The sequence below is a fragment of the Micromys minutus genome (assembly GCF_963924665.1).
Source record: "Micromys minutus genome assembly, chromosome: 6".
Classification (NCBI taxonomy): Eukaryota; Metazoa; Chordata; class Mammalia; order Rodentia; family Muridae; genus Micromys; species Micromys minutus.
This window is the reverse complement of record NC_137975.1, coordinates 48,852,684-48,996,862: the sequence shown is the minus strand read 5'-3', so window position 1 is coordinate 48,996,862 and position 144,179 is coordinate 48,852,684. Positions and strand designations below refer to the sequence as shown.

Here is a 144,179-nt window from a genome sequence, read left to right as displayed (position 1 = left end):
CCTCTTCGTAGGCTGCTGCTGCCGATTAGGCGGTTCCCACACACACTGTAGGGCCCGTGCCAAAGTGTGGAGAGAGACATATGGTTGGAAACTGAGCGGAGAAAGCATGCCAACTTCTGAGGCTGCCCAGCTGCCTCTGCTGCGGTGGTCTGGGTCAGCACTGAGCAGGATGCATGCTGCCTCAGGAAAGGCTCCTGATGAATATTACCAGAAATACAACTCGATAGCAATCAGTCAGCAACTCCACTGACAATATAGTAGGAAAGTCCAGGCAAGCAGATCTAAAACAACAACAATTTAAAAAAAAAAAAAAAAAAGGCAACAAGAATCCAAATCTCAACCTCTCATGATGATGTTACATTTTGAGATACCTTTGTGGAACTCTTAACTACTAAAGAGCAAACCATATTAACTTAAGTGTTTTTCTGCTATACGGACCCCCAAATAGATTGCTGGAGCATCCCTGTGAAGAAAAAACAAACAAACCACTAACTAAGGAATATAAACAAACAGAAGAAATGTATAAGAAAACATGTTTCTGTTTTTTAATCACTACAATGAAACCCACATTGGTGCCACGTAGGACCAAGCATCTTTTTCGCTACTATGCTGTGAGGTCTAAGGGTTCACAATGAATAATGCTGGACCAGACACCATGAGTGTGTGCATTCTCATTATTACCGTAGGCGGTAAAACACACTTCCTCTCATGACTCTGTATGTAATAAGGCCTTCGGGGCAGACTCACAGATTTCTTTTCTTTGTCACTGAAAGTAATCTAGGAACATTTTTCTATAGGTCATCCAGGGAGCGAAATATTTTCTAATTCCTCAATTGAAACTTCTTACTCTTGTAGGGTCAGAGGTTGACATACAGCACCATAAGGCAGGAGAGATATAGGCTAACAGTCAAAACACTTCTCAGGGGGCCTCCACGCAATCAGCTCCGGGTGGAAGGATAGTCACTTGCAGGACTTTAATGAGCTTGCTAGAAACTCCTGCACTGAACCTAAACACAGAATGACTCCACAATTAGAGGCTGCAATTGTCTGTTCTCTTACTGTTCTGTCACTTTTTTTGTATTGGATGATAATAGGTCCTTCCAACTCTTTCTAATGAACACCTTAAATAGGCTGCAATTAAATAATTCAGTGATGCGATGCTGTGTGGGATACATCATACTTTATATTTTCAAAACTAAAACCCACCCGTTTTCCTTTCTGTTACGTTGGGTTCACTTGTACTCAGTTACGGGTAGAATTGGAAGGATGTTTTACATAATTGTGCTATGCTTAAAACTGACGCTATCTGAAATCTTTAATGGGAGAGTTGAACAAATTTAATCTACACACTTGACCTGTGAACCTCAGCTTCTTCGTTGCTAGAGGAAATTGAGATGTGTATGTTTATTTCAAAGGTTTCTGATAGGAATTATATGTTTGCTCCATAATACTCTCTCAAAATAAAGCCAATGGCATTTTTACCTCTCTTCCCTTTTGTCAAATCTTTGCATTAAATATACTTAAATCACAGAGTTCTGTTTGCTAGGCTGTTTTTTAAGTGTTGAAGAAGTAATTTTAGACCTTTGGGCTTGTGTTTTATTGAGTCCTAGAGAAACTGAGGAAGAATGCAACCACTACATATCTCCGCACAGATATACATGTCTTCCACATCAACCAAAAGCATCTTGGAGCAAAACACTTTTGAAGAAACTCATTAAGTTCTTTTAAGGAAACTCATTAAGTATGCTGTGTTCTTAGTTCTTGCATATTCACCGTGTGGTCCCTGGCAAATATTGGAACTTATGGGAGTCCCTTCCTCTTGGACATGTCACAGATAAACCACAGCTGTCTTGTAGAATTTTCAGAGACCTGGTTGGTCTTGCCAAAATAAGGAAGCTTAAGCCTTTGAATGGCTCACTTCCATGAATCTCTTCCAAGGCCCTATACCTAATACCTCTTTGTACTTTTTATTAAATAAATCTCATTTTTGTGTACAAAGTTTAATTCAGTTAAATACTATACATTCCTTTGTTTGGTGATTAAGAAGAAGAGTAATTCTTCTATAAGTAGTAGTATTGCCAAGAAACTAAGCTAATAGATAATATGTTTGAATCTGCTCTAACTAAAAAAAAAAAAAAAAAAAAAAAAAAAAAACAAAAAAAAAAAAAACAAAAAAAGGTTACTGTATAACATTGCTTACAGTTTGCTTAATGTGTAAACTATCCTAAAATGTGCCATACCTGCAGAAACACGGGTATCAGCCTCAGGAAATGTGTGCATTTAAATTTTAGTCTTACATCTGGGACCATATTTAGGCATATTGCAGGTTGGGATTTGGTGAGTTAGGTCACAGGATAAGTTAACAGTGGGTTCTCAAGGTAGAGGGGAAATCCCAGGACAGTTAAGAAGCATGTCACTGTAATAAACATTTTACTGTAATAAACAATGTGACACCATGAATTTAATATTTATTTTTTTCTTACTTATACATTTCCCTTGGTTTTTCAAATAAGAAAATCCTACCATATTCATTTTTTATGTTTTTTAACAAATTCATTTCTGAGCACAACGTTTTAACATATTGCCAAATTACCAATGGTACAAAGTATATTTATAAGGAAAGAATCTTGAGGCTACCTCACTTAGTTTGGAGGGAAAGAGTTTGTCTTCCTTCAATAATAGATCATCTACGGGCTCTCTCTGGGTTGCTTGGTAAGACAACTGACCTATGAAGTGTTTATGGTGTACTGAGTTACATATGAGGATAGATGGTTGATGAATACTTAAGTCACCCCAGAGATACAACTGAGAATCCTGCATGTAAACACATTCCTGAGGAGGGGGAGCTGGTCACCAAGCAGGAATTAAATGGTGATGGACCAATCCTGCTACTAGATGAAATCTTTCTTCTGAGAATAAAGGGTAGAATTCGATAGATCCGATATGCTTTCAGCACCGTAGAAACTCCTTCATCTTTTTTTAATCTAGCCAACTCAGGATTCAGGAAGTAAATTGAAGCCAGAGAATAGACAGAAAGCAACTAGGAATGGAAAGAAAACTTAAGACAGTAATGTAGACGCACCACAGATATGTGTGAGGGCAAACAGACAGATTCTGTTATAGCCATTGGAGATACAGGGGATGGGGAACTCTACTTCACCAAAATCTTCAGTTTATGTCCTAGAGGAGAGCCATTATGAGAGGTTCTAATCTCCTGCTGTAAGAACAGAACATAAAGGGGAAAAGTGAAGAGTTAAAAAAATAAAGCATAATTGTGTCAAGAACTTCATAGAATGAATGTAATTCAGTCTAAATATATCCCAAGACTGCTTCTCAGTGAAATTTATTCCACATTAAGATTTCACTGGCTTTCTCCAAATCTCTTCAGTCTATTCATTCAGAGGGCAGCACCTTTCTGCCCCATCCCCCTCTTTAAGTGCCCCCAAATGACCATCTAACTCCATCAATATTGATTGCTTACCAGGGTCACCACTAACCAGATGTTACATCCATCAAGGCAAACAAGTACCCCTTGACATATTGATTATTTCATCTTTCTTGTCTTTTGGCCAGAACCTCCCTTCTAATTAATGGATTGCTCATTCTATCGGTGTAGACAGGAGACCATACTGTCCGTCCAATTACAAATCCAGTGGCCTGACTCTTGCAGCTGCTCTTTCTAGTATCTGCTTCAATGGTCTTGCTCTGTTTCCGATGGTCTGTTTTAGAAGTGTGAATCCTTTGTGGGGTCCCAGTTGCAGTGTCTTCAGCTTGTATTTATAATTTCAAAGCCATCCCCGGAGACATTGCACATAAACATCTTTGACAGTGAGCAGCTCTTCCTCCAAAGGCTTTCGGTTATCAGACCACTCCTCACTTTCTCTGGGCCTTTATGCTTATTTTATTTAGCTCTGCTCACCTCCAAGAAAATAGTTGCTCAGCTCCAGAGATGGACCATATGTTTGTGTTGATAACCTCAGCAAGTCACCACACATTGGTCGCTGGCTCCCTAGAGCACTCATATATTTCTCTCTCGGATTAGATCCTCCTTTCAGGGGACCTCTTCCTAGATTCTAGATCTTGCTCTTACAGAAGACTAAAGCCTTGATAGTTCATAGTGCTTCTGTGTTGGTAAAGGTGGCTGCAATCTTGCCATCTAGTCAAACCAGTCCCTCAGCTATAGATTAATACCACCTTGCATACATTCCTGAAGAGAAAAATGCTGCTGTAATTCTCTCCTTCATAACAGCTTCAATTCAGTAAGTGGTTGGAATCAAATTATGCAATCACTTCATCTATCTGTTTGAAAGCCTGTCATTCCTGTGCTGAATTTGCCAATTTGTCCCAATTGAGGGTCTCAGTACTGGGAGATGTAGAGAAGGGAGCAAGATGATGCCGGGTAATATAATTCAAAATACCACCAAGCCCATAAAAAGGGAAGTCAGTGATAAATTATTTATATTTATAAGAATGACTGAATCCTATTACAAGTTCTGCAATATGATGGCCTCTTTCTAAGCAGGTTTGGGTGGGCAAAGAAATAAGAATGTCAATACGTCACCAGAGCCGTGTTGAATTCCTATTGAAAGACCTCCCAACTCACTATGAACCGATGGGGCTTTTACTTCAGCAATCCTTAGGGGGAAAAGGGGGGTACTTTTCTTACAAAATAGGGGTTGACAAAGAGACAAAAGAAATCTAATGCAATTTGGAAACAATGTAAAGCACAGCAGTAAGAAACATTAAAATAGCATTGTTAAAATAAGTTAAAAACAGCATTGATGTTTCTATTCCTGCCTCTATTCCAACTCTCCCTATATAAAGCAGGCAATCCATTGTCCTTTGTTCTTAATCTATTTCTTTATTATTCACCATCTTGTCATCCCAGACTATGTACTGAGCAAAGAATTGTGGGAAAGACAACAATGAAGACTAGGTGTGATCTCTACCTTGAGATAACTTCTGCTCAGCTCTAGCAAAGATTCTGGACTAATCCTTGGAAAACTGTAGTACAATTTTACAAAGAAAAAGTGATTCTAACACCAGGCAAAACACTGATTGATATATTATCTGTGTTTGTATCCTTCCATTTTTTTGATCTGTCTGCCTAAATCAGACCTGATCCCAGTGGAGAGTCTTTTGATGCAACCAGGTCCCTGATTTGAACATTTTAGAAACAATGCAGCCAGAGTGAAGTCTTTTTTTTCTTCTCTCAAATAAAACTTATACTTTACTTTTAATCTAGTTTTTTCAAAAGAAATGACCAATGACCAGTTTCATAACTGTGTGAACGCGAATCTCTACATATGCCCCCCCCCCAAAAAAAAAATCCAGAATCCCTTTCTTGGGTGGGATGTACTTAGCTTAAGACAGGAAATGGTACTTTAAGAAATAGTTGAAGAAGGAAGAAGCTCTGACTGGTAGTTCATTCAAGAGCCTGAGAGATGATTACAATGAACTTTAAGTTGGTGGCTGCAGAGAAAAACCCTGTCTCAACAAGTGGGTTTGGGCTGGCAAGATGACTCAGTCTTAAGGTGCTTCTTGCACCTTATGATCTGAGGGCTTTTGTTCCGTGGCCCAGCACCCACAAGGAAGCCAAGCGCAGCAGCTCGTGCCTGCCTTTCCAGTGTGTGGCTTGCTAACACAGGAGGAACACTGAACCTCCCTGGTCAGTTGACCTAGCTGATATGGCGAGCTGAAAATCCAAAGACCTGGCCTCAAAACACAAGGTGGCAAGCATCGCAGAAAGACACTGATGTCAACCACAAGTGATGCATGTGTTCAATTGAAAGTAACCTCCATTTTTGTCTCTTCTGTATAAAAGGCATGTAATCCACTCTGGAAGCACTGTCTAGGTGTGTGACAGTCTTCCCACTTTGGGTGAGTGTCCCAGTGCTTGGTCCAAAAAAGCTTATTAAATCAGTTATCCTCCAGACCATGACTGCACATCATGTGTGACATTTCTCTCCACTCCTGTTACAAGTTCCTCTAAAGAGATGGCCAAAGTGGAAGATTGGGACACATATTCTCTCATGTTCGAGCCACTCCCAGTGAGGGAGCAGAGGTACTGTGCTGGCCCCTGTGATACTGGAGCACTTGGAAGGCATGTCACATTGTCACCATGAAAAGTATTGATCAACCACCACAATGACTTACAAGGTAATCCCTTCTCCTTTGGTCAATCTTGTCAGATTTTCTCAGCTTAGCCCAGATTAATAAAAGCCATAAAATAATAAATTTCTCTAACTTTCCCCCCAAATCCCCAACTTTGTGTCCCTAGCAAGACATAAAAAGAGTAAGGGAAAAAATGTGTGTTTATATATGTGACAAATAAAAGTCTGTATCTACATTTATAATTAAACAAATTATTTGAAAATGCAATTTAATTGGTATTTCTGGGATAATGGCTCAAGCATCATCACAAAACAGTGAAAGCTAACCCATCTAGATGAGAAGTCAGTTCTTACCTTCTTGTTTTGGGAGAGGTAAACATTTATGGAGAATAGCTGTCTTCATTCAGCCATTAAGTTATATAATAGAAGAGTTGAATCGCTGCAACAGTGACAAATATATATATATTTGACAAAGCCCGGTCAAGTTGTCAATCTGTCCCTTTATTAAAATGACCCTCTTATCTTTGGTCTAGATACTCAAAACAAGTCTCTTGTTGAAGGCGGTGGGGGCATCTGTTCTGAAAGCTGGACGTGGCGCTGGCTGTCACAGTAGTTCAGAATGTCCAGGTGGCTCCCTTTCACATACCTTTTCAGTCAATGGGCTGATTGATGTTTTAATTGTGAAACTATATTGCAATCATATAAGTCATGAAATTATATTGCTGTTCATTTGTTTTCTTTTAATATCCTCATAGCTCAGAAAGCACAATGGTACGTAAATTTCTTAAGCTATGATCAAGCTTCCTGTCCCCCAACTCTTTCACTACAAAGATGGGCCAACTTGTCCTGTCAGGAGAGAGGCAACACCATTAGAAAATTATTTAAGCACTCATGGTGTGTCACAGCTGCTTCCTACTTGCCTTGTCTGGAGTATTTATAGGTATTAGAGAGAAAATAGTCACTTGGTTCTCCCTGATAGACATTAATAATTTGTAAGAGGAAATAAAATGAAGAGAAAAAGAGTTCACAAAGCAGACTTTGCTGATAAAAATTGCACTTTGAAAAGCATGACTGTGTCATGTGGGAGTCTTTTATTGGTTAGTTGATTATTTTAGTTTCCTGTGATGATTCAAGCCTGGAGTGGAACTTGGCCCTTTCCTGCCTCAGTTCCCCAGGAAGTTCAATTATATGCATGCACTTCCATGTCAGGTTTGAGTGTTTTTACTATGTTCTTTATTTTAGTTTCCTGTGATGATTCAAGCCTGGAGTGGAACTTGGACCTTACCTGCCTCAGTTCCCCAGGAAGTTCAATTATAGGCATGCACTTCCATGTCAGGTTTGAGTGTTTTTACTATGTTCCTTTGGTTTACTTGTCTAGGTGGGGTTGGGGTAGATGGTTTTCTGCTACTTTTTTTTTTTTTTTAATTGTCTAACAATTCCACTTTTGGCAAGGGACAGGATCTCAATGTGCAATTCTGTCTAACCTAAGACTCAGTGTGGAGAGCAGGTTAATCTTGAACTCACAGAGATCCGTCTACCTCTGCCTCTGAGAGCTAGAACCGAATGTGAATGCCATCAAGCCCAGCTGTTTAAATATATTTAGGAAGTGAGTTTTAGTCATCTTTACTCTATTCCCTTTCCTTATCCCCTGCCCCACCGCCCTCCTCACCAAGTCCTCCTCCTCCTTCCACAGGTTTTGCTGTGGGCAGCCCACCCTGTATGTTTGATTAGTTACTTGCCAGAGCAAAGGGAGAAAGTAATTTGGCAAAGGACATGTATACATGCCTGAAAGAACTGATGTTCGTCCGCAGTCAGTGCTGGGAGGACCTGTGAGCCTCCCTATCTCAGGAGGACATTGAGCTTGTGCATTCTGGCCATGTTCCATCTCTGTTCCCCTCACTTCTGCCCCCACACAGTAATTTTACCTCCTACTTTGTCTTTTGCAAAATCTTTTACTTAGGAGCCCTTTCACATTAAAAGATGGATTATTGAACTTAGTATTCTAACCCTGGCAACATTGAACATGGCTTCTGATTCCCAGGAACTGGAATGAGTATACTGTGTCCTAACCCAGTTTTACTCACTAACTTGCTGTATAAACCCAAGTAGTGTTTTTCCACGATTCAGTGTCTTCTTCATTCAGCTTATAGTGTGAGGCCATGGTGAGATGAGGTAAGGCCATGGTGAGATGAGGTAAGGCCATGGTGAGATGAGGTAAGGCTATGGTGAGATGAGGTAAGGCCATGGTGAGGTGAGGTAAGGCTATGGTGAGGTGAGGTAAGGCCATGGTGAGGTGAGGTAAGGCTATGGTGAGGTGAGGTAAGGCTATGGTGAGGTGAGGTAAGGCTATGGTGAGGTGAGGTAAGGCCATGGTGAGGTGAGGTAAGGCCATGGTGAGGTGAGGTAAGGCTATGGTGAGGTGAGGTAAGGCTATTGTGAGATGAGGTAAGGCTATGGTGAGATGAGGTAAGGCTATGGTGAGATGAGGTAAGGCCATGGTGAGATGAGGTAAGGCCATGGTGAGATGAGGTAAGGCCATGGTGAGATGAGGTAAAGCCATGGTGAGATGAGGTAAGGCCATGGTGAGATGAGGTAAGGCTATGGTGAGATGAGGTAAGGCTATGGTGAGGTGAGGTAAGGCCATGGTGAGATGAGGTAAGGCCATGGTGAAATGAGGTAAGGCCATGGTGAAATAAGGTAAGGCCATGGTGAGATGAGGTAAGGCCATGGTGAGATGAGGTAAGGCTATGGTGAGGTGAGGTAAGGCTATGGTGAGGTGAGGTAAGGCTATGGTGAGGTGAGGTAAGGCTATGGTGATGTGAGGTAAGGCTATAGTGAGGTGAGGTAAGGCTATGGTGAGGTGAGGTAAAGTCATGGTGAGATGAGGTAAGGCTATGGTGAGATGAGGTAAGGCTATGGTGAGATGAGGTAAGGCCATGGTGAGATGAGGTAAGGCTATGGTGAGATGAGGTAAGGCCATGGTGAGATGAGGTAAGGCCATGGTGAGATGAGGTAAGGCTATGGTGAGGTGAGATAAGGCTATGGTGATGTGAGGTAAGGCTATAGTGAGGTGAGGTAAGGCTATGGTGAGGTGAGGTAAAGTCATGGTGAGATGAGGTAAGGCTATGGTGAGATGAGGTAAGGCCATGGTGAGATGAGGTAAGGCTATGGTGAGATGAGGTAAGGCCATGGTGAGATGAGGTAAGGCTATGGTGAGATGAGGTAAGGCCATGGTGAGTTGAGGTAAGGCCATGGTGAGATGAGGTAAGGCTATGGTGAGGTGAGGTAAGGCTATGGTGAGGTGAGGTAAGGCTATGGTGAGGTGAGGTAAGGCTATGGTGAGGTGAGGTAAGGCTATGGTGAGATGAGGTAAGGCTATGGTGAGATGAGGTAAGGCCATGGTGAGATGAGGTAAGGCCATGGTGAGATGAGGTAAGGCTATGGTGAGGTGAGGTAAGGCCATGGTGAGGTGAGGTAAGGCCATGGTGAGATGAGGTAAGGCTATGGTGAGGTGAGGTAAAGCCATGGTGAGATGAGGTAAGGCTATGGTGATGTGAGGTAAGGCTATGGTGATGTGAGGTAAGGCTATATTGAGGTGAGGTAAGGCCATGGTGAGGTGAGGTAAGGCCATGGTGAGATGAGGTAAGGCCATGATGAAGTGAGGTAAGGCCATGGTGAGATGAGGTAAGGCTATGGTGAGGTGAGGTAAGGCTATGGTGAGATGAGGTAAGGCTATGGTGAGGAGAGGTAAGGCTTTGATGGTTGGGAATCTGATCCAGTGAAAGCTAATGTTATTTTATGATTTTGATCTTGACATCTTTCCTAATTGTGGATGACTTTAAAAATGTGACAGTTATGACTATCTACAGTCACGCTCCACATTTGATTATGAGAGTATCCTTGCACATCTCAGAGTTCAGATTTTATTTTGTGGTAATAAACGAGTACAATTAACCTTTATTGTGTGCATTATTTGTGAAAATGTTTTACTACCTTAAGTACGACCATATTTCTCTATGGTACACAAGGATTATCTAGCCAAGAAGAGCTGTCTTAAAAAAAAAAAAAAAAAAAAAAAAAAAAAAAAAAAAAACCAACAACAAGAAGATTTCATTTGGAGGTTCGAGTTTGCTTTTATTGCTGAGATTAATAAAATGTTGCAATTCAAGATGAAATTGTTTTCTTTCCAGTACTCTGTATTTTTGCCTGGTTAAAGAAACAGCAATAACATGATTAGATGTCAGTAATTAAATATCTCTGCAGAACGGTTTCTTAATAGCATATATTTAGAACACAGCCATACCCCAAACATTCAATTACATGGATACAGCTTTAATATTTAACAGCTTGCTTCTTAACTACCAGCCTTCTGGTGAGCCGATGTTGACTGTGGGTGAAGGAAAGCAAGCAGTTTAGTGTCAAATTAAGGGAAGTAGAATATATTATGATGGTACTTTTTATGCTTTGCTTTTCTCATATTCAGCTTAGCATAATGTTTTTATTTAATATATCTAACTATCAATTTATCTTTCTTGTTTGTAGTAATAGAAGCCTTCAATTTTCTCTAAACAAAAGAGAGGTCTACCCAAGGACCGAGACATAAATAAAATAAAATGTAAGCTATTCCATAGAATCAACATGAAAAACAAACAAATGTCAAAAAGCAATAGGTATCAAGCAGGAGAAGTGAGTCCAGTGAGCCATGTTATTAATTCAAAGGTGGAGATGGAAGACTCAGAAAGCAAACCCCTTCCTACATGCAGTGAATGAACTGAGGACCATGGAGAGCTAAGCGTGGCCTGTATTATTGTAATGATGTCCTAAGAATCCCTCCCGGGTCACGGACATCTCCACATTTTGAAAAACTCAGAAGCAAATAGTGTGAAACTTGCTGAATGTGAATGAGTGTGTGAGTGAGTGAGTTTTGGCAATATGCCAACAACAGTAGCACTGCCAGTGAGCTAAGTAAGCACCGACTATAAAAAAATCCTGATGTCAGCCATCTTGGAAAATACAAAGAGTGGATTTACTTGTCTATTTTTTAAAAAATCTGTCTTTTCCTTGACAAGTATCATTTCTGTCTTGGCCCATCCCGAATGGGATGTCTAGTTTGGGAATGGAGAACCTGAATGCAGCTACTGGGCAGTATTGTCAAAGAGAGTCTGGTCTTTGCTACCAAGGAGAAAGATGGATATCCAGGGTCTTCCCTCCCACCCCGTACTCCTTGGGTCTGTATATGTGCAAAGAAGGCACATGGAGATTTCACAGTCAGAGAATGAGTGTGTGAGCAAAGTAGTACTCACCTTCTCAGCTCCATGCCATTGCAGTTTCTGTTTTCCAGGAAACAAAGGGGTTTGATGTTGCACTTCTTAAACCAACTGAAGTTCCAGATACTGATGCAAGACATGTTTTTAATAATAACAACAACAACAACAACTATAACTAATAATGGATGAGCACTCTATGTTTGGGTTGGTTTCCCTTTTTACTATTCTAGGGAAAACACTGATAAATGCTTGGGCTTCCTGCCCTAATTTTTTTCATCAAGGTACCTTTCTGATAAAATGGTTCATGTATGAGTGGAACTGTGGGGGAGAAGAGAAGACAAAGACTGCAGAGTTAGGGGATCTAGAGAGATGACCCTATGGTTGCTACAAATCCAGAATAAGCCGTAACCCAAGCTAAAATTTAAATGAGTGAGAACTGGCATCATAGGAAAAACGGTCTGAGTTGTGTTGCCACAGGCTGAGTGCCCCCCCAAATACTCTATCAAAGAGCTTAGATGACAAATGTGCAGTAAAAGCACATACATTCCTAGAACTCTGAACTTCGGGTAACTACTTTAAATTACAAATGATGAAAATGTACTGTTTGGATGATCTGGTAAGGTAGCCATTTAAACATGCGAACAAAGAGAATGTACGTGTCATGAAAAACCAACAAACATTTTAAAATCTATAGGCATTAACTGGAAGCCCAGTGGTCATCTCTGTAAATCAAATGTTTGGGTCATTTGCAAGGACATATGTTATCTTAGAAAGAGCACACACACACACACACACACACACACACACACACACACACACACAAACCACCCCATGCTTCTCTTAGTAATTGAAGGATTAAAGAATCCAGAATCAGTTTAGGGTTCCACGTCCCAATTATATAAAGGTAAGTATGAATGAATAAATAAATGTGTTCAACCATAATTTCTACATATCTGCTTTTAAAAAAAGATTTGCACTTTCCCAGTTTTTTTAAAGTTTGGATTCTGATTTTCATGACTGCTTTTGTATTCTTTAGTCCCTGCCTATGAAATTCAATACTTAGTTCTTTTTGCTAGCAAATCAAAGAGGCAGAATGAGGACTTTCAAATATCCATGAAGGCAGAGACTATTTCTGGATCCCCATGGTAATCATGATGGAGACTGTACAAAGAGCAAGATGCTCACCAGATCCTGATTCATTGCTGTGGTGGAGAGCAATACGTCAGTCTGTCAGATACATCACATAACACTGAGCCCCAAATCAAATCATCAGCCTGAGAAAGGCACTGGCCATTTGTTTCCTGGGTGACTCTGGGTGGCAGGGCATGTGGTAACTGTCCAAGTTTTAGCCTGTTAGCCATGAGATGAGAACTAATCACAGTTTCCTCTTCCCCAAAATGACTCAGTATTTAAGCCTAGAGGACATTTGGCATTCAATCAATATCAGAGCAAAGTTGAAACATTGCTGAAGAAGAATCAAGCGAGACCCAAGTAATGGCTGTCGTTTACGTGCTTGCCTTGCAAGCACAAGGACCTGAGTTCATGCTACAAGCCCACATTTTAAAAGCCAGGCATAATGCTGGGGAAGTGGAGACAGCCAGATCCCTGGGGTTCACTGGTTCACTCTCTATTTGGAGAGTTCTGGGTCAAGGACAGCCCCTAGTCCGAAGGGAAAAGTAAAAGCTGTACAATCTCAGAGCAATGACTCTCAAAGTTGTTCTCTTACACCCATTGTCTTAGTTAGGATTTTACTGCTGTGAACAGACACCATGACCAAGACAACTCTTATGAGGACAACATTTAATTGAGGCTGGCTTACCAGTTCAGAGGTTCAGTCTATTATCATCAAAGCAGGAGCATGGCAGCATCCAGGCAGGTATAGTTGGGAGTTCAACATCTTCATCTGAAGGCTGGTAGTGGAAGACTGGTTCCAGGCAGCTAGGAGTAGGGTCTTAAAGCCCATGCCTACAGTGGCACACCTATTCCAACAATGCTACACCTCCAAATAGTGCCACTTCCTGGGCTAAACATATATAAACCATCACATTCCACTTCCTGGCCCCCATAGATTTGTTCAAATGCATTAGTCTATGGGGACCATATCTAGCCATGGCATAATTTTAAAACATACATTTAGTCCAAATTCCAAGATCCCCATGGCCAATAGCAATACTAACAATGATGAAAGTCTAAAGTTCAAAGTCTCTTCTGAGAACCATACAATCACTTAACTATAATCTCTGAATTATGATAGGAAACCAGCTTGGCAAATTCCAAACTCTACATCTCCATGACTGATGACAAAGCACTTTTCAGATCTCCAACTCCTTTTTCATCTGTGTTGACTGCAAGAAAGTTCTTTGTCCTGGGATGTTTCCACTCCCTGTGAACAGCATTCCTCAGCAGATAGCCATGGCTCTGGTATCTTGAAAATTTCAGGGTCTCCAAGGAAGCTTCAATGTTACAGCTTCTTGCTTAAATGTCTGGGATCCACTCATGATCTCTTGGGCTCCTCCAAGGGCTGGTGTCACTTCTCCAACTCTGTCCTCTGTAGCATTCTAAGCTCAGGTTGATCTATTCCACTGTCGCTGCTGTTCTTGGTGATCGTTTTATGGTTCTGGCATCTTCAGTATTCTGGGATCTTAAGCTGCAACTAGACTTCACTAATAGCCTCTCATAGGCTGTCTTCAACGTGCCAAGACCAAACTCCTTTGCATGAACCCCTCAGTCCTTAGCCATGAACTGCAACTGAGGCTACACCTTTACCAATGGCCTTCCATGGGCTCTCACAGTGCTAAGTCTCAGCTACTTTTCATGATCCCTTCATGCCTTCAAAACCAATACTACCTGGGTGACTCTTACACATTACCAAATACAGCTGTAGCTATGTCTGCAACACAGTTTCTTTGTGCTCTCAGAAAACACTTCCCAGAAGATTTTACCTCAGTGATGCCAGTTTCTTCTTAATCGCTGCTAATTTCTTAGATCCAGCTGACCAACATCAACTGTCAGTAGTCCCTTCTATTTTTCACTCTAAAGCCAGAGCCATATGGCCAAAGCTGCCCAGCTCTTCAGCTTTCTGGGGCAGGAACTAGTTTTTCTGTTTTCTAACTCTTTCACTGCCGAAGCTTGGCTGTCCTGGAACTTGCTCCATAGACTGACTTTGAGCTCAGAGATCTGCATGCTGGCCTCCTAAGAACTGGGATTAAAAGTATGGTCCACCTAGCCTGGATTTAAATTTTTCTCCACCTAGAACTTGCTCTGTTCTAGGATGGCCTTGAACTCAGAGATCTGCTTGTATTTGCCTCCTGTGATTAAAGGTTTGCACTACCATGCCCGAACCTAAAATTAGCTGGGTGGGATCCTGCCCCAAGGTCACTTCTCCCTTAATTCAATTTAATATTCTTGAACACATGGTTCAGCTCCATTTCACTACCTAGTGTCCCTTTAATACTCAAACCGTATATTTTGCATTTTTGCTTTTCTCAACTTGTTCATTTTCATTAAAATGCCTTTCATAAGAGTGAACTTTAGTAACCACACAACAGAATTTATAACAGGCTGTTTTGAGACTTTCTTTTTCAAAGTAATTAATACAAATCTCTTCACCTTAGCCTCAGGCAGACTCTTTAGACAGTGGCAAAAAGCAGCCATATTTTCCCCAAAAAATACCACATAAACAGTCTCTAGGCTACATACTGAAATTCTTTTCCACTGAACTATCTTTAGCCAGCTCCAAAGAGGTCAAATCAAGTCATTTATGTTCCTACTAGAATAGCCCATTAGGCCCCATTTAAAGCATTACACTGCTTTCCAAATCTAAAGTCCCAAAATCCACATTCTTCCAAACAAATGCATGGTCAAACCTATCAAATCAATACCCCACTTCTTGTACCAACTTCTGTCTTAGTTAGGGTTTTACTGCTGTGAATAGTCACCATGACCAAGACAACTCTTATAAAGACAACATTGAATTGGAGCTGATTTACAGGTTCAGAGGTTCTGTCAATTATTATCACACTGGAAATTTGGTAGCATCCAGGCAGGCATCATGTAGGAGGAGCTGAAAGTTCTACTTTTTCATCTGAGGATGGCTAGCACAATACTGACTACCAGGCAGCTAGGACAAGGGGTATTAAATTTCACAAAGCAACACTTACTCCAACACGGCCACACCTCCTAACAGTGCCACTCCCTGGACAAAGCATATACAAACCATCACACCCATACTTGCATACTTCACCTGAAAACATGCTTCTGCACATATGCATATATGCATACACATATGAAAGAAAGTCAAACAAAGAAGAGGCTGCTTATGTAGAGAGAGGGAGAGCATGCCTTGTTTAGACTGCTCCAGATATCATGAGGAGTTGAGGAAGGAGAACTGTAGGATGGAAGGTTTTATCGAGATTTAGTGACTGAGCCAAATCAGCTACCACGTGTCTGACAGATTCGGGCTCTTCATATCCATTACAATAGTAGGGTTAGCCCAGAAATGAGAGGTACAGCCTAATTCCATTTGACCTTTAATCTTTCAATTATCATTCATGGCATCTGGTTTGAAATTTAATCATGGTGTTGATGACAGCAATAGATGGTCAGCAGCAGCAGTCAGGATACAGTAAATGAGAAATGTTGTATTTAGACTCAATGCACTGAATATTATCTGGTGCTTGCTAACCATTTGTCAAAGTTGGTATTCTGATGATCCTGTAGCTTCTCCACCATTCTCCACAGAGCATTCGGTTCCTTGAATGTAGGTAAGAGAGGCCAAAAGGGAAATGCTTAATCTTTCCAGCATGTGAGGACTCTGAGGCCCTAGTGAGGTGCTGTTGAATGACTCTGCTTTGTGCAAACTTCAGTTCATTTGTGTTAAAATGAGCAATGTAGCAGAGGACTGGCTGCTTCCTTCTTCTCAGTAGCATTCTCTAACCAAGATCACAATCAATAGTCCTTATCGCTGAATGGCCTATCAATAGCTGAAATGAAAAAAAAATAGTTTATTTCTGACTTGTCTTTCAAGCAACCATCTCAGAACAGGGGATCATGATAAAGAAGAGGAATAAACATTCTTGCTGTGGTTTGGCTGCAAGAACACAACCACTTCCCTTTTCCAGTCTGTTAGGAGGGAAAACAAAAGCCTTTTGCAAAAGCAATATTTCTGTACAATCCTTTCTGATCATTTCCACCAGGGTCTGCTCAGCTTAAAAGGAATGCCACTTAGAAAGGAAGAAGTGGGGGCAGAGAGCAGTCCTGCGGATAATACGAACATGCAAAGGGAAGGACGCAGGAGAATAAGTCAGAGAGATAGTGTTAAAGCCCCCTTTCACACACAACACAGAAGAACTCTTATCTTCCAACGCAGAAAAAGATGCCTGATGAATATATGAGCTGCTAATGCTGCACCAGAGCTGAGATTCCATCTTAGAGGCAAAAGGAATGATCTCATTGCGATGTTTTGAAAAGCATCCTCCAGAGAGTAGAGAGCAACTATCCTCACTCGAAGATGAGCCAGAGTGATACCTCACTCTGAGCTGTCTCTGTTAGCAGCTCTCATAGCATCCTAGATGTTTATGGGGTCTGACAGAAACAGTGGCTTCTAGAGATTGCAAGGTGCTTGTTCTTTTCATAAGCCCCGTGTTTGAATTTTTAAAAATGTGTTGCCTCTTTTGGAGAGTGGTTAGCTATTTTAAGTGAGTAGTTACAGCCAATTCATAACGATCAGGAAAGAAGGAAGGAAGATAGTGAGATGTCTGGGTCTATTGTTTAATTCACTGTCGTTGATTCACCATAGATGATTAAGCTGGAGACTGTTTCATTTGCATCAAAGTAACCTAAATGCAACTCTTTAACTATAGTTTGTATGGTCCTGGGTGAAGGCTTAATGAAGTATTTGCTGCTCAAGCCTATGTTAAGATGGAAAGAGAGAACTGATTCTACAGAATTGTCCTGTGAACTCCACACACTCAGTGGGGCACTCTAGCATATTACAGCCTCTTCTCTCTCCCCCTCCCTCCCTCCCTCCCCCTTCTCTGACACAGGTTAAGTATCTATATGAAATAAAGATCCTTGATACCACAAAGAAGTGTCAATGCAGTGAACTTGTCAAACCATCTCTCACTTAGGTGCCTTAATGTTTTCCTTGCCAGGTTTCTGAACCACATACTGTTGATTTTCTGGATTTGGCATTTGCTGATCTCTTATTGTTGAGAAGAGGGGCTTTCTTGCCTATAATAGAGTGTTCATAGCCATTTCCAAAGTCTTAACCACTGCAATGTCACTATCCACATATCTTAAGATAAAGATGTCATAAAGATGTCTCTAGAATTGTCAATGGTTTTCAGAGACAAGAGTATGAAAAATTAAGTCCAGTTTAGAAGCAACTTTCTACTGAACAGCAAACTTCTCTCTACACTGCTGACAACACCATCATTTTTCTAGTATCTCAGGACTTACTTCCAGTGGGCCGACTCACCTTTTTCCTAGCTAGTGACCCTTGTCCTTGTGCCCCCTGAGATGATTCTCATAAAACCACTTGTTTTCTTAAGCATATGGCTGACAACTCTAATATCATCCTCTGAGCTTTGGTGTCTCTCCCAGAATTCACACGCTGAAGCCTAACTCAACAGTGTAAGTGTGTGGGCCAGGATATGGTAAATGGTGTGTGCACATGTTTGTAGGAGGACAGAAGAAAAGGTTAGAACCCTGAAACTGTAGGTAACAGTGGTTTTATACTCTCAGACATGGGTTCTAGGTATCAAATTCAGGTCTTCTAGGAGTGGCAAGCGCTATTACCTACTGATCCATCCAGTCTCACCCTCTCAAGTTTTCTAAGTTTGAAAAATGTTTTAGATGGGATAATCAACATACCCTATGACAATATTGCTGATTAATTGAAGTCAAGAGATGCTAATCTCATAAGAAATTGAAGCACGTTGCTTACAATTTAAGGTTTGAATGCAGGTCCATTTTGAGAGCATTTGTTGAACTAGGATGAGGATCAAAATCATCACTACTGAGAAATGAAGAATGTGGTCAGGAAAAGTAAACAGACTCGGACTACCTGGGCACCTATCTGTAGGCAGCGTAGTGATTACACTGAGGGCTGGAGATGCGGTGCGTGGATTAAGAGAATATATTGCTCTTACAAAGGACCTGAGTTTGGATCCCAGAACCCAAGTTAGATGGTTCACAACAGTTCATAACTCCAGGTCCTAGAGATGTGCTACCTTCTTCTGGTCTCCATATATACATACATTCACAGAAACGTGTGTGTGTGTGTGTGTGTGTGTGTGTGTGTGTGTTTGTGTGTGTGTGTGTGTATACATACACATATGTGTATACATGAACAAACACATACATGTACATGTGAACATATACATAAGTACTAATACATATGCATAAAATAATTCAAAAATTAATTTAAAGATTTCAAGGGTCTGGCCCAGAAAATAAAAAATTAGCACTGTGCAAGGATAAAAATCTAAGTGACTACATGGAAGGTGAATGGTCATGAGCCCCAAATAAATGCAAATTAATCATGTAGTAGATTGGTGATTGACCCTTTTCTGTTTCATTGTGTTTCCCTGGCAAGTAATTTTCCTCTCATCAATTTTCTTGTAATTTTTAATTGTTTAAGCATTTGTAAAAGAATTCTCCATTTCCAGTAAACTCTACCTGTTTGTCGGCTCACCATCTCGGTTTCAAAGCACACTGTCGATGAAATGTCACCTTTCCACTGCATCTGTCATTGTAACACATGAAAAAGGGAAGATGTTTAGAGACATCTCTTCACTGCATAAAAAGCCTGTATCATCAAAGGAGAATAAACATTAAAATCCAGTTTAAATAATTAAATTACCCAAAATATGCATCTTGCGTTGTTAATCTCATTTACAAAGTACAATTCTTTATGTCCACAATAGCAAACACCTGAAGTTAGAAGGTAAAATCTGATAAGCACCCTAGCCAGTGTGCCCCTTTAAGACAGCATAAGTATAACATCTTTTGTTTAACTGGGTTTGAGGTAGTAGGCCAACATACGCTTTTACCATAACAATAGTCATGAAAAATATTATTGTATAGCATTGGAATTATAAAGAATTCACTGACAAGTGAATTTCTATGTCTCATGCATTCTTAATAGCCCCAAACAAGCACCATTAGACCAGGCTTCCATGAGGAGTGTTGGGAAAATTAAAGGGGACAGGCATCTCTTTAAAGCACTTGGTACAATTTTGTTTGACTTAATAGGATCCTTCTCTGGGAGTCTGCATGGCCACAGACACAGTTTCACCGAGCTTCAGGATGGGTTAGTGTGAGAAATGTTGGCTGTTCTGGACCATGCTGGCTGCTGGCCTGCTTCATTTGCCTTGGCATGAGGCTGCACTCTTACCTGGCTGTGTTTCATTTCTCTATTCAGAAGGGCTTCCTCCCTCTTGTCCCGGTTTCAACAAATTGGTATCTGGCAGTGACTTCCTCTGTCACTGCGTCTCTGCTCAGCTGTCTTCTGCGGCTTCTTCTGTGCATCTCTGTATGTGCATGACCCTCTGTCTTAGTCAGGGTTTCTATTCCTGCACAAAATGTCATGACCTAGAAGCAAGCTGGGGAGGAAAGAGTTTATTCAGCTTACACTTCCATATCACTGTTCATCACCAAAGAAAGTCAGAACTGGAACTCAAGCAGGTCAGGAAGCAGGAGCTGATGCAGAGGCCATGGAGGGATGTTGCTTACTGGCTTGCTCCCCCTGGCTTGCTCAGCCTGCTTTCTTATAGATCCCAGGTCTACCAGCCCAAGGATGGCACCACCCACAATGGGCTGGGCCCTTCCCTCTTGATCACTAGTTTAGAACACACCTTACAGCTGGATCTCATGGAGGCATTTCCTCAACTGAGGCTTTTTTCTCTGGGATTAACTCTAGCCTGTGTCATGTTGACACAAAACCAGCCAGTACAACATGTTACACAGGTGCTCTGTCTGCCACTGAGCTACACCTCAGTCTTTGGACTTTTGAAAGAAAGTCACATGATGAAACTCAAAGTAGCTGGCCTGGAACTTGCTACCTAGCCTACACTGACCTCAGATTCGCATCTTTTTGTGTCATTCCTCTTGAGTGCTTTGATGTAGGCATGCAACACTATGCCCCACCCCAGAAAATATTGTTAAATGAACAGTTGCATTCATGATCTGGGAAAGGAGAACAAATAAGCCCTTGTTTCTAATATTATAAAGAAAAAGAATTTGTGTCGTTTGAATATAAAAAGTAATGCTAGCTCTTGGACATCGTGCTGTGGAAATCGGACATTAACACTCACTATCTGCATAAATGCATACCTTCCAAAACCGTTGTTTATGCAGTTCTGGTTTGCTTTAGGAAAGGTGCCCATTACGTACTTGATGATATTCTCTTACCTTGTGCTATTTGGGTTATTTTGTTTTATAAGAGAAGAACCAGTAAGGTAGGATGTTCTTTTTGTGTTTCCTGTGAAGCATCTATTACAGACTGACTCAGGCTCTTGAGAGATGGCCGGCTTAGTAAGGTGCTTGTTATGCAAGCATAAAGAACTGAGCTTGGAGCTCCAGAAATTTTGTAAAAATCCGGGCATGGCTGCATGTGCCTGCAATAGTAGTGTTAGGGACGGAGGCACAAATGGATGCCTTAACCTGATTGGCCAGGCAGCCTAGCTGAACCAATCAGCTTCAGATTCAGCGAGATGCCCTGCCTCAAAACTAAAGGTTCTAAGGACCAAGCCTTTAACACCGACATTTGGAAGACTGAGCAGGAGGAACTGGATTTCAAGATGAACTTCAGCTACATAAGGAGCTTGAGACCAGCCTGGGCTACGTAGAATACAAAGATAAGCATCAAAGCAGCACAGATTAGGAGTGTAATTTCTCAAGGAAGGAATACTTCGATAGATCCAGAAGTCAGTCCTGTCTTTTACTTATCTAGTTGTTGCTGAACTTCTTCCTATCACTAGAAGCCCTGTCCATCTCCTGGGTTGGAGATGATGTTTCCCATAGATATTCACAGCATTACCTCTTTTCTTTCTTTCTTTCTTTCTTTCTTTCTTTCTTTCTTTCTTTCTTTCTTTCTTTCTTTCTTCCAAAGAAACATAGCAAGAGAGATGGAGAGGTGTTTCCTGGAGATTGGATGTGTTTGTCCCTGAAAGAGATGCTTTGGATTGTATCGCTATGCCAGCACTAGATGCCAGATCCTAAATATCAAACATGGCCCAGTGTGTATGTATGTGGGTCCTTTTAAAGAGCAGGACTCAGGGAGCCTGGCCTAGATTTAAGGGTATCAGAGATAGGCAGGCAACTTGTCTCAGAAGCATCCATAGCAACGGTGCCAGCTCCAAACTACTGATGATATCCAGCTACTCTGTGGTTTTCCTTCCATTTCTCTATCTTCCTCCTCCTGTTCTCCTGACTACTGGATCTTTATCCATGCTAATGGATGCTCTGCTGCTTAGATTCATTACAGCTTTTCACAGACAAGTCTCTTAGGAATCCTTGCACAACAAGTTTCTACAGACAGTCTGCTAAATTGTGAAGCCTAAATGACAGAACTATTAGGTTAAAGCTTAGATTATCTACAAAGCTTCTCTTTCTTTCTCTTGAATAGTTGTAGAATGGAATTTTCCATATTTCTGTACAAACCCTTCATCCATGCCTCTTTCTGTCCACTTTGCAGTCCATCAAAAACCCACTTCTAGATGGCCGAGAATAAGACAGATAGTTACAGGGTCCTGTGTGCTTTGCATTCTAGAAGCAAAGGTTTGGAAACTTGGCACCTTCTCCTTAAAGGACATTATTCCCCTGGATAATCTCCACCAGCAGGTACAAAGTTCTTTTGGACATCCTTGTTAATTTGTTAACATTCAACTTTCAGTTAGGGAGAAAGCCTAGTTTTTATTTCAATTATTATTGATGACTTTTTTTTTTTTTTTTTTTTTGCTTGTTGGGATTTTTTGTGGGGTCTTTTTTTGTAGTTTTCATATAAAATGCCCCTTAAGGATTCATATGTTTGGTCCCCAGCTGTTGGGATGCTTGTGGATGGCATTGATTGTGTCTTCACACAATGGAAAGGCTGGGCTAGCATCCTGTAGCTTCTTTTATAAAAGCACTACATCTCCTTAAAAGTGTTCCTTATGACCTATTCACATCCAAAGTTCCCCACCACTGTCACATTGTGAAGAAATGTTCAGTGCTTAAAATTTTGTGGGACACAAATATTCACAGCATAAAAATTCGCCTCTTGTCCTTCCCCATCCTCATGTTGATGTTGCAGGCACACACAGCCAGGCTCGGTTTTCAAGTGTCTGCTTGGGGACCAGAACTCATGTGTGTAGAGCATGCTCTCTACTGCACTGAGCTACTTCCTCAGCTCCCAACCCTAACTTTCCCCTTCTCACCAGAAAACAGATTACATTTTGTGGTTTTCAAAACCACTGCTTAAATGCACACAAGCTTAATGCTTTTACTCTTATAATGAGTGTTTGAAGATTTTTTTTTCTTTTTGAGTAGCTTCTGAAGCAGCCCCAACCACTGAGTTTTAATTTGCTCTGTTAAGTAGAGCTCCAGTCAAGGCTGAATATATATGCACAAATAACCACTGTGATTTTAAAATTAAATGTGTTGGTTTTAAGCATTTTGGGGTTCACTTGATGCTAAGAACACTTTCAGCATCTGCTCTTACTATAATGGGAGCAGTGATGGGTTTGCTTGGGTGGGCACTGCATCAAGTCAGCCCTGTGATCCAACAAAGCCTCCTCAAGTAGCTGTGCTTTTAAATCACATTTCTGTCTGACTGAAGGGCCAATAGGTTCTGCTTTAATCAGATTTTTTTTTTTTTTGCTTAGTTTTTTTTTTTTTTCTTTCCACCTTCAGTCATGTTTTCCACTCCATTCAGCGAAATGTTTCACAAGAAGTTTCTACTACCTGTCAGAAGGTGCCATCTGCCCCTTAGATGCTGTGTTAAAATATTTGTGCCTTATGAAGTGCTAATTAACACAACAGCTCGATACTTCTTTCTTAAATTTACTGAAGCTGCTGGTTTCTGGGCTTGGGTTAAAAGCACGGGCTGACATGGCCGTTAATCTTTTACACTTATTCCATGTTTTCTGGACGCTGACAGACATCTTATTTATGCTGATAAGTCAGGCTGTCCTGTTATTTGAAAGAGGAAAGAAAGAAGGCAAGTAAAATGTTAGGGAAATGAACGTTTCCAGGAGTCTACCCTTGCTGAAAGAAATTTAAAACCCTATTACAGAGGGGTCTTTGTGAAATCTTACTATTGTGAAATACTGAACTTTGTCACAGTGTTCTGAAAGAGGTGTCTTAATTACTCTAATTAATGGCATGCATGGAATGCATGGAAGAAGCTTGTCTTTTCTAATAAGCCTTGGTTCATCTCAAACTGCATCTTTTCAATCTTCGCCTTGCCCCTCCCCCTCTGCCTTCCCCCCCCCCCCCCCCCACACACACACACTGGTGAAGAAGGAATATTTAAATAATGGCTTCTGAGGAACCTAAATCTGAACAAGAATCTCTTGGTTCCTGTGTGACCACAGGTTAGGCACGGACAATAAACAGACATGCAAGTTCTCCATGAAGCACTGAGCCTATGCTTAAGCAAGTCAAAAGACTTCCATCCATCCTGCCAGTCAGGTAGAAGAATGTGGCCTTTACTCTTTGACTGGCACGTGGCTGTTTCCAAGCACAGTGCACCCTAGTGGGGCAGAGATAGAGCAGCCACCAGGATCTTTATTCTGAGAACTCTGACAGGGTTCCTGGGACCCTGAATCTAGAACACATGCCCGGAGGCAGAAAATGATGTGTCAAACTCAGCTGCAAAATCAGAGTCCACGTTACTTTCAGACCCTGGGTGTTAAAACCCTGGTTCATTCAAAATAGTAAACAGGCTATTTAACCTTGGTGTCTGTGTTGAGTTAATTAGGGGAGAGATAGGCAAAGGCAGAATCTCTTTACACCATCCCATTACTAACTTCCTTCCATTTCATTGTCTGACAACATCACACACCTCTTATGAAATGATGATGGCTCTGTCAGGTCTCTAGGGCCCATGACTGAGGTCAATACATTTCCATGGGAGAACTCAAGTCCTGTGCAGATTGAGGACCTGATATCCACAGGCTTCCTTGAATTCAGCAGGATGAACAGAGGTCATAACGGCCGTGTGATAATGTCATCTCTGTCAGATTTTTTCACGTGGATGAAAAATGCTATTAGCTGATGTGTATGTCCTTGTATGTATGTGTTGGGGGTGTGTAAGCCCGAGTGTGTGGGTGACACACCACTGTACTTAGAAGACTAGAAAAGGGTGACAGTTGTCCTGCCTGGTGACTCTCTTACTTGTTTAGTGGCCATACCTGAGAATTTCAACTGAGGTCCCTATGCTGACAAACCAAGTGCTTTCACCCACCCAGTCCTTTCCCATCAACTGATTTTAAAGAGAAGTTACATATGAGCAAGTTGATGTTAAAGAATATACATTTGCTTTTTTTTTTTGCTTTGCTTTGTATTGGCAGCACTTTTCTCCTCCCTGGGACCATACATGCACAAGGTGAGGGTAGTGGAGGTACCTGAAGGACAGAGATGTCTCCAGGCATTATAAATGAACAATTGGCACGGAGCTCAGAAGGTGGGGGAGGGGGGAATGAGAGCACCATGAGGCAGCCCACAGACATCAACGGTATTAGTGAGATTGGCAGGAACTTCACTTCACTCCTGGACTTTGTAACACATTTCCTAGGCATTTGATATATTCTTCTGTATCAAACACAGGATTGTCAGATATTTAGAAATGATTGGCTATCAAAGCATTCATATTCTTATATGTCTTATTTAAAAAAAAAAAACAGTACGTTATGAAAATTTCCAAACCATTCTCACATTAAATGATATCTAAATATCACAATAGCAAAAAAAAAAGAAAGAAAAAAGAAAGAAAGAAAGGAAGGAAGGAAGGAAGGAAGGAAGGAAGAAAGAAAGAAAGAAAGAAAGAAAGAAAGAAAACACAAAACACCACACACATCTGTTTAAAGGTGGCTTAAGGAATCTGAAGAAAATGACATTAAATCTGACAGTTTTCCTAGCACTCTGGTTACTATTGACAAGCATGCTACGTTCACTCTTGATTCCAAAGTCCCTTCTGCCTCATCCTGCTTCTCTAAGATCAAAATGTTTTGCCAAGACTCAAGGCTCCTTGAGCTAAAAGCCTGTAGGGTCTGCTTTAGTTGTTTTTCATTTGTTTGTTTGTTTTGTTTTTTGTTTTGTTTTAAATCTCAAAGATGTCTTTGCCTACTGCCATGAGGAGAGAACCAGATACTAGGATTTTGTTTGGTTTGGTTTGGTTTTAGTTTTGGCTTTTAATCTTCTGGCTCTAAAAGTGACCGATTCTGAAACAGTCAAGGAAAGTGTTCACTTGGATTTCCAACAGCCTTGTTATTAAAGCCTCCAGATTCTGACTTACAGTATTGAAGAGGAAGAAAAGTAGTTTTGATGCTAAAATTGCTGGACTACTTGACTCTTCACTTCTTTAACATAGTCAGCCTTTCTTACTGATGGGCCTCTCCCACCTCCTACCCCTCCTCTTTCTGCTTCCTCTTCACACCCCGTGCCTCACATGCTGTGTATCAGAAGCCTGACTTCACTGTGCCTCCATGTTAACTCTTACCTTGCTTCTGGCCTTCTCTATCAGATATTCAAAGCCTTCCCTAAATAATAACATACTTTTATTGAACCCTCTGATGCACACTGTGCTGAACACATTACTAGAATTGCTGACCAGCTCTTGAGGTTTCAACTGTAGCTTCAGCAAATCCTACATTAAAACCTCAAGTTAATTATGAAAATTTTAAACAAAGAAAATTGGCATCTCTGAGTGTAGGAAGCTGCCAGCGGGAAGTGGGGCGCGCGACATCTGAGAATCTGTAAAAGAGAAGTCGGAAGAGTATTTGTAAGACACCCTTAAAGGCTATAGTTTTTAGAATAGGGAGTGGTGCAGAGACAGCCAAAAAATGATATTTTTGTTACTATTAATTGTCATTATACAAATGCCACTGCACTGGAAACATGCTGGGCATTATTTCCAACCCTTTCTCCTTTATTCTTGGTCCAGAATCTGTAATTTCTCTGTGCCTGGTCTAGGTGTGGACCCCTTCTCATGGTCCTTGGACCCTGGACTTCTGCCTGGTGCTTCTTACATGATGTTTTCTTGGAATGTCAAGTCTCAAGGATGGCCTACTTGTTCCTCTCAAACTGCATTGCTTATGCAACTCTTGATCTTTTCTATTTCTCCAAATTCAAACTGTAACTGCCCCACCTATCCACCAGACCTCAGATCATAGCACTGAAGATTTCAGACAAGTTTATCCTTAATGCATGCACCAATCTCTGATGGTGTAAGTTCTTGTACAGCTTCAACATGTAAAGTTTCTCTGTTGCTCCAGGGCAGTTTCTTAGATTCTCATCACCCCCTGTGGAGCACATTTTAAATTTCTCATTGTATGGCATGCCTGGGCCCAACAGAACAAAGGCTGAGAAATAGAATCTTTAATGGAGTGACCATGAACTCCACTATATTACCATTATGATAAAAAGGAAGAATGAATCTTAAAGGCAACCAGAAATTGTCCCCAATGACTTAATAGTACTTTCATTTTATAATGTTATCAGGAATTCCGAGGAGTCCAGGAGTGTTAAAGAACATTATCAAGGAAATTGGAGGTTCCTTCATTGGGTTCTTAATCTCATTAATAAAGGAATTTAAGAAAAGATTCAATAAAAAGTTTTAAGACAATTTTATTAGAGTTTAAAAGGAAAACCCCATGTCAGACAAGTAAAACAATCTCTGCAGCTGTCTAGAGAAGGAATATGGAGAAGAGAAGGAGAAAAGGTCTCATTGTTTGAGTTAAGCCAGCATGGAGTTTATCCACATGGCAGACAAGCAGCTGAAATATGGAAGGAAAGCATAAGCCAAAAGATGAAAAAGTTCATATGTGGAGGCTCTGGCCAGCACATAAGAGACAAAAGACAGAAGAGAAGAAGGAAAAGCTACTCCTTTCTGTGTCGGGATTCAGGAAGGAAGCAACTTCATTGAGGGTGCAGATTTGCTGATACACATATTAAGAAATAGTTATTCCTCCCGTCTCGTTTTCACATTTTAAGGTAAACCTGATTTCCCGAGGAGAGGTCCTTTTGTCAGGTGACTGACTGGTCCAGACCCAAATCTATTAACTTTAAGGAGAAAAACAATAAAATGTCTTCTCCCAGAGGTGGATTCTATTCTTAACTGTAACATATGATGGCCATATAGTGAGGAAAAAGTAAGGTCTTCCAGCAAACAAATAGAGAAGCCAGGCATTGAAGCCAGGTTCAGCCAGGTGTGGCACCATCTGTAAAAGTGCCACATAGTACTGTATAGGCTCCTGTGTTCACCAAGAATGTAGCTGCCTCCAGCACAACCTTCCAAATGAAAGGTTATGACTTTCCCCTTTTTGTTTTCCTGTAAATCAAAACAAAATCTCTAGTTATTTTTAGCAAGAAATTATTTTTCTGTACCCTGTAGAAGAATTTTAATCCAGCAGTAAGGCTACTCTGGGAAGGAATTACACCTATAGACCCAATAGGTTTGTGTGATTGGGCTGAAATGACACACACTTTAATCCCTTTCGCCAAAATCCACACATGTCCTTAGTACACACCTTTAATCCCATACTATGAACATTAAATTAGTTAGTCAAAGGAAGCAAATCCATGTTTGAAATTGAAGTCTAATTGAGGGGCAGCCAAAGTGACAAAGCAGAGAAAGACTTGACAGAGTGAGTCAGAGGTAGGACACCCCCAGCTCTCCTGAGATAGACAGGAAGAAGAGGCTACTTAAGAGCAGCACGGAATGAATCAGGGAAGATGGGCAGTAGAGATGAATTCAGGCAATGTAGTGATGTTCAACTGAACTCAATTGCTTTAGACTTCACTTTCAAACATGACTCTGCTTCCTAACCAACTTAACCTTCATAGTTTGGGATGAAAGGTGTGTACTAAGGGCATTTCTGTATTTCATCCAGAGGGATTAAAGAAAGTTTTTCTTAGCAGAGCAATTTAGTGAGAAGCTGAAAGAAACCCATTTGAATCAGTCAGCTTGGAGAGGGGTTTTGAGCCAGAACAGGTGAATTGAAGCAGCCACCCAGAGTTCAGAAAGTACTAGAAAGGGTGAGCTTATTCAGCAGTAATAATTATTACAGTTACATCTGGTGAATAAAAGTTACTTTGACAATGCTCTACAATTACTCTCAATATTAACAAACTAACCAAACACAGACTTAACTGCAATGGAAGGTAGAGAATGTAACACCGCAATGTATGGAAAAGATGGAGAAATGAGTAGTGATCAAGTAATCACCTAATAAAACTGTATAATGCCTACAAACTCCAAATCCATTAATCTAATTTAAATACATTTTAAACAATGAGACATGATTTAAATTATAGTTTTTAAAATACATACTTTAAAATTTTATGTATATCACTGTTTGCCTGTCAGTATGTGTGTATACTAAAATCATGTATTGCCTTCAGACACCAGAAAAGAGCATCAGATCACTTGGAACTAGAGTTGTAAACTTCCATGTGCATGCTAGGCATAGAACACAGGTCTTCTATATGAACAGCGCACGCTCAACTACTGAACTATCTCTCTACCCCAAAAGAAGACCTTTCATTTAACACCAGATGAAAGAGACAAGTGAGCGGAGGTGCTCTAATTCATGGGTTATCTACAAACAACTGTTTAAGGTCAAATATGTTTGCTGAAACAAAATAGTATTTCATTACTTCAGCTTTTTAAAGTGCAGTTCAGCGACATGGAGAATAGTTGTGCTGCTCTGAGCATCTATCCCATCATCCAAAGTGAAACTGTATATCCAATAAGTAATTTCTCCTCTCCCATTCCTTTTCTCCTATTACCTGGTACCATTCTACCTCCTGTTCCTATGAATTTAAGTATTCCAAGCAAATCATGTATGTAACATGATATAGCACTATGTGAACAGGCCAGTTTCCTCAGCACTGTGTGCATAGACCAGTGTGCGTATCTGTCTACCTGTCAGTAGACAGTCCACGTGCTTCCTTACCTTTAGAGATTGTGAACAATGATGCCATGGACACAAATGTTTGAATACAGGCCTCATTTCATCCCTTGGATATTGCCTTGTTAGGTTTTCTATTGCTTCAAAACACCATGACATGAAAACAAGTTGGGGGAAAGGATTTATTTGGCCGAGACTTCCACATTGCTGTTCATCACTGGAGGAAGTCAGGAAGGAGCTCAAATGGGACAGAATCTTGGAGGCAGGAGCTGATGCAGAGGCCATGAAGGGGTGCTGCTTACTGGCTTGCTTCCCATGGGTTGCTCAGCCTGCTTTTTTATAGAACTTAGGATCATCAGCCCAGGAATAGATCCACCCACCATGATCTGGGTCTTCCCCTATTGGTCACCAATAGATAAAATGCATCATACCTGGATTTCTTGGAGGCGATTTCTCAACTGTGATTTGTTCCTCTCTGATGACTCTAGCTTGTATCAACTTGACACAAAACCACCCAGTACAAGATAAATACCAAGAAGAGAAATCCCTGGATTGTGTGGTAATTTTGATTCTTTTCTTTCTTTTATGAGGAACTTTTTCACAGTAGGGTGTGGTTTGGTTTTTCAAGGAAGTCCTGGCTTACTGCAAAATCACTTGCAATCCCCTCTGCCTTGGCCTCTTAAGAGCTGGGATTATAGACATGATTGACAGGCCTCACTGTGCCAAAATATCTTTTGAATACAAAGTGGCTACTGATCCCTAAGAAAGCTAGTCTAATCACCTATAGACATTCTTCTCAGTAAAAGTTTCACTCAACTGGAAGATTGTGTGTTCTCAATTTAATTTTTCATAGCCAAAGTGATTTTAATTTATTTTCCCATTATCTCATTATTATGATTATTATTTTTTGAAGTGCTGGTGATTGAATTCAGGATCCTGCACAGACAAGCCTTACTTCATTATTAAATAGATAAAGTACGTTGAATACTGACTTTGGGGGAGATTATATAATGAATAGGAATTGAACATAAAAATGACATGCTGAGAGATTGGTCTGGTCTTTTTATGCATTGGTCTCTAGAACATTTCCTAGAGAGGACAGGAATGGCTCACATGCCTCCCCACACTCTGATCAAAACCAAAACTCAAGCCCCATAGACTCGACTGCCTAATTAACAATTAAACTCTGCGGTAACAGCATTTACACCAGACATGCTTCACCCTGGCTGTGCTCTGCATCCTCATCTTCCTGATGCTTTTCTGGATTACTCCAGGTTTTGTCGTCTAGAGTGTTTCTAGAAACTGTTTGTGTACGTAATTAAAACAACTCCCTGGGATTGTGAAAATTCTGGTTATTTCTTGCATGTTAACCCAAATGGCAAGGGGCTGTGAAGGTCTGGATTTGATCTTATCCTCTTTCTGGCATAGAAACAGTCCAGTTAGAGTTGAAACTCAAAGACCTGGTGAGAACGGAAAGCAAACGCCGTGGAAATGAGTATGTGTTTGAACTAAATCCTTAACTGGGAGGCTGACTTAGAAACCTTTGGTTCCTTAATAATGTGAGTTTTTTAAGCCTCAGTATTTCATCATGGACATTGTTACCCCAGGACTCAAACCCATCTCCAAAGTGAGTTTCCTCAGAACAAAGATCTAAATACTAAGAGGAACACAAGCTGATGTGTGGTCACCACTGAGTGTTAATCAGCACACCACTTCCCTGGCTGCCATTCCTCTTTCAGTATACAAAACTAATAGATTCAGAGGTCAGAAAAAAAGGTTGGTTTTTTTTTTTTAATTTTTACATTTTTAAACAGATTCAGGATATCTTCTGTGACATAACATCTTCTACATGTGATGGGAAAGTTGCAGCCACCCATAAAATGTTAACAACATGGCTGCCAAAATAAGACCTGAGAATGACAATCCCATGTGACACGCCCACAGGGGTGCAAGAAATCTCACATGGGCCTACTCACAGATGAAGCATTGAAACGAATAGCTGTTAAGGAGGAAGAACTGGTCTTTTCCAAGAAATAGCTCCCAGACAATAGATCCACCCCCAAGTGGTCACGCCTACATACATATAACATAGGAGTGAAACTAAGTGAATTCAGCAGGTTTTATTTGTAATGTATGCGTATGTATGACAATAATCATTAAAGATTCAGAAGCCATGGATTTGAAAAGGAAAAAGGAGTATATGGGAGAAATTGAGCGGGGGGGAGGGGGGGAGAAAGGGAAAATAATGTAAATACAATAGTTTCTATATGAAATCATAATAAGTAGATATCTTATTACTTACATTTATGTATCTGTTACAGACCTGCACATGTCAGGACAGGTGCCTAAGGAAGCCAGAGAATGCTGTTGAAGCCTCCGGAACTGGAGTTCCATGAAGTTGTGAACTGCTCAGCCTGGGTGCTGGAAGCTGAACTGGGGTCTTCTGCAAGGGCAATAGAAGAGCCACCTCTCCAGCCACTACTGTTTTTTAAACTTTAACAGTATTTGCTATTTAACTAGCAGCAGCATACAAAGGACATGCAATACACATCAAGACAACAACATACAACCGCATACAACATGCTAGAGTGCTTCGCAGTTATCTTCGGGCTCACTTTGCTGGGGGGAAAGAGTGTTTAAATATAAATAAACAGCTTACAAATTAATTTGCAATCTCATGGTAGCTGTTTCTCTCAACGATAAAGAAAGCCTATGGTCCTTTTCCTTCAACAGGACCTTTTTAAGGTGCAAAAGCCCAGAAGTAAGAGCCTGCATGTGAAATCCAAATGCTGCTCAATGGATTTCCTGTGGGCGTGGAGAACTTCATGATTTCCATAAAGGAAAACCTGAAGTCAGTTTTTAACATGAACCTTGTGCATAATTCCGTCCCTGGCATCGTGGACTGCTGAAATACCGAACATTATAAATAATGGACTCTTAGGCCTCTCTTTAGCATCCATTGTCAGGTACACATTTATACGGCTTCATGGTTGCCGTGCGAGCAATGAACAGTGGTAGCCTGCACTGAAATCACTCCCGAAGCCTTCCTCTACCCATCTATTCACTATACAATCTCAGTGTGAGCCCTACTCATAGGAGCAATTCTGTACTTCCTAGCTTCGACATTTATTCTTGTCACTCTTAGTTTCAGACCCTAGTTTATTCTAGGATTAGCCTAGCTACATTTTTCTCAGTATCCGCCCCTTACTCACCCCTTTCTCAAGGGCTTCTCATACTGAAGAATAGCTTAAAAAGAAAAGTAACTGAGGACAGAAGGAACAAGAAACTGTGTAACTTTTCTCTTTCTTTGCCTTCTGACTTGAATAAAAGTTTCCTTTCTGCCCTCCAATCAGAGCTCCCTAAGAAGGTATGCTATCACGGTTAATGTAAACTGGATTTTAGTCCTGACCTGGAACTTGAAGAGCATTCTCTAAGTCTGTTTCCTTGTCTATAACCAGAGAAAAAGGTCATATATAGGTTGTTCAAAAGTGTCATATGACGCAGGTGAGGGTGACCTGAATTCCATCCCAGGACTCATGTAGTGAGAGGAAAGCCGAGGAAACCTGTTCTCACCTAGACACACACACACACACACACACACACACACACACACACGTACATAGATAACATGTAATAGCTTTTAAAGACATAAAAACCTACTTTTAAAGTTAAGCAGAAAGCACACTGATGTCAAAGTGTGACAGAACTACCTTCAGCAGGTGTCAGTTCTCAGCACTCAACCCGTCTATCTTAGAAATGACTGCTCTTCCTTCTGCCTCTTTCCCTCCGATTTCAGATCAAAACGAACTGGGAGCTCCGTGCAGAAAGGTATCACTTTGTATTGTGACAGCAGCTCCTGGGACCATGATCTGCAGGCTAGTGCGTATTTACTAAGCTTGGTTCAATGACACCAAGTACTAAGGTGTCACCAAGATAAAACAGAAGGCAAGACTTAAACAACAACAGCAAAAATCAACAAGAAAGAGAAAACCAGAACTCTGTGTGTTAATCATTGGGATCCTAAACGTGGCATAAAGTCAACTTGGCAAAACTTGTCTTGGAGGACACAGAAAAAGTTACTCAAGGAGTCCTTATTTCCAGGCTGGTTTATAAAGAATTGAGACCTGGGGGAAATCCATACCTTCCTTTCCCCTTGGGGATGGAGAAATAGGATAATTAGGGTGTAGATTGGGTGGGCTCCTAACCCAGCCTCCAGGAGCAGTTTAGCTACAAACTTCAGGGCCTCCAGCTCAGCCTAGACCTAAAAGACTGCTTGAGAGAGCAGAAACCTACTGGGCGTGGTCTCAGAGCTGACGTGACCTCGCTGGGCGTGGCTTTGAGCCTGACTGGGGCGTGACTTGGGGGGTCAGTGGGGGTGGAAAAAGCTAGTGGAATAGGCAAAATGGGAGGGACAAGGACGGCTGCAGGGGGAGGAGGCTTTGAGGGTGGGAGGAGAAGAGGGACAACCTAAAGGGAGGGGGGAGCGGACCTAGCTCAAGTTCCCTGGGGAGAAGGCGGTGCACTACGCGGGAGGAAGGAAACCCCGGAGCTGGTTAAGTAGCTGTGGACCCGGTAGGAAAGGTGGGGACCTAGGCTTGAAACTCAGGGCTTGCCACCCAAGCAGCCACGTGGAGCCCCACCCTGGCAAAGGGAAAGCTGCACGGTGGCTCTGCCACCTTGCTCCAAAGATCTTTGATTTGCAAAGACTATGGGGCCTGGCTTCAGGAGCTCGAGCCTTGGGGAACTTGGCCTGGGCTCAGCGGGCACTGATCTCCCCAATTTAGGGTCTCCCAAGGTCTAACTTGAAAGCTCAGGGCCATGAGAGGGTCCCCTTGCTTTCTTGCTCTGTTCTGCTTGACTGCTGAGCTCTAGGGACCTGTTGGAGCAGCTGTGTTCTCCCTGCATGGGAGGAAATGGAAAGAGGGGGCGTCTGTTCCCTGCTCGGGTTTCTTTAACAAACGTTAACACCAGAATCCTCCTTCTGGAGCGTTTCAGACTCCAAAGATATCTGAGCAAAGTTTGTACAGCTCTGACACCGAGAGGTGGCTGTAAAAAGGCCTTAGATATAGTGATACCTGCCCGGGCGGACATCTTCAGATGTCCTCCGAAGTGATAAGTGTTTACCTTTAGACAAGCGACTGAGAAGTGTTTACTTTGTATCCTCAAGGATCCTGCTTTCATTGCCACTGAGAAGGAATAAGAGTGGTCCCGGGACTATACACCCACTTGGGCCATTTCATTTTAGTTTACAGAGACAGAAGGGATGTCCAACAGTATCCTTGAGGCCTGGTGTCATTCTATAAATAACCAATTTTCTTCAACAAAAAAAAAAAGAAAAAGGGTAGGGATGAAGGGAAGAAGAGAAGAGAGGGGAGAGGAGAGAGAGGGGAAAGGGGGGGAGCAGTGCACACCTGAAAAGAAAAAGATCAGACTATTTCTGATTGTCAATCGGTCAGATAACAATTTTGAAAAAGCTAATTTGAACACCAGATTCAGCAAGTGCATCTTTATGAAATTATGTTTTTGTTTGTTTATTTTTTGTTTTTGTGGAGGCTGGATGTTATTTTAGAGTTATCAAAGTAACTAAAACATATTATAGGTAGTTATGGAATAAAAGGGAAGACAGATTTTATTTGTTTCTGGTTTCTGACTCTTGGGGATGTCCAAGTACTTATCTTTCAAAATTTAGTTTAAGTTAGCTGCCCGGGGTGGTACCTAACTCTACACTCTAATTCATTACACAGCCTTGCCCGATAGCTCCATGGTATGGATGAGCAAGATCAGGCACGGTGTTGAAGCCATACTGCTGGAAGGTGTTAGGAGCAGGGGTTTGTTTGATTGTTTGTTCTCTGATTCCTAAGCCTGACCTCCCAGCTCTTAGACTGTCTCCACCTTGAACATTATAGGCCTGTCCTACCTCCTACGTATACCTCATGAACTGGGATACAGCATAAGAACCATTTCTAGCTTGGTACACCTATACAGACTACACCTATACAAGCTACTCAGGAGGCTAGGAGCAAGTCCGAAGCCAGCTTGGGCTACAGAATAAGACCCTGTGTCAAAGCAAAAACATTGAAAAAGAGATTTGGGTGCAATACCTGCCTAGCATGCACAAAGCCCAGTGTCCAACCCCCAACAATTAAAAAAAAATAACCTTATTTAAAGAGAAAGGATGGCTGCAGGTTTACAGAACTCAGACCTGTCTGATCTGTAGTCACAGAGCTCTGAACAAGTTGCTTGTCTTTCCTAGGCACATAGGCGCCCTTGATCCTCAAGTCTTCACTCAATGTAATACCCTATGGATCTATGAAAATGAGATACTGCTTTTAGTTAATGGTATTTCGGTCACATCTGCTGGTGAAATTACAAGGTGTCCAGGAAGGGTTACTTTATTCAATCAATAAATATGTACTCCGTGCCTGAATAAAGGCGGCAGAGTCTTGTGTTTATATTCTGTTTAGGAATGAAGGAGCCACCAAACAAATATACATAATAACATCTGATTTAACTAATGTTCAGATACAGCCTGTACGTAGGGGGCTGGGAGGGGTAACAGCAGATGGTGTGTGCTTTGGATTTTGTGATGGGCTCTTCTCAACAATGTGGATTCTTATGTAGGAAGAGAAGAAGAACTTAGAGACACTCCTTTTACTGGGACCTACGAGGGCAAAAGAGGTGTGAAAAAACTTGATGAATTCTAGGAACTTCTGGAAGGTTTCAGTGTCTGGCTCAAGAGGAAGTTGGAGATCCAGGTGGAAGCAGGTTCAGTAGGGATTTGTGCCATTTGGAAAGGACCCTGGCGTTCAGTGTTCGTCATGACACGGGGGAGTGATATGAAGGTGGGTATGGTGAAGACCAAACACAGTCTGAGGGTGGAGGAGGCAGAGGGAGTGTCAGATGATCACCCTGTGTGCCCTCATTCGACTTAGTACTGTGTTCATGCTCCCACTTTTCCCCATATTGCTAACTCCCACATAGCACACTATACTTATAACCTTGTTGTTTATTTCCTCTAATAAGAACGGCTTGTTTTAAGGACTGAGGTGAGAGAGACGGGATCTCTCTGTGTAGCCCCTGCTGTTTGGTACTGTACTATGTAGCCCAGGCTGCCCTCCAGCTTGAGTCTCCTTGTGTTTTCTGTGAGCTGGGATTTCAGGCATGTGTCACCACAGCTAGCTAAGGGACCATGTCTTTTATTTATGTACTCATTTCTTTATTTGCTGGTTGCCTTTACTGCTGTTTCCTCCTGGCTGGATGTTGTACCATATGTAAATTAGGCTCTTAAGGATTTACTGAATGAGTGCATTTGTTGAGTACTTTAGACCTTGATTCCATTGAACTTGCTATTGAGTGTGGTTGTGAAAGAAGGGGGGGAGATTGAAGATTAGTCTCAGTTTGCTACCTTGAAGACCGAGACGATGTTCAGGCTAATAATGACTAAAAAGCTGGACCAATAGGGGAAAAGATAGTAGAGATGTGGTGCATTATAAGCCCATCGATTCCCTTTTTTTCCCTGTCTCTATGCCCAAATACCTGAGAAGAAGCAATTAAAAGGAGGAGGTTTTTCTTTTTTTCTTTCTGGCCCATAGTTTGAGGGTGCAGTCATCACAGAGGAGGCAGGGCAATAGAAACATGTGGTAACTGGTTATGTTGTAGACCCAGTCAGGAAGTAGAGAGATGAATGCTGTTGCTCAGCTGGCTTTCCCCTTTCTTCCTTGAATTCAGTCTATGACCCTAGCCCATGAAATTCTGTTTGCCTGCACTTAGGGCAGGCTTGCTCATCACTGTTTCTTCTCCAGAAACACTGCCACAGAGCAAGAGTAAGATGAAAGAGATCCTTTAAGCCCCATGTTACTCTCTGAAAAATCACTTCATTTTATTGTTGGGGCATCCTGGACAAAGCAACTGAAGGAAAGGAAGCTTCTTTTGGCTCAGAGTTTGGGATACTTACTGTCACAGTGGGGAAGTCATGGAAGAAGGATCCCAGGTCACATGCAAAACCTCGTGAATTCTGGTGTTCAGTCAGCATCTCAGCCAAAGAGTTGATAAAACCTCTAGGGAGGGTCATCAAAATAATCCCACACAGGCATGCACAACAACAATCTAACCAAGATAATTCCTCACCCATGTGCCCAGAGCCTTGTCTTCTAAGCAGTTCTAGATCCTTGTCAAGTTGGCACAAGTACTGTCAGATATCATTAGATATACGAAGTGGCTTATGAATACACTTTTGTCATCTTGAGTCTCCGAGATTGGAGAATGTATTGCTGTACCCTCATCTAGATAGTGGTGCCTTTCAGACACAGGAGGTCTGGGCCCTGTACATCCAGGAAATTTCTGTATCCAATTCACCAGATACCCAGAGAGCCTCACAGGAGGCGCTGTACAAAGCTTTTCTTATGACAGATGTTCATTCAGTGTTGGGAGAATGATGGGTGCACTGGATCCCACAGTGCCCTAGTCACCTTTGTGGTTGTAAAAGGTGGAAAGAACAGCATTTAGATGCTTAATTATATTCTGCAAGCACAGCCAGGGTTGAAGTAAAAATTCATACAGACTCAACATCCAAAAAGGGTGGAAATCAAGGCTCCCATTTTTATTTGGAAACAGACACACACACACACACAGAGACTCACACACATACCACATACACACACACACACATACACCGCACACACACACACACACACACACAGGTGGGGGTTGGGGGAGGGAATGTTTAGCATGCTGCCAAGTTTTCCAATTTGGAGGAATGACCATGGATGCATTGGAAGAAAAAGTTCTTCCCAAATTTAGTTATTAGTGAATGCATTTCCAAAACTGATTCATCACCAAAGGACATTTGAAATGAATCATGTGTGCTTACCATTGACTAATATTATTTTTCCCGTGCAGTTTAAACGACATTTAAAAGATGATTTCCTGACTCTCTTTACTTGGATGTGAGAGCATCAGATCTGGGCTTTGCTCCCTGAATCCTGTAGGCATTGTGTTCTCCTTGACTGGGACTTACACAAAAGTGAAGCCAAACAGTTTGCTTTGGGCAGAGTCTGGCTGCATTCTGAGGGGCACCAGCTATAAATCCAGCCTCCCTAGAGGTCAAAAATCAACACTCCCCCTCCCTGTACTCAAACGAGTGATATGACAGTGATAAATGGCTTGGATGTGAGCGCCCTGAGCATTAGTGTGATGAATTATGTTGTCTGGGGCATGACCAAAGATTCTCTATTGTCAGCCTGTGATATCCAGTATTGACAATATTCATAAATAGCCTTCTGCCAATTTTGATTTCTGCTTTGCATATTAAATTTTCTGCCTGTAGGCCATGGCTCTTGGTTCTTAGGCAACTCTGTTTATTTTCTTTTTTTAAAACTGAGTTCATATAGATAATCAGCCTTTTGTTTCTTCTGATCCCTCCTCATTAAGATGGTGTGAGGTGTGCTTAGTTAGACAGAGTAAACACTGTCTTACTTCACAGAAACTGTTGAAATAATAATTATTAGTCTTTTTCACTAAATCTGCAGTAGTAACAGCTTATTCTACAGTGGCTTAATTGGGTAATTATTTGGTGTTTGAAAAGCATTTTGAACAGAATATCGGTAAATATTGTTGTTAATTTAATGCTCGTTTTCGTAATTAAAAAGCCATGCCTCCACAAAATCTTCAGTATTCTTGAGAATCAGCTAAGATTTCTATCCTGATGTTGCTTATTCTTAACTCTGTATACAAGCTACGTATACACTGATCTCTCAAACATTCTAAGTATTTTCCTGAACTCTCAAATCTATCTCTCGCTCACTCCATCCCACTGCGAGCACACGTCCTTTTCATTGCATAGCTCACACATCTGGAAAGCTAAATGCTGTCAGCCTTGTCTCTCTCCAGTTCTGGCCAGTTCCCATCATACCACTGATTCTTACACTGTGATAGCAGTATGACTTGGGAATTAGCTTCCGGGTCTATTTGTTTAAGGCCATGCCTTCAGCTCCTACCTGATGGTGTCAAAATGTGTCACATTGTGTTACGTTGACTAACACAGTCTGCTCTGCCTTTCCAACAGCATCATCACTCCATTTATAGAACCCTGGACTTCCACGAGTAGCTAAAGGGCTTTTCTGTAGTTCAGATTAGATGCCCCACTACTATTGTTTATTCATTCTACCATAACAAAATACCACAAACTGGGTGGCTTAAAAGACAGAAATGGATTTTTTCACAGTCAAGAAATCAGAAGTTCAAGATCCAAGTGTCAGCTGGGTTGTCTTTTCCTGGGGGAGCCAGGCTCTCTGGCTGCCAGAGAGCCACCTTCTTACTGTTTCTGTACATTTTCCCACCCCACCCCAAGCACGTCTGTGTTCTGATATCTCCTTATGAAAACACCCAGTCCTGTTGGGTTGGTGCTACCTTGGCAATCTCATGTAGCAAAATTCCTCTGTTAAGATCCATTCAACAGGAAATCTTGTTCTGAGGCACTGCAGGTCAGAAATTCAAATGTGTGGATACTGGGGGACAGAATAATTCCAGTGCACTGTGGTGATGGTTTCATGAAATGACCACTTTTAGAGTAATTTTCTTTATCAAATGTGAGCTGTTCAGTGATGAATGCAAGTCCCCAGAGCGTACTTTATTCAAGAACTTCTCTTGAATGTTATTTGAAAAGAAACTTCATGCCTGTGATTTAACATTGAAATAATTAGAAAAATGAAGCAACGTCATTCGGTGAGCTAGGCAGAATTTATTAGACAGTCAAAATATATCTAGTCAACTTTATACCTTAGGAACCATTCAAATATTTCCTTAGTAATTTGAAAGCATTTTTTTAATCCAAGAATTTTCTCTAAATCAAATGTGCTAGCGAGAGCATAGTAAATTCTAGGCCAGGTTGAGCCTAAATAATAAATAGGAAACAAAAGTATAGAAAAGGAAAAGGATGCTATGTGTATCCCTCAGTGATACCAGATGTGATGCTTAAGAGCTTGCATGAGATGAAGTTTACATACATGTGTTAGATAATTCAAATGTAAGAGCGATGGCTTTAGTTCTGCGATTGTCAGTTTTCATTTTCAACTTGATTGAATCTGGGATCACCTAGTAGGCACACATGCATGATTTTCTCTGAGAGGATTTCTGAAGAGTTTTAAGTGGGGAAGACTCACCCTGAATGCTGTCTCCTGGGCTGGGATCCTAGGCTGAATAAAAAGAGGCAGAGAAAGCGAGCTATACACCAGCATTGATCTCTCTGTGTTTCCTGATTGTGACTTGATGGGACCAGCTGTCCCATGCTTCTCCTGGTGTGCCTTTTCCTCTGTGATGGGCTGCGCCCTCAAACCATGAGCCAAAATAGTTTCTTCCTCTTTTTCATTGTGGTCAGGCCACAGCAATAAAGAATGTAACAAGTACAAACTTTCAGCTGTCCCACCTACAAAGCACCTCTGGAACCCTCATATAGGGAGGCTCTGAGAATGCCTTTCCAAGCTAAGTGTATTGGCTTATTTCCTAGCATATTCTGTCTACGACTTCCACAAGTCAGTATTCTGCTAGCTTTCTAGAGTCTTGGAATGTGGTTTCTTGAATTCAGACTTTGACTTAGCAGCCCATTCATTCACCACCATCCCAACCACTGAGCTTTCTTCCCAGGACTATGTCTCTTGCTTTGGCAAGAGCAGTCTTAGAGACTGACATTAGGCAAGAGTGCGTTCTTCAGAGGTGTGATTTTCGGAAGCCCAGTCCCCCTCTACCATTTGTAGTGTGTTGAAAGTCCTCTCACATGTAGGACTAGAAACTCCCCCGGAAACTCACTAGTCTCCCGTTCCTCATGCCCGATGTGGGTTCCATTGATTTCTGTGCTTCTTTCAATGTGACTTATTACCACTCAGTCAAGCCTGTTTTCAAGAGTGGTCCTCTTTCTCCTCTCTACTAAATATCCTGTATGAGTCAGTTCCTCAGTAGTGTAGGATCTTCTGCTTCAACAACTGACATTACTGAGACTTCGCTGTACTGTTGACGAGGCAGCAGGGGAAGAGTCTTGTGCTCAGAGTTGCAATGCCACTCGGCTTAGTCACGTGAATTTCTCCTCAGCGGGATCTTTCCACTCTTTGGTTATAAGTCTATTATAAGGGAGACAGAGGAAAATAGTTCAGAGTAGCAGTTCCAGGTGTAAACTGCTTTTCTCAGAGAGTCTGTAGATTTCTCTTGCTCTATTTCATTTCTTCTAACTGGTAGACTTGTGCCATATGTTAGAATATTATCAATTTTGTTACAGTGGGGGTCTCCATGAGTCTATGCTTCTACATGTCTTTTCTATAGTATGCTTAATGAATACATGGAATTTTGCAATATGTCATTGAAATTGAAAGTAGAGTACAATATAATGATATTGTAGGGTGTGTGTGTGTGTGTGTGTGTGTGTGTGTGTGTGTGTGTGTGTGTGTGTAAGAATTTTCCGTTTTATTACATTTTTGTAGCACTCTTTGCAAAATAAGCTTATATCATTTATTACTTTCAACACAATAGTTTCACAGCATTTTTATATCTTGTTTGATTTTTTTTCTCTTTGATTTTGTTTTTTGTGCTGGGGATCAAGCCCAGGACTATGGCCGCCGCCGTGCTCTGTTCCCACCCGCAGGCACTATGGAGAATTCTTATATGTAGTTTCTGCACAGAGAATGATAAACAAAACTTTGGAGTTTTAGTCTATAAATATTACAAAGCTTAATAAGTAACTCTGTTGTGTCTGACAATAATGCCTTAATCCATATTCGTTAAACCATATATCATATTTATGTCTTTAAACAAACATCATTTAAAATAATGTCCGCAATTATAGGATCAATAAACAGGTCTGAGAGTTGAAATTGGATAATAGCTTGCTCTGCCTAGATAGAAGTCAAGATTATATTTCTGATGGGTTTGGGGCAAGGTTGGTAGTTACTTCTGTAACGGGCTTGAAAATGAACCTTATAAGATATAGACATGTTGGCAATCTAAATTTTTACAAAAAAGAAAGAAAGTTTTATTCACTCTAATGAAATTGGGTTCATTGCCTTGTCATCTTCAAGAGAATTTACTATTCCGATATGTTGTCAGCCAGTCCACTATTTAACTATACCTTTACCTTAATATATATGAAATTGCAACACAATTGTATTTATATATTTTTCATGGAATAGAATGAAATAAATACATGATTAAAGCACTTTAAAATGCCCATCTATCACCTAATGTCAATTCAAACCTGCAAGGAGAAATATATCATTCTTTTTCAAACATTCATAAAACATTAACATTTTTGGTTATTTGATTAACAACAAACCTTCAAATAGTTTCTTTGTTTCTACTATGATGATTAGAAATTGTTGTTAAACTATATGTACGTACACATATGCATAGGTAGTACATAGATCAATTTAACAGTTACTTAGGAAACAATACCATTGACTTACTTCCCTGGAATGTCTTATTTGAGGCCATTGTATGTACTGTATCTGTTTTATTCTTATGAGCAGTATCAAGGGTAGCAGATACTTAACAGTCTGGAACGTCTGGGTCATGAAGCCATTTGATTTCATTCATTCAACCAGTAATGGTAGTTTATAGTAACTCAAAACTACCTACTGGAAAAGAAAAATTTCAGGGAAAGGCATCAGTAGGCTTCATATTTCTTGTAGAGAAGATTGACAATTGCCTACTACATATATATCTATTCTCTGTTTCTCTATCTGTCTCTGTCTCTGTCTCCCTGCCCCCCCCCCTTTCTCACTATATAGCCCTGGCTGACCTGGAACTCTATATGAATCAGGCTGATACCCCAATCTCCCTTCTCTTAACATTCAGATGTTGAACTTGCAGAAAGGAAGCCACACATTTAGCATCTCTCCAGATGCCGCCCTAGAACCTGGATCTAGCAGGCACTATGGATCACCTTGCTCAACTATTTTTTTATTTTGTTCTAGAGAGCTGTGGTCCATAAACTGGTTTGCCCAAAGGCAAGGTGTTTTTATAGTAATGTCCTTTATGGTATCGGTGAAGCTCTAGCTTTGATTCCTCTTGGAAAAATTGGATGTATTAAGAAAACCATCCTTTCCCCAATCTGTGTCCAGTTTCGAATATTGATTGGTTGTGCTGGCTAGTTTGATTTCAACCTGACACAAGCTAGAGACACTGGAGAGGAGGTAGCCTCAATTGAAATAAAAATGTTTCCATAAGATAGAGCTATAGACAGGCCTGTAAGTTATTTTCTTAATTACTAATCAATAGAAAAGGGTCCAACCCATTGCCAGTGATGCCATCCTTGGGCTGGTGATCCTGGGTTCTATAAGAAAGCAGGTTGAGCAAGTGATGAGGAGCAAGCCAATAAGCAGCACCCCTCCATAGCCTCTGCATCAGCTCTTGCCTCCAGGTTCCCTGTTTGAGTTCCTCTCCTGACTTCCTTTGATAATGAACAGCAATGTGGAAGTGTAAACTAAATAAACTCTTTCCTCCCCAAGTTGCTTTGGTCATGGTGGTCATCTCAGGGATTGAATCCATAAGTAAGTTGAATGAAGCTTTTGGTAGCATGCAATATATTTTATAATCACTTAATGTGTGTTATATACTATAACCTATTAGATGGGAGAATTCACTTAATAAATCCAGAATTATTCCCGATGCTTTCTAGATTCTTAAATGAGAGGACAAAACATATTTTTTCTAAATGCATACATTGTACATAATAAATGTGGTTTTTGTTCTTACCACAAATATATCAAATATACACGGTTTTAAACATCCTAAACTTTTGATTTGAAAAATGACACTTATTTATGTTTTGTGTGTGTGCATCTGTGTGTGTGTATCTGTGTGTGAGAGAGCATGGTAAGGCTTGCAATGCACATCAGAGAACTGCTCCAGCAGTCAGTTGTGCCCTACCAAGCAGATCCTGGGAGTTGAATTCATGTCCTTAGGCTTGGCCGCAAGGACCTTGACCCACTGAGCAATCTCACTCATCTCCAAAATTATTGATTTCTTTTTAAACCTGTGGTCACATCTAGTAGTACAGCAATTGATAAAAACTAATAACCGTGTGTAATAAAAACACATTTTATACCAGTTGATCATGGAAAATGCATGAGATAAATTTACTGGAAAGAATGAGGCAGGAAGTGAAATTTAATTTCATAGGAAGCCTAAACAAGAACCCAAAGCAGACTAGAGTGGTGAGGGCTAAAAAGGCTTTACCTATGAAGTTAAAAATAACTTCAGAGGAAGGGCAGCTAATTCTGTTTATGTAATCGGTTTATATTGCTCCACAGCTTGTTGGTAAAAGTAGCTTTGAGTACTTAGAGAATATATCTTTATCCCTTCTGTGTTCCAATTAAAAAGAAAAGTGTTATTCCTTCTTTTCGGAAACTAGAGCCTCAGAGTCATTCTGAGACCTTCCGGGCATCCACAGTCGCAGAAAGAGCAGATTGGCCCCCACTGTCCATCAGAAGGCTTCACTGCCCCATGACCAAGAAGACAAGCAATAATCGGGGGGGGGGGGGACTGACAGTTGGTAACTCCTCTCCTGTTAATGTCAGCAGAGAATACATGTCTCAAATCTGTTCCCTGTGTTTTCAGACCCACAGAGGCTTGAAACCCTGCACATCCTCTCCAGTCAAGTTAATTTATGCATCCATCCATAAACATTTATAGAATGCCTGCTTTGGGCCAGGCAGGGTGCTAATGCTGCTATGACGTTCTTCTCACTTCAACATTGAGCAGGGAAGATTCTTCATGAGTTATGAGAATCTGTTGGCAATTCTCTTGTGGGATCCCCAGAGAATACTAGGAGATTAGAGGGCCCTCCAATGAACACAATATCCTGCCAGTCCCTGCCATGTGTGCCATTTGTCATTGATACAATGACAGTCATTTTACACTGTGGTTTCAGCTATGGAAACCAAGGAGACTATTGGGGGGATGGGCAGCATTTTTCTCCAGAACACTTTATTTTTCCTGGTGCTTAATCTGAAGCTCCATGAAGAAAGCTGTTTTTTCTTCACCTAGCAATCCAGAACAATGCCATTTCTTTTCCCTGAAAAAAAAAAAAAAAAAAAAAAAAACACTAGAGGAAGAAAAGATTAAAAAGTTCATTTGACCTGACACTGGTCACTAGGAAACCTAAATAGCATGGTTACACCATCTGAAGAGGGTGGGCATCCTGGCTGGGTAGCTGGGTAGCCGTGTGTGTGTATGTGTGTGTGTGTGTGTGTGTGTGTGTGTGTGTGTGTGTGTGTCTGTCTGTCTGTCTGTCTGTCTGTCTGTCTGTCTGTCTGTCTCTGTATGTATGTGTAAAATAAAAGGGAAGAATGAGGGAGAGACTAGCTTACTCTATTTGTCTGTTTGTTTAATGGTTGTGTGTAGCTGTCTTTGGCTACTTTGTGCATTCATCTTTCTTCTACCTCCTCCACCCCTTTTCTTCTACCCTTTCAATTACCTAACACGAGATAGGAGAGAAAACAGGATAAAGGGAAAAGGGGGTGATGTTATAGTTAGAATACTTCTTGCTGAGTATGAGCATCAAGTTCCTTGGGCTAAGTTTGAACTCTGAAGTCAGAATATCTGATTTCTTTTTTTCACCTTTGTGACTATTTAGCAAACTGCTATTAACAGTAACCAACCAACAACCCACACTACCTCTGGGGCCATAGCATTGATATACTTTCTGAAAGGGCAAACATTACAGAAACTATCTACAGGTGACAGAACTGTGCCTCTGCTGGAGCACGAGGCAAATCTTAGTCAGGTGCTGCAGACAGTCTGAAGCAGCCTCATATCCCCGTACATGGAATTAAACTGAAAATATGTTTTATAACTCTAATGTAATAATATATAATATAAATAGAAAACATATTATTCTGTGTTTTTTAAAGAAACCAAAATTCTCACTACATGTGTGTGTGGCCCTGAGTGTTTGAATACTCACCATGTGTGTTTAGAAGCCTGTGGAGATCAGTAGTGGAAAATAGGAGTTGCTGTCAGTTATGAGCTTATTGTAGATGCTGAGAACCAAACCTGTGCCCTCAGTAAGATTAGTACATCTTTTTCAACACTGAGCCGTCTCTCCAGCCCTAGCTTCCCTCTTTTAAACAACCTATTCTATCAGAAACTCACCTACCCCTGGGACATGCAATTCATCCCCTCAGCTCAGCTGTCATTAGTTCCCTCATAGGGTTGTCCTCCTCCAGTCACTCAAACAAGGATCCTACTCTTCAAGTCTTAACCTCTCTTTCATACTGTTAAATCTGGGGATATGCCTCGGTATGAGTCTTCAGCCTCCAACACCGCGTAGGTGCCCTGGGGTATGTTTCTGCTAGAGTTCTTTTTTCTTCCTAGAATTAGTAAATTCAGAGACCAACTAGACTCACAACATGCCCTCCATGTCCTGTCTTCATGGTTGTGCTTACTACACTTCACTCTTTTTCTAGTTATTGGCTGTTTCTTCTAGCTGGGGATGTACCTTTGTGATGGAGCTGTTGACTAGCATGTTAAAGGCCTCGGGTTCCATCAGCACTGCAAACAACAGTAATGAATTCTTCAGTGAATCTCAGCCAGTTACTTCAGAGTACATCATTTGTCATGAAAGAATCCATTGCAAACTTGATTAAATTGCAAACTCCTTGTAGACAGGAACCATGTTTACCTTTACTGTGTCTGCAAGAAGGTACTGATCCAGATTATTACCCTTGTTTGAGTCCTGACAAAACAAACCCAAACCTTCATGTCTTAGTAATGACAAATAGTGAAGGGTTGTCTGGTGGCCTTATTCTGGAAGGCACCATCCTTTGGAAAAGACGGACACCATGATGCTGAGTGACACTCTTCCCTTTCAAGCGCTTATGTCACAACGACTTGGCTCGGTTGCAATTAATCTTGTGTGGCAGTGCGGTGACGATGAGATGATTTCTCTGGAGAATCTATGGTAATACTATTAAAATGCTCTTACAATGTCAGAATGATTGCCGTGGAGTATGCGGGGACTGTGCTTATGTGATTATGATATTATAGTGATGGGCGATTACCATAGGAAACTACTAATTCAACCCTGCAGGGACTTGCATTATGAAGCCATTATAACATGAGATTATAATGACACAATAACTTGGATGCACATTCGTGATGTGAAAACTAAAAGCTAATTGGAATGCAAGAACTATTTCCATTAAATTGTAATTAAACACCGAAAGCAATGCTTGTTTAAATTCGAGATGGAGGCACGCAATTCAAAAAGGAAAACTGTGGGGTTTGAAAAAAAAGAGGCATGTTGAGCAGAAGCTTAAAAAATGTTTAGGAGCGTTTTCAACTGTACCTCTTAGCACTAACGGCACGGGCTGGCTTTTCTCAGAAAGCATCGTCGAGAACTGGGACCAAGCATCCAATCCAAGTTACTGGCTCCAGTTGCCATGGCGTCACAACCAGCAACTCAGCTCCCCAATGCCCTTGTTTTTTTTCTCCTGTGGACATCATATTTTATTTTGCCAAGTAGAAAAGAGTGAAGCAATCTATTTTTTCCCACAAAAAATTACCTATGTGCATATGTACATGTGTATAGGAATGCAAAAGTAACCCATATTTGTTTGTTTATTTATACTTATTATTTTGTGATCCCGAGGGTTGAACCCAAGATCTCAGACATGCTAGGCAAGTGATCTCTAGTCCCAAAGTAATCCATGCTTAAACGAGGTAAGAACAAAGGAGAAAAGGAGTTGTTTTATTTTTTAATTGCTTTAAAAAAAAAAACCCATCCTGAGACTGGACAGATGGCTCAGTGGTTAAAAGTGGTTAAGAATACTGACCGCACTTCCGAAAGAACCAGGTTCAATTCCCAGCACCACAGAGCAGCTCACAACTGTTTGTAACTCAAAGACCTGACATCCTCACACAGATGAACATAGAGGAAAAACACCCATGCACATAAAATAAACAATAATAATTATTTTTAAAATAAATGAGGCCTCAGATTGTAGCTCAGTAATACAGTGTGAGCTGAGCCTGGAAATTTGTCTCCTGCGTTTCCAGAGCTGAGGACTGAACCCAAGACCTGCACTTCCTAGGCAATTGCTCTCCCACTGAGATAAATCCATAACCTCTAAATAATAATTAAAAAAAAAAAAACTCCACTCCCAAGGACGACTCCCACCCATCCTGCTGCTGGGATGGAACCCAGGAACTTTGGCATGCCAAACATGCTTTTTAAGCAGACATTCCCTCGGGGCCCTGTTTTCTATGCCAATGTGCTCACTTTTGTTCTATAATTACTTATTCTATTTCACCCTTTCTTGTTGTGAAGTCTAGTTCTTATCCAAGAGAACCCAGTTGATAGGTTCTTGTTTGCTTTTTATTTCTGTTTTTTAAAAATCGTCTCAAGCTAGACAATGGTTTTTGGCCTAGCTTCTGTTCTCTTACGGGAGAAATTCAAGGCAGATTCTTCAGGGTGTATTGGCAACAACAAAGGTACTTACTTAAATCCATAAAGGGTACTTACTTAACACTGCTTCCTGCTTAGCAATCAATGGCACCTGTGAGGAGGGACCGACTTCTAATTTGGTCTCGACCCGTAACTGTTCCATGCGTAGGTAGACACAACTGGACTACAGAAAAGCAGGGAACTTGAGGAGCTCCAGAGTCTCTTAGATGCGCAGCTATTTTGGCTTGCTCCGATGTTAAAAGGACATAGAGATGCTCCTCGCTACACCTTCCTAATTATGACTCCGACTGGTTATTGCTTCTTGGTTTAAATAGAGTTGACATGAACTTTTGCTGTTAAGCATTTAGCTTTGCATTTAGCTCTGCTGTATGCTTTAGGGTTATTTTTATTATTGCTTCTTGCAGCAACCAAATTAAGTAGGTGAGGCCAAATCACTAAAGTCCTTGTTTTTATAATTAGGGAAAGGAAAACACAGCTATCCTGTGGCTGCTTCATGGCACCCCAAGAGCAGTGTGCTTGGGTTTGGTTGTTGTAGCTGTGTTTCTAGAACAATAAATGGTATTTTCTTTGGGGTAACACTTTCATACTAAAGAAGACCATGGGAACTCATTGTGACAGTCATAACAGATGTGCCTATGACTTAATAAAAAGATAATTACTCTGAGAGTCTGAGAGACCCAGGTCTGGTTCAGAATACTGGATTGAAAAAGCAAGGATCCAATTTTCATCTATTTAAAACAAAGGCATGGAATCGAAATACTTTTGTAGTCCATTTTAGCTTAAAAACTCTTGCGAATATAACATTTAACGCTGATAGAAACTTAGACACCATCACTGTAAACAGATTTTTAAATACATAATAAAAATATCCAATATTTTTGTTACTTTAAAATCATTGATCTAAATTCAAAACCATACTTTGCTTGGATGGCATTTCAGCATCTGACATGTTTTGGCAGTGGATTTGTGATTTGACTTAAAATAACTTTTTTTTTATTCAAGAAATATAGTAAAATTCTTAAAGTTACAGACATAAATCACTCCCCCCAAAAGATCAAAATTATAGTACTTAAGTGTTTTGGTGATTTCGATAAAGTGTAGTTTAAACTATAACTAAAGGAACTTTCTGTTTAACAGCTGTTTAAGAATATAACTAATACTTATGTTCAGTCATAAGAATACATAGTTATATGAGTCTACAGCATAGGAAGCAGTGATAAAAATGCACAAGATAAAATATTGTGCTCAGCAAACCTTATAAGACTTTGTGTGTGTGTGTGTGTGTGTGTGTGTGTGTGTGTGTGTGTGTGTGCATATGTGTGTATGTTTGTGCATGCATGTGCACATCTCTCTTTGTAGGTCTTGTGTGTATGTGTCTGTGTGCACGTGTGTCTCTCTCTCTGTGTGTGTGTGGCTGTGTCTGTGTGTATGTCTTGTGTGTATATGTGTATGTGCACATGTGTCTCTGTGTGTATATGTGTCTGTGTATGTTTTATGCGTGTGTGTCTCTGTGTGTATGTGCATGTGTGTGTGTGCATGTGCTGTGTGCATGCATGTGTCTCTCTGTGTCTGTGTATGTGCATGTGTTTGTGTGCTGTGTGCATGTTTCTCTGTGTATATGTGTATGTGTGCCTGTGCACGCATGCACTACATTCATGTAGTGCCCAGGGGAACAAAAGAAGGTTCCTGACTGGAGTTACAGGTGGTTGTAAGCCACCAAGCTTGGATGCTGGGAAACAAACTCTGGTTTTCTTGAGGAACTAGGAAACATTCTTAACTGCTGGGCCTTCTCTATCCCATAAACAAACCTTTCTAAAAGACTTAGTGTTCTTAATGTTTATGGAGAATAGGACACAATTTTCTCTTGGGACTTTAAGGGAGTTATGAGTGAATGCTATTGGTCTGATAAAGCAGTTAGGGTCCTTAATTTTCTTCATAGTAAGCTGAGTTGATTTATTTAAGATTTTATATGACAACTGCACATAATTATGCTCTTCAGAGCCTGAATTAGGGCCAACACCAGCATAGCAGGAGAAGAAGTAAGAGAAAGGAATTCCTCAGTTTTCTAGTTGGCAATACACCAGCTTCTATTGCTATAGCAAAATATACGAAAGTGGATGATTTGCACAGAAAATGACTCTACATAGCTTGTAGTTTGGGAGGTTCAGTAGCGTGACCCCAGGATCTGGTTGGTTTGGGTGTAGGTCCCCGTGACTGTTACATTTTCATGTGTGCTGTCATAACCTCATTGTAACAGGGAAAGATCCCTAGTGAGAGAGAAGAACCAGAGGCTAGGAAGGCACCAGGCTTACTCACTGACTCACCATCACATACCAACTAGCCTAGATGCTAAGAGAACTCCCCACTTGTTCCCACGGGCAGTATCCACACTGAGCCAATTATTTTCACTGGGCTCCATCTCTTTGGGGCCAGGCTACTTTTTGAATTGTCATAACAAGGACCAGGTTCCCAATTCATGAACCTTAGGGAGGTCCATTTAAGCCGATGCCAAATCATGCCATAGTCTTTCCAATGTCTAGCCCTATAATCTGTACAGTATTTGCAACAAAAACCAACCCTACCCCAAATATGACCCCTTTGAAGCAGAGAGTACCCACTCATCTCCCTGCAGCCGAAGTTAACACAAGTTATAGAGAGGGTAAGACCTTCTCTAGACAGATGAAGTCACACAAGCTACCTGTGCTGGGTAGTCTTGGTTGACAGGTTGACTGCATTGAAGGTTGTATTGGTGGTGGGTAGAGCGTACTGTTAGGGGTGTATGTGTGGGCCTTTTGGGTGATGATACAGCTTAAGGGCTTTGACATAGTGAGTGGATGGATCCCTTGTTAGATTCCTACTACAGTGGTAACTGATGGGTGGTGGTAAATTGCAGGAAGTAGAACCCAGTGGGAAGAAGTTACAGTTTGCCCTGCTTTGTTCATGCATCCACCTCCTTTAATGCAACAAATCAATGCACAGGATCAAGAAACCATGGAGGGAGTCCCCTGAAATCAGAAGTCAGGAATGACTTTCCACTCCTGTGAATTCTTTCTTTCTGGTATTTTTGTCATACTGAAGAAAAAAAGAAAGTGGGGGGGCGAGTGGTACTTAAGACACTTCGAATAAGCATAATCAAAGCTGGTAGGCTGTGTACCGCATGTTGGGATTCATGTTCTGTGTTTCTTTTCCCAGGGCAAAATGATGTATATTCTCTTTGGCACACATTTTCAGTCTTTATTACTAAGTGTTGGTCGACTCTCAGAAGACGAGCCTCACAGGTCATGCTCATGATACTATTTTGGAAGCTCTCCCAGGGGACACTTCCAGATCCTGCAGCAGTGTCTTCTGCCTTTAGTGAAAATGGCCTGTAGTTTCTCATCCTTGTCTGAACAAGAACTCCATTTCCTCATTGCTGAAATGGGAGCAATAATAAGTGGGTTTCATCTCAAAGCACATCCTGTGGTCTAGTCTTCCACTCTTGGGTACTTTTCCATGACTCACCTTCATCCCTTGCCTGCTCACCCTGGACATTAGGAGACTTAATTAAAGTGTGCAGGAATGTGTGAAGCTCTTCAGGGAAACCCCTGAAACTATTATTGTAAATAACTTTTTTGATGCCCAGTAAGCTCTTAAAGGCAATGAAACTAGCTATATAGAAAGCTGGGGTTATAATATAGTTTTATGAAAATACATTCATTTGTTCGATGCTATATGAACGAGTGGGGTTTGAGTTCAGAGTTGAATCACTTAGAACCCCAAGTTCAGAGTTGAATTACTCGGAACTTTCTGGCCATTTTAAATGAGGTATCTTCCACCACCACTAAGTAACATGTTTCAGAGATCATTTAAGTAGGCAAGTAAAGCTAGTTTGAGTCAGCTTTTAAGACTTAGCAGTTTCCTCTTATATGATAATCATTTTCACACTTGTCCATGTTACTGGAAAAAGAAGAGGGTGCCCATCCAAGCTGGTGTGTACCCTGAAATGTTGTCCCTTAGGTACAAGTCAAATTCTTTAGTGCCATTCCTAAGTTGTCACTTTTGCCTTCCTCTTTCCAGCACTCTTTCCATGCCCTGCTTTGCAGGTTTGATTGTCATTCCAATACCGGCTCATCTTGGGCCACGCCCATGGGTTATAGGTTTTCATCATGGACCAGACAAACAGTCCATGCATGCAGCCTTCCAGGCTGCTTGCAAATCCCAATATGCCTTCTTATGCTCATGCCAAGTTCCTTCTCCTACACCTGGAAGCCTTCTTGGCCCCTCTTATATTGGTGACTGTTACCCACCCAACAGAGAATTCGCCTTGCACCTCCTTCCTAATGTCAGCATGCTGCACCATTTCATGGATGTCTTGTTCATATGAACAACCAGTTAACTTCTCATTGGTGTTCGCCAAGTGCCAGCACAGTGCCATAGGTTCTGTGGCTTCCTAACAGTAAGATGGTCGCTTTCATCTTCATTTTCCTTCATATCATCCACTAGACATGGGAGATCCTCAGCAAACATCGGCTCCATGGAGTTAAAATGTGTTCAGATAAAAGCTGTTAGTGTTTGGAAATCCTGGCTTCCTCGTGGTGCCTTCCTATGTGCTATGGGCTTAGGTATCGAGGTATCTGAGATAAATGATAGAAAGACTTCCTACCATCTTGAGATTAGCAATGGCTGGTGATAAGCCTGCAAAGAGAACGTAATACTAAAGAGAGCACATGCCTAAAATACATTGGGATAGAACCGAAAAATAGGAAATATAAGACTTGAAATTGGCTCTTTGCTTATTGAGTGGCTATTAGCTGTCAGTCACGGTGTCAAGCCCAGCACTGGCATCTATAGATCCGAGAACAGGAATGACCTTAAGTAATTATCAAAGTAAGGTTAGTTTCAAGTCTTTCCCTCTCATGGAGCAGGCCATGATGTTTATCTTACTAGTTGTCTACTTAGGAAACAGCCAAGCTCCCAGATCAAGACACATTTTTCTATCACTAAGCTGTTTTTTTTTTCTTTTTACACAAAACTGGCCCAGCCAGACTACCTAAAACTGCGTAACTGTCAGTGATTTGTGATTAAACTCTAAATTAGCCAAACAGAGTAGCAAATCTCAAGCCGTTGCAATCCCATCTTCAACTCAAAGGATGTGTAAAGATTTTACAGGGAGTATCTTATAATACACAGGTGTGCCATTGAAGGTGTGATTCTTGGAGACTTTCAAAATGAAACTGGCTTAAAAGGATACTAGTGTGCATGGTCTAGGTTCAATACATTGAAAAAAAAACATCAATCTAGGGGCATCTGAGAGATGGCTCAGTCAGGACAGTGCTTGCCATGGAAACAGGAGGTTCCAAGTTCAAACCCTAACACTCACATTAAAGCATCCAGGCATGGTAGCACAGACTTGTAATCCCAGTGTTTGGAAGGCAGACACAGACAGATCCCCAAGGCTTACTGGGCAGCCAATATGATCTAATCAACCTCATGGGAAGAACAACATTATCAACCAACCAAAATTCCCATGGACTAAAACACCAACCTTTGTGCACACATTGAGAGACCTATTGATCCAGTTGCATATGCAGCTGAAGATCGCAGTGCTTGGCATCAATGTGAGAAGAGGCTTTTTGTCTGTGGAGGGCATGTTTTCCCAGTGTAGAATGCCAAGGCAATAGGGTGGAGAGGGTGAACAGGACACAGTGCACCTTTGTGAAGACACATGAGAGCAGGGTGGGGGAAAGGGATAATATCTCAAACGTAAATAGAGTATCTAATAAAAAATAAGTTCCAGGTTACCTGAGAGATCCTGTCTCAAAGGCTAAGGTGAAAAACGACGGTGAAAGATCACCAGCATAAACCTGTAAACATACCCACCCCACCTGAATGCACACACAAAATGTAAGCCTAAAAGCCAAGGTCCCACCATTAGACTTTCCTCAGCCTTTGTGCTTTTCTGGCTTACAGTTGGCTTCCACTAACTTTAGTTGGGAATCGAGATGAAGTCACTTAGTGTTATTTTTAAGTGTACAAAAGTCATGTATCCCTATATAGTATTGTGTGGGGCATAGAAGAATGAGCTAGAAAGTTGTGTTCACTGTCTTCCAAGAACTTAGAGTGTGAAGATACAGGCATATTGAAGAAGCAAACATGGTTTTAAAATCTGTCATCCAGAAACCGATAGAAAACATTTTCCCTTCTTTGAAATAATTTTCAGCACGATTTAGGGAAGTGATGGAATTCTCATAAAACAAAACCAAAAAGGCATCATTACCTGAGGCTTCTCTGTTGTTCAGAACCAGATTAAATATAATTAAATACTCATTCCATGAAAAAGCATAACCTTTTATTAACAGTTTTACATCTGTGAGATAGATATGTTGGAGTTTTGTTTAGTTTGTGCTTTTGTTCTGTTTTGTCTTATTCGATTTTGAGATAGTCTTGGGTGTAGGTATAGATCAAATTGCCAAGTCTAGTCTCAAACTCAAGACAACCCTCTTGCCTTGCCAACCCAAGTGTTAGGATGATAAGAACAAGTCACCACAATCAGCTTAAATATGCTTTTCCGATCTTACGTATATCTATTTATAATTTTCTTGGTTTTTGCTTTACTAAAAATGTCTGTCTTCATTATGGTTTCTGTGTGTTGTCCTTTATAGACTGCAGTTCGGTTATAGCATAAGCGTCTAGATAGACCTGTTTCTGTGAGCAAGGCAGTGAAGAGAGCCAGGGGCAGATAAGATAGGACTTAGCTGTAGAGGAGGTCAAAGTTCAGTTGAGGAATTAAACAAATGCTTATTGTAAAGATGCTACCCTAGTACCTAAAATTAGCACATACTCAGATTGCTTGAACAATGTGAAGAAATAGCAAGAACGGTTTTGTTTTTTGTTTTGATTAGAAATGAGGCCCGAACCCTGTCCTAAAGACTAAGCAGGTTATCCAGGACAGGGTCAAGGACGTGAGCTGTTGAGTTTACAAAGTGACTCAAAAGAGAAACCTTGAGCCAGGCAAGGACTTTACAGAGTCCCGAAAAGAGCAGGCAGTTTGGGGAGTTTAGGGTTGGTGCACAGAGCATGGGTATGGGGTAAAGGGGAGGGGAGTCTTGGAAAACTGTCAAACTCTAGGATAAGATTTAGCTTTGGGCCTGGTTAAGACCATGTCCTGCTCTTTCACAGAACCAGAGTTCAGCTCCCAGTACCCATACTAAACATTACTACTGTTTCTAACTCTCAGGGTTGGAATGCCCTCTTCTGGCCTCTGAGAGCAATTGCACTCATACGGCACACACACACACACACACACACACACACACACACACACACACACACATTCTCTCTCTCTCTCTCTCTCTCTCTCTCTCTCTCTCTCTCTCTCTCTCTCGACAGTTTGTGTCTGCATTCCAAGTGCTTGACAAGATGGGTTGCAAAGGGTGGAAAAGCAATGATAAGCTCTTGCCTTACTTTGTATGTGATATAACATGATGATGATGATGGTGGTGGTGGTGGTGGTGGTAGGGATGGTCGTGGTGGTAGTAGTGGTGGTGATGATGGTGGTGTTGGTGGTGGTGGTGGTGGTGGTGATGGTGGTGGTGATGGTGGTGGTGATGATGGTGGTGGTGGTGGTGGTGGTAGGGATAGTCGTGGTGGTAGTGGTGGTGGAGGTGGTGGTGGTGGTGGTGATGGTGGTGGTGGTGGTGGTAGTGGTGGTGGTGATGGTGGTGGTGGTGGTGATGGTGGTGGTGGTGGTGATGGTGGTGGTGGTGGTGGTAGTGGTGGTGGTGATGATGGTGGTGGTGGTGGTGGTGGTGGTGGCAGCTTCAACCAAGATAGTAATGAAAGATTTGGAGGGAAGGATGAATTTAAAACATTTATCTATACCTTTGTAGATGCGGTATAAAAAACTGTAGATATGTCAACTGATTCAGGACTATCATGTTCCATGTAAGTGACCAAGTGCTACATTTGTCGCAGGGTGACCACACAGTAAGGCATCTATTGTGTTCATAAAGGCGAATCTTCTGTGGTTAACCATGAGCAAACTTCCTGTGAGCTAGTGTTCATAATTAATACCCACATTCTCCAATACACACCCTAAGCCGCTTGCCGCCCCTTTAGCACATTTCTTAACTTTCCTTGGCTTACGTTTCCTCCTGTCATCTCAAGCCAGGATCATTAGCCAAAGTTCAAGACTGGAGGAGAAATGGACTCATGGGCACTTGGCACATGGAAGGAGCTCAGTAAACATGGCACAGAAAATGAATAAACATGCCATGGTCTCTCAGCCTCTGAGTGAGGGTGGGGCTTCCCTTTTGCATTTTGCCATTTTCTGTCTGGTTTAGCACATAATAGCTGCTAAATAAATTTGATCACAACTATCACACACACACACACACACACACACACATGGTTTTGCTCTTTGTTTGTTTGTTTTGTTTTTATTTTTTTTTCCTGACCTACCAATTTTTTTATCCTTGGGAAGGGCTTTATTCTGTGGTTCCCTTCTTACATGCTTTGTCTTTACTTGAAATTTCTCTTGCTCGATTTCTATTTTTCACTTTACACTTGCTCTTCCTAACAATTTTCTTTAAAAATGTTTCACTCACAACCTCATTTGTACTCTTAGCCATGCACTGAAGTGTATTCAAGAATCTTGGCTCTTGGCTGAGTTGACTGTAATATAAGAAAAATACAGTGGTGATTAAAATATAGCTTCAGAAAAGTGATGTGGTCTGTATTAGAGAGAGAATTTGATTGAAGTGTGTGAGTAAAAAGGCAAAACTATTTTGTACAATCAATAAAAAGAATTTTTTGTATTTGTCCAAAAAGAAAAAAAAGAAAAAAAATTACTCAAGGCATTGACTCTTTTCCAGATTGGTGGAAGTTTTCCAAGGCTCCAGAACTTCCACTCTGAAACCCGGATTTTCATGTCAAGGTGACTCCAAGGTCAGTCCAGTGAAATCACTGGGATTTAAACAGACTGAAGCCCAGTCACTTGAAAGGTAGAGATTAGATTTGTGTAAAAGACAACACCAAATACTAGGGAAGAGTGACTTGACATAATTAACCTACGTCTGCTTTTGTGCTTAAGCTGGAAGATTCTAACTGATTTTTACATGGGATTTTAGTATAGATGTTGACTTGTTCCATTTTACTTCCTTTTAGTGAATATAAACGCTGAACATAAAAATGAACTATCTTTGTGTATCCTACCAGCCTACAATAAACATAATATTTCAGTATGTCTAGTGTTTTGCTCTCAGGCAGATGTATAGACTGTGCATACATGCATCGTACTTCATATGGTTTGTTTTTCTTTTTAATATATTACAATATGAACATCTTTCTAAATTGTTCAATATTCTTTGAAGATGTAGGCTGTGGAGATAGCTCTGTAGTTCAAGTGCTGGCTGGAGAAGAATGGGGATCAGAGGTTGGGTTCCCAAAACCTGTGTAAATGCTCAGTGGCATGGCAGGCCAGCCTTACTGCAGAAAAGAGAGTTGGGAAGAGTTAGCTAGGGAGACTAGCCACATCATTGAGTTCTGGGTTTGATTGAGAGGTTTTGTGTTAGTAAATAAGGTAGCTGAGTAATGAAAATGACTCCTGACATCAACCTTGAGCCCCCACATGTTCATGCACATACATCACATGTGTGTGTACTCACACACTTATACACACACACACACACACACACACACACACACACACGACTATGGAAAGATATTCTTTGAATATTTTCCCCTTGGTAGTATAGAGCACCATAGTATATATCCCCATTCACTTGTAATGAATATTTATTTACTTAATGTGTGAATGTGCTTGACTATGTGCATAATGTTCATGAAATGCCTGGGGGAAGCCAGGCAACAGCTAGAAGTTACAAGCCATTGTGAGTCTCTATGCGCTGTTGCTGGAACCTGGACCAGGGTCCTCTACAAGAGTCGTAAGTCTCCTTAACCACCGTGCCATCTCTCCAGCTCCCGAGAACTTGGTGCTGCTCTAGATGATGACATCAATGAAATCTTTGTACATTGATAGTTTTTACATGTACTTAAACTTCTTAAAACTGATTCTTAGTGTCACAGTAACATGTTTCAGACTATGGATAATATTGCCAAAGGTTTTTTTTCTCTAAAGCCATGAAAACCTTCATTTCTGTAGCATTACTACAGAAAAGGGGTGGTTCCTTGTCTCGCTTCATGATGGTGGTGTTGACTTTTATAAACCCCTCAGTGAAGTAGCAGGTCTGTCAGAGCTGTCATCCAGGGAAATTTTTTCTGAAGGAACCTTACAATGCTACCTCTTGGCCAACTTTTAAGGATTAAGTTACCATTTCAAATGAAAAGCGTTTCTCTGAAGCCTAAAATATTCCTATCTGTGAAAACCACCAACAGCCGTTTGTTACTGCGGCTGTAGGGGTAAGCTTTGGTCCTTCGATGATAGACTTTTAAAGAACTTTATGTGTGAAGCAGTGTGCTTTATGCATCTGCTCTGTGTACATGCATCATGAGGCTCAGGTGAGTGTCTGAGGACAGCTTTTAGAAGTCTGCCCTCTTCTACCTCACAAGCCCCTGGTCAGGAGGCATGGCAACAGGTGCCCTTAACCCCTGAGCCTCCTCACTGATCTAAACTATTTTTCTTTAGAAATGTCCACAGAAAATGGAAATTTTATGGCCTTTTCTCTCCCCATGTTCTGGGATGTTATCTGGTGACATCAACCCCAAATCAATACCCTACTCATCTGTCAATGGGGCCTTTGTACAGCTGTTGATATAGGTGAAATCACGTTATGTTGTGCCCCCCTTGGAAGTTGTTTTTAATGTAACATGTCTGTTTAAAACCATAACAAATGTTCTATAGCCACACTACTCAAAATGGTCTGTCCAGTCAATGCAATCCCTTTCAAAATATCCATGACTTCCTACATGGAGCTTAAAAAAGACCAATAACCAAAATGACCCTTCGGAAAAAGAACAGAACAGGAGGACTTACAAGAAGCTTCATATAGGATGAACTATTGTCATTAGAGTGACACATGCTTGCATGACAGCAGATACATAGACCAGGGTGGTGGGCCCGAGAGCATGGAAGGAAACCCACATGTCCACAGCCCACTGATCTTCAACAAGGCTGTTAGAATGTGTACTGGGCAAAGGAACATTGTTGTGAAAACCAAACACAAATAGAGAAGAGTCAAAAGGCGAGTCAAAATGTAAGACCAGAATTGATTGTGGGAAAATACAGAAGCGATTCCACAGGACATTGAAACAGGAAAGAATTTTTTAAAGATGCTTTCTAAAAGCCCAGATCAAATGCAAAAATTCACAAGTGAGATGATATCAGGCTAAAAAGCTTTTATCATAGCAAAAGAAGCGATCAGCATAATGAAGAGAAAATTTTGAAAGTAAGAGAAAGTATTTCCAAACTCTGTCTGGTGGCGGGTGGTGCCGAGCATGTATAAGGAACTGAACGTTTTTAAAGTACCTGATGGAAAAGGATAGATCTCATCAGGTGTTTATCAGAACTCGATGCACAGATTGTTAACAGATTTATCACAATTTTTCTCCATGTCACTGGTCATCAGGAAAATGTAAGTAAATTGCAATAAAATACTACCTCTCTCCAATTAGAATATCTATTATCAAAAAGACAAAACAGAGGCTGGCACCAATGGTAAGGAAAGGGGACTCTTGTTTATGGCTGGGGGTGAGGGGCACAGAAGTTAGTCAACCGTGATGAAAAACTCAAAAGCAAACTCCAAGACTAGAGATTAGCATTCATATGAATTATATTCAGTGGAAATAAAGTCAAGATGTTGGAGACATGTGGGCAACCCCATGTTTATGGCAGCACTGTTTGCAATAAACAAGAAATAGAAACAACTCAAGTGGCTAATTGTTGAAGAAGAGTCATAAATACACAATCATGTGGGTCTGTAGTGAAACTCGGATACCCAAACCCAGAGCAATCAGAGTGCTATCCAAAAGCTGAAAGGAGCCACAGCCTTTCTTGTGTGGTAGAAAAGGTGGAATCATTATATTAAAGCCAAAACAAAGATAAATGCCAAGATATCATGCATATGTGTAATATAAAACAGTTGATCTCTTGGAAGTTGAACTTAGAAGGGTGGTCACCAGAAACTGGGGAGACTTAAAGGGAGCAGAGGGATAGAAAAAACAGATCACTGGGGGCTGGACTGCAGTGAGAAAGGAGACAGAACATATGTGTGTGTGTACTAGTAGTCTGCTGTGTGTTTCCCAAAGCTTTGCCATAGAGAAATGGTAAAATGTTTAACCCAATTTAAATAGCATTCAATGGATATGTGTATCAGAGTGTCATATGTCACTGTGTTTATCTGTATATTGTACTTTTTTGTTGCTGGTTTTTGAAAAATTATTTTATGTGTATGAATGTTTTGCCTGCATGAATGCATGTGTACCATATGCATGTCTGATGTCCAAGGAGGTCAGAAGAGATCCCAGAAACTAGAGTGACAGTCAGTCATAAGCCATCACATGGCTGCTAAGAATTAATCCCAGGTTCTCTCCAAATGTAAAAACTGTTCTTAACTGCTGAGATACTTTTCCTGTCCCCTGTGTCTTAAATGTGCCAGTAACAATATTTAACAATTGACAGGACACAAGCAAACTTTACAAAGCTCATTTTTTCCATTATTGAGCTGCATAAGTTCAGAGTTCAATATTATATATGTTTAGCAGAAAAATTACCTTGATCCTTTTTCAAATCCAATACTCAACTAGTCTTTATGATAACTAGGTCAAATTTATAATTATAACTTACTTGATGGCATTTTTCCGTTTGTCTTCTGTGACAAGTGTTTGCTATGTAGCCCAGTCATTCTCACCAAGAACTAAGATTCTGGGGAACACAGCTTGATCAAAGTGTTTTTAATGATGTATTCAACATTGCTCCCACATGTGTTTATTTCTTTCAGAACAATACACTACCTGTCTCTATCCTACACTACCTGTGTTCAAGTACAAAGTAACACAGACTTTTTGTCTTATCTGATAGGGATGGAGTTTCACATGAGAATCCGTAGCTCTGGAAGTCTAGAGTCTAAGACACAGTCCTTGTGGATTTTGACTGTCTTCATGGGTCATAAAAGGCCTCTTGTCTTGCTGTGTCTTTACATGGTAATTGAGACAAAAAGCCTGAGATAGGGGAGCTAGCCTCGTTCCAGAGGGCCCAGCTTTCAGGACCACGTTGCTTCTTCAAGGCTCACCGTATTATAATATCACCCTAGTGGTCATCACTCCAGTATTTCAGTCTGGTCTGGAGATCAAATGGCTTTAAGTTTCAGTCCATAGCCACTACCTTAAGGCAGAGGCTTCAAACAATAGCCATTTTCTAATCTCTCACAACTCTCTGGGCTCAGCACACTCTACTGAGTCTCATGGAGCTGGGCTTGCAGTCAACTGGAATTCTGGGGGAACAAAAGCATCTGTGGAGGTCATACAACTGTCTGGTACCTCCCCAGGGCTGAGTTCACAGGGGCAGAACATCTGACTGCCTCCTCCTTCCATGGACTCTCAGGAACTCTCCTTCACGTGCAAACATAAACAGACTTCTTACACTCTAACCCTGTTTCCCAAAACACTAAGGAAAAGGTTGTTTCAGAGGATTTTGGCCTCAGACTGTCATCCAGTCAGTCCATAGTTCCCCCATATTGTTTTGGTCACAGTGAGTCGCAGGCCAGCTCAGGTTCAGAGTGTCTAGGGACTGCACAGGCGTGGGGATGTCAGGAGGCATGCTCACTGAAGGCCATCTGTGGAAACTAATACTGTAGTCACACACTCATTTTTAAAAGGCGTTTCCAGTTGCACTTCCCCGTGGCTAATGAGGACCTCCTGCAGCTTTAGTCACTTTGGTGGGCATTTCCAAAAACCTAATGAGCCCTGATGTCAATCGCAGTAGTCAATCTACTGCTAACAATCCTGGGTCTCAAGTGCAGGAATTCATTTATAAGCAAATTAGAGCCTTGGTTTGATTCATAAACTTCAACCCCCTATTGTTAGTTTTTAAAAAGAATAAGTTCAGGTCCATTTGGCTGTGGATACTAAGCAAATATTTGGGAAATAATTCAAAGTTCGTGCTAATTCCAAACATTTAGATGGTGCTTTATAATTTCAATAGGGCTTTGGTGTGTTCTCTTGCTAGTCCTTTTTGATCATATGCAGTAGTTCAGAAGGATGAGTTTTTAAGTGAGGAAACTAACTTATTGGAAGCTTTCAAGATTTGCTCAAGTACACAGAGAAGAAAAGTGAAAGCCAGAACTCATTCATTCACCCATTCTCCTGGAGTTTTCTTAAATGTTGAAGAACCTAAAGCTGAAATCTAACCTCCTACACTGTGTGTGTATGTGTGTGTGCATGAGTGTGTGCATGTATGTGCACAAATATGTGTGTGTGTGTGCTCTCGAATGCCTTTCACTTGCTATGCAAGCATTCTACTGCTAAACAAAAGCCCCCAGTCCCACTACGAAGCATGTTCTGCAACAGGATTGAGGTTGTAACTAGCAAGTTGGGTGACTGATGTATGATTCGCTTTTAGGACTATTGTTAGTCCTCAGATAAGAACATTTTCCCCAAGTAGTCTTTCAGCACCCAGTGTGGAGCTTCTTTTAAAGGAAAAAGGTTGTAAGTTGAAACTGGCAGACAGTGTTTTGACAGACCGTGACACTCCCCAGACTCTAACATGTCACCAGCATAAGTCATATTTCATTTTGACTTAAGATGCCATTTCCTTCCCTTCTTTCTCTTCTTTTCTGTCCCCCTGTCTTCTCCCCCGTTCATCCTGTTTCTTTTGTAAGAGTACCTTTCCAGTTTTTTCACTCAACAGTGAGCTCGCCAAATCAATAAGGCAGCTTCCACAGTCTCACAGTGTTGGACATCAAAAGTTGACCAGGTGGCCCATTTTGATGAACCTGGGGTCAGTGAAGATCCAAGCCACATCCTCAGCCATGTGCCTTTATATGGTTTCCCCTTCTGCAATATGTCTACATTGTCTGCCATCTTTTTAAGTCTAAAGGTAATAAAAAGATGAGCTTGTGAGTGAAATCATTTCCCTCCAGTTCTTACACAGGAGCTCTTCATTTGTTCTGTGGGCCACTTTGATTTGTGTATCTCTCTGTGATATTCTTGTGTTTGATAGCATTTCTTTCTGACTCTTCCTCCCTCCCCACTTTCTCCCCCACCTCCTCCACAGGACATGATAGCCAAGGTCTCATGAAGACACAGTGCCTGTATTTCACCTGTATTTCAGGGTCTTGGGAGTCTGAGGCAGGAGGATTACCATGAGTTTAAGCTAGTGTAGGCTACAGGGTGAGACCTGATCTCATAAAACAAAAACAAATTTTACCAAAGGCTGGAAGTGTTATGTGTTCGCTATTAGTCCTGTTGTTCTGGCAAAGACCCTGAGAGAAGCAGTCTGAGGAATAAGGATTTCTTTGGGTTTGAGTGATACCATCCATCAAAGCAGAGGTACCCTCACGGGTCTCATTGCACCAACAGTAGAAAAGCATAGAAAAGTGAGTGCTGGTGTTCAACTAGTTCATCCTTGAGCTCTATCAACCACCAAGCTACCTATCTAGCTCTGTTTGATTGTTAGTTTGAGACAAAGTCGCACTAACTAAGCTGGCCTTGAACTCACACTCCTGCTAAGACAGGGCTTGAACTTAGGACCCTCTTGCCTCAGCCTCTTGAGTAGCTGAGATGGCAGGCATGAGTCACCATGCTCTGCTAGAGATAGAGCTTTCCTTACTTAAGCATAAGTACATGGAATAGAGAGAGAAAAGGCAGACGTTGTCTACAAGACAGACCCCCGGTGTCACCATTGTCCAGCAGCCCAATCCATGCTGTTTGAAAGAAAATGTGTCACAGTTTTGAACCTGTACATGACAGAAGTATTCAAACAGGCTTTTAAAAATGTTGTACAGTTGTTAAAATATTTTTATCACAAATCAAATGTCAGCTTTAAGTGTGGGGTTTATAGAGTACCGCTGAACTGTGATGTAACACATAAAAAAAATAGAAATGTTGATATATTTGGGCCATTTATTTGCAGAGTATTTTTTTAGTGCCAGTGAGTCCAGTTAGAAAGTCCCATCTGCTCTCCTGTGTTTTTGCCATCTCAACTGGTGTCATTTCAGACCAATCTACCATCTGTTTTTTAGTTTTCCTACATTATAACAATACCCTATAGGTCTCTGCAGGGACATGGCCTCAGCTCCATCTCTTCTCCCTCCTCAGTAAAGGTTTATTCTTGGAGGAAAGTGAGTGAAATTCATCAGAGGGTTTCATAAAAGTCAACAGACCTTTCACTGTTGTGGGAGAAGTCAGGGTAGGGATTTTTAATCGTTTCAGTAAAAAAAGTCAGCTTGCCAATTCGACCAATGTATCTAAGTTGAAGCACTAGCAGCCTCAGTGAGCTTTAAGGCTCGCACACTGGTGTTGGGTACAGCGCAAAGTATGACTGTCTACACCATGCAGCAGATTTGCCTTAAGAGCTCCCACTTGAAGATACAGGGTATCCAGACTTCTAGATGTCACCTCTCCCCTGAAATTCCTGTGATGGCAACTGTGTCCATTACATTTCTCACCAATGTGGCAAAATATGACAGAAGCTATGGGGAAGGGGAGCCTTGGTTTTGACACATTGCTTCAGAGAGTTCAAACCACGCCATCCACAGCACTACTGATTTGGCTCCAAGGTAATGCTGAACGCCACAGAAGAGAAAAAATGTGCTGTTAGTCTTATTGTGATCAGCAAGCAGAAAGAGTTGCAGGAAGGGGTCAAGATAAGCTATGGCCTCTAAAAACATGTTGTCCCCGCCCCTATCAACTCTCCCAAATGCTACTATTTATGAATCCTTCTGGGCTTAACCTGTTCTCTTGGCCAGAGCCAAACGTTCTAGTTATCTGGAAAGTTCCTCACAGACAGGCCAAGGTGTGTGATTTACAGCTTGACCCTTCCATGATTCTGTATCTCCTAGTAGAAGATTAGCTATCACAGGCTATGGGTTCTGACTGGGCTGTTGTACTATTTGCAGACTATACCCTTTCACCCATGACACAGATTTCACACAGTTCATGTGGAACAAAGCTTTTGTCAAATCTGTTGATAGCTCCCGACATCCTTTCCCAATACTGGTTCAATACTGGACTTTCTGTGGGAAACTCTGGAAAATACCAGAAGCCTCCTTTTGTGTCCTCTTCACATTGTCCTCTGCACAATGGCTACAATGGTTCCCAAAGGGTGGGAACTGCCACTGCCATTCTTTGTCTTTGCTGGTTCTACAGGTGTGTATCCTTATGAGGAAGGAGCATGGGAGACTTTTGCCCGAGTATGGAAGTGACTTCTAGACAGAACACAGCAGAAAAGGGTTCCATAGCCACACAGAAGCCACCCCGGAGCTGCGTCGTGCTCCATTCAAAGATGCATTCTCACTTAAAGGGATGCTGGCTGCTTTTTGTTCTTTAATCTTCTCTTATCCTCTGAATGTGTATGTGATCACAGAAGAGCCATCGAGCCCTGTCTGGGAGCATTAGAGCAGTGTCCCAGGAGGGATGACATTTCTTAAATATTTTTTTTACAAAGGCTCCCAGCTTGAAAGCTTGAAACATACCATGTTGCTCTTTCAAATACACATCAATTAAGTGTGTAGTTTGATACTTTTCTAGTAGATATGATAGTGTTTTATCAATTTTTCCTAATTCCTGCCCCCATCAGTGCCTCTCCAGAACATATCTTTAAGGCTGAAGGGAGGAAACTGAAAATTAGGCCACCAAGAGGATTGAATCTATTGTTAATGGTGTTGAACAGTAAGTTCCAGTCTATAGCTCCAACACCTTCATTGTTCTTCTCTTCTAACAGTGAGGTCACTAATAAAAACTGCCACCTGTGTGGGAACTGGCAATTGTTAGGGGATTCTCTGAGCAGGTTCTGTTTTCTTCCTCCTGGCCACAGTATCCAGCCTAATATCATTAGCACGGCTTACACAAGAGCACTCACTAACAAAGCTCAAAAGCCACAGTGTTCACAGCCCTGATGGTCTCTGTGAAAAATATTAGTGGCTCACTTATGACTGTCAATAAACCATCCTAGACAGCCAAGTTCATCGTTATGAAGTGGCTGGAGCAAAATTGACCTATACTTTGTAAACCTATTCCCCTGACCCCTGATTTTGTTTTCAAAGGCTGTATTGTAACATATGTGTTTATACATACACACACAAACACACACATACACATATGGATATATATACACATATAGGCTCATATTGCTGTCCAAAAGGAATTATTTTTAAGGTTTTTGGTAATGAAAATGATTTTTCATACAATATATTCTGATTATGGTTTTCCCTCCCCCAACTGCTCCTAGCTTATCCTTGTCCCTCATCCAGATCAACAGCCCTTCTTCTGTAGAAAAAAGTCATCTGGTCAACATGCAAAATAATTCTGCTTGTTTTTGACTGTAGACAGTGTGACACTTTTGCTAGTATTTTTATGTGTAGTATTCTATTGCATTTGTCTTAATTCCTACCCAGTTTGATTCCTACAAAGTGTTTTCTTTGTAGGTATGAGAGCCTGAATTCAGTATCTAGAACCCACACACAATAGCCATGTATGTTAGTAGACACTAGGAATCCCATAATCAGGATTAGTCATAGATAGAGTCCAGGGGGAGACTCTGTCTCAAAGGAACATGGCGAATGGCTTCATAGGACTGATCCCCGAGACTGACCTCTGACGTTCATGTGCACAGGTTCAAACCTCACTATCCCCACACATACAGGGAAGGCTTCCAAAGACATGGAGTGGGGATAAATTTAGAATGTCTGTTGTAGGAGCACTTTGAAAGCTACTCTTCCAGTCTCATGATCATGTCTGCCTGGTCCTCTGGGTGGAGCTTCATCTCTGTCATTACTCTAGTGGTGTCAGCTATGGTGTATCTTCACCACGTCTGCTGTCATCTTCTTCATTCAGTCTCTTCTGTCAGAGGTGCACACTGAACTCGGAAGTGCTGCAACTGGAGTTCTTCCTGTCACTGAGAAACCTGGGCCCATAATCTTTGTGTCTGAAAAACAACACTGTGGGAGATTAAGAGGGTTTTGCTCCTTCTAGAGAGGACAGATGACTTCTGGTTCAGCAGTGTCCTAGGCTCATTTCTCTGACTGTGATAAAATGCCCCGACACAAAGCAACTTAGAGGTGGAGAGGTTCACTTTAACTTTAGTTCCAGGTGACAGTCAGTGACAGTCCATCACTGTAGAGGAGACACAGAGACAGGAGCTGAGACAGTTGGTCTCCCATCACACCTATAGTCAAGAGCAAAGAAAATCAAGCTCGTAAAGCTGTGCTTGCTTGCTTGTACTGAGCTCAGTTTCTCCACAATGACAAAGGTCAGAACCCCCTGGGGAATGAGAGTTGTCACTCGTAATGGGATGGGGCATCCCATGTCTTTTAATGTAATTAAAGTCATTCCTTATAGTCATACTAGCTCAGTGACGACCATGCCTCATGGACTCTCCCCTTCCAAGTGACTCTAGGTTTCCTCATGTCAACATTCAGCTTTTATCCATCACATATCACATATCGCATCATGAGTTCTTTCATTATAGCAAGGACGTTCTCCTTTTTATGTGTTGAAGAATCGCTCTCTGTGTGCACTATGCGACAAACTGTTGAAAATGAAAGGGTCTCTCTCTTCTTATTTTTGATATTAATAAACCTAGTTATGCTTTTCTTCTTCCCTCAAACATTTTGTGGACATCCTCAATGAAGCCAGACAGGTTACAGAGCTTATGTTATGCTTCAGACATGGAGAAGGCCGTCAGCAGATGGTCGTTTACCTCAGTAGCAAATGGGTAATGTCGTGAGTATATTTCATAATAGATAGAAAGGAATGAAATGATATTAATGCATGGCTAGTTTCAAAGGAAGTCATTGGTGATGAAGGAGGGAGGGGTTTAAATGATTTTTGTTCAAGTATTCAAAAGAGCATAGCTAAAACTGACACAAAAAATAAATAAAATATAAATGTGAACCGGATTGAAGAAATATTTTCTATGAATAAGGTTGGTGTTGACCCATCAGAGGAGACCTGATAGAAGTGACTGGGGACATCTTACTCATGTGTCCCACTTGGGGCAGATGACAAATGAGGTCATATCTCTAGGTTCATTGATTCTCTCGACTGGCACATCTAAAATTCTGCCCTCTACTGACAGGCTACATGCTTGTGTTATATTTTCTAACTCCATATTTTCTTCTTCTCTCTAGAGCAAATCCCTGAGACACTATTAGGAATGTCTTCCTTAAGTGGGAAAGTACAAACAGTTCTGGGTCTTGTAGAACCCAGCCAACTGGGACGTACCCTGACCCATGAGCATCTGACAATGTCCTTTGACAATTTTTACTGCCCACCTCCTCCGTGCCACGAAGCTACCTCCAAGGAACCTATCATGATGAAAAACTTATTTTGGATTCAGAAAAATCCTTATTCCCATCGAGAGAATCTTCTGTTAAATCAGGAGGTAGAAGCCGTAAGGGAAGAACTGTTGTGCTTTAAGGATAAGGGCGGAGGTGCTGTGGTGGAGAACACAACCATGGGGCTGAGCAGGGATGTGCGTACACTGCAGTGGCTTGCAGAACAGACTGGAGTCCACATCATTGCTGGAGCTGGGTTTTACGTTGACGCAACTCACTCTGCAGAGACCAGAGCCATGTCCGTGGAGCAGGTAAAAAGCACTACTTAGTATGTAAATTCAGGACACAAACCCTACATGCTCACAAGTAGCTGGATATGAGAAAAGAGAAGGCTAGCTCACAAACACATCTGCCGACTGGAGCCCCGATAAGTCAGACTCTGAATCTTTCCGGTGTCGAGGAGGGAGCTCTCCACACACGTGTCATTGACAATTCCAATGTGTTAATGCTTAGTTTGTACGAATCCTAGCAGAGCTCCCTGGTTCTGTGTCGGTCTCTTTGTAAAGCTCGTTTTCCCATCATAAGCTGCTTCAGCTTTCCCCTTGGGTTTTATAATAACCAGCAATGAAAATTCACAGTAGGGTGAGACTCGACAGGCAGAGACTTGGTGTGTTTGCAAATACAGCTTCTTCTCTTATTACAAGCCAGGAGTGGAGGGAGAAGGTCTGTTCTCTTATTTGTAATATTAAGTCGGAACGGGCAGAAGGGAGCAATCTTTGCAAGGACCCAAAGAAAGAAGTTTCAGGGCTCTATTGTCCACATGTGTGTTCTCTTGTTAAACATGTGTGTCAGTTTGCACGCATTTACATAGAGTATGTATTCCTATATATTACCCATAACCTGTTTGCCAGGTACAAAATGTCAGGTAAACCCTTTGATGAAATATCTGTCATCCTTGGGAAAACTGTGCATCTCCTTTGAGATGGGATCTCATTGGCCTGGAGCTAATTGGTCATATGCCATATCAGCTGTCTGGTGAGCCCTTGGGATCTACCTCACTCTGCCCAGTTCTAGGATTGCCTGTTCACACCACCACACTGAGCATTCGTCTGTGGGGCCTGGGACTCTTCACGATTGTGAGGCTCCATCCTCCTACCACTTCCCTCCAGCACTGAACACACCCAAAATTTGTATAGAACGAGTTTTTTTGAAATATTTCACAATCCGTAGAATGGGCTCATTCTCATTCTTCCTTAGCTAACAGATGTCCTCATTAATGAAATTCTCCACGGAGCTGATGGCACCAGTATCAAGTGTGGGGTTATTGGAGAAATTGGCTGCTCCTGGCCTTTGACTGACAGTGAGAGAAAGGTACTCCATGCTACGGCTCATGTGCAGGCTCAGCTTGGCTGTCCTGTCATTATTCATCCTGGACGGAACCCAGGGGCGCCATTCCAGATCATCCGTATACTGCAAGAAGCAGGGGCGGACATCTCCAAAACAGTTATGTCCCACCTTGACAGGTAAGCAGGTCACTGTACAAACTGGCGTAGACCACTGTACAACCGGGGGACTGTCAAATGGGAAAAACACTGGGGATGAGAGCAATGGAATGGTAATCTGGTGGGAAAGTGCAGTGGTTACCTGGGAGATAATGTTCCCAAGTCTGTGTGTTGGACATAGACTCTCACACATAAAATTATCACACACGCTACCACTGAACTGTACCCACAGCACCTGGAAAGCAGTGTGTAAAAAGTCTTGCAATGAGCATACATCAAAATCGGTGTGAAGTCTATCCCTCTTGTGTGTCACAGTCTGTCTGAGATATTTTACAAAGGCACTTTCTTGATCCCCCATGACTCTCAGCACAGGTAGTGCTGTCTGCTTCGATTATTTGCCTTATGGTATGATATCATGACAATCCTACTTATTCAATATTTGCCAACAGTTGGGCGTAAGTGAATCTATAAATATAAATACAGGGAGGGCGAATGGTTTCACCCTGAAAGGAAACCAGTAATGTAGGTACTTATGTTTCTGCTGCCTGTTTGTGGTTTCAGAAACTGAAGTTAATAATATAATGGTAAATACCTTATTTCTATTATGGCACATTAGTATCTGGGGCTGCTGTCACAATCACAACACACCAAGCTACTCAAAACAATGGAAATTTCTTCTCTCATGGTTCTGAAGGTGGAAGTGTGAAATTAAGTCTTATCAAGACCTCAGAGTAGCTTCCTCAGATAGTACTATGTTCAATTTTGTGAGGAACTGCCAGACAGATTTCCACAGTGGTTGTACTTTCCACAGTGGCTTGCAATTAAACACACAGTGGAGGAGTGTTCCTCTTTCTCCACATCTTCAGCAACATCTGCTGTCACCTGAGTTTTTAATCTTAGCCATTCTGACTGGTGTGAGGTGGAATCTCAGGGTTGTTTTGATTTGCATTTTTCTGCTGACTAAGGATATTGCACATTTCTTTAAATGTTTTGTAGCCATTTGATATTCCTCAGTTGAGAATTCTTTGTTTAGCTCTGTACCTGATGTTTTAAATACAGTTATTTGATTCTCTGGAGTCTTTACTTCTTGAGTTCTTCGTGTATATTGAATATTAGCTCTCTGTTAGATGTAGGATTGGTAAAGATCTTTTCCCAATCTATTGGTTTCCATTTTGTGCTATTGACAGTGTCCTTTAGATTACAGAAGCTTTGCAATTTTGTGATGTCCAGATTGTCGACTCTTGATCTTAGACCATAAGCCATTGGTGTTGTGTACAGGAAAATTTCCCCTGTGCCCAATTCTTTGAGGCTCTTCCCCACTTTCTGTTCTACTAGTTTCAGTGTACCTAGTTTTATGTGGAGATCCTTGATCCACTTGGAATTTAGATTTGTACAGGAAATAAGAACGGATCAATTTACATTCTTCTACCTGCTGGCCTCCAGTTGAACCAACACCATTTGTTGGAAATGCTGTCTCTTTTCCACTGGATAGTTTTAACTACTTTGTCAAAGATCAAGTGACCATAAGTGTGTGGATTCATTTCTGGGTCTTCAGTTCTATTCCACTGATATACCTGCCTATCTCTGTACCAATACCATACAGTTTTTATTACTATTGCTCAGTAATATAGCTTGAGGTCAGGGATGGTGCTTTCTCCAAAAGTTCTTTTATTGCTGAGAATCGTTTTCACTACCTTGGGTTTTTTGTTATTCCAAATAAATTTGCAAATTGGTCTTTTTAACTCTATGAAGAATTGAGTTAGAATTTTGATGGGATTTAATGAATCTGTAGATTGCTTTTGGCAAGATGGCCATTTTTACTATATTAATCCTGCCAGTCTATAAGTGTGGAAGATCTTTCCATCTTTTGAGATCTTCTTTGATTTCTTTCTTCAGAGACTTGAAGTTCTTACAGACTTGAAGATCATACAGATCTTTTACTTGTTTGGTTAGAGTCACATCAAGGTATTTTATAGTTTTTGTGACTATTGTGAAGGATGTCATTACCCTAATTTCTTTCTCAGCCTGTTTATCCTTTAAGAAGGGTAAGGCTACTGATTTGTTTGAATTAATTTTATATCCAACCACTTTGCTGAAGTTGTTTATCAGGTTTAGGTGTTCTTTGGTGGAATATTGGGGGTCACTTAATTATAATAGTGATATTTTGACTTCTTCATTTCCAATTTGTATCTCTTTGACCTCCTTTTGTTGTCTAATTGCTCTGACTAGGACTTCGAGTACTATATTGAATAGGTAGGGAGAGAGTGGACCTCCTTGTCTAGTCCCTGATTTTGGTGGGATTGCTTCAAGTTTATTCCCATTTAATTTGATGTTAGCTACTAGCTTGCTGTATGTTAAGATATGAGCCTTGAATCCCAGCTATATTACTCATGGATACATATCCAAAATATGCTCTAACATATAACAAGACACATGCTTCACTGTGTTCATAACAGCCTTATTTATAATAGTCAGAAATTGGAAAAAACATATCTTTCAACAGAGGAATGAATATAGAAAATGTGGTACAGTTACACAATGGAGTACTACTCAGCTATCAAAAACAATGAGTTCAAGGAATTCCCAGGTAAATGGATGGAACTTGAAGCTATCATTCTGAGTGAGGTAATCCAGTCACAAAAGAACACTCATGGTATGTACTCACTTATAAGTGGATACTAGCCCAAAATGCCTGAATACCCAAGGAACAATTCACACAACTTATGAAACTCAAAGAAAAGGAATGCCAGAAGGTGGATGTGTCAGTCCTCCTTAGAAGAGGAAAAAATACTCACAGGTGGAAATACAGAGATACAGTGTGGAGCAGTGACTGAAGGAAAGGCCAACCAGACACTGCCCATCTGGGAATCCATCCCATATACAGTCACCAAACACAGTCACTATTGTGAATGTCAAAAAGTGCATGCTGACAGGTGCCTGAGATAGCTGTCTCCTGAGAGTCTCTGCCAGAGCCTGAGAAGTACAGAGTCAGATGCTCACAGCAAACCAATGGACTGAGAATAGGGACCTCAATGGAGGAATTAGAGAAAGGACTGAAGATGCTGAAGGGGTTTGCAACCCCATAGGAAGATGAACAATATCAACCAACCAGCCCCCCCCCCCCAGAGCTCCCAGGGACTAAACCATCAACCAAAGAGTACCCACAACTCCAGCTGTATATGTAGCAGAGGATGGCCCTGTTGGGCATCAATGGGAGGAGAGGTCCTTGGTCCTGTGAAAGGTTGATACCCCAATATAAGTGAATGCCAAGGCAGGGAGTTGGGAGGAAGTTTGTATGTGGGTGGGGGAGCACCCTCATAGGAGCAGGGGGAAGGCAGATGGGGTAGGAAGTTTCCAAAGGGAAAACAGCAAAAGGGATAACGTTTGAAATGTAAATTTTAAAAATCCAATAAAAGAAAAGACTGTACAAAGGGGGAGGGGCCTCAGAGTCTCAGGAAGAATTCTCACTTTGCTTACTCTATTATCTGGCAGCCCTTGGTGTTCCTCAGCATATGGCTCATGGCTAGTTTCTACTTCGAGGTCCTAAGGCCTTGGGTTTATAACTGTCTTTCCTTTCATCTCTGAGGATTATTTTCTGTTGAATCTAGGACCCCCCTCACCTAATAGGATGGATTCTGGTAAAGCTCCTTAATTATATTTATAAACTCCTTTTCTCATGTAAGGTCCTTTTCAGCCCTTCCTAGGGTTAAAACAAAGACATGGTTTTCAACTGACTGTTTGCCATATTAGAGGCTTGACTATGGAAACTGATGCTTGGCTGTTTCTGATACACTAACATGTAACAATGTTACCAATTCTAATCCTAAACCTTTAGGTTAACTGTATAGGATAGACAAATTTGTTTTCGAAATACTCTTACAGTGTAGCTCAACTTAGAGCTCCAGACACTCCTACTTCAGCAGTCCAAGCATGAAACTGCAGGTATGCACATCTGTTCTTGACCCATCTTCTTGTTCTTGCTGGGGTTTGCTGCTGCTGCTGTGTATTTTAATACACACAACATAAAAGTTATCATCTTAAATCAAATTTGCCATCTTAAATATTTGAAGCATCCAGTTTAGGAGACCTTCTCTTTCAGATTGTAGTGCAGAACATTCTACTTTTCCTCTCCATGAATCTGAATACAAAATACTTTAAATAAATGGAAACACACACAGCTTTTTGCAACTACACCTTTGACAGGAGAGACTTTCAAAAGTCAGACACCAGGAATTCCCACCCTTGCACTTTCTGGATAAAAGTCATGCTTACAGATTCTCAGGACTTGCCTCCATCTTTCCTCCTATGTCAGCTCCAACAGAGGCAAGTGTATACCGTAGATCCATCTTTCCTCCTACGTCAGCTCCAACAGAGGTAAGTACATACTCAGAGAACTCTTTGCCTCAAGCTTTCTCCCTATTTGTGGACAGTGAGAGCTGCTCTGTTGGTGACAGGCAGCCCCCTGTGTACCTGCAAACTGATCTTCCTCCCTATTCATTCCCAACCACCTTAGCCCTCAAAGACCCTCACACAGTGCCTACTTAACTCCCCTTGTTCATTTCTTAGCTTTCCTGCCCCTGAAAGAGTCTTAACATTGCCAATAGCCCCAAGCAAGCATTTCAAAGTATGAGACTGTTTTCTCTTCAGTTTTATTCAGAGTTTTATATGGACTCTGTTGGAAAGGTTTTCTGTGAGCGTGCAGTCTGCCACACTGCTTGAATCTGGACCAAGCCGCTCCTTAAAGCAGAATCTAACTACCCATACTTTTTCACAGTTAAACATTAAGTTAGATAATTATGCTTGGCACAAATAAAAAATAAGTTTTCCTTGTAAATTGTGAAATAAACCTGAGCTACCACAACAATATTTTCTGGCTCATGTGAAAAGCAAACAATATAAAAATACTAGTATTTATTTCCTAGTGGCATGCACACATGTTTTCGCTAGACACACACACACACACACACACACACACACACACACATATATATATATATATATATATATATATATATATATATGTAATTTTATATATACATATATATGCATGTATATGCTCTTGTATGAAATGATAAAGATACATTACCTGATATCCATTGACTACAAGTTCAGTATTTCCCTCTTCGATGGCCCAGGATTGAGTGGAATTGTTGACCTGACCCTACACAAGCCCCAAGCACTCTGTCACATCCTGAGGCATTTCCTACACAGTCACCTACTCTGCACCCATGGTATGGATCATCTGGGATTCCAGTATACGACAACAACAACAACAAAATACATGAAAATCTTCCCATGGAGAAGCAACCATGGAAAATGGCTTTTGAAAACAAATAAAGTAAAAGGAAAAGACCAGAAGGCAGCTGTAGGAAGAGGGAGCTGGTTGAAGTGACTCTTCAGAGCAGACAAGTCACCAGGCTGGAGTCTGAGTAGGTCAGCATTCTACAGGCTGTCTGAGCTCAGCTGCGCAGTGCATACAGTCTGAACTGTATCGAAAGAGCAAGGGATTCAGCTCCTTGTAACGGGGTCAACTCATAAAAGAACCTGGACAAAACATAACAGACGTTTAAAAAGAAAAAGCATTCCCGGAAACACAGCCTCTAACCTCTCCACCCCATCAAACAATCAAGCATTAAACCATTTCACTTCTCCCCAGTGTTTCTGGGCAAAGACAGAAGGTTCTGAGGCTGTGCTCTGTTGGGAAGTGGTGGCCTCGGGTGACTGTTGTGCCTTTTGACTCACTTCATAACACAGGGACTCTGAAGGGAGCAGGGTGATCTTCAGCTTTGACTACCTGTAAACGTACTCTGATTTTTTCCCCCTCAAATGCAGATTGCATTTAGGAGAACACGAACATAAAAATATTTTAGTGTGCTCACAATCCTATGGAAGCATTCAAATATTTTGGAAGGTTTATGAAATCTACATTAGGATTTACCCAGGCAGGCAGGCAGGCACACACATTCAATACACACTCTCAAAATAAGAACCTATTGCACAGTTATCCAAAGGGGGCAGTTGGGATAATGAAAGAAAAGACTTAATGGGTGGCCATCTCCTTGGAGATCTCCAAACCACTCTGTTATCATGTGACCACTGGTTAAGAGCCTAAGGTCATTAAACAGGCAACAACTTGATAAGTCTGCCCTCCCCTAACCATCTGTTTCCTTTAAGGCACAGGAGCCTGTGTAAGAACAGGTTGACTGCTGTGAATTTGACCCTTTGGGACACCAATGGAGGCTGTCTTGACAGTGATAGTCACCCTAAGTCAACATGTGTTGGATAATTACAGCAGCCCCTAAATTGTTTTGGGCTTGTCTATGGGAATGGCTTTGCACCATTTAACATTTCTAATAATTTTACCCCCTTCCAAAACTCTAGGGGCATTTCTAGACAGTGGCACCTCCTTGGGGTGGGTCTATTATAGGTTATGTGTGCTTTGAAGGATGGCACTCCCCACCCCCAGCTATTATTTTTGTCATTTATTTTCAAACAGGGCTTACCATGAATGCCACATTACAGTAGAAGTAACCATGCATATACAATAAAATTCTTTCTTTACCAGAGAAAGCTCAGTGGAAAAAAATTAAAAATTAAAAAAAAATCCAAATAACAAATATTTAGAAAGTATTCACCAATTCAAATTTTGAACTTCCTGGAGGGTAACAGGCAGGTGCTGTGCCTAAATCTTTTATCTTTGTAGATATCTATTTAACACACCAGAGGATTTTGATGGACATCCAGGGTCTGATTAGGGTCATGATAATTAAGGACTGAGGAGAGTGAATCACTCACTTTGAAAACTGCTCCCTGGGGAAGGTAAAGAAATTTGACCCACAAGCATCTGAAAGACCAGAAGGAAAAACTCAGGAATGGGCCAAAACCATTTTGTTCTCTTTGCCTTTGATCACACATGCCAAATTGGCTGAACTCTTGGAAGGATACAAACTCGACACTTTTTTCCCTCCATGCTGTTAATTAAATAAAAAGAGTGAAATATCACTTCATTCATTCAACAAATATTTGAGTGACTAATTACCATATGTATATATCAAACGTTGGGCTGAAATTCTTTCAAAGTGATTATTTAATTATAATTATGATGACTTCTAACCTTAAGATTTTCTTTGAAAAGGCACACACACACACACACACACACACACACACACACACACACACACAATTCTTCTGCAGGCCCCATGGAGCTATACACTTTTAACTCCTATAAGTTCCGATGAATTCATTTAAAGTCATTCAGAAACAGTTCCAAGCAAATGTCTAGCAAATGGAAACTGAACAAAACATTTTTGTCTTGCTAAATCGTACTTCACACTCTTAAAAAGAATAATTGGAGCACCGCGAACCCAATAGTGGTCTGTGGCGTTTAAAGTCCTATATAAACACAGCTTCATTTCTTAACCCTTTATAATGAGGAGCATGCATGGCAGACATGTTTTATAAGATGCATCAAGAAAAATGAGTGTGCAAAGTGTGTGGCATGTGTGGTGTGCATCTTACACAAAGGGAAAACAGCCCTTCCATCCGGCTTGGATCCAACCAGAGTAAAAAAAAAAAAAAAAATGGTGCAGACAACAAAAGATGAACAAGTGAAAAATGTTAACAGAAAAAATTCACTAATAACACTTTCTTTCCTACAATGACTAACGCTTGCTGGCAGGCCCTTTTCATTGTGTAACGTGTGATGTCACTGTGCAGTGTGTGTGTGTGTGTGTGTGTGTGTGTGTGTGTGTGTGTATAGATCACACACTAGGTACTTTTTAGCATGGTGTCTGTGCTGCTGTTATGTTGTGTGGATTCCAGTAATGTATTCTGCACATAAACGTTTGAATGGAGCCCATACTGGTACAAACTTGAGTATATTTTAAGGTAAGATTATGTGATGGCATTGACTACAGATTCTTTCATTAGTGTGACACAAAGTGGACACTGGAGACAGAATATGAAGTTGGGTTCCCTGGTTTTGTGTTTCATTTACCTGCTAAGTGATATTCAATAAGCTATTTTTGCCTCCACATCTGTTTGTTCCTAAGAAAAATTATTTGTGTGTGTGCAGATGCCCATGTGAGCACAGAGGCCTGTATTTGTGAGACTGGGTTTTTCACTCAGCCTGGCACTAAGATGGTGGTCAGCAAATCTTAGCAGTTCTCCTGTCTGCAGCCCCCACAGCACCACAGACACAGATAGATGTGCTGCCACGCCTAGCTTCCTACATGGGTTCTCGGGATTTGAACTCAGTCCCTCTTGATTGCACAGCCATTGCTCCTTCCCACTGAGACATTTCCCCAGACAAGAAAAATATTTTAACCCTTAAAAGACCATCCGGATGCCTTTTTCTTATTGTGTACGGTGGCTTTCCTTTTAAGGTGTGCCTATTTAAAAGGCACACAGAGAAGAGAAGAAGAAAGAAATCCAGTTACGCCTTTCACAAACCAAAAGGCATCTCAACTTCTATGTACAAATACTGTCTAAGAAAATGAAATTATATTACAGTGGCATTTAATGATTTTGAGTATTCTAAATTGCTGTTTTTAGATCAGCTAATATCTGGGCAAAAGGCAGCCCTGGTCATATGCTCTTCCCAGCACATTCTACCCACCCAAACCTTCCACTAGTCATTTTTTTTTCCACTGAAGCAATTTGTCATGACTCTGACACCAGTCACATGAAGGGTGACATTTTAACAAATAGGATAGCCGTGTCTATAAGATTTATCTTCCCTGTCCTCAACACCATTGTCCCCTTAACCAGGTTCTGTTGAACATGAAAAACCTAGTCGCTTTTGTGCTGTGTGGTAGCTGGAAAGTTCATGGCACAAAGCTCTTCCTGGGGCTTATAAACTATGGATTTCCTTTTAAAATAAAGTTTTAATTACACTTCCAATCCGGAGCCACTTTCTGGTTTTATTCGAAACTGAGCAAGGGTTCTCTGCCTTGTGCCTCCTATTCCTTTTACTGAAACCTTACGTCATAACATTAGAAGTGTAATATCACTTCTTCCTATCATGTCATCAGATAGGGACTTGATCAGTCAGTACTGGGAAGTGTGGCAAGTACTTGTTAAAATTTAGGTAATGGCAATTGGAATTCTTTTCCTCTTGGCTTTTATTCCCAGTCAATCACTAACATGAACATGCTGGCCCATAATAGAATGCCAAAAAGAACCTCACAAAACTGTGTAAATTGATATTTTAAATACCTTCAAAGATAACCATAAACTAATATATTAATCTAATGTACCATTCTAAATGATACATTTAAATGAAACTCAAATTCTTGGTAAACATTCCATGGAAACAGAAAATTCTCTTAAAATCAGTTGGCAGGATTTGCTCCTCGTATTTTTTTGACATTTACTTTTAATTAATTAAAATGCATCCACTGATATCTACCCTCTCAGTGGTGGTGGAAAAAAATACAGAAGGTGTGTGACACCCTGGGTTCAGTCCCCAGAACCTTGCCCAAAATGAAAGGTTGTTCCAACTTTCCTTTGTGGTAAGGCTGTTCTTGGCAGTCTTGAGCACGCATGAGGACAGTGTTTGCAGATTGCTGTAAGTTGAAGTTTTTCATTTATTTTTCTGAGACAAGTCTCACAATGTAGCCTACCCAAGCTAACCTGAAATCAATTGTGCATCCCAGAGAGGCCTTGAAGTCTTGATTCTCCTGCCTCAGCCTTCAGTGCTCTGGAATTATAGAAAGGAGCCACCAGGGCCGACTTCAGTATTAAATTATTAGATTATTATCATTGGATTATAATAAGTTATAGATTTGTTTGAAATGTCATCATAGATGTCAAAATTCATGTTAGGGTATTAAATGAATATTTCTTATTGAGTTTAGTAATTTAAACTAGCTATTGAAATTTTTATAAAATAATTAAACATTCCACATATTTGTCTATTTGTACAAATATTTCTTGGTTTTAAACTGTTCAAGCAGTTGGAGATAAATAAATTACCTCTTTGGTAATTAGTTTTTATAGTGTGCATTCATCAAAACTCGTTTTTTAATTAATCAAAATTGTAGATATAAATGTCTATCTCTGCATGGGCTTTTTAACTTATAAATTTTTATTTGATCAAGGGTTTTCATGGAAATGTAGTCTGTACTTCCTTATGTGCTGGCTTGCTGAGCAAGTTCACGGTTCTTAGTCTCTAGGCTCAGGAATCCGTAGTCTGAATGCCTGATGTGGAGAGAGCAATGATCTAGGTTTGGGGAGCCCAAGCTTCCCTCTGCTTTGCAGAATCCAAACTTTAGTTTCTCTTTTGTGTAATGACATTTTCATGTGGCATCATTATATCTTCAGTGTATTGTGTGCTTCAAAACCTGCTTCTCCTGTGTTCTTGGAATGACTTAATTCAACTAATTAGCTGCCCTGGGTTCATCCTTTTCCCAGTCAGAGTACTGATGGGCCTCCATGATTCACTCCTGCTGCGTGCTGCTGTCTTATTCTGACCAGTAGCAGCACTGTTTGCTCTGCATACTTGCTGGACTATTTCTCTCTAGAGTCTGGGAATGCTAACCCCTACGCACATCATAATGATCACAGCTCTTCCAATCCATTCCTCTCTTGTTGCCTTCTTTTGTCCCCTGAACTACTGCGAGCTTCCCAAAAGGACTTGATTTCTTAGCCTCTCTCCAAAATCTGTTCTCTACTTCAATTAGAAAAATCTTCTGAAATCCAAACATGACTATATTCCTGTCCTCTGACTTAGAAAACCTTCATCGAGTACCCTCTGCTCAGACACAGAACCGAAACATCTTTGTCCCTAATGCCCACCTCATGTTCTTCATGATTTCCCATAATTATCCATAATTGTTTCAAATGTCCTGAGCCTTCCTACTCTCACAGAAACGTGGCACTGTAGAGTACTGTCGTATTCCATTCCTTGTGTCTATTTGGAAGAGTATTCCATTAATATTCAATTAACCAAAGCTTTTTCCCAAACCAGTCAAGATGCCTTTTTGCCTTTTGTGTGTTTGCTAACTTCATTCTTAGAAGTACAATTATCATGACTCTTGGTCAAATCTGTAAAACAATTATTTGTTTAGCTGGTTTATTTTCTTTATAGATGCTAAATTTTCCAAAGGGCAGGGCTGTGTGCTATTTGTCTTTGGAGCCAACAATTTTTTAGTAATTGGCTGAATGAATGGATGTTTTATTGGGCATATGGATAAATGGATAGATAGATGATTAGATGGATAGATGGATGGATAGATGGATAGATAGATGAATGGAGGAGTGGGCACGTTGATGGATGGATGGATGGATGGATGGATGGATGGATGGGTGGATGGATGGATGGATGGATGGAGGATAGGTGGGTAGCTGGGTGGATGGGTGGTTGCGTGAATGGACTGATAGAAGTACTTAGCATTAACAGGGTTTTGCCTTACATTCAAGAGCAATAAGCTCCTTTCTTACCTCTCAACAGATGTTTCTCTGTATTATGCACTTCTTATACAACACCTGAACCAAGTTTTATGTAAATGAGATACTTCTAGACTCAGCTCAAATGAATCACTTCCTCCTTTGTTCTTTCATAATACCTTGTATTTATCTGCATCATCAAAACTCTAAAACATGTGATATAATTATTACTTTAAAACATCTGCCTTTTCTACAGACCTTCAGTTACTCTGGATGATGACTGAATGTTTTTATTTATATTTGTACTCCCAATATAAAGAATAACACAGGGCAGGTGGCATTACATTCTTGCAAAGCTAATTCACAAGGCATACTTGGATGTATGGAATGACAGAGTGTGTTTGGGAGTTCTGTGAACTGGGGAACTCCGGACAAATAGGAGGGGCTATTGCCATCCGGGTGATAGCTATTTCTCTGAACTTAGCTCTTCTATACAAAGGCCCCAAAACATTGCCCAAATTATTGTTTTATGCAGACATCCCTTCTGTAGAAATGTTATATTATAATATACATGGTATTCATTTGCTAGCTAGAGACTAAAAGTTTAAAGTATGCATTAGATGAAAGTATATCATAGGACTGACAAGAGCTAATACTTGACTGGAAAAGTTTTGATGGTCACACTGGAATTCCCAAGATACTTTATAAATGACCTGGAAGTCATTTCATTTGTCAAAAGATGAAACTTTCTTCACCATTGATTCAAGAGCTCTTTTGACTTTTTTTTTACTACATTTACATATAGGTGATAATTGACAGATAGAGAGAGAGAGAGAGAGAGAGAGAGAGAGATACAGACAGATGGCAAACATAAATGTTGGGATGTTGGGATGTGTAGGTCAGAGGACAGTTTGTGAGAGATGCTTATTTCTACAGTGTGGGTTGCTGGGATTGAACTCGGATTGTCAGGCTTGGTGGCAAGTGCCTTACTCATGAAGCCATGTTGGAATCCCAGAAACTCTTTCATATGCCATAGTGAGGACAAAAAAAGAAAAACTTTAAAACACTTATTTTAAAATCTTGAGATTGTTAGCATAGAAAAAATTATAGTTATCCATGGATATAAACTATGACTATGGGATAAGGAGGACTGGCTGAGGTTAGCACCTCCAGTTCTCTGATTTGTCCTCTGAGGTTCCTGATGGCTGGAAGATTTGAGATCTCACCTGACAGACCTCAAGAAGAGTCCATCTTTTCAGGGAGCCATATTGACATTTGGCATCAACCCTTCTTCAAGTGAAAGAAAATCATTTGTGCAAACGTAATAACACAGCTCCAGTCTCTGGAAGTCATCCAAGTGAGTGTCGGTTTTACACAGGAACCTGATGTTTAAGGAGTGGTAGGTGGATGTGTCTTTTAGATGTCAGTGCCAGGGAACCTGCTTCTCCAAAAGATTAGAGTCAATGGCACGGAGTAGGGCTTCTCTGGTGAGCAGATATTCTCAGTGTTCATAAGGCTGGAAAACCGGGACTTCTGAACACAGAGAAGTCTGAGTTTCTTCACCACACCATCGGGAGCTGGGTATTTATCTTTTCTGAAATGTAACTTTTCCATCTGGAAAATTGATCTGTGTTTATTACATACATTTATATCAAATGCCTATGTTTTATGAATGTTCCTCACCAGCTGTTGAAGCCATTGGAAAGTATTTAATAGAGTCTCCAGCAGAGTAACTTCATCCACAGTCTATTTATGACCTCACAGCTGAATAGGCTGAGAGAAGGTGGTAACTGGTTGAAAGTAATAAGTTACTGGGATATTTCCTAATAACTACATCTTGTCCATAGAAACTTTATTTTCTCCCTCTCTGCTTTGTTCTATGACAGTCAACAGGAACAATGTAAAATGAGTCAAATTATGAAGAATTTGGATCTGCCCAATGTAGTGGCACGCACCTTTACTCCCAGCACTTGGGAAGCAGAGGCAGGCAGATCTCTGTGAGTTCAAAGCCAGCCTGGCATACACAGTGAGTTCCAAGACAGCCAGAGCTACATAGTAAAATACTGTCTCTGGAGCAAAACTGAGGAAGAAGAAGGAGAGGATCTTAGTTATGGAGTTAGAATCTACATTCATGAGGATATATTTTCTTAAAACTACTCTTCTGTGAATTCCGAATTCCATGATGGAAGTACTTGACAAGATAAAGACCTCCAACTCACATCCATGTTGAGAGAGGAAGAAGGGACTGATATCCCAGTATTCTTCTTTCAAAGGCATCACCACAGTGCCTAGAAAACACCCAGTGACTGGAGGACCTCCTGCCATGTTCTACTTCTCTCTGCTTCTACCTGCTAACAGTACCACAAGCAGGAAGGAGATCCAGCTCTAACACATGAGCCTTTGGGGACCCGTTCCTCGAATCAAGCCATAGCAGAGTTAACAGTGATCAAGGTAGAGAAAGCTGTGGAGACAGCCAATAGGGGTGATAGATCACAAACAGCCTCTTGTCTGACCTGGTGAAAGTAGATGTTAGCATTTCAAAAAAGCGTGAGGCGATGTGAGACTCATTCAAAGAAAGAAAGCAATGACTATTAATGACTAGGGTTGTCCCTTCTCCTCTCTAAAGTGTGCCATTCATTTTGCCGAAGATCACTAGAAAGGTTTGATATTACATATTACCCTTTTCGCATTCATGGTACACCTACCTGGGAATTAGAGTGCTCTATAGGCTAATCTTGTCTCTTTCTGGAACTTTCCCATTCTTGCCTATATACTTCCCTTTGGTGCTCATGTTTTCCTCAGATGGTTTCAGGATGGTGTGGGAAAGAAATCAGATGTCAAGCTTTCAACTGACAAATGCTATGTGCCCTTCAGTCCACATAGTTCCTGGGTTTTCCACCATGTAAATAAATAGTGGCAATGGGACAAGATGCGCCTGTGATGGTTGACTTCCAACTTTGAACTGAGTTTAGTACATTAGCACATTACCTAGACTCCAACCCTTCGAGTTCATCGGTGAGTTCAAGAACTGACAGGATTGTGGAATTAATTGAGCTTATAAAACAATAAATGAGATTATAAAACAGCTGCTGGGGGAATACACATCTGGGTATTCATGTACATGTGTGCTCATGCATGTGGAGGCCAGAAGTCAACCACAGGTGTTACTCCTCAGGGGCTGTTCACCTTGCTTTTTGAAATATGTCCCTCACTGGGACTTGGGAATAGTCTAACTGGATGGCAAGCTCCAGACATCTGTCTACATCTACACCCTCAGCACTGGATTACCAGCATCTGCCATGGTGTAGGGTTTTTGATGTGGTGGTGGGAACCAGACCCTCCCTCATCAGGGCCTCATGCTTGCTTAGCAAACATGTCACAAACCCGAGCTACCTCCCCACCCCATAGATTTTTACTTTTGATTAGGACTAAGACTAAAGATTTTCTGGTGGTTCCAACCCACTGCATTTTTTATTGTTGGTGTTTAAGTGTTTGCTTTAATACATCCCTTAAAATGTAGAAAACTTCATTCCAGGGTGTTGGGCCAAAAGAAAAGGAGGGCATATTAGGAATGGAAATGTCTAATCTGGCCTGTTGATGCCCCCAGTCCCCTCTGGTTTCCCCTTCAGTAGCTCCCCCATGTTGTATAATTAACAATTCAGATTTGACTCAGAAGACAAAATACTAAACTTAATTCTTTCTCGCTCTTGTTATTTCAGTTGCATGTATTTTGTTTTTAAGCCCGGTTCTTTGGGGAAAACAGAATATGTTTACTACTGAAAACCATATATTCCTTTAGCTTAGTAATTTTGGAAGTGTGAATTTGTCTCCATGGTAAGAAGATGGGAAAAGAGAGGTATTAATAAACCTTAGCACAGTGGTGATTCACATTTAAAAGTATAAAGGAAAATCTGCCTAGCCATGTCCCATCGTAAATCAATACTGTAAACTTTAAGTGCTAAACTGGTGAAAAGAAAAAAGAAAAAAAGGAGCCAGCCTATACCATGACAGCAGCCAGGTCTACTCCCTGGAACACCTAGGGAAGCAGGTACCTCTCACCCATGCAACTCTTGAAACTGTAACTGATCGCCTCACTGTTTGGGAGAAAGGCTCTGAAAATACTTCTGATTGTTTAGCACTCGATTCATAGATGTGTAATCATGCACTAATCCTTGAATCCTGAAGTTGCCAGGGTGTGTAAGAACCTACAAGATAAGGATGATCGTACATTTTTATTTCCTCTCTGGGCCACGTTCGAGCCACAAGCAATGACTAATAGAGTTTCTCTCCCTAAATTATTTCCCATACTGCATTCTGTCAAGATGTATTTATTCTTTTCTATTTTTTCACATATGATTGAATATCTACAAAGTTATTTGGGGATACTATAATGTATCCCTTCTTAGCTGTTATAATCTAAATTTCTTGAGATATCTTTTACTCTTGTCCTCTGATACTTTGTATTCTCTGCTTCTATTTTCTCCTTGTCCTTCATTTACATGGCCGTATCCTAGAATAGAAAGATGTTTAATATTGCAATTAATTTGAAAAGATATTGATAAATAATAAATTTTATTTCAAGAATAGTTATAAAAGAACACACACATATGTGGGTTGTGCGGTATATGTATATTATTCTATGAGTGTGTGCACATGTATATGCAAGTGCATTTTGGACATGTGCATGTGAAAGCCAGAGGTTGGTGTTAAGGGTTTCCCTTAATGTTTTTCATTGGAACTGGCCTTAGTTGATTCAGACAGGCAGACTGGCCACTGAGATCCAGGAATCTATCTTTGCTTCCTCCTTCACCAGCACCGAGGTCTGAGGTGACAGATCCACAGTACCTGCACTCACCCTTTTGTGTTGCTGGACGTCTGACACCCTGTTCTTCTGTTTCAAATACTTCACAGACTGACTCCTCTCCACAGCCCCCTAAACATATTAATCTTATGGATATCACCTTTTCGAATTATGTGGGAATGGTAACCATATAGGCTTTGAAATCAAGTTCAGAACCACCTCTCATGAAAATCACCCTGCTGCCACCATGCATCAAGAGATTCCCGATTCAGCCAGATGGGCATCACTGCTCTAACTGGTCTGAGACCTGGTACCAAATTCCTTTAATAGCTTCCTTAGCTCTTAGAAGGGCTACTGGATGAACACTACAGGCTAGGAAGGATTTTTAGAAGATGGAATATGTCCGAAAACACCTTCTGTAGAACTGTTATAAAATTCTGTTTGGATAATAACTGAAACCATATAAGCATAGAATTCCTAAGAACTTGAGAATGGTGACATTGTTTCAGAATGGTGACTTTATGTTAGCTAGATAGGTTTCCATAGTTCTGCTAATGAACTGACCTTGTTCAGTTGGACTTGAACATAATAAAAGTCACCTCATAGAGGGTTGTTTTAATGGCATTTATTTATTTATTTTGTGTCTGTGTGAGCATGCTCATCCCATGGAGAACAATCGGAGTTCAGAGGGCACCTTGTGAGAATCAGTTCTTTCTTTGTACCATATGCATCCTGAGGATTAGCCTAAGGTCATCAAGCTTGGCCTCACGTGCTTATGATACCCACTGCATCATCTCTCCAGTCCCTAAATTTAAATATATATATGTATATGTAATATTTATATATAATGTATTATTATAGTATATTGTTTATTATATACACCATATATATCCACAGCATATACTTAGAGAATGTGTTTCTAATAACAGCAATATGTCTCGTATTGTCTCCAGGTCCATATTTAATAAGAAGGAGCTGCTGGAGTTTGCTCAACTTGGATGCTACTTGGAATATGATCTCTTTGGTACGGAGATCCTTAATTACCAGTTTAGCCCAGATATTGATATGCCTGATGATAACAAAAGAATTAGAAGGTAAGTATTCTGAGTCTTTCGCCACATATCTTCTGCCAGCCCTTGGCTTCTCATATCTGGGTGAGTATTAGCAGAGATTTGGAAAATAGTAAGAAGGCTGAAGCAACATTGGCAGAGAAAAATATATCTTAGCTGTTCCAGGGAGAAAAATCTCTACATATTATTTCAAGAACAAAATGAGTCATGGTAAGTAGGCTCAAGCTAAGAAGAGCCTTAGAAGTTTGGTGTAGATGGACAGCTGACTAGGAACAGAAAATACCCCACGTTTGCTATGACAAGACCCGAATGAAAGCCATTTCCCCTTTTCCTGTAGTGAAATCAGCTCTCCCTTCCTCAGGCTGATCACACTAAATCCAAGATTTTCTGCAACTAATGTTTAAAATGCTTTATTAAGTTTATCCATTAAAAGTGGTGATTAAAACAAAAATGATAAAATGCCACACGTGAACACCATACATCCCAACCTCCCAACATTGTCTAATGAGTAGTGAAAACCACTACGGCTGCATCTGTTCTTTGATGGCGTCAAAGGTGGCTGTGCCGTTTGGTCATGGTAACAGGGTGACATGGGGAATTGAAGATTAAATGAACCAAGGTGGAAGATCTGGGAGGAGAAATACATGTGAAATTAGCATAGAAGACTTTAGTTTAGGAGTATCTAAGTATTGCTATCCCTAAAATAATAACCAACAGTGGAGTGTGAGGTTCAGAGTGTCAGCTGTGCTGAGACATCAAGTTGACATCATCAGTTTCTATGAGAGTGTTTAAATCTTGGCAATAGATAAGATCATTGAGAGAGGAAGGAGAATAGAGACCCAGGGACACAATATTAATAGACGGAGTCAATGACAGTGTCTTAGAGAGACAGGTAGAAATGTTTTCAAGCTGATACTGTCAGGAAAAATGTAACAGATCTTAGTGAGAAAACAGGCTTAAAGCCAAAGACTTGAACACCTACAATATGCAGCAGGTATCAGGAAGGATCAAGGCTGAAGGACAGTCCCTGGATTTCAAATGAAAAGACTCAGAATTAGGAAGCGTGGTCAGGGTTGAAGGCTTGAGGAAAGAAAGAGTAGGAGCTGAGGAAGGGGGTGGAGCATGTGAAGGCTCCACATACAGCAGTGGCAGAAAGAGAGGTGGGGCTGATGCCGGAAGACAGCGGGTGATCCAGGGAAGCTTCTTCCAAAGTTAGACAGTTTCTGAAGCTAAGATGGAAAGTTTAGAGGGATGAAGACAGAAAGAATGGGCCCAAGAAAGAAAGCTGATTCTAAAAGATTGGTACAGAATTTCTATAAAATAGTCTATGAAGTTTTTATATGAACGTCTGGTACTGAATATGAGAACATTAAATTAATATTTACTTAAAAAGACTGGAAAGATAAGCAGTTGATCCAGACTCTTAAGGAGAAAAAATAGGTGGAACCTGGGGATGCTTAGAAAAGTAGTTGGGAGAGCATTTCCCATTTGCATTGGGAGATCAGAAGGCAAGCAATACCACTGGTGCAGATAAATACCTTAGCAAGAAACAAGAACCGAGGAGGCCACATACCTTTGTGTCTTCCAGACTTCCTGCAAGGCAGACACAGTTGTTTTCGGAGAAAGGAGGAATAGATTAAAGGCAGGATCGTGTTGAGGACAGGAAGAACAGGAACAGCTGCTAGGTTCAATGTGTGTTTCTAAGACCTATGTGAGCCTGGAAATCACGGCTGCATGACTGTATGATTTACTGACTGTTTAACCAAAAGACGTTTTTAATATCGATAATAGTTTCAGTGAAGCATTGTGGGTAGAAGCAGCGAATGAGAACTCATAAAGAAATCTAGGATTGGAGCTTTTATCTGAAAGGTGCAGTTTATAGCCAGGGGAACAGGGAAAGGTTGGAATGAAGGTCAGAAAGTCAAAGTAAGGTATATGAAGATATATGTACATATTTAGAATAACATAACCGAAAAGTTAAGCTAGAAACTTTAAGAAACAAATGAGTATGTGTGTTAGAGCAGGCTAGGTAGAAACAGAACAAAGAGCTTGTAAGACCAACATGGAGAACAGAAGGTTAATATTTCCGGAGATCCTGTGGTAACAAAGACAGAGGGGTGGGATCTGAAAAGGAAGCCATTGGATGGACGTAAGGAAAACTGCACTTGAGAAATGATGCCCACACACTGAGAGGGGTGGCAAGAGTGGAACTTTTCCACAGCGGGACTGAAGGGACTGTCCCAAACCCATGTTTATGTCAAAGAAGCTGAAGACTGCTCCCTTGGGAAGGTGACCTTTAATGTCCCCCAGCTTTCCTAGATTTTACCTACCATGATCCCATAACAGTAAAACGTGATTCCATTTCAGTGCCATTGGATAGAGAGGGCTGGCTCTCACGTTCTACATCGGTTGTGAGGTGAAGACTGTTCCCCATAAGCAAACTGCTTCCTTCAATCTGGCCAATGAAGCTGCCTTATTTGTTTTTGATACTTGAACAAGTTCTTTGGCAAAAAAAAAAAAAAAAAAAAAAATCTTGGCTTTCTTTTGTGTCCTTTGGGTATGTCTGTGTAGTATGCACGCATATGAGGCACATACCTGCATGTGCATGTGGAGGTCAAAAGGTCAATGATGAATGTCTATCCTCCTAGCTCTCTACCTTATATACTACTGAGCAGGTCTGTTGCTGATCCCAAAGCTTGCTGATTCAGCTAGTCTAACTAGCCAGCTTCCTCCAGCAATTCCCCAACTCCACTTTCTAAGCTTAGCATTACAAGTGGCCACCATACCTGCCCACCTTTTTTTACCTGGGTGTTTAAGGTCTTTGTTCTTTGTGCATATGTAGCAAGTGCTTTGCCTGCTGAGCCATCTCCTCAGAGTCTGTAGTTCTTTGATGATTTTGTTTCATGATTTTAATTTCCATAGGATGGTTTCTTTGAGGCCCTACCCATTTGTGCCATATCATAGATGAGCCTTCTTTGTCCACAGACTTGGATTTTAAAATAATGTGCCGTAGTAAATCATCTTTCATTATCTCAAAACAAAACAAGCAAAATGTGCCAGAGCAATGGCTAAGCAGGGCTTCTGTTGTAGAGGTTTAGGGTTTGATTCCCAACACACACACACATACTCACACCACACACACACACACAGACACACACACACACATACTCACACACCACACACACACTCACACCATTAAAAACTAAACACACACACACACACACACACACACACAGGTGCGCACACCCCACAATTATTTTTCAAAAAGATCTTCTGTAATTCTTTCATGATGAATGACCTCAATATGTTTTTAATTCAGTTTTGAGATGAGAGTTTCCACTCTGTGTCTCCTTTCAATTCCTAAAGCTCTGTGGGAGTGGGTTTTCTGAATCACTACGCCCTCTTCTGTGCGGTCCCCAGGCCTTCTAGGACATGAAAGGGGGGTTAGTAAAAGGGAATACGGTAGTGGGAAAATGGCTGATGGCTTCCCCATTAATCCTTCTTAACCAGTTTGGGCTATTAATTCAAGATTAAAAATTTATTTTTGATTATCTCTTAGTGTGCCAAATGTAAGCATTCCTTATGTTTCAAATATTAAAGAATGTATATGTGTCTAAATATAAAATATATGTATATGCTGTAAGTATGCTTGTGTATTTCTTGCTTAGTTGTTCTTAAATCAGATCATTGCATGTATGAGTGAACATGCACTTGTTCCCTGTACCTAGCTAGTGATAACAACTGAATGACCTTTGGGGTTGTGTGTGTGCCCAGCCTCCACTGTCCCCATGAGTTGAGCACATGCTTTGCATTGTTTATCCATTGTCTTTTCTCAGCTCTGGGAGACTGCAGCCTCCCAAAGGCAGGAATGGAGACACATGCTTCTGCCTACCTCTGGTTCTCAGCACCAGAAAGTCTGTGTCTAACACCTGTTTTCAATCTTATGCTCCATTTCTCAAATCTTATTATATCTCTGCCTTTTCACACTTTGTAGTCTCTAATATTTGTTTGCAAAACATGAACTCATTTGTATTGCTATAATTACTGTGATTTTTTGTCTCCTCGTCTGCAGAGGTTCCTCCCTTCTGGCAGCTTCTTTGTAACTTCTGGTCTTCTGCAGGGTGCCCTTCCCTGAGAGACGAACTTTAGGAGGGCATGTCTGGGCACATTCCAATCATAGTCAGCAGATCATTGTCTTTCTGGGACATTCCTCTTCCTCTTTTCTGGGGTGGTGTTACAATTTTGTAGGGTTCTCATTTTTAATTACAACAATTTTATCCGGCATATACTCTCTCCGGCAACTTCCCAATTTAAGAATATTGTGTTCCAAGGTGGAACAAATGTATGTTGTAGGAATCTGTCTGAATGTATGCCATCTTAGTAATGATACATCAAAATCCTCAGAGAAGCAACTACTCTACAGCTGAGCTACACCCTGAGCTTGAGAGGAATGCCCCAGCCTTTCTTTTGCTGTTTTGAAACAAAGAATTCGGAAATAGCTCAGGTCTCCCAGAGTGGCCCAAAGCCAAGGGTGAGCCCCCTCCTTTGCCTCAGCTACTCCAATGTAAACCTCACAGCCTCGGGTGCCTCCACCACTCTTAGAAAGTGCTGCAGCCTGAGCCCAGTGCCTAGGATGCACTAGGCCTGAGCTCTACCTGATTGCTGAGCTACGACTGCAGTACAGTTCTCAGACAATAGGGAAAGACGTAAAAGCTCAAGAATGCTCAGAAAAATCAATCAGGCATCAGGAGCACCTCAAAAGCTGCCCTTCCTGTAACATTCCTTTCTGTTCATGCCATCCTGAGGTTCAGCATTGCACAGATATTCTGTGAGGCTTTTCCCTTTGAATGACAAATGATCATGTAACTCTCTTGGCTAACACCTTAAATGCAGTTTGTTCGAAAGTAACTACAGACTAGGACTCTAGGACCGGTTTTAACAGGCCAAATAACCTCAGTGGCATAGATGATGTTAGGGGACCCGAGCTGCTGTAAAACAGACATGGCATCCATGTGTGCCTGCAAACTCTGGTTTCTTTACCAAGCACCCAGATTGGGTCTTCCTTCCGGCACTTACATTCCTTTCACCTTCAAACCGGTCTAGCATTCAACTGTAACTTACTTTAAAGGTTCTCAGAGGGCAGATTTATTCGTGCCTTGGATTTTTGTGAGTACTGTCCCGTGAGTATCACGGTACCTATTAAATAGGACTCGCCTGAGAATACTAAGAAATGCTCCATCTGCTTATTAAACCAAAAGAAGACCTTTCAAATAGTCAGCTCCCAGAGGAAAAGCATGATGCATCCACCTACATCTATCTGGTACTCTTGATTTTGTGTACAAGTATCCCAAAGACAAGGCATCATTGGCCAGTTGTACCTCTGACATGCAAGGCCCTCAGTGGTCAGGAGCAGATACTGCCCAGAGCGCAGACACATACAGATGGTGGCTGTCATGAGGTGACTCATGCTGCAGATTACAGCTCTTAACTAGGCAAAGAGGATTACTTTTTTTTTTTTTTTTTACAGCCAGGAAGCTGTCTTTTAGGCAACTGACTATGGATTTAAAGGAACAGCTTGCTATTTTAGAGGCCTTCTGACAAGGAAGACAGACTAAAAACTTTTGGTCAGTTTAATCTAACGTTAAGAGACTACTACTAAGTCAAAATCCCCGTAGACTTCGGAGGAACAGATGGCTCGAATACAGAGGACTTTGCCAACCGGTTTTCATTGACTGTATAATGATATAGCACAAACCTTGCACTTGAAAATCAGCTGACTTTACTGATATGAAGACTCCTTTTGTTTCTACATTTTAATCACAAATGCCCAGTCACTTGGAGTGGGGGTGGAGGAGTCAAAATTGAGCCTAAGACAAGCATTTTAGAGAGGAGAGCCAAATATACAATTATTCAGTGAACTATTACTGTGGACATCCATTCAATGGCCTAAGCACTGGAAGCTGGCTTTAGTGCAGCATTGCCAGACATGGTCAGAAATATGACTAGAGACATGTCTGTGTGCACAGAACAAGGATCGCATTCATACTAAGGAGAAGTAACACTTCCTCAGTATTCACTTAGAATCTCCCTGGTACACGTGCCACAGTGAAAGGGAGAATATTTACTAGCACGACATGTCCAGGGGTGAAAGGTAACATCTCAGTGTGAGACCACTGGCATGTAATGAGTTAATGTTTTTACACAGGGTCCATTTTCTAGTGAACGAGGGCTACGAAGACCGGATTCTCATGGCACATGACATACACACAAAGCATCGATTGATGAAGTTCGGAGGTCACGGCTACTCACACATCCTCACCAACATCGTTCCTAAGATGCTCCTTAGAGGTCTGACTGAGCAGGTGCTTGATAAGATACTCATAGAAAACCCTAAACAATGGCTGACTTTTAAATAGAATGGCTGCTGTTCATGAACCCAGACCCAGAGGATAAAATTAGCAGAGAATAGTCGGTGATTTCAAATCTACTGGTGACATTAATCCGAGCTACAGAGAACCAGTGACTAGTAGCTTCCCTCCTACGAGAAACTGGATAACTAACTACCATAGGGAAATCTCTGGTGGGGCTCCTGGGTTCAAACGTGGTCCCATTGTCTTTCCTTTGTTGAAATATATATGAGTGTGCTTCTAAACAATAGTTTAAGGCTATATTCTCTAAGAGTCATTTTGGATGTCTCCCCCCACCCCAACTCTATTATCATCACTACTTGAGAAAAAAATATTAAAGTGTTTCTAGCTAAGTTGCCCCCTTCTGGAGCAATCTAATGTTTCTTGTAATATTGATGATCCTAGTAATTATCCTGCTGTTCTTTAATTAATGCTTAATGAATGATATGGCATTTCCAAACCACTTTTGCAACAAGGGAAGTTAAATTTTGAGACTTTTTCCCCCCAAAGGAGAAGTCAATAAAATTACCAATTCACAACAATAAAAATATTTTGGAAGGTTAACTATGTGTTTTCCACCTATTTATATAAACACAATAAATCAATTTTGCTGACGTTGGCTTTCTGGTCTCCATTTTTACTGTTAACTATGTTGTGTTTTTGAAAAGTCTGTCTAAGAACATGTAGCAATAGTAAATTATGAAAAATGCAATGATAAAAGTAAAATATATTACATAATATAGTTTAATGAATCATTACAGTTATTATAACAAAGGCCACAATTTAATTAATTCATGTTATAATGCAAAGAAAAAGAGAAATGCTTGCCTTATATAAGTCCCTTTATTTCATTTACCTTTTATTTCTTTTTTCCTCAGGCCTAAACAGAGAAAATAATGCTTATTTATCTAAAGAAAAGGTCAGGTCTATTGGAAATGACAGTCTGTTTGTAAACACTACTCTTTAGAAGAGATCCAGCCATGAAGTTTTGTGCCAATAAAGCCTTTTCAAAATGTTAGGTAAAACGCTTAATTGATGTACACTGTTGTTTATAAGTTAATCCTTTGAATCCTCACTGTGATTTGGTACCCAAGACAAATCTCTAATCCCTTGCTTCCAATCCATCTTTGATAAATATATGCTCTTAAATAGAAATTAAAACAGTAGCAATTCATTGGTGAGTTACCTCACATATTAGCAGGGCCAAATTGAATCTGTCACTATTCTTGATGAATGATCTAAGTGTTCTTATGATATAAATCACGACAGTTACTCAGACCAAGGCATTTAAATACAGCAAACATCACCTTTAGATGGGAACACCATGCATAACTCTTGGAAAGTTGAGGTTGGCTAAACTAAAGCTGTTTCGGTTCTTCATAGCTAATTGAGTTCTCTGTATATTAGAACAAAAAGTACCAAAGTGTGTGAGCCAAAAGAACAACCCAATTCCTTTAAAGGGAAAAATGCAAATGTCCTTCCCCAGTAAACCAAGCAGATTTTAAATCTCTGGTTTCGAAATCTACTCCTCAAAGAGTGTTTAAAGGCAACTGAAAGGGGAACAGATTTTCCACTGTAAGAGGGGAAATTGTGTGCTAGTAGGACAGGTTCACATGCGTTTTGGTCTTTCCCTTACACTAAAGAGATGGCTCTTGGCAGTGTGTTTTAACTAGACAGAATGGGTTCACTCTATACTATCAGCTTCAGTCCAACAGAAAGAAGAGGAAGAATTGACTGCTCAAGTGTGTATGTTTCATAAACATTGTGAGGGGGAGCTGCTTGCTTCCTAAAGTCCTGTGCTATTTAGTGGTCTGCCAAAGAATGCAATTAAAGTTCGGATGGCATATGGAGTACAGTGACCATGAGGTCAACAAACTCTCTCACGTGTGCAACATGGGGCATTGGAATCTACTGCGATTTAATTTTCTGGATAACTCTTAAAGAGAAGTCACTTTTGTTATTTTGCTACTCTATGTATTTGTATAATCTAAAATATATTTCAATCTAAAATAAGTCAAATAAATTGTGCATGGTTCTGTGTGAATACATATATACTTTTTAAATTAGTTTTTTTTTTTAGCTCTACAGCCACTGTGCCTAGTGGACTGAAGCCATGTATATATAATATTTTCATCTAACATATAGGTATATAAATAAGTATGTGGCAGGTATTTATATAAAATATATACACTTTGTTGTCATATTGGTTCTATGTGAAGCTGTTAATTTTGAAATAACCTCAGGCTTCAGATTTGTGGTAACTGTTGGAAGGTCTTACTTAGTGTCCCCTTGGTGACGCATGCAGTAGCTCAAATTAAACTTTTGTGCCTTAAGTTATGAACAATCTTTTGTTCCAAAGAAGGCAAAAGCCTCCATCTGACTTCATACCAAATAATAAATTTCTCTGACTGTTCAAGAGAGTCTAAGCGTTTACTATTGATGAAGTGGACACACGGGTTTTTTTTTCTAAATACCATACATAATTATACATTTTCACACTTAGAGGGTAATCCTATGATACAATTTCAATCTCTATTTTTAAGACTATCACCAGAAAAGAGAGAGAAAAAAAATTCACATGAAAAGAAAAAAAAATGTGAAAATGATCACAGGCTTGGGAATTCCCACAAATCCAGAAAATTCCAGGTTAAGGCTTCAAGTTGAATCATTCCCAGGTCTAGCGCTAAAGATTACCAGAGTACAAGGCAAACGATATCTTTGGGGACAAAGCGGCATTACCTCAATGAGACCTTCTCCTGCAGGGAAAAGTGACTCCTCCCTACACCACAGATAGACTCCAGGTACTGTAATAAGCAGGTAAACTCACAAGAACCAAAGCTGACACGTGGATAAAGCAGCAAGATCACAGTACACCAAAGGATCATAGATATCGAAGAAATAATTCGGTGTCTTAGATTTTTCTATAAAAATTTGTGGTCTATATAGGACTTCATTCACATGGACACTAACAATAAGGAGTATTTGCTTTGGCGGTAGTGGATCACACATCTGCTTATCTTGCGTTAAATACTTTTTTACATAATGTGTCTGAGTGATACAGATGTGAGTCAGGTAGCATTTGATCTCCCCACATTTACACACCCGAGATGCCCTGGATGGGCATCCCCTGGGATCCTTGATTCACTGACGTTAGCCATACGAATCCAGCGTTCAAACTCAGAACAGCAAGTTCAGTCTCTGCATTATCAGTCAGCATAAATAATAAATCCAGAGAATGTGCTGTATTTGTTGTTGTTTCCTCCGTGGGCTTTCCCACCATCTAATTTGATATAGACTTCATCTCCTGGTTCCAGGTGAAGGACCACACTGTTACTGGCATAGTCGTAATTCTGATCAGCATCTTGGGCAATTGCACTAGCACGCACCTATGTGAAACAGACAAGAGTTAGAGAGTTTGTAAAAGAGAATCCTCAAGTTTTCCCTTTTACATAACAGCAGACTTGCAGCCACAGCATATCGTGGAGCTCCTGGATGTTGCTGCCGGTCCCATAGGTTTAGAAGGAATTTCCATAACAACTTCAACTATGTTACTGGAAAGAGAAAAGAGGAAAATGTTGCTTTAATAAGGGGCATGGCTGGTATCCTTTCTATCCTTGTAAATAAACCATGCCAATCTCATTTCCTCTTCCATTGCTGCTTCTTCTGATTCCTTGAATCTCCACATCCAGTCGAATTTTGAAATGGAAATGAACAGCATTGTTTTGCATTTTAATTTAAATCAAATAACAGCATCCCAGCTAACTGTGTACTTCAATGGGTCACCGTAATTATTACAATTCTGTTATCTAAAGTGGTAAAAGACCTAGGAAAAATCAAGGAAGAAAGCTTTTTGGTTTGGAGCTTTGGAAATCTGATGCATGCACAGCCCCTTTACCCAGGCTACTTCAAAAGCAGCTTGACTCAAATATGTTTCTTTGCATCTCCCACATTTCCAAACTCCTTTTTCCTTTTTTTTTTGTGTGTGTGTGTGTGTGTGTGTGTGTGTGTCTTTTTAAAAATCACTTAATTATATGTGCCTTTAAATCAACAATTTTATTTCGCCAGATCCAAAAAGTTACAGAAAGGATTAAATTTGTAACCTGAGATGGCTCAGTTTTCTAGGATTGCTGGATGCTATTGTTGAATAATAGCTCTTCTTGTGTATGTGGTTGTCAGTGGGGATGGGAGCAGAGTATAATCTGCTTATGTTCTGCCTTCGTCTCATTAGTGGGCTGATCAACATTTGCAAACAGTCAAATCATATGTTCCATATCATATGGACTTCCTGCCACGATCCTTCCTCAAGCTATGCCCCAGTCTCATTTAGACATATTTTGAATCTGCCATGGGAAAATGTTTCAAAAGGCAGCTTGCGTGTGGTTTATTTCAGTAACACATCTTCTAGTCTGTGGCTTGTTTCAGTTCTGCTGGGATGATATTTCCCCGAATAGTGTAGCAAATGATTTAGAGGCCTTTGTAAACCTGCACTATGTAATAATGTATGACTTGAGGTGTAATATGCTAGGTTTTATCACCTGGCCAAAAAAAAGAAAGAGATGGGACATAAGTCAAGAATTTCCATATATGTCTTTCAAAATGTAAGTGATGGGTTTTCAAATTAAATTTTCATGGGAAGATATGTTCTCACATTAATGCTGAAATGCCATAAAAGGAGAAGGCTCTTTGACACTCCTGAGCTTAGAATGTAATTTGAGTAATATTTTAACAGTTTTTTTTTCTTTCTTTCTGGGTATCATATAGCAAAAGAAGAGAAAGGCTTAAAGGATTTAGAATTGCTTATCACTGTGCTAACTGACATTAATATAATGAAACCAATATGCTGCGTGATTATACTCAAAGCTTTGACTCCAGTGTGTTTGCCTCTGGTGAGCTGGTCCATTTTAACCATTGCATAACAATGCCTTGGACTTCATAATATATTTTAGGAATTAATCTTTAGTTTGTAGAAGCTGAAGGCTTTAGTTTACTTATTCCATCTAGTTATTAATACTTAGTGAAGAAAATCTGCACAATGAGAACATCGTCATTATGGCTTGACTATTACAGCCTGTGAATTTTTAATGGATGTGAAAAAATTAAAATGCAAACTAGCAATTATCTCTATTAACAATATGTTGATTTATCATCAAACTAATGTATTTCCCAGCTATTATTAGTGAGAATTCAGTTAATACAGAGTTTTTATTATATGCTTTCTAAGTGTTGTTTACCTTTATCGCTTTCTACCTGAAAACTTTAGCAGCCTGGACTCCTTGAAATCTTTGATTTAGGGACTGTAACGTTTGAAACTATACAATGTTGCTTGTTGTTCTTTAGACTAAATGAAGTCTAAGGAACTTAAGTGTTGCCATTTTTCAGTCCAGAAAACACAAGCAGAAAAACCTGCTAATGCATTGGTATGAATCCACACACTAGAAGGTTATTTATTCTTAGCACTTCTTAGTTCCTTTGTTGAATAAAACCAGTGTGGTAGCTTTATCATAGGAAGCAATTTCTAACATTTGAACCTATGCAGCAATCCAGGACTTTCCCAATTAAAGACCCATTATCTGCCAGTGCCCATGATGTCAGTCGTCTGTCCACCCATCACCCTCTAAGAGTATAATGGGAAGTGGAATTTCAAGCTCTGATATCTATCCCACTGACTTCAGCAATTCTTCCTCAAAGCCATCAAACTATTGAGAAAGCTAATGTGTTCACCCTGAAGGCTATTTTCAGATTCCTAAGTGTGCACCGATTTCAGCATTTTGTAGGGGGAGTATAATGCATCCTTTCTTGGTCCAATATGCCTACTTCTGCCTAATTTCACTGTAATATCTTTTCTTAGTCTGTTAACTGTAAAGTTCCTAGGCTTTCTCTTTAGTATGCATTTCTCTGCTTTTAAAGAGAGGACTAGTTTGGCATGGCACATCATCAGTCTTCCTGTAAAATAAATTATTAAACCCCCACAGTATTCATTCTTTCCAACGTAGTTCATGTTCATTACTACCATAACTAATAAATTCCTGTAAGTGAAAGGCTGATCTCTAATTATTTTATATGACTAATTTTCTGGCAATTTAGTTTTTATTATGGTGGCTTCCTATAATGCCATTATACTAACTGAGCTCAGAAACTTTTTTTTTCAGGTTCTTAACTACAAGTATAGGAGCATTAGGAATTTTTCCTGTATCTATAAGGCTATTTGAGCTGCATTTTTACCTTTCATCTGGACCGTGATGGGCTTTCAACAAATGCTATGATTCAGTGTAGGTTAATGATTTCATGGAGAAATGTGATCCTTTATAGTGAGCAATATGTTTGTAAGAATATAATAGGCTGTATAGTTTTAGCGCTGTCTTATTATTGAGGACTTCTCATTATACAAAATGTTTACAGCAACATTTGCTAATTGAATTAATTGTCGCTGATGTTCTGGTGATTTGATTTTCACTGTGCTCTGGTGGAACCATAAACAAAAGGTTAAGTGGTACATCAGGTTAATTTATTGGCCTTTGATGTTTCCATCTGTGACCCTGCGTTCAACACAACACATAAATAAGATGGTCCTCCTGGTTGTGGTCCAGAGACATCGCTCCCTCTGACAGTGAAACACTGCATTCTTCGCTCATTGTTTAATTCCTGTGCTTCTCAAAACCCTTAGAACCTCACTCTGACATAGATCTCTGAGTTGATGTTTTATCAAAACGAATTAGGTCATCTCACGGGGAAAACTGACACTGATAAACCACCATATGGACTATGATTGAAAACCAAAAATAAAATATTTATTTTAAAATTAAAAAAAAAGGTATTTTTACAAGATTCCCCACTTGGCACTGGCTGCAGCCAGCCTTCACAAGACTGTTTTATTCTAAAAACAATACTCCTTAGCAGCAATATCACAATAGTCACTTCCTAAGATAGTCCACACTGAACTCCATTTAATGCTGTTTACCATTAGTCATATATTTCTCTGAATGGTCTGTTACCCACTCTTTGAAGAAGCTACAGCTTGACAAGCATCCAGTGAAGAGCATTAGGGGTGTTGTACCGATTTGCTGTCCTTATCCCCATCGATCTGAAGGTTCAAGCCATACAGGAGGCAGCTTATGCCCCAACAAAGTGGTTTTAAAAACAAAACAAAACAAGATACGCGCACATTTTAATTTTAGAACTCATACACCGAATCTTTCTCTTCTCCTCATTGGTATATTCATAGACTCTATCATGTAACCACGAACATCTGAACCCTATTGTGTTACTTCCTAGGGCTTCTTACATTTGCAACCTCCATCTTACCGGTTCTACATTGTTGATGAAATGGGACTGCTTGTACATCTTAATGGGTGGCTCTCAATATGTATGCTTTTTAGCATAGTAGTATTTTACAGACCTAACTTTTGAGTTTGGGGGCTTCCTGCTGGGGACTGGTTCATAAGTCATTCGGTCACCCAGACACAGCACATCTAGTTTGGTATAGTAGCCTCATTCCTGCAATTGCCTAGCCCGCTGTTGAGGGAACAATTTTTATTTCTCTTAATATTGTTCTCATGCATAATAACTGTAATGAACAACCCTGTCACTGCCTCCTGGTGGCCATGTTTCCTTTTTTTTTAATTTTTAAATTTAATTTTTTCTTTTAATTCCTAGTGTCCTGGAGGCTCTTGAAGGGGTTTGCAGAAAAGAAATTCCTTTTAAAAGTGGTATCATACATTTAGGACATTAATCTTTTATATTCTGGAAAAAAAATCTGACACTAAAATGAGTCTTGAGAAAAAGAAAGGAAGGAAGAAAGGAAAAAAAGAAAGAAAGAAGGAAAGGAAGGAAGACAGACAAACAAGCCCTATAGGTGCTCAGTAAATTAGGTTTAAATAATATCTGAATGTTCAGGGAACCATGAATTTTCAGGGGACCAAAGACCTGGAGCACACCTTGATGACTCAATATTACTTCATAATTATGTATCTTGAAGGTGATGGCAGGAACAGAAGATCTTTCTTTTTGTCGGTCAGTAAGCAAAGTTTAGCGCTCAGGAACTCAGCTCACACAATTGGCTGAACATACAAAGGCCTCGCAGGGTGCCTGCTACTCGGAGTGTGCAGAAGGTCCACTTTTAGGTAGTTAGGAGTGCATTTTCCCCCAGGGGCTAAGGGATCAAAGATGTTTCAGGCTTGCACTAGACTTGATTCTAACAAAGGCAAAGTAGTCCTGGCCAGCACTTCAAGTCACTGGCCTGTGTAGCACCACCTACCACCTCTGAAAAGCTGGTCCTGATTCTGACTCACCTGAAGCTATTTTCCAGCCAAGGCAAGGTGGCTGTAGTCAAGAAGCTTGGGTTAGGAAGAGCCTTTGCTGGGGTGCCCTGGAGGTGGTTAAAAGGCTGAGCTCTAACCGGCTACCTTTCCGGACCACGTCCTTGCTCTTTTTCTTATTCCAAAGCATAGAATGGGGCTCTGTGCTTGGATGCCAGCTGCTATACTTTGACAGTGTAAATGCAACTTTTTTCTGTTCCCAGCAGTTCTTCCCTTGGAAACTAACTAGAGTGTGAAGTGACTTTTGAGTTTCACAGCCCAAGACCTCTCAGAGGCCTAGAGCAGCAGAGTGCTGACTGAGCCCTGGGTGGTCCTGCTGAGACTCACTCTTGGGGGTCCTTCCTTTCTCCCTGGGGTGCTGGTCTGTCTCCTCTGAGCGGCACGCCCATTTCGGACTTCTGAGGCCCTTTACATTCTCAAAGAAAGGCTAAAAGCGACCCTAACCTGCAGATAATGCCACCGACCAGAGAGATTCCTGCCCGCTCCAAGACTCCTGTAGTCCACGAGTTGGCCCCGGAGCCAAGATCCCAGTTTCTCGCTCCTCGAGGGTCATGCTCACAGTTGCGCGCGCTGAGCACGGGTCTGGCACCCTAGAACTTCGCTGCCTGGGCTGCTAGGCGCCCTCCTCCTCGTACGACCCCCGCCTCTCCAGCATATCACAGTGTCCCCCTCGCTGTAGCTCTGGGGAGCCGGGTTGCCGCGCCCTTCCTCCGTGGGCTCCCACCCCCATTTCCGGGGTCTCCTCCCTCTTGCCGGCAGCACCTTCCCGCACTTGCTCTCAGCCCTCCCCACTGCCTGCCCGCGCTCACCTGGTTGTTTTTGCAGAGATCAGCCCACATGCTGGTGCCGTCCCCTCCGCGCATCAGGACGTGGTAGGTGAAGAAGTAGATACCCGGGATGGAGCAGGTGAACTTGCCCGTGGTGGGATCGTAGTGGTTTCCGAGGTTGGTTACCACGTCGTCGAACTTGAGCACCTCGTAGCCTTCGTGCTGCCGTTTGAGGCCAGCGTAGAAGGCTATCTTGGGCACCGTGCTATAGGTGGCCGCGCTGATAGCCCCGGCCGCATTCAGGCCGGGCGCCCCAGGCGGGCCGGGCAAACCTTGACGGCCCGGTTCTCCCTTTTCACCCGGGGGCCCCACGGGGCCGGGTGGTCCCGGCTCTCCCGGGGGCCCACGCGGGCCTGCCTTCCCCGGCCTGCCGGCCTCGCCTTTGGGACCCTGGATGAAAGTGGGCAGGGACTGCATAAGGCCCCGGTCCGGAGTGGCGGCGGTGCTGGGAGCTTTGGTGCCCCCGTAGGGGTCGCAGACCATGCGGCAGGTGCCCAGCATCTCGTAGTGCGCCGACGTGCCGGCCGAGCTCACCAGCACCGGGATGAGGATGACCAGCAGAAGCACCATCACCACCCCCAGCGCCCCGGCGGCGATCAGGCGCCTCCTGCTGCCCACGAGCCGGCTCAGCGCGGGCCGATCCTCTTGTCTGCTTTTGGACAAAATTTTGAAGGTTGGGCGGGGACCTCCTCAGAGCCGAAAACAATCCCCCTTCGAACCCCAACTCCCCTGGGCGGGCGCGCGCCGGTCGCTCTTCACCGGCTCCTGCTCCCCCCGCTGAGGCTGCGGCTAGGGAGGGAGCTGGGGCGCCAAGTGACTTGAGCTGAAGTCCCGAGCTGGGGGTGGGGGTGGGGGGAGGGGTGCTCAGGGCGCCCTCTCGCCTCCTGCCAGCCCCTTCGCACCTGTGGCTGCGGCGGGTGCCGGAGCGGCCACCCGGAGGGCAGAGCCAGCGGCCGCCTGCTGAGCTCGCCCTGAGCAGCTCACACTTTTATGCCGCTGCTCCCCGCGATCGACTTTTCCTTTTTTGCAGACTGCGCCAGTTCTCACCAACTTTCCGTCTGAAGTTGGCTTTTTTTTTTTCCTGCTTCTTGCTTCTTTTCTTTCACTGGCTGGGTTCGTCTGTCCTTGCCTTTTTTCTTTTCTTTTTTTCTTTCTTTTTCTTTTGCAGCCACCGCAACTCTAATAGACGCGCACCCCCAAAGCCCTAGAGGGCTGCCGAAGCTCGGGGTCGGACGGCCCCCCGAGATATGCGAAGCAGCAGCGATTCGCAGGATCCGCGCGGCTCGGAGATGCTCAGGGGCTGAGATAGGAGCTAGCCAGCAGCAGCGAGAGCTTCACTACTGAAAGCTGAACGAGGAACGAGAGAGGCTGAACGCAGAATTCTGCCTGGGTACCACCTGCCAGGAGAAGAGGAGGCTGACAAACGCGCGCCTGAGCAATTTATAGGAACCCAAGGCACAGAGGAAGGGGAGCTGCTTTGGCATCTCTCTGCAGCATCTGCTCTGCTCATCCCACTCACACAGAGTTTGGCATTACTCTGACAATGTGGGATTTTTTTTTTTCGGCCTCTCTTCCCCCCACCCTTCTCTGCAAAGGATGAACAGTGAAATCCTAAATACTTCCTTGTCTAACCCAGACGATGGCAGCGCCCTAGCTGGTCATACTAGGGGGAGGGAGGCAGCTGTGCAACTGCTTCCAGGACTCAGGGGTCACACCTAAATCTATTTCCCCAGTGCCAACAGCTCTTATTGGAGGTGGAAGTGAAGGCTGAAAGGAGGGAGGTTTGATGACATTTCTCCCCTGGCTCATCCACAATCAGTGCTTCAGGTGTTTTTTTTTTTTTTTTTTTCAAAATACCACTTTTAACATAAAGAGGGCTCTCTCCAATTTTCCAGACAGTAGACGTGTTTTATTTTTTAACCTTAGCATTTGCTTCCACAACCTCCTAAATGAAATAAGATGAGAACAGTGACGTGTGTTTAAAAACCAAAGGACATTTCTTGATTTAAATGAACTTGTCCACCACCCAAAAGGAGGACGGCTGGTTCTTTCTACAAGTGCCACAGGATGATGAGAGGATACATGAGCATTTGACTTGCAGGCTTCCAGTTGCAGCGCCTTTCAGGAGATACCATTATTGAATCTGAAGTTGTATTTGCTTAAAAGTGCAACATGCAGAAGTCGCTTGACCAAATGCCTTCGAAAGTCTTACAATAAAGCAAGTGGTATTTGCAGAAGTGCTGGTTTTCATAAGACATGGAGTGCTGTAGGTGCCATAGCAAATTTCCCAGACGTGCATTGGGGGAGGGAAAATAGGAAAATTATGATAAAGAAAAGCCACCACCCCTAACGGTGGAAGAGCTGGGAGAAACCACTTGAATTTGGAATATTAGTAGAGGGCCCCCAGAGTGAGTATTAGGCGAATTATCCCACCGGCAAATACATCTGACATAGAAGAATGGTTTTAAATAAATAAGCAGAATTGATCCCTAAATCACACTTCTGCATTCAGGAGCAAGAGGTGTCAATCAAACACGGATGACATTTACTTGTCAATATGGAATGATGGCTGGAAAGACAGTTACTTATTACAACAGGGTGAGAATCTGAAATAAGAAGCGGGAACATATAATAATATAACAAGCAGGTGGTACATCCTCGGTGACTATCAGCAGACACTGGCCTTGCCGTAGGCTCCACAGTAAGGAAACTCCTTCAAGACCCCACAGCCCCTCCCACTGTGCCCCACCCCAACAGTTAAGCTCCTTCTCTGAGCCAAAACAAGTGGGCAGACAGATAGAAGCATTCACTGATTCCCAGAGCAGAATGTCAGCAGCTGAGGGAGTCAACACTCAGGAACGGAGCTCACTTCCCATGCTAGAGGGACTCAGGTTCTTTCTCCCCTCACCACCCTGATGGCTGATATGGCTGTAGCCACTGGTGATGAGGAATGGCCCTTCCATCCCTCAAACTTTACCTTTTGTTTTAGAATAAAGTTTTTATCTCATAAATGTGCATCAATCAGTTTGACATATATATCCTGTACATTTTTGCTCACGTGAGCTACCCGGATTCTGTATTTTTTTTTTCCACTAGCAAACAAGGAGAACAATCACTCCAGATCATAATGCCAGCACCTACCCTCCTAATGCCTTCTGGGTTGTTCCTTAAAGATCTTTCTGTGCGGTGAGAAAATGTTAGGCTCTCATGCCCATAATGGAAGGAAATATACTAATGCAACAAAATCTTCTCCCATGGTCCAAGATCTCTCAATCCATAAAGCCTTTTTATAACTAAGAAGAGTTTGGTGGAAGGGAAGAAAATGTTTTTTAATAGCAATAAAGAAATGCTCATCATACGTCCAAGACACAAAAAGCCTTTCTATTAAAGATGCTCATTTCATGAATGAACTCATCGATGAAATGGGAATGTGAAAAATTAGAGTCGTGATCAACCCTGAGGAATTAGTTTTCACCTTGTTCATAGAGGCAGGAAGGCCCAGAGCTGGGTGACCCTGCTGAGGACAGGGAGACTTCCCTCCACTAAGCTCTTCTTAGGCAAATGCAAAGTTTCACATTTCAGGCAAGGGCCTTGACATCCTGGAAGACTGCTAGAGTTCCCAGTGTCTGTACCACTTTCTCAGCATGGCAGAAACCTCTCCAGAGTCCCAAAGTTGACCCCAGACTCTGTCAAAAGCCCATTTCTGAGGGCCCACATAAACTTTGGGCTATTCATGAGGTAAGCTGGAATTGTTGCCCTCCTTCCTCTCTTTCAGAAATATCCCACCATGAGCTCTGGCGGGGGAGGGGAGGAGACTTTTGTTTCAAGATTCTCAGGGATAGTTGGTAGTAAAGGAACTTGGCTGTTTGCTGTCATTTTCCAGGGCTCCAGTTCAGACACTTCTCTGGAGAGTTACTCATGCTTCATCCCTTCTTCTGACAGTTTGAATAAACCATCTGATGTGGCTTATCACTCATCTTCTTTATATGTAGATAATAATGGAAAATGTGTCAATTAGAAATATTTAGTTTTCTTTAGTGCTCATCAGAAAAGCAAATTTCCTCTCATATTAGTTATCAGTCTTGAAAATGGCCATTGAGTCTCATGTGCATATCATCCTTCTGCTGTTTCTGAAGAAAAAAAAAAAAAAACAGTCTAGAAACCCATGATTGTGGTGGGGTGGAGATGTGTGAATTTCATCTTTCTGCATCTTTGGTGATGCTTTCAAAGGTCTGGGAAGATCCTAAGTGCAAGATACCCACACAGACATACTCAGCCATCTATTAATCTTTATTGAGCATCCACTGGCAGCAAAGCCCTAGCCTGGGTTCTTAGAGGCAAACAGATGTTTAGTCATGAGAATTACTTCCAAATCTAGAGACACTTACTACAGAAATATTATTTTTAATAAGGAAAAATAGCAAGTTAATAGGCCTAAGCTAGAAAAGCAGACATAAGAAATAGGGTTTTTTTTTTTTCTTAAATTGGAACCAGACCAGCTATTTACCTTGAATGTTGAGTCTCCAAATTGTGTTTGACAACATATGCTCTTTTTGACTGAAAACTATTAAGTTTCTACCTTCAAAGGGTCTGTCTGGAAATACGTAAGGAAACAGTATATCCTTATGGTTTGAAAACTTAATTTGGACCCTAGATGTTTTCATTAGGTAGCTGTGAAGATTCCTTAGTGTCTCTGAGCTTCAACTTCCTGTTCAATAAAATGAGAATAACACTAATATCTAAATCACGGAGTTGTGAATCTTGAAGAATTAATATAGATAATAATCACAATGGTACCCAATTTGTAAGAGCTAAACAAATATTAATTTGTATATCCCTGCATTGTAGGGAGTCTGAGCAGTACATGCATCCAAAATTGGATGGCAGAACACATATCAGCAGCTGCATAAGTGCAACTTAGCAGAAATGGCATCAAATAGACAATTAGTGTTAAAGTCTTAGAGAAAACCAGAGAGAACGTTTAGGTTCTCAAGTGGAGCTGTCATGATCCATCTTCTCTTCTAAGACAAAGCAAGACAAAATTCAAAATGAAGGTGGATTCTCTAAGGTAAGAAAAAGAAAGTTTCATATCAAGCTTCTTTAAACTCATTGCAAATGTCCGATGAAGGATGAAAACATTGGCCCTTTTATCCTACAGGAAGATCCACAGTGAAGCCAACAAGTCAAGATCCTACTGTATTGAGGCAATTCTTTGGGAATTATTCCTGTTGATGATCATTCTCAAACGTGCCAACCGGGGATACTTGTACCATATCCAGGAGATCAATCACCTTGAAGGGCTTTTAAGTCAGTACCATATCATCAGGTTGAGAATTTTTAATGCACAGAAAAATTAGTTGGGAAAGTGGTTTGACAAATCGGTTGTGACCAAATGAGTGAATAGCTGGCTGGAAGTAGCAACCAGCTTATTTCAGAAGACTTACCTATATAACACACATATTCAAACTGGTCTCGGTTCCTGACTGTATCAGTAAGAGGATATGATCTCCAGCCTGGATATGCTGTCTTATGCTTGTTGTGAATATCGTGCTTGATCCCTATTACCCTGCTGATGTAGAATGAAGGGAAAGTTACCAAGGATGAGCTATGAATCATTCTCCTGTGATTTCTGATCTTCAGTGTCAACTTGGCTAGATTTAGAATCACCCAGGATATGATAAGGCACATCTCTGGGTGTATTTGTGTTTTTCAGAAAGAATTAGTTGAGTGAGAAGACCAATCTTGGATGTAGGTGGCATCATCCGATGGGTTAGAAGCCCAGAAAAAAAAAAGCCAGCAAAGCATTTCCCTCTCCTCTGCTTCCTAGCTTAACAGGATGTGAACAGCTTCTATCACACATTTCCACTCTATGAACAGAGCTGTTCTGCTATGCCTTCCCCACTATTCCGGGCTAAAATTGAGATCCAAAGCAAATAACTTTTCCTTTTAGGTTATTCTTTGGTATTTTGATTTTAGCAATTTGAAATCAACTGATATATCTTCTTCTGCCTATGGTCTTATGAATATATGGCCATCCAAAGACAATGGGTCAGCTCAAGAATGTAAAATTAAGTGACTATCAAAGCAGAAAAGATACTACAGGGACAACTTGCACAGCCACAGATTGGTCTGGTGGGAAGGGAGTAATGAAGACTGTAGTGGTCTTATTCTTTTGTTTAATAATCTAGGGATGCCATGCATTTTGAAAGGAGGGGCCATAGAAGGCTTTCAATAGAGCTACATCATGATATTAGCACCTGATATTCTAGAATCTGATTGTAAGTGTGTTTAAGCCCAGAGAAGGTGTAAACTCTAATGGTGGACATAGTCAGTTTCACACCTACATGAATGTAATCTTAGAACAGCTCATGAGACAATGCATGTGTAACCTCAAAACAATGCATGTAAGCAACACGGCCTGTGAGCACGCTTTGGATTACTCACATGCCAAATAGACCTAACAGCTTTTCCTACTATAGAGGGAGTTCTCAACTACATACACTTGGTTTACTTTCAAGCCTTAATCCGAAAGCATAAATTGCCAAGGTATTTTAGATCTGGAATAAGATGCAGAGTGAATTGGGGACAGAAGTCACCCACCGTGGTTCTCAATAAAAGTAGTTGTAACTTTACTGTGATGGTTTCTGTTGAAAGTAATCAAGCAGTTTGTTACATAATTAGCTAATTCTTAAATAACTATTTTGGGCTCTGGATAACGTGAAAGGTCTGTAAAAATTTATTAAAATCACAACTTTGAGTTTTTCTTGGTTATGTTTTTGCTTTGCTTTTTGTTATTGTTGAGATGGTGGTGGATTTTGTTGTTGTTTTTGGTTTTTGTGTGCTTGGTTTTTTTTTTTTTTTCTTCTTCTTTCTTTTAGCTGAAGTCAAATGGAAACCCTTTCATGTGTCAGCATACACACACAGAAGAGATTGACTGTCAATCAGACCCTTCTAACAACATGTCAGAAGCTTGGGTTTCCAGTATGAGCCTTGTCTGATATGCAAATGGGTCCAGGGGTTTCTGTCTGATCTTACAAATGTATCTCTGTGTGTTGCATGTGCATTTGTGTGTACATTTTGCAAGTATGTGGGCACATACATGTACAGCTTCACATGTGTGTAGGTCTGTGCATGCAAGAGATGGACATGTCTGTCTTTACAGCTCTTTACAGTGGGCCATCATGCCCATTCATCTTGTTGTGTGGGTTTGGGGGATCTGAACCTAGGTTCCTAGTAATTGTATAATAAGCACTTAACACAATGAGCCACCTCCTAAACCCTATTTTTGCCTTTTCTACGTTTCTATGTTTGGACCACTCCTGTGAAACAGCAACCTCCCAAGGGAAGAGGCACAGGTTTGTGTGCCCAGTAGGTGCTTGTGAGAAACTACTAGGATTGTCTATTAAATTGGGGACTGCCTAAACATGTCCATTATACCATAGCCCCCATTATGAATGTATTTATGCCTCCCATTATATATTATATAATTATGCAAATCAATATGTAAATATATATGCATTAGTAAATAAATAGATATATGATTTTTACATCTAACTTTAATTATTTGCTTTTATAGGTGGACAGATTATTGACTGTAATTTTGGTATGTCAAACGAGCATATGTGCTACGTTCACAACACGGACTGCTCACTGCCCCTTCTTGTTCATTGTCCCAGGGCCAACGAAAGTGCCCATATACCTCTTGGTTTAAAGTCCTAGAACAGAACAAAGGGGGAAAAGGAACCAACTATAAGGAATTTTACAGAAAGTATATTCCTCAGGGATGGGGGATAAGTTGAGTCTGGACCACATGTCAGCTTTTCCTTCTGAAATGGCAGCTGGTTCAGAGGCCATAAGCTAGTGTTTTACCCAGTGTTTGACTGCAGGGGTGAGAATGGGTTCTCTGGATAAATAAGTTCTATTATCTTCTCATTAATACATTCCATGTAATTCAATTCAATTTAGTACGAAGCACGTGAAAGAGGAACGAAACAGCGTCCGTGATGCCCTCCGTTCCTCTCATCCCCTTCAGCGATCCTTCAGCACAGATGAGATGGCCACTGCTCAGAAATGAGGACTTCTCACTGTCCTGGGGGTCAGAGACTAATTCCCTGAGCTTTGACGAGTGGTGCAAAGCTTCTTTAAATTCCCAAGCTTGATTTGCATAACTGGACCTGTCTCGCTCGTCATTGGCCAATTATCAGTTAATCATTCCTGAAATAGCCTGGCAGTTTCCAGACTTTCTTGAGCACCCTTTCAATGCCTCCTCTCCTTTCTTCTCTTCTTCCCCCTCTGGATTTCTCAAGCTCACTGTTGCTCCTCTTATGACGCCCACCTCACTGTGATTAGTTCTAATCCTGTCTTTCCCTTGCTATCTCAAGACCTGCATGGTCTTTTCATCCCTGCTTCCCCTTCGTTGTTTTTGTCCATTTTCTGTTGGTCTGAAAGAATGCTACCTGCTAGGCAATCTATGGTGAAAAGAAATTTATTTAGTCCCGGTCCTAAACACTCAGAAATCTAAGACATAATGCTGCCATCTGCTTAGTATCTAGTGAGGGTCTTCCTGTAGCATTACCCTATGGTAGAAGACGGAAAGAAAAGGGAAGGGAGCCAAGTGTAGACTTTTGGGGAGGGGATGGAGAAAGGAGAAAGGAAGGAAGTTAGTTAAAGCAATTGGCAGATATATTCCCATGTGATGCCTACAAATATCTGAACCTGTAAATCACTGCAGACGCGGATGCATTATTACTTGCATTTTTTTAAATAAAAAATCTTTGAGCAAATAAAAAAGTTACCAGTCATGCCAAAATATCCAGTTTTTAAAGCAGAAATCGAGGACTGAGAAGATGGCTTAGTGGATAAGTGGTTGTTATCCAAGCATAAGGAAGGGCCTGACTTGGAATCCTAGCACCAGGGGGAAAGTGGAGAGAGGAAGATCCCTGAAGCTGCCACTACCATGCGGGTGCTGGGAATTGAATGCCAGGTCCTCTGGAAGAGCAGTAAAAGTGCCTGAGTACTGCGCCCCATTGAAGGTTTGTTTTAATAGTCAACTTGATAAGATCTAGAATCAACTCCGAAGAGTCTCAGTGAGGAATTGTCTGGATTGTGTTAGCCGGTGGGGATTTTTCTAATCAGCTTAACTACAGTGAGAAAACTCACTGGGAATATAGGTGACACAGTTTCAGAGGGAGGCTGGGCTTCAGACTGGATGAGGTGGGCGGGGTAGGGGCAGGGAGAGTCAGCTAAGCACAGGCAGGTAGTTATTCCTGCTCTCTCTGACCTTGACTGCAGATATAACTGCTGTTTCAGTTCCACTCTCCTTGGTTTGCCTCGGAAGAGGGACTGCGACCTGAAACAACCCCCTTTAACCAGGGTAATTTATCATGGCAACAGGAAAGGGAATGAATGCATGTGGAGAGCAAGAGTGGACATTTAACTTCAACCTCAGGCCTGCGCACATACCATCAAAAATATGTAGATACCTTCCCTCTCCCCTTTTCCCTCTCCCTAACTCTCCTTCTCTCCTCCAGTCCTCCCCACCCACCCCCATTCCTCCCCTTCACAAATGATTTCATTCATTATTTGGTACTGATATTGTAAACCCACAACTACTCAGTTACCAAGAGTTGCTCCGACAAGTGTGAGCAAGTTTATTCCTAAGTGTATTCCTAAGCACAGATCTGCTCACTAGGCATATGAACGTCACATTTCACCCTTCACACCCTAATCCGTTATTTATAATTAGAGCATTTATTTCAACCCCAGTACATTCTTCCGTCATTCTATAGTGCATTATTATATAACTACTCACAGGCTCCAGAAACACAGACAATGCATTCAAGGTAAGATGCCACAGCACACTTGAGACAGTCGGTAAATTTTCTGAAGTTTTAAGCATGGAGTATAGCTTGAATTTTAATGAGTTTCAGCTCTCCTTGGATCCACACAAATATAGAAATACACATCGTACAATGCAAATGAACTTGAAGTGGCTTCAGTGGATGATAATGCCATCCTGATGACGGCTGCGTTAATACCCACGACTGGAAACCACTCAACAGATACCACTTTCCCACCCATGAAAGGTAACAGGCAAACCGCTCTTCCTAAGCAATAAAAAGGACATAATTCAGCGGCAGAAATAAATACTTTTACATGACACAAAGGAGAAAGGAACCAGGGAGATAAAAATGCAAGAATAAATACAGGTGGTTTAAACTAAGTGAAAGGAAAGCATGAATGAGGGAGAAAAGTGATTTGCCCGTTTCTTTTCTTTGAATGTTTCACACACCAGCCATTCTCGGAATAACTCGGGTTTTAAATATGGCGGTGCGTTCATGTTCAGCCCTCGAGTAGCCTCATCACCGGGGGATAATTTTAAAGCGCTGTGGGAGAATCTATCGGGCTGCATGCTCTTTGATGCAACAGTTACCTCTTTTTGAATGCAGTTAGGAATGACCACTGCGTACCAGAAAGAGAAATGGTGAGGATCTGCCAGACTTTGGCTGCTTTTTCCTTCTGCTTGGTAGGGATGTGCCTTTAGCCTTGCTCAGTGCTGGGCTGGCGTGCTCAACCTGCCTCTCATCTTCATTGGAAACTTGATGGATGTTTGCTATCACCACAGACCTGGGTGGGACATTATTCCAAATTAAAACCTGCACTATTTTGTTACTCAGGAGATTTATTTCCGGCTGGCACCCCCTCCGTGTATCTTGCCCTTTGTCTCCTGACAATTAATTCTGGAGTTAGTGGCAACTGATTTTTTTTTAACCACTAATGCAATCATTTTAATCATTCATTTGTTAAACATTTTTAAAATGTAACATAGAAGCAACTGTAATTGAAAGGGGGTTCTCTGAAAGGAACCCTTTTTGTGTGAGACGGTGTGCTTTAAAAGCATTTCAGGTCTTTGTGTAGTCTCTACCCTCAACCCCAGGGCTTGGGATAAGGGATGATTGAGGGATAAATACACAGACTCAACTAGAATGTGCAAAATTGAAATTGAAAAACTCTTTTTAGATGAACTGCTCATAAAAGTGGAAAATTACAGAATTTGTCTCAGTAACATAACAGTTGGGGCTATGAGAAGACACTTTCATATTTTATCTTGGCACTGAGAGCTTGTTACAGAAAATAAGATGGCCACCTTGGGGAGAAGGTCTCAAACTGGCAACCTATTTTGTTTTGTTTTCCTTGATGCTAAAGTAGGAATAATATCTTTAAAATTATTAAGGATGCTAAGATAAGGACCAAGAAACTAGAGAACCCACACCCTTTTCAGTTCTCAGACCACTTTTTCGAATGAGATAAACTTGCTTGAACAAGGCACATCTATTTTTTTTTACGTCTTCCATAGCATCTAGTACCAGCATCTGTATGCCTAGGTCGTCCCCAGGATACTTGTTTTAATAAGTAAAAAGAAAGGTATTTGCTGATTGTGACACACTGAAGTCAACAGTCAGAGCATATTCTATAGTCAGTGTTCAGTGGAACATTCCGGATCAACCACTAAAGCAACACCTACAGTTGCAACACAAGTACCTATAAAGGCATCCTGCCCACAGCAGCTCTTCATTGGGAAGACCCGGGGATGAGAAATCTGTAGTTGTTTGTCCCCAAAGCTCTACCTTCCATCTTTCCTTCATTTCCCATCTGGCTAGATAGAACCTCTTGTCCACATGTGCCATAGTCACATTGGGTTCTCTTCCTCGGTTTTCAAACTTTTAATATAAAGGTCATGGGCTAGCCATTTTGGTGGCAGAGAGACCAGAGGATTTCTTTGAGTGTCAGACTAGCCTGGTCTCTGCACTGCAAGTGCCAGGATAGCCAGAGCTACATAGTGAGACCCCATATAAATGAATGAATGAATAAAGAAAGAAATATTTGGACCATTACATTTGCTGGTCCAAAGAGAAATGGCCACAAAGGCTTTCTACTATCAGGAAGCTCTCACCTGTCCTTCAGCTCCTGCTGGATATGCTGATGGGGACCACCTGCACTTCCTTATCCATCTCCTTTCTTATACTAACTTAAATGGTTTTATGTAGCTTAAAAATGCAGACCCTAATAATACAGCAGCCATAATGGGACCATTCAGGGCCTTGTGTGGCTTTTATGCTTTCTTCTACACTGGTACAATGCTACCTATTAAAATTTCCTGGTAGATAGGATGGCACTGTTCAGCACTTGCTGGGGCCATAAAGGTAGCCTCTAGTCACAAGAGACTCTTCAGCACTCCAAATGTAACTAGTACAAACAGAAAAGTAAACCTATCATTTTATTTTATTTAATAGTGTTAGATTTAAAGAGGAAACTAGTAATCCTCTGCTCAGTGGAGAGGCATGTTCAGTTGGTAGGGTTTCTTTTACTCAGGGAAGGACAGACTATGAAAGAAATGCACATAAACTAAAACAGTAAATCATTACTTGGCTGTGAGAAAAATCTCATGAAATGGGGATCCAAAGAGGCCTCCTGGAAACATCAGATGCTCAGAAGCAGCCATGAGTGGAGCTGTCTGTGGTTTATCTGAAGTCTTTATAACACAGTGTAGTTTAATGGAACCTGGTTTTTTCATAGTTATAGACACTAGAAGCCTAACATCCAAATACCAGTAGATTGATTTACATCTAAGGTCTTTCACTCCGGCTTGGGAGTGGCTACTCTGGTAGCTTCAATGCAGAATGTTCCCCCAAAGGCCCATGTGCTAAAAGGCATAGTCATCAGCTTGGTACTATTGACAAGAAATAGAACCTTTTATGATGTGGGTAACAATGGGAAGATTTTAAGTCTTGGAAGCATGCCAAAAGAGGAGGAAGTTGTGGAACCTAGTGTCTATTTTTTCTCCCTGCTCTATCTTTTCTGCTTTTGATCATGAGGTGAGTGCCTTCTTGCTCCATTGTAGCGGATGTGGTGGTTTGGTTGAGATGGTCCCTATATAGTCTCTGACATATAGTGGACATTTAGTCCCTAGTGCCCGGTACGGTTTAGATGCTTTAGGACATTATCTCTGATTGGCACTTGTGATTCAAGGTGTGAGTCCTGAGCTTTCCCTTCATCCACTAAGCTGCTGCTTGCTGCTGTGCTTGCCCACCATGGGCTTTGAATCTTCTGGGACCAGATGACAAATAAACTCTATCTTCTACAAATCACATTGGCCAGTGTTGGCCAGTGTTTTATCACAGCAAAAGAAAAGTAACAATACAGTGGGCTCATCCCATCTTTCATGACATGCCACCTCATCATATACCCAAAGCAACAGTAATTGTATATTAGAATTTCCAGAATTAGGAGCCAAAATGAGCCTTATCATTTTATAAGCCTACCAGCTCAGCAGTTATGTCACAGTAAAGGAATGTTAGCACATCTTCCTTTGCCTTGGGTCTTCCCACAATTTCCCTCCCTGCCAGCCTCTTATTTTATGCCTACCAACTACCAGACATGTCAGATCAGTCTGTCCATATGGAATCATCATATTGTAGCTACTTCAAGTACAGTCATATTTAATGAGTTATGATTAGAGTTCAGCATAATGGGTTTATAGGAACAGGATACAATGAGGCTAAAAGAAACAGTGGCTTAGACAAGGATATGCCTGATAGACAAAGGCAAAGAAAAGCATTCTAGTTGCTAGAATGGCTAGAAACACGCCATCCACTGAGGCCATCTCCAGTCCAAGTTTGGCCTCACCCCATGCATTTTAATTGCAGTATCAGATGAGCTGGAGATGTGGGCGGCATAGTTCTCCCTCCAGGTTACCCTGTCCAAGGCGTCTAATGAGCGAGGCTTCCTTCTTGTAACTAAGAGATTTCTTACTCTTAGTTACTCTTTTGGATTCTTCTTTTGAAAGGATCTCCACACTTTGTCCTTTTCTTTTTCGAAATGCTTTGTAGAGCATGTCGTTGTGGCTACATGTCCGGTGTTCACAATAGCCTTTGGGTTTCTAGCTTCCAGCGTGGTCTCCTGGCCTCCAGCCTGTCCCAGTTCTCACTTTTCATACCGAGATGAGATTCCTCACCCCAAGAGATGCTAATCATTGTTCTTCCCACTTTTTAGAGATTTTTAAAGGCTTCATTTTGTCTCAGAATCTCAAAATAAATCTCTACTTCATAATGTCACACTAATTATACTCCATGCCAACTTAAGACTTTAATTCCTATTACCAGCAGACATGACTAGTCAGTTTTGGTTCTTTCCACTGACTCACCTAAGATGTTTCCAGGCATGTGTCCTTGCTAGTGTGACACTGCTTAGCATGCCTTCAGAGGCCACCAGCTCTTTCTGGCTGTTGTTTGGTCTGGACCAGTGTTTCATAGATCAAGAACCTTCAAACTTGAACCTGATCCTCTGTGGGCCTGTAATCCCATCTACTAAGAAGGCTGAGTCAGGGTGATCTCAAGTTCAAGCTCAGCCTGAGCAACTTAACTAGCTGCTATCTAAAAAAAGAAAAGCAGGATCAGCAAGATGGTTCAATGGACCCAGGAGCCTACTACTGAGTCCAGTGACCTGAGTTCAATCCCCAAGTGCTAAATGGTAGAAGGAGAAAATCAGTTCCCATAAGTTTCTTGTAATTCCTACTCCAATGTGCATACACATACCTACAAACAAAATAAATACAATGTAATTTTAAAATAAAGAAATAAAAAGCAAGGATTGTAGCTGCCTTCTCAGCATGTAGGTAGCCCTAGGCCCAAGCCTTAACACTAAGAAAGAAAGAAAATTGTGTGTTTGGGCTTCTGTTATATCTTCTTTTTTTGGTGGCGTTACTGGCTGAACTGAATTATGTTGAAGTCTTAATTTCAGTCCGTGAGACTGTTTCCTTATTTATAGATTCTTTAGAGAAGCAATTAAATTGAAATATTGTCATTTTATGGATTGCAATCCATAAGGACTGAATTGTCCTTATGAAGAATAAAGGTTAGAGTACAGAGATAAACTGGGAAATCAAGGAATCACATCTGAAGACTGGAGGGAAGATACCAATATATATGACAAAAGAAAGATCTAGAATAGATCATCCTCTAGATCTCCAGAAGAATTCCATAGGGCTGACAGCCTGCTTTCAGACTTTCTGTTTCCAAAACTGGAAGAAAACTAGCTCCTGTTGTTTTTAACCAATGTGATCCATGGTACCTTGTTATGGCAAATTAACATTTCAGTGTTTCTTTCGCTGTATGTCTAGCTCCTGCAAGGACAGAAAATTAATTCATTTAGAGCTCTTCCCCACTAGAAGAGAAGTAGCCATCACACAATGGATATTCAATCGTGGGAATAGTAGAGAAGTAGCCAAAGAAGTTCTTTGGTCTCCCTTGCATTGTTAGTAAGGTGAGGGATGCTGGGTATGAGCTCTTTTGATTTCTGACATCACTCTAGAGCATCTTGAAAGTAGTTGAGACTCAGCACCTATTTTACTAGATAAGGTCTTATTTACATGTTTGCTGAGTTTTTCAGCATTTTTTAAACTCGCATTGGTTCCTTGAAGATTCATACATATATATTTTACCCCCCACACATTCTCTTATATCTACCACATACCTCTTTCAACAACCCGCTCCTCTCTACAGCTCCATTTCCCATGTCAATGGCTTTTGCTTAGACTTATTTGCTGAGTTTAACCCTCTGCATGACCTTGGGTATGGAACTGTCTAATGGAACCGTGTGGGCTCACTGGTGGGCATTCGTTTGGAAGATATGATCCCCCCAACCTCCCAATCCAGCATTTAGCTTATAATTCAACTTGTAAGGGTCTGTGAGCCTCTCCTTCATCGGTGACTGGCTATTGACTGCTCTAGTTTGGTTCAGGTAACCACGGCTGGTGTGTGTTCATGATTGCATGATTCAGCTGGAGTCCGGTTTCTAAAGGGTAGGGTTTTCCTAAGTGATTGAAGTTCTGCCCTCTTGTGGTAGAGATTTAGTAAACATTTAATGAATGAGTGTCCATGTGCCCGTTCTGTGCTACTTTGGTGGAGTGTGAATTTAGCTGCTAACAGTTCCCCTAGTCTGAGGATGCCCTCCCTCCCCCGTCCTATTGTGTCTCCTCCGAAGTACAGAGCACCAGCACGGAAGTAGGGAGAGTTGTACCATGTGCTTTTGCCTCCTCCTCTTGGTTGCATCCTGGACCACAGGTGAACATTATACCTTGCAGATTGCTTCTTCTGGGAGTGTGAATTGTGACCGAGAGACTCGTGGCAGGATCTTCTGCTGCAAGATGGACATCTGTTGTTCCAGGCATGGCTGGAGACCATCAGTCCCCACTTTTGTGGGAAAGTAAAAGAGGGCAATTGGTAGAGGAAAAAGAGGTGTGGCCAGACTGATGGAAGCAGCCCCGGGAGCCTCCTAGAGGTTTCGTGGAGTCAGCTTCCGGGCCCTCTCTGCTTTCCAGTTCACATGTCTGCGTTCCCGCATGAACCCCCTTCTTGCTAGGATGGTTTGGTTATATTTTACTTCTAAAAATTAAACAAAACTGACATTATAAACAAAACAGAAAGCAAACATGAAGCCATGGTGTCTCTTCTTTGCGTCTCTTATTTATTTGGTTGGTTGGTTTGGTTCGGTTTAACCTGGTTTTTGCTTGTTTGTTTGTTTGGTTTCTTTTGGTTTTCTTGCCTATTGTCTTTGTCAGAAAGAAGCATTCAAGCCTTACCCCATGGCTCTTCTCTCAGATCACCAATTAAAGCCTGTTTACTTTGAGATAATTGAGAAGCCATCGTCTGCACTAGCTAATCCACAGCTTTGGACAGCGTCTCTTCGTGATTCTTTCCAAATGGAGGGTTCTACACCTGTGCTCCAAATTCTACCAGGAGCACTCAGCGCTTTCAAACCTCTCGTCTAAATCACCTCCTAAATTCTCGCTGTTTTCAGGATCACTTTTCTCAACTCTCCCAGCTGAGATGAACTCAGGTGGTTACCCAACCAATTCTGGGATGCTAAATCTGAAGCTGAGGTCTCTATGGAAAGACGGCATTCATATTTTTCCTGTGTTTAAAGCAACATTGCTCAGGAAGAGGAGATGTCGGTGAACAGAACAGTGCAGTTTAGTTATAGCTTCTCTTAGGCACCATTTGACTTCGTTCATTATATCTACCTCTGTCTGACTATGAGGATGAAGTCAAGCGGCAGAGCCCAGGTCTCAGGGGAGGCGGTAAGAGAAAGTCAATTTGGAATCAGTGAGAGGAAGAATTGGTGGTTCAGAAAGGGAAGAGACTGATGATGGAAATATAAACAATCACACAGCAGTGAGGGCAAAGAGCATAAAGACAGGGCCAATATCTCCTTACATAAACATCAAATTACATAAGCTGAAGACTTAGAAAAGAAAGAAGGGGAAAAGGTTCTAGGCTGTGGAAGCGACTTGCACAAGACTTCCTACACAAGGAGATAGGATGATCCCAGAGTCAAAAGGAAGCTTGGAGTGACGGACACAGAGCAAACATGTCTCAGAGGCAGGCATGTGGGTGACTCTCTAGGCTCTGGCTATGTGCTGACAGCGAAGGTCTTTTATCTTGTTTATTTGTGATTTGGCATTCTAAAAGAAAAAAAATGAAAAATGTTAATAGGTTGTTGCAAGAATAGCTCAGTTGGTAAAGGGTGTGTATTACAAGCATAAGGATATGGCCCAATCACTACAACAATGTCAAAAAACAAAGAAAACTGTTTGTTGTGGCCTGCAATTGTTATCCTAGGCAGGGGAAGCAAAGATGGAGTATCAAAGATCTCTGACACTCCATGGCCAATCAGCATACTCTTATTGTCAGAAGCAAAACCTGATCCCCACTTCTCCCCTCAAAAAGATGAGATAGCTCTTGAGAAATGACACGTAAGGTTGTCTTTTGGCCTCTACATACAAATGAAAGCTCGTGTGTGTATATGTCTGTGTGCATTTACACATACATAAACATACATTTATTCACACACACTCACACACACGTTAAAATACCAGTTTTAGAAACAGTTTATACAACAAAATATAAGCCAGAAAACACAGGCTTGCAATATAGTTCTTATTCATCACACAATTTCCCTTTTACTAGCATCTTGCCATTTGAGTGTTATAGTTGTTATAATATCAACATTAATAAATCATTACACTAATTGGACCAGGTAGGTTATGGTGTGTGTGTGTGTGTGTGTGTGTGTGTGTGTGTGTGTGAACAATCATAGTTACAGAAGAGGACATAAATTGGAGAGAGGGTGTGAAGAAGGGAACATGGAGGAGTTGGTGGGTGAAAGGTTGAAAATCATGTAAATCCAGTATTCTCATTACAAAATTCTCAAGAATGGCTTATGAGAAAAATAAAACTATGAGGCCATACTGGAAGTAAGAGGGGACCCTGGTTCAACTTGACTCCTGCCCTTACAGAAAGGGGGCCATTTAAACAGAGGAAGGGAGTCAAGCTGGCCTGGAACTCATAGAGATCTGCCTGCCTCTGCCTTCCAGGTGCTGAATTTAAAGAGTGCACCCATGTTCCCTGCTAAGATGTAGTTGAACCCATTTTTGTTTTGTTCTCTAAATTTTAAGTTACTACCATCAACTGTAGACTGAAAAAATATTGAACAGAAAATCCGAAGAACCAAAAATTCACAAACGTCAAATAACTTAAGGTACAGTGTTAATTTTGCTCTATTTTATTGTTAGATATTATTAATCTACAAGTAAATCTTATTTATAAACTAAACATTGTCACAGATATGCATATATATCAAAATCTATCAATTTTCCTATCATTAAATATGATATAGTTTCAGGCATCAGATGAGAGCTGGGAAAGTATCCCCCAGTTCCCAGGAAGAGAGTGGTTCCTCTTTCACTCATTCCAGGAATCCCCCCCCAGATATGGGCTCTTTTTCCCTCTGAATCCTAAGCAACGATGCCATTGCAGATCATGCTCTAAAGGTAGTATGTCTTCCTTGGTCAGGAAATTACAGGAGTGGCTTGGGCCAGATCCTTCCCATGGGGTCAGTCGACAGATGTAGGGCCATGCTGCCTGGGACTTTACTTGGAGTTCCAGGGGTTGTATTCAGAGCTGAGGCTACCTGCCAGCAGAAGTGTTGACTATGATAGTCACAGGCAGGGTGTCTGTTTTTGCAGACCCTTCACTTGACTCTCAGTGATTACATGAGATTCAACTTCAAGTTCATTGGTGAAATAACATGACAGAGAAATGGGCACAAACTTAAAGCAACCATGGTGGTCTCCCTACTGGTTCTTTTGGAGCCCATTCCTCTACTTACCTGGCTTTGAAGATTATCTTTCATTTGTATGCAATATGTGACACACAAAAAAATTTTTATGGGGCTTCATATTTGATAACTAGAAGTACTTAAACAACTTGCATGCAACATCTGGAGTTTGCTTTTTAAATATAGATATCTGGTAAATAAAAGTCTGATAGTAATTATAAAATGTAACAGGAAACACATGGTTAAAGCATTGTAAGGAAAACCATCTGCTAAGAAATTATGCTGAAAAGGAACATCCCTATTTCCCTTGCCACATCAGTGAGAGCCGTGTGGTGGCTCACAGGACTGGAAGAAAATGGAAAGTTTCCAGGACAGTAAGCATGACTTTCTGGCCTTCTCTTGTCCTTTCTACTGGAGAAGGACACACTGTCACTGTCATGGTATCTCAGACAAATGTCGTCATCCCAGTCCCTTGGCTTCATCTGAAGGTGGCCAAGAAGAGATAAACCTGTCTCTTGATGAACAAAGACAGAGAGTTTACAAAGCAGTCTCAAAGCAGTGCATCTGTTACCCCACAGCCCTTCTTAAAGCCAAGGGCTCCATGAAACACAGAGACAAAGCACAGGAATTTTTTTAAACATGCAAAATATTTCATATTTAGAAAAAACTGATTCTGACAGTATTCTACACACACACACACACACACACACACACACACACAGAGACATGCCTTCTACGTGAGATCATCTTGGTTATTGGAAAGAGAAAAGGTGGCAAGCTTGGGAAATGGCAGTTTCCACCAAATGTGTGAACAAGAGAAAAGCTGGTTTCTTCTCCCTCCTCTCTGAAGCCTGTTCCCACCAGGAAAAGGCTGTCCTGTTTCTCTTTCCGCTGAACACTTAGCAGTTCCTGCAGCCAGATTTCTTGCAGAGGAATGAGGGAGAAGGGTGAGAGGCAAATTGTGGGATTTCCAGTCATGTGGTTGGCACAGTACTCATATAACTGGATGGTTATGTTACTCTTTACTTTGCTAACTTCCTGCAGCATCCGTTTAAAAAAAAAGAGAAAACACAGCAACTAAAGATTTGTTTGTATCCCCCAAGTATTTGTTTGATGTATCAATAGACACCAGAGAGGCTTGTTTGACTCAGCAAGTTCCATGGTGACGAAGTCATGGGATCAGCCCAGGTATGCCTCAACAGATGAATTAATGAAGAACATGTGGAGTTTTAATTATTTGTTTGTTTTTCAGGAGTAATCAGTCAATAAATGAGCAAGGCATAGTGGTGTATACATTTGTGATTCCCAGAACCTAGAAGGCAGAGACAAACGGATGAGGAAATCAAGGTATTCTCAGCTATATACCAAGTTCAAAACCACCCTGGCAGTCATAGGACACTGGAAATAAAAAATGAACAACAAAAAAGTGGGATTATGACATTTGCTAGAACACAGAAGCAACTTGATTATATTAAGCAAAATAAGCCAAATTCAGAAAGACAAATAACGAAGTTTCTCTCATTTGCTGACCCTAGTTTTAATACATTTTACACATACATAATGCTCCACTCCCAGTATGAATGTATAAGCTCAGAAGGACAAGGGATTGTGGGAGGAAGGAGAAGTTACCCATGTGAGTATAGGAGTTTATGAGACTCCTCATTTTGTTCAATGAGTACACCCCAATAAAAATAGGGAAATAAACAACCCATGTGGGCAAAGGACTTCATGCCAAGCCTAGTAGTCTGTGTTTCTTCTCTAGAAACCATGCAAAGAGGCAATTCTAGCAGGTGGTGATGGCACACTCCTTTAATCTCAACAGTCTGGAGGCAGACACAGGCAGATCTCTGTAAGTTTGAGGCCACCCTGGTATAGAGCAAGTCCCAGATCAACCAAGTTTACATAGAGAAACCCTGTCTCAAAACACAACACGACAAGAACAAAGAAAAGAAAAGAAAAGAAAAGAAAGGAAGGAAGGAGGGAGGTAGGGAGAGAGAAGGAAGGAAGGAAGAAAGGAAGGAAGGAAGGAAGGAAGGAAGGAAGGAAGGAAGGAAGGAAGGAAGGAAGGAAGGAAAAGTTTACAAAGTTGTCCTCTGACCTTCACACTCATGCCAGGCCAGGATCGCACAGGATGGAGAGAAGGAGGCAAGAGGAGAGGGAGACAGAGACTAAGGGGAAAAGAGGCAGAAAGAGATAGGAAGATAGACACAGGGAGGCAGAGACACAGAGAAAGATCCACACATACAGTAGCCAATAAAAATCCTTTAAGATGAAATAGAACCTTTCTGGTTTAATAAACAAGACCGACGATAAGATGTAGTTGGCTTTTGTCTTTGAGCCTTGGACTTTAGTCTTACACATCTCTTACTGGAAACAAAAACTGAATATTGGACTTGTATGCCTTTCTAGGGTTGTTTTAATGTTTGCTTGTTTTTTTTTTTTTTTTTTTTTTAACCACTGAGCTCCCTCCTCCGCCCATGATGGATAAAGGCAGAGTTTCATCACGTAGCTAAGACACTCCTCAAACTCACTGTCCTCCTGCCTCTACCTCTGCCTCTCAAGTACTAGAATTGCAGGTATGTATCTGAATTATTTTAAGGTAACTTTGTTTGATATAGTGCTGTGGATCAAAATGACATGCCTCGTCACAGCCTTACCTGCGCTGTGAGTAGTCCACCATCTCAGCTTCTACCCTCGGCCAGATACCCATACTTTTTTAATCTTGAAAAGGAAAAAAAAAAGGAAGCTACAAACCACCCAGTGTAGGGGAAGAGTTATCTCTTCTTTTCTTTGTATTCAGCCTGAGTCCCCTTGGCAAGCAGTTGCCTGTTTTCCATAGCTCATGTAACAACGAATGACAACGATGGCACTCCATATGCATCCCCTGGTCGTCAGAAGAGATGTTGCTAGACAGGACCTTTAAGCAACTGTATTGTGTTAAGAGGAAGGGTTATGGATGGCAAAGAAAGAAATTCCCTCTGCCAGGAGTGGGTTCTTTCTGCAGGAAGCAAAGAGGAAAGTTCTGGTCAGTGGTTGGACACGTTTCTTCCTGACCTGCTCTAGCAGTCTTTCTAACAGTGGACAGGAAGCTGATGTTGGGGCCTAAGACTCTCAGAGAACTCACGGAGGACATGTTGGAGCAGGGGCTTCTAAGGTTGCTCTCTGAGGTTGAATATCCAAAGCCTAGGACTCAGGACTGAGTTAAATTACAATGCTCATCACTCTGAAAGGGACAGATGGCAGACCTACCCTGAAATAGCTTTTCTGGAAGGCTAACACATGGTAAATTGCATTAATTGTAATAATTGCTTTTTATGCCTTGATAAAAAACTGGCAAAGACCTTCAAAGATCTTCTAATCAGGGCAAATTAGCAGAGCACCCTCAGTAGTGACAGGGCTCTGGAGCTGTGTTTTGACTTTTGTTCAGAGACTAAAAAGAGCATACAAACCACTTGCTTGAGAAAGAGGTGGGCAGCTGAGGCCCCAGACAGCAGCAGCTAGACAAGCACCATGTGCTTTGCAGTCAAGTAGTGGGTATTTTTTTAGGAACTAACTTAACCAATTCAGTAACAAAGCACTTGAAGATTTAGATATGTCTTTCATGAAGACATGCTGTAAAAAGAAATTATGTTGACCTCATGGCTTCCTTACTTTCAACTCAGAGAAGCAAAGGTACTGGATGATTATTTACAGCAAGATTTGTGTAATTTTCTGTTGATGAGAAGACATCTGTGCTAGAGTTTGGATACTGATTTTCCCTTAAAGATCCATATTGTAGGTTACAAACCCAGTCCATTGCTATTAGGGCTGGGTGGAAATCTAAGGGATCTAAGGGGCAGGATCTTAGTGGAAGGGGAGGAAGCTGGGTTACTAGGAGGTATTTCCTGGAGGGGTATCTGAATCCCAGCCCCCTCCTTTCTGTTTTGCTTCCTGGTTGCACTAAGCTAGAAAGCCCTTTGCCAACCATGAGTTCCCACTGGGATGCTCCACACTGCTCAGGCCCAGACACACTGTTGGGGTGTGATCTCTGCAACATGAAACAAAACCAATCCATCCTTTTTTAAACTTTCGTTGGCTATCTCAGGTATTTTGCTACAGTAAGGGAAAGATGACTAATGCAGGAACCATGGAACACAAGGAGGATTTCCAGTACCTAAAAAAAGCTCTCTCCTCTTTCCCTGTCCCGTTTTTCTATGAAGATGTTTGTGTTTTGCTTTATTGTACCTCCTGGAAATATGTTGAGCCAAACTTTTGCTTTATGCATGGGATCTGTCTACAACTTTGGATACTTGCCATCATTTTAATCTTCTAGGAATATGCATTTTTTTTACTTCATCTTCTCTGCCAAAAATGCAAGAAACCTTTATCGAGAAGGCATATATTTCAGGTACGGTGATAACATGGGAGAAGTTAGTGGTACACGGGAAGAAAAAATCCCTAAGAACTAACATCCTTTGATCCAAACACTACTGCCAGCTCCTTTGTAATAACTCATCTAACCCACAGTAACTTAGAGGGCATTATTATCCCAACTTATGCAAACAAGAAACCTGTGGTCCAGACATAAATTATTTCTTCATGTTCATACAGTATATGAACAGTAACAGACGTGAATTTGTTTCTAGGTAGTTTCCCACCAGAGGCCTGTTCCTTGTAGTCTGTATCATGAAGACCTAAGATATGATTATGTGGGTGTCTTAATTAGAGTTTACATTGCTGTGGTACAACACCATAACCAAAAGAAGGGATTTGTTTTGGCTTACAACTCTCAGGTTACACTCTATCACTGAGCAAAGTCAGGGCAGGAACTCAAGGCAAGAACCTGGGGGTAAAAAAAAAAAAAATGAAGCAGTGGCTGTGAAGAGATGTTGAATGTCCCCAAGGTCTGATCAGTGTGCTTTTTTATACAACCAACCACAAACACAAACACCATCAGGGTGGTGCTCAGCAAGGTTTTCAAGTCAGGTAATGGCTATGTAGGCTTTGTGAAGTGTGCTGGCTGATTTTGTGTGTCACCTTGACACAAGCTAAAGTCATCAGAAAGGAAGGAGCCTCCGTTGAGGATATGCCTCCCTGAGATACAGCTGTAAGGCATTTTCTCATTGAAGGAGGGTCCAGCCCATTGTGAGTGATGCCATCCCTGGTATGGTGGTCCTGAAATAGAGCGGACTAAGCAAGTAAGCAGCAAGCCGGTAAGCAGCACTCCTCCACGGCCTCTTCATCTGCTCATGCCTCCAGGTTACTGCCCCCTGTATGAATCCCTGCCCTGACTCTCTTTGTGACGAACAGCAATCCAGTGTAAGGTGAATAAACCCTTTCCTTCCCAAACTTGCCTTTTGGTCATGGTGTTTCCTTATAGTCATAGGAACCCTGACTAAGAAATGGATCAGAGTCTCTGTAGCAACTTCTCTTCATATTATCAAGAAAGCTCACACAGACAATGTATTAATCAGTGGGAAGGCTATGTTACAATAAAACTTTATTCATAAGAATAGATATTGTTTCCTGGCAGCTTTGTTTAGGGAGACGATGGTTTGAGGCCAGCCATCAAGAGTAATATTAGCTCTAAATAAAGATATGAGGTGGACATTTGAACTCAAATTTGGATAGCAGGCAACCTTGGGTCTACTATGCATCAAAGGATAGACACAAAGGAATGTGGAATTTCAGAGATGACACACTGAATCATTCTAGAATGTTCTCAGGAGATGAGAACACATTTTTGTCTTTTGTAACACCCTGTGAGTGTAAATTTGCCATTAGTTGAGAGGGATGTGTCCATGTTGAGATATGAGAAATCTTTGCAGCACCAGAACAAGAATGCTGCAGGGAAGTATCATGGCTGGTGGCATTCTTTTTCTTGTACTGTAAGTCAACTAAAGCTGCTCCTGACAGCTTACTGATGAAACGGGATACTACACTTCTTGGGAAGGCTATATAGGTTGAAGGATATTGGGTGTGTTGTTAGATTCGACTCCCTAGAGTCAGATGTCATTCCCAGGGGCATGTCTAAACTGGAGAAGAAAGTGGGGACTGAGGATTCACCAGATTCCCTCAAAGCATGACTAGGTTCTCTATACAATCAGGGTATTGCCTTAATTTAAGAACCCTATTTAAAAAAAATAAAACCTTGAAGTTTCATATCAAGCTTTTAGGTAAAATTCTTAAGTTGAATTTGAGTCAAGATGTGAGTTTGTGTGTATGTGTGTGTAAGTATGAGTGTGTGCCTGTGCATATGTTTGTGTTTATTTGTATGTGTAAATGAGCATGACTGTGTTTGTATATGTGTGTTCTTGTGTGCCCATATGTGTGTTTGTGTGAGTGTGTCTGTGTGAGTGCTAATTTGTGTATGTATATGCTAGTGTATACCCATGTGCGGGTTTGTGTGTGTTGAATGTCTGTATGTGTGTTTGAGTGAGTGTGTTTGTACGTGTTTGTAATGTGTGTATGGGTATGTGTGTGCACATATTTATGTGTTAAAGTATCATTTGTACATATTTCAAATGTTAGTCCTCTTCCTGGTCTCCCCGCCACAAACTGCCCCCCATACTCCTCCTTTTTGCTTCTAGGAGGATGCTTCCCCACCCACCCACACCTGCCTAAGCCCTCTAACATCCTCCTTCTCCTATGGGGTTGTGATCCCCTTTAGCTACCTCAGTCCTTCCCCTAGTTCTTCCACTGTAATTCCTGGGCTCAGTCTGGTGACTGGGTATGAGTGTCTGCATCTGTCTTAGTCAGGTGCTAGCAGAGCGTCTCAGAGGACAGCCATACCAGGCTCCTGTCTGCAAGCACATCTTGGAAGCAGCAGCAATGGTGTCTGGGTTTGGTGTCTGCAGATGAGATAGATCACAAGGTGGGGCGTTCTCTAGATGGCCTTTCCCTCAGTCTCTGCTCCATTCTTTTCTCCCTTGTTTTCTTTAGACAGGAACAATTCTGCATTAAATATTTTGAGATGTCTATCTTCTGGAGATGGTTTCTTCAAGTTCTATCTCCATGATGTTTGGTATTTGAGCTAATGTCATCCTCGTTGGGTCCTGTGACCCTCTCTCATCCCTGGCACCTAGGGCTATCTAAAGGTCCTCCTCCATTTCTCGCCTCCCACTGCTTCATATTTCTATTCATTCTCCTGGCCCTCTGGACTTCTCTCCTGTCTCTTCCCCTACCTGATCCTGCCTCCCCTTTTCCTCCCCTTCTTTCTCCCACCTAGGTCCCTCCCTCCCTCTGGCTCCTGCTTGTCTGTGAGTTGTATCAAGGGTATTTTGAGCATTTGGGCTGATATCCACTTATCAGTGAGTATATACCATATACATCCTATTGGGTCTGGGTTATCTCACTCAGGATGGTATTTTCCAGTTCCATCCATTTGCCTGAAAAATTTGTGAAGTCCTTGTTTTTAATAGCTGAGTAGTATTCCACTGTGTAAATGAACCATATTTTCTGTACCCATTCTCCCATTGAGGGACATCTGGGTTGTTTACAGCTTCAGGCGATTATAAATAAGGCTGCTATAAACATAGTGGAGCATGGGTCCTTATAATATTGTAAGGCATCTTTTGGATATGTGTTACCACTGTAAGCTTTGTTTCCCAGAGTTTCAGTGATTAAGCTCAGTCCTTCCTGTTTGCAAGGTAAACTTCTTACAATCAATCATCAGTTACATATTGGGGTAACCCACTTCTTTCATCAAAGATCATATCCTTGAAATGTTTCTGATCCTTGGTTTGACCTGTAGGTCTTGGTTGATAGAACATCCTGCCAGTTTTGTGTGTGACACACTCATGTGCACATGTTTCCCATTTAAATATAAGAAACTGTCATTGTAAAATATGACCCAAGCTATTAACCATAGTGCTGTAGGACTTGCAGGTTGGTAATGAACTTCTGAGATGTTACATTCAGCAAAATAGCACAGTAAGAGCTTTGGTAGGCAAATATATATATATAAAATTGGGAACTTACAGCAAAATTTAACTATTTAATCTATGACTTCATAAAGTTTTGGTGTCATTGGTTCTTAGCACTGGATGCTGAGCCAGATTGGTGACCCTGAAGGAGAAGTTTATACCTTCGTCATCAATCTCTGCTGCCTTCAGGAGGAAGGGGCACCTGTGGCCTGAGTCCACTCATCCCAGTGTGAAAAGAAAGCAGCACATGCTTGCCCCACTTCTCATACAACAGAGATAAGGGCTTTTCAAACAGCCAGCCAGCCATCCATGCTGGTGAGTCCTGCTTTAACAACAGGTAATTCCTCAAAGGAACCACATTCTAAGACTGTGAGGAAAATGTCAGCTTTATTGTCCCTTGATGGTAGGCTTTGATGGCAGGCTTAAAGTTACACATAAAAAATGCTTGGGTATAGCACCTCAATAATCTAACTGGAAGGAAAGCTGTTGCCTTGACCTTTTATTTAACATTTCTATGACTCTCCCCGCCCCCCGTGTGTGTGTGTGTGTGTGTGTGTGTGTGTGTGTGTGTGTGTGTGTGTGTGTGTGTGTTACCCAACCCCTAGGTCTGGTCTTTAAAACAACTCAAGCAACCATTTGCAGGCATGATAAACAGCTTTTGGCACATCAGTGCCATGGAATAGTGTGAGACAGGAAGAAGAATCTGACCCGTGCAGTAGCACAGGGAAACTCAACCATGCTCAGCATAACCATGCTAACCAAAGTGAGTCTGGCCAGAAAAATGAAGAAAGAGCACAAACTCTGGGAATCGTGAGCTGGTCTCTCCGAAACTACATGTGTTTGATCGGTGCTGGGAGACAGGATGGAAAGAGGGATTCACAAAGGGACCAGAGGGCACTGGAGAGACATCAGGGTAAGTTGAAGCTCTTGAGTGTGGGCACAGTTTTATAAGTGTTTGAATTGCAAAGTACCAATCTCATGCTTTTGACTACTTGTAAATGGGCAGATCAATGAGAGTGATTAGAGCTCAATGAAGCTGCTGACTTCATTGTCAAGGATTATTCTGGTTTAGTGAATTAGAGGTTGTAGATTCTCCTCCAAGAACCAGGACTTAACTACCATGGAGGATTTAGCTAGATTTGTAGTGCCAATTAGAAAGCTGTTGGTTTCTACCAAGGTATGCGTTCCTCTTCTGCCTCTCTGGGGGTTATTGCACCATGCTATTTACCCCGGTTTTTAAGACAAAAAGAAACAAATGTAAGCCACTGAAACACTATATAATGCTATGTAAAGGCAGTTTTTCAAGTGGCTATATGTCCTTTCTGTTAAAAAATGTATAAAAACATATTCACAAATACTTTTTGTTTCCTTTTAAAGAAAGATCCTTGTTAAATACCCTATACTCACGTTAGTCTGAAACTCACTATGTAATACATGATGATCTCAAATTTACCAATCCTCTGCCTCAGTTTCTATAGTGCTGGGATTGCATGTATGCAAATCATACTTGGCTACATATACTTTTATATTTGCATATATATTAAATGTATATATATTATATATAATATATGGATAGATACATTTATGGATTTAAATTTATTTTTGTAGATTTATAAAATATGGATGCATTTTCTCAAATTTAATAATGTATTACATATAGACGTTTGTGTGTTTGTATAAACAAGGTCTGAAGTAATGTTAAATGTGAGGGATTTTATTTCTTATACTTTTGGTTGTGAGCCTAGTCTTTAATGGCTGAGCCATATCTCCAGCCCAGGATATTATTTCTTATTTTTAGGTTAGTTGCCTTTGAACTAAACTTTTGTTTTTGTTTGTTTGTTTTTCAACGAAATTAATTAATTTATTCACTTTACATGCCAATATCAGTTCTCTCTCCTCTCAGTACTCCCTGTCAAGCAGATCCTCCCTTATTCCTCCATCCCCTTCTTCTTTAAGAAGGGGGAACCCCCTTCTAGGTAACACACACACACAGACACACACACACACACACACACACACACACACACGGCACATCAAGTTACTGCAGGATGAGGCACATCCTCTTCCTGAGGCCAGACAAGGCAGCCAAGTTGGGGTACAGAGAGGCCAGCAACAGATTCAGGGACAACACTCACTCCTGCTGTTGGAAAACCCACATGAAGACCAAACTGCCCATCTGCAAGCGTGCTGTGGGCATATGTCCAGCCTGTGTTTGCTCATTAGTTGTCAGTTCCATCTCTGAGAGTCCCCTAAGGTCCAGGTGAGGTGACTGTTGGTTTTCCTGTGGAGTCTCAGTCCTCTTTGGGTTCCTCAATCCCTCCCCCCACCAACTCTTCAAAGACCCCTCAAGCTTCATCTGATGGTCAGTTGCGGGTCTCTGCATCTCTTTCCATTGGCTGCTGGGTGGAGCCTCTAGGGGCCAGTTATGCTGGGATCCTGTCTCTGCTGGCCGTGCTCCAGGTGGACCCAACTGGAGTTAAATTATTTTTAAAATTTTAGATATTTGAGTTTATTTCAAGCATATGCCCATTTTCTTTCTTTTTGGTTGAGAAGGGGAGGATGGCTGGGAAGACAACTAAAGAACAGGAAAAAGCATGGGGAGTTATGGAGAAACAGTGGAAGGGGCTTGGTGGGAAAGCACCAGAAACAACAATTAAACTATGGAGCCCACATAGGGCTTGGTCAATGAGAAGCGAGAACGGAGTGATCCTTATACAGATTCCTGTAGGTGTCCTAAGGATTTGGCACTTTACCCACATTAGAAGTAGGACGTGTATATTTTTTATGCAATTTGCGTAAGTTAGCAGTTCAGATCTATTAAGGCAGCTGCTGCTTTATCAAAGTTTTAGGAGTAGAAAAATGATCTTTTTCTAATAAGTTCAGTATAATAGAAAATATTTATAGCATGTAGACATGTCCTGGGAATGAGCAGGATATTTTCAGTCATGGACACAGCTCCAAAGCCTGAAGGGTCACCATTACCAGGACCTGCAGCAATGAAGTGGATGCCGGCCTCTGCTTTTGGCTCTACCACCCCCCAAGACATTATACAGACATGAGCAAACGCACCTGCGCAGCATAAAAATCAGTTTCAGCTAATAATAAAAGACGGGGAGAGGGAAGGGAAGAAGAAAATCGGGGAGAAGAGAAGAAGGAGGAAGGTGGAGAGAGCAAGAACTACAATTTAAACACACCTGAATGGAGACACAGAGACAAAGAAGCTCCTAAGAAAGCAAATTGAAGAGAGTCAACAGCTGAGGGCCTGGGTTAATCCCCTCAGGCCTCAGCATTCCTGTAATTATTTAGCTTGGTGGGCTTGAGCGATAGGCATGGCCCTCAAAGGGCTTGGATTAGACCCATCACTGTGACCAATTAGTTTTACCATGTTCCTCCTTAGCCCTGGCGGTTTTCATTACCCCAGGCCACATGGTCTTCGGTTTTTAACCCCTCCTATTATTTGCCTATAGAATGGGAACATCTTTTTTCTCTAATGTTTTCTACCTTGCGATCTGCTTTTAGATATTTGCATAATTTACTTGGAGGGATCAGAATGTCAGTATTTAAAATAGTTCTAGGTTCAGAACTAATGCGTCTCTCCCCACGCCTTCTCCGTTGGTCAATAAAATGAAGACTCACTATGGGGTTGACTTTTGTACTCAAAAAGCTGTGTTTAGAGTTTGAAGCTGTGGGAGAGACAAAGAAATAGACAAAAAAAAAAAAAAATCCCTCTCCCTCAAAATGCACAAACACTGGCCTCCAAATGACAATGTTTAAAAAAACAAAAAGGCAAGACTCAGCCTGAAGAAAAAAAATGCATGATATAATATATTAGCTGACATACTTGAATCTATTTATTCTTCTAAAAGCATGAGCTGAAGATAGGAACACAGAAGAAGTCCTATACATAATAAGTAAGGACATGAAAAGATACACAAAGTCATTCATTATCCATGGTCAGGTACTACTACACTGCACTGAGAATGACCAAAATTTTAAAAATGGCCAGTATCAAATATGGGCAAATATCAAATATATATAATAACTGGAGTTCTGTTCCATGCTGGTGAGAATATTAAGCCATCCAACTTGAAATTTGGAAGTATTTTTTATGAAATTAAATCCATGGTTATATGGTACCCAACTATGCTCATTATGTTAATGTCTCTGTGATCAAATTACTTGACAGAAACAACTCCAGGATGGTAAGCTTCCTGGGACTCAAAGATACATTTAAAGTCCATAATGGAAAGGAAAGGAAAGGAAAGGAAAGGAAAGGAAAGGAAAGGAAAGGAAAGTGGAGGAAGATGCTCTGTCAGGGCTCAATGGTTGGAGGTGAGGCAGAGTCTGTTTCTCTGTCCCAGACAGAGACTGGAAGTAGAGAAAGTATACATTGGAACCATTCAGAACCTACCTCAGATGGTTTGGTTCCATTAGCCAGAACCACCCTCCCAGGAGTCCTCAGTATCCTCAGGGAGCCATCGGTTAGAGTAATGAGTGTTTAAAACATGAGCCCATAGCAGGCATTTCGGCATAAACCATAACTCCACCACAGTATTTCTCTGCAGGTGCGCTAGAATAGAGTCATATATCCATGAAGAAACTTTCTCATGGTAGGCGTGATCAAACATTGCCTGTACTCAGCGCACTTGCTAGACTGATATGAGAATATCTCAAGTTCAAAGGCAGCCCAGGCTACTTAGTGAGATTCTTTCTTAAACAGAAAAAAAAAAAAAATCTGTGGTCAAAAAAAGTCTTACTGATGTATATATAAAGTAATTTCATTTACAATAACCTCTACATGCAAACAAATCAAGCATATTGATAATCTCACAGTGTGTCCCTGATATAAACTAAAAGCCCTCCTGCTTCTCCCAGAAAACCCTACTGATGTGCACAGTAATGTAAGTGAGTCTCAAGAGGACTTTGTTGAGTCAAATAAGCCAGATATCTTTGTACAAAATCCAATTTATGGTGATAAAATAGTGTAGTACTTGGTTGGTTATAGCTAAGGGAGGGTGGGAGCTGGGACTAAAGCCCTTTTGGGGTAATAAAATGTTTATACTTTGATTTTGATGGTGGTAACGTGGTTTATAAATTTGTCTAAAGTTATTGAAAGGTATACTTAAAATGGTCACATTTTATTGTGTATGAATAAAACTGATTCAACTTTTTCCTTTTTTTTAAAGAATGCTTACATCAGGGGGATTAGTAAGCCTCGGAAGCATTGTATCCTTAAGGCATCCTACTGCAAATTATAGTAATTTGAGGAGGGGGAGAATCCTTTGGTAGGTAATCGTAAAGCCTATTCTAATATTAACATACTTTCTATATTAATGCTGTCATCAATCAAACATCAATCTATAAAGTGACAAAGATGCTAAGTGAATCAAGTTGCATACCAAGTCTCTTTCCTGACATCCTGACTATACTTTATAATGTCACCTACCTTCAAACAAATCAAACCTGTCCTAAGAGGCACTACTCATAATATTTGTACCATCAGTTTTACATTTACCATGTGGACCTTCTGATGGCAAGGGTTTTAAGCTTAAGGGGCTTAAGTGACATTTGAAAAATATCTGAGATGAAAAATATAGTACATGAATAAGTTTCTTAATCAGTATAATCACCAAGAAATTGATGATCACATTTTATAATCAGCTCATAGGGTCATTTTTAATGTCTCAAGCGGCTGTCAAAATATACCCATGTTACATGGGAGCATTTACATTATAAAGGGAAGATAATTAATAATAAAAGCTGTTTTTTCATACCCCTTCTACTTAAGTTACTTCCAATCATGATCACTCATTCTCCTGCTCAATTTCTTGCCATTTCATTGTTATGACCCACAAGTGCTCAAGCATACCCACCGGTCCAGGAACTATATTGCTGTAAAGAGTCCTGGATAGAGCCAATGACTGTACTCTTTGTTTATCCAAGAATGACAACACATTTGCTGTCTTAAATTTCCTTAGCTGGTTTATCCTAAAGGTACCTTGAAACAATATAAATCTCCACTTTGTTGAAAGATCCCTTTCTGTCTCCTCTTAGACTGGGCTGCAATCCAGGGGAGACCAGAAATATCGTTTTCACTTTTCTTATGTGCTACGTTGGCTAGAGACCAGAATTGGACCCAAGTATGCCTGCATCTTAATCAGACATTGTGCTTCTAGGATTCCGCAATGGAAGAATAGACTTTTGTTGTTTATAACGTGCTCAGCTCATGGTGTTTTGTTTGCGCAGTTGAACAGGTTAAGACCATCGTGGCAAAGATTGTTTGCAAAGGAGAATACCTTGCATACAAGGCAAGGGTAGATTTCCTGGGAGACAGATTGAGTTGGGAGAAATAAGGTCGGGGGACAGTGACAGCAGCAGAAAAGTGTTGGCAGAGGGAATGCACACCACAGGGAGCAGGACAGGAAATAGCCTAGTAAGAAAAACAAAGGAAGGGGCTAGGTTAAAGGTGAGTTACATGAGCACACAGATTTGTGTAAAGGTAATAATGAGCTGGAAGGTCAGGAAAGGAGCCCAGCATTATTCAGATGTGATCACAAATGTCCTCATGAACATGCTGAATTTGTGGTCCCAATGAGACAGCCCTAAAATAATGGTGCTAGGGAGCTGAGATGAAAGCCAGAGTCACACTCACACACGTGTGCATACATGTATACACACATGTGTATAGAGGTATGTAGTTTTTATTTGTGAATATTCATGGCATGAAATAGTGGGTTTCATATTGCCATTATCGTTCATGCATTTGATCCATATTCATTTCCTGTAGTCTTCTGTCCTTCTCTCTGCCTCCAGTTCCTGCCATTCCCCCTTCCAGATAGTCCTCTTTCTACTTCTGCCACACACACATGTGTTCATAAGATACATGTATGCATTAATGTGTATAAAGTTGTAAAATTTAAATTCCACACATAAGAGAAAAATTTTCATTCTGAGCTTGGCGTAGCTGCCGAGCAGGATGATCTCTAGTTGTATCCGTTTTCCTACAAATACTATAATTTTTTTTCCTTTGTGGATGAATAAAATTCTAAGTGTTTATCTGTACCCTGTTTTCTCATTCACCTAACTGTTGGTGAATAGTTGGGCTGTTTCAAAGGCAGCCATATGCAGGTACCTCTGTGGAATTCTTCCTCTTTGACCTTTGCATATGTTTCCAGAAATGATACTTCTAGATCATATTAGGTCAGCGTTTTAGGATAAAGCATTCAAGCCCAACCTATCTCAGGTGTGTGGATATGGCCTTGAAATGCTGGTCCCAAGCTTTAGGTATCTATGATTTCCTTCTTCACACCCATAACTTGTACTGTAGGATTTGAACTCAGGAACTGAACTCACAGATTTAAGGGGGGGGGGGCAGGCACAGGTTGGTGGGATGGCTTAGTGGTTGAGAGTGCATACTGCTCCCACATAGGATCTCTGGTTTGGTCTCAGCATTTACACTGGGTGGTTCTTTGTCAGTGTAACTCCAGGTCCAGGGTATCCAACTACCCTGGTGACTGCTTCTAGCCTTTTTGGGTACATACACTCATATAGACATACACTTCCATTACACAGACGGATACACATAGACAGACAGACAGACAGACAGACAGACACAGACACAGATACACACACACACACACACATACACACACACAAAGGTAAAGCTTGAGACAAGAGGAGGTTTTATGTGTTTTTGGACTATGTTTTAAGTATATCAAATCCCATTAATTTTCTTTCCAGAAGACATAGGCTGTGGGCTGGGAGAAGTCTGTTGCTTCTTAGTAGAGTTCCTTTATGTCTTTAGGTGTTCAGATATCATTGTTAAGTGAAGGATAGTCTTAATGCCAAATTTTCCCCGGGTTATATCAGATACCGCATAGAGATATCAGCTCAGATAGGGTCTCTGCTTCAAGGATCTTTCTCCCTTATATACACTGGTCAAGTATTTAGATGGCAGGGCTAGTTTCTTCTACAGGTTGTAAAGATTCTTCCAGTGGAATCTCTGGGCATTTCCTTGATATGTTTCTTCACTGTATCTTCCCTCATCTTTGTCATCATGTCCTCCCTCTTTTCCTCTCCCTTCTCCTCATCCCTCCCTCTGTCCCTTTCTCATACACACACACACACACACACACACACACACACACACATACACACACACACCCACACACACACCGCTTACTAGTGTTTGATTTATAATGATGACCATAATGTTGGATTGTGACCTGCTCCTTTATGATCTCATGAGCAATCACTCTATTTCCAAATAGGGTCACATTAAGGGTCTCATGGCAGAGATGTCAGTTTATGAATTTTTTGAGGTGGTTAGAACTTTAACAACAAAATTTAGTCATGGTACCGCTCATCACGGATTAGGTGTGTTCATTGACAAATCTTTCCAGAGTGTGAAAGGAAGGAAAGAAATAAAAATCGTGGGCTTTGCACTCTGTGCAGTAGCTTTTAGACGTTCCCTGCAGGTAGTAAATTCCTTTCTTTTACAGTGTATAGTGATATCTACAAGCCACATGGAAGTGAAACCTATAGGAGTCACAGAAGCCTAAACAATCTGCCTGCTATCAATTGGAGGTTAACGTCACAGATAAACTCAGAAAATGAAGAGCATGAAAGGCATGAGAAAAGATTTGTGATGCTTACATATGCAAAGTTTCGGTAGAGATCATAAAGAAAATGTTAATGCGTGCATGTGGAAGTCAGAGAACCACTCTGGGAATTAGTTCTGTACTTACTTCTACTGTGTTTTTATTAATTAATTATTTATTTATTTGGTGGGGTTCTGTGTTTCTGCTGCTGCCCTGCCCCCTGAAGTCTTTCTATAAAGAATGAATTTCGCCTTTGTTGCCCCTCCCCCACCATTTACTTATTTTTGTTCCTTTTAGCCAAAGGAACAAGAAAATCTTGTTGCATTCATTTTGTCCCACCACCGGGGAGAACAACAGTGCCTATAATTTGGACACTTGCTCTTGTCTTTAGCTTATAGACCAGTGATTATCAACCTGTGGGGCATGACCCTTTTGGGTGTTGAGTGGGCCTTTGGCAAGGGTCACCTATGACCAAGAGAAAGCACAGGTATCTACAGTATGATTTATAACGATATCAAAATTACAGTTATGAAGCAACAAAAATAATTTATCGGTAGGGGGTCACTACAACAGGATGAACTGTATTAAAGAGAAACAGCATCAGGAAGGTTGGGAACTAGATGCTGTGCCTTGGCTGTGCTTTATAGAGAGTACAGCAAAACAAATCATGGCATCTCTCAGTGACTCACACTCTCTCCTAAATGCAGAAGGGCTTCCTAGACTGTTCAGAGTCAAATGGATATTTTGAGCTGTCTGGAGAAGCACCAAGACCACCCTAGACCATCCTGGGTTCGATATTTCATCTATAGCTACCGTTGCTCTGACTTTGACTTGGAGGAGGTGGCTGGATGGAAAGAAGGCGACCCGGAGTTCATCACTAGAAGGAGATGGAAACTGAGAGGGGACAAAATAGAAACTGTCCTCCATCGCTGCTAATCAGCAGGCATGCTGGCTCCCTTACTCATGCCAAACTGAGTTCTGTTCTCAGCTCTTCTTACCTCTGTCTTCCTCACCCACCAGACACCAGGCCTCCTTCTGTTTGAGAGCCGCAGCTTTTTAATTTTGTCAGTCTGAGCCATCCCACCCAAATCCCATTGCACCCGTGCAGGGTGGCATCTTCTTTGCACCCACTCCATGGGATAAAGCCTAGCGCCCACCCTGCCACTCACGGTGGCTCCGCCCACACCCCTCCGCCGCAGGTACAGGTATAACAGTTCACTTCTAGCTATACTTTCTGCAAGGCAAACAAGATGCATCTCCTTCCTCTGTGATGTTCACCATTAATATTTTTAAAAAAGAAAATGGAGAAAACTTTCAGCATCTCCGACAGTGTGTTCCGTGAGTTTCCTGGTGGGAGGTGATGAAGGCATTTTTTTAACTGACTAAAAATGGTTAGCCACAACACCATGAAAATATCCCAGAATGTTTTAAAATGAAGGGGAAAAAATCCTCTGTGCCATGGGAATAACAGTTGAGAGGGGATTCAGGGGCTGCTGGCAGCTCCGAGTGGCTGATTTTATTTTTTTCTACATCTCTTTAGTGATTTCCACGCCAATTTTTATCTACTTCAAAAAGAAAAAAAAAATCAAGCCTCCCAAAGTTCAGAGGGGAAAAAGGATGGGCCATTTGTTATTTTGGACACAGATGATTCCAACCGAGGTAGAACATTAAAATGTTTCAAGAAGGGCAGCCTTTGAACTCGCGCCCCTGTAGCTCTCATCTGTCACCGACTCTTCCCAGATGCAAAACCTCTTCATCCAGAGCGGAACCCTTTTGGGGCTCTGCATGCTTCAGGGAGCCCTCCCTGGGTACCTTTTTAAGTGGTGGGATTTAGCTGGAACTTGTTACTAATGCTTAACATCCACTTACATCACAAAGATCTAAGCTTTAAATTATGGAAGACAACATTATTCTAAAGCCTTCTGCCATTTTCAACTTTTCAGTCTCAGAGAGTATAGATGCCCACTGCTTTCTTCTGTATTCCTGACTGGAGAGGTCGGAGTGGGGGGGCGGGGATCAGTACCATGCTTCTTACCACACTTTGTGTCCCTCAAGAGGGCAACTTCAGATCATGTGTCTGGAGGCCAAAAGTACACTAATGGTAATTTGCATGCCTCAAATGGAAGCGTGAGGAAGATTTCAGCATTGTTAATTATTCCTTCAAATAGCAGTGAGTGCACATGTGAACTGCATTGTTCTGGTTGTTAACGACTTGACTTGAGCTATTGTATTGATTTGAATTTCAATAGTGAGAGTTTCTGTCACTCTACCTTTTCTCCAATTGTTGTACAGTTAGATGTCCCTGAAGTGGCTTATTCCAGATCTTCTCCTCAAACATCTCCACGAGCTCCTCGAGTGGTCACTCTTCTTTCATTAACTCAAGATCCCTTGGACTTAGGGAGAGGCTCTTGGGGGAGCCTATAATCTTGACTTGGAAATTGAGGGTGTCAAGAGCTGAAAAAGATAGCAAGTTAAGGAACACTGGAGTTCAGCCCAAATGAGCAGAATGGAAAGGGGGTGAAAACTCTCCTGTTCTAAACTCACGGGTCAGCATTCTCACCTTTGCACCAGGACTGAGTTACAGAGGAATAGCACAGGAGAGCCAAGTAAATGTGCAAATCCAGGCACCAGCACATCCTCTTGGTCTTCTCCCTTCCTCATGGTTAGTTAGATCTTGTTCCATATGCACAGGGGCTTGATTTATAGAGAACTACTAACTTGATTTCTGTTCCATTGGCTGAAAAGGAGTTTTAAAACTCAAACATAGATCTCTGCTGCCTCTGAAATTCATATACAACCAAGCAGATCCATCTTACCTGATCTTGGTTTTCTGTGATCTTTTCCAAATTGTTTGAGAACAGATATATGGTCCTGTTTGGTTGGGCCTTTTACTTTGGTTTGCCAAGACAACTAACAGAAGGGTTTGTGGGTTTGGCTTTGAGGCGTCTTTCCCCTCTGGCTACTCCCAGTAAGAACCTAAACAAGCCTCTTCTGGAGCACATTTGAGCTATCAGGGACTCTGCTTTTGTAAGTCAATTTGAAGCGATGCTGGACATCTGTTCCCTCCATATAATGGTGAGGCTAATTGCTTTACACTATGGCTAAGTAGCCATTATTCTACGTTCTTGGGCTCCGACGCTTATCTCTGATGACTCTAATCACTCCTCAAATATCAGATTTCCTAAATCATTTAATTCTCCGTCCAAGAGAGGGGAGAAGCAGATATTATCGTCTCTCATTTTGGGAACGGAGCCAACAAGACTGTGTGTAATGGTGTATGAGGTTTGAAGGCCAGGCCACAGCTGCATACATTGAGCTGGTTTTTTTCATCATATCCTCAAATATTTTATGTAAATGACCATTGATATCATGCCTGGGTGCCTAAATTCTAGTCTTGATTGTGTGTTTCATTTGTAGTATGACTATTGGATGTGAAGGACTACCCCATCTCTTGGAGCTTCGTTTTCTTATCTACCAAATGAACAGTTTGGTCCAGATAAGCCACAGCTATTCCTCAAGATTTTTTTTTCCAACATATGGAACTAATGACAACCTTTGCTGGAGACAATAGGGGACAAGGATGAGGTGGGGGTGACATTATTTTATTTTCTGAAGTTTTGAACAAAGTGGATTGACTGAAGAGGTAACTTGCATCTATTTACAGAATCTTCATCTACTATGTGGCTTGTAGTTTGATACCTGCTTTCACTTAAGTCTTATTGCACAGCTCTTCCCCACTTCTTTTCTTTTTTAAATGGGTTTCTGTGTTGTATATGCCTGGCCATGGAGGCACAAAAAAAATTGCATCCTCTGGAGCTGGAGGTATAGGTAGTTGTGTGCACACGCATGCGCACAGCATGCATGTTTGGAAATAATTCTGTCCCCTGGAAGAGCAACAAGAGCTATTAATTATTTACTTCTCTAGCTCTAATAGTTCTAATCTTGTGACAATTTCCTAATGCTGGCACAATGGTGAACTTAATCTGTGCCAATTACTTTTCATGAAGAAATACAGTTTATTACTTTCTTTTTAAAGCAGTGGTTAAGGGGCTGGAGAAATGGTTCAGTGACCAAGTACATTTGATGCTCTTCCAGAGGACCTGGGCTAACCAGCAACCACACAGCAGTGCATAACCCTTTACAATTATAGTTCTAGGGGATCCAATGTCATCTTCTGTCTCCTGGGGACATCAGGCACCCATATGAGATGCACAGACATGCATTTAGTCAAAATATCCATATGCATTAAATAAAAATAAATCTTAAAACAGAACGTTAGTAGTTGAAATGACCCGGAAATTCCATCTTACACCAATCAGAATGGCTAAGATCAAAAACTCAGGTAATAACACATATTGGCGAGGATGTGGAGAAAGAGGGACATTCCTCCATTGCTGGTGGGGTTTCAAATTGGTACAACTATTCTGAAAATCAATCTGGAGTTTCCTTAGAAAATTGGAAATAGATCTACCTGAAGATCCAGCTATACTGCTCTTGGGCATATACCCAAAATATACCCCACCATGCCCCAGGGGCACATGCTCCACTGTGTTCATAGCAGCCTTGCTTGTGATAGCCAGAAGAACCTGGAAACAAACCAGATGTCTCATAACAGAAGAATGGATATAGAAAATGTGGTTTGTATACACAGTGGAATACTACTTAGCTATTAAGAACAAGGACATACTGAGTTTTACAGGCAAATGGATGGAACTAGAAAATATCATCCTGAGTGAGGTAACTCAGACCCAAACGGACATGCATGGCATGTATTCACTAATAAGTGGATATTAGCCAAAATAAGTACAGAATAC

The 144,179-nt window shown here is 41.2% G+C and overlaps 2 protein-coding genes across 6 annotated transcripts; one reads left to right on the top strand and one right to left on the bottom strand.

The window, feature by feature from the left end:
- Positions 1-34,012: 34,012 nt before the first annotated feature.
- PTER (phosphotriesterase related) lies at positions 34,013-95,756 on the top strand. 5 transcript variants are annotated; one of them, XM_080918477.1, is made up of 6 exons: positions 34,013-34,077; positions 69,229-69,686; positions 70,633-70,898; positions 88,020-88,160; positions 94,342-94,498; positions 95,422-95,756. In XM_080918477.1, the coding sequence occupies exons 2-6, from the start codon at positions 69,255-69,257 to the stop codon at positions 95,425-95,427; spliced, it is 1,002 nt and encodes a 333-aa protein (XP_080774603.1). In that variant the 5' UTR covers positions 34,013-34,077; positions 69,229-69,254; the 3' UTR covers positions 95,428-95,756. The 5 variants fall into 5 exon arrangements, with proteins under 5 accessions (XP_080774603.1, XP_080774600.1, XP_080774604.1 ...); XM_080918474.1 differs by lacking the exon at positions 95,422-95,756 and having other exon boundaries at positions 94,342-95,240; XM_080918478.1 differs by lacking the exons at positions 94,342-94,498; positions 95,422-95,756 and adding an exon at positions 93,664-93,725.
- Positions 95,757-97,749: 1,993 nt separating this feature from the next.
- Positions 97,750-104,255, bottom strand: C1QL3 (complement C1q like 3; the record flags this gene model as incomplete). The annotated part of the gene is made up of 2 exons (XM_080917951.1): positions 97,750-97,929; positions 103,668-104,255. The coding sequence occupies 2 exons, from the start codon at positions 104,253-104,255 to the stop codon at positions 97,750-97,752; spliced, it is 768 nt and encodes a 255-aa protein (XP_080774077.1).
- Between the last annotated feature and the right edge of the window lie 39,924 nt (positions 104,256-144,179).

Coding starts and splice junctions, on each gene's coding strand:
- PTER (XM_080918474.1), top strand. CDS start 69,255: ATGTCTTCCTTAAGTGGGAAAGTACAAACAGTTCTGGGTCTTGTAGAA. Junction 69,687..70,632: donor GAGCCATGTCCGTGGAGCAG/GTAAAAAGCACT, acceptor ATTCTTCCTTAG/CTAACAGATGTCCTCATTAA. Junction 70,899..88,019: donor GTTATGTCCCACCTTGACAG/GTAAGCAGGTCA, acceptor TATTGTCTCCAG/GTCCATATTTAATAAGAAGG.